This window comes from Lynx rufus, unplaced genomic scaffold (genome assembly GCF_022079265.1).
Source record: "Lynx rufus isolate CCGP_SWC_20201006 ecotype Redwood Valley unplaced genomic scaffold, mLynRuf1.p SCAF_7, whole genome shotgun sequence".
Classification (NCBI taxonomy): domain Eukaryota; kingdom Metazoa; phylum Chordata; class Mammalia; order Carnivora; family Felidae; genus Lynx; species Lynx rufus.
In genome coordinates, this window is record NW_025814889.1 from 50,783,304 (window position 1) to 50,927,482 (window position 144,179).

The following is a 144,179-nucleotide window of genomic DNA, read 5'->3' on the forward strand; positions in this document are numbered from 1 at the left end:
AAAAGCAAACTAAAATTTAGGAGATAATAGTTGCAAGATATATGGTAGAAAAATTATTAGTAACCGGAATATTTGACTATTGCCTATGTATTAATGAATAAAAATAAACAATCCATGTGCAAATGATATGAACAAATAATTGGGCTTGCAGGCAGCAGTTGCTGCCTGCTGAGGTAGAAGGGTATTATAATAATACTGATAACACTATTTATGATGACAACAGTGATAGGTATGAGACAAGATTGCATATATACTTTGCAATCAGGGTCAGCAGGATTTGCTATAAGTTTGTTGTGGATTGAGAGAGAAAAGGGTTTTCAACATGTTTCCAAGATTTTGATCTGAGCAACTGAAGGTGAAGATTGCCATTCACTGAGCTAGAGAAAATGAAAGGAGAATCAGATTTGAAAAAGACAATTAGAAATTCAGATTGGGGGGTGCCTGGGTGGCTCAGTCAGTTAAGCGTTCGACCTTGGCTCAGGTCATGATCTTACAGACTGTGACTTCGAGCCCCGCATCGGGCTGTATGCTGACAGCTCAGAGCCTAGAGCCTGCTTTGGATTCTGTGTCTCCCTCTCTTTCTGCCCCTCCCCTACTCATGCTCTGTCTCTCTATGTCTCAAAATAAAATAAAATTAAATAAACAAACAAACAAACATTAAAAAAATTAAAAAAAAAAGAAATTCAGATTGGGACTTGTTAAACTGTCTGAAATCCAAGTAGGAATGGCAAGGAAATAGTTGGGAAAACAAATCTGGAACTCATGATCTTTGGAATAGAGATCTACTTTTGGGAGTCATCAGTATATAGATGGTATCAAAGTCATGAGACTTGATGAGATGACCAGGGAATAAATATAAGATAGTTTTAATGTTGGACAATAGACTAAAAACAGTAAATGAGATGTAAAGGTGTAGGGTACAGTGAAAATTTATTAGAAAGGTTATAGTTCCTAGCCATGAAGAAAAAATTGTTGTAGTGGGCTTCTACAGAGTATAGAGCTGGAAAAATCAGAGTTGCCAGAGAATAATTATTGCCATTGGGATTATGGAGAAGTTTCCATTCACTGCTGGTAATAGTAGAATTTAGCATCTATCTATGGAAGTATACAATTGAGGTAGAGATAGGTCAAGATGGTCTGTGTAGAGCAGGTTAAGAAACTGAGAGGCCATGTTTGAAGGACTGTTTATGTGTATTAAAGTTACCAAGAATATTGACAGGAAAAATATGGGAGATATTGTGGAGCGAAAACAATCAATAAATGGAAGGAAATTTTGAGTCTTTATATGATTACAAAAAGAAAGAATAAAGATTGACAGAGATATTTTTTCAATTTTTATTTGTAAATGGCATAGGGAGAGAAAATGATCTGGAAATAATGAGAAATACCTACCACAGTTGCAAAGTTGGTAACTTGAAAGGTATGAAAGAAAAAACATAGTGCCTGAGAGAGCTGCAAGGAAACAAGCACAGTTAGGAAACTATCAGGATTCAAGTAGAACAGGAAGGTGAAGATACTGAGAATAAAGGAGATTGAAATCCCTGTTTCAGACAGAACAATGAAAGAGTCTTGGGAATTGGGATAAAGTAGGAAATGGAGTCACAGTAGTGGTACATGGAACCTTATAAGGATGGGATTCTAGATGTTGAGACATGACAGGTGGTCTTAGTCATCGTTTGGGGGCTAAAGGGCATGATTAGTCCTGCTAGACTCCAAGGTAGCTCAGGGTGGTGAGGCTACGGGCCATTAGGGAAGGGAGAGGAATGAAAGAACTGCCTGAGATGCAGAGCTTTGGTATCCTTTTCTTCTAGGGATGGAGATGCAGAGCCCACAGGAGGAGTAGTGTTACCAGAGGCAGTGGGATTTTATGTTTTACAACAATGAAAAGGGAGAGGGAAGGGAAGGGAAAAGGAAAAGAAAAGGCAAAAGGAAGGGGAAGGGGAAGGGAAGGAAAGGAGGAAAGAGAGAAAGAGGGAGGGAAGAAAGGAAGGGAGGGAAGGAAGGAAGGGAAGGAAGGGAAAGAAAGAAAGGGAAGGAGGGGAAAGAGAAAGAAAGAAAGAAAGAAAGAAAGAAAGAAAGAAAGAAAGAAAGAAAGAAAGAAAAAGAAAGAAAAAAAGGGAAAGGAAAGAGACAAGAGGGGAGGGAGGAACTGTTTTCTCAGTACAATAATTAATAGTAATTTGAGAGGAATCAGTTGAGACGAAATTTATAGCTTCTGATATAATATGGAGTAGAGAGAAAAAAAAGAAGGAGGGGATAAATAATACCAAAATAACAGAACACAGACAGTCAAAAAAAATTATATTGGCAAACAGAAAACAAAAATATGATAGACTGATATATTAGCAATCATAATAATTACAAATGAATTAAACTCATCTGTTAAAATCTGGAGTGTATAAGATTGATTTTAAAATTAAAACTAAATTTTACATGTGCTTATAAGAAACACATTTAAAACATTAGGACACAAAAACAATGAATATAAAATATGAAATATACATGAGGAAGATACTAAACAGATTAATAATATCTTTCAAAATACAATTTTAGCAAATGGATGGATAAAAAGCAATGTTAAAAGATAATTTAGAGGAAGATATTTGAATAGTAAGTTCATAGGCACCTAATAATTCATCTGTGAAATACACAAAACAAAACAAAAAAGACAAAATTACAAGAATATTTCACCATGATATAAAAATTTAATACAAGTTCTCCAAAAGTTTTAGATGAAACAAATGATAAACTGTCTACAGTATAGAATATCTGGATTATAATTTGATGTAGTATATTTAAGTAATTTCCTGTGAACAACAAAAAGAAAGTGTTTCTTTTTATTTTTCAAACATTCATAGAACCTTCACTAAGGTTGAGTATCATAAAAGTCACAAAGAATATCTTATCAACTTTCATTAAGCTTTAATCATCAAGTCATGTGCTATGAAAAAAATGAAATAAAATTAAATATTACAAAGAAAAATATATCTAGATACTAAAATTTCATGCCAGAATAGTTCAACTTATCATTAATATTTCATTTCTTTTAAATTATTAAAGTTTTTTAAATTTTTTTAATGTTTACTTATTTTTGAGAGAGAGAGAGAGAGAGAGCGTGAGCAGGGAGGGGAAGAGAGTGAGGGAAACATAGAATCTGAAGCAGGCTCCAGGCTCTGAGCTGTCCGCATAGAGCCCAATGCAGGGCTTGAACTCACAAACCGACATCATGACCTGAGCTGAAATCGGACACTTAACCGACTGAGCCACCCAGGTTCCCCTAAACTATTAAAGTTTTAAAGCAGGTATAACCCAATTTTTGATTATGGGTATGTTTGCAATTTTATATTATTATTTGAAATTCTATCTGTTTTATTTCAATTACTGTTTAAAAAAAATTTTTTTTCAACGTTTATTTATTTTTGGGACAGAGAGAGACAGAGCATGAATGGGGGAGGGGCAGAGAGAGAGGGAGACACAGAATCGGAAACAGGCTCCAGGCTCTGAGCCATCAGCCCAGAGCCTGACGCGGGGCTCGAACTCACGGACCGCGAGATCGTGACCTGGCTGAAGTCGGACGCTTAACCGACTGCGCCACCCAGGCGCCCCTCAATTACTGTTTAAAAAGCAACAACCCTGATAATCAGGAGCATGCTAACTAATGTAACAGTGACATGGTATTTCACTTGTCAGACTGAAAAACTGACAAAATTCAATATTGAGTATTGGCAAGAATGTAGAAAAAAAGTACACTCTTGCACACTCTTATACCAGTGAAGAAAATAGACACTATGAGGAGCAACATAACCATAATCTAGTGAATAGAAATGCTCATTTCCTAATATTCAGCAATTCTGCTTTTTCATATACTTTAAAGAATATTTTGTACAAGTACATACTGGCTGCATTAAAAACTAATCAAGTGTTGTCTGCAGTGTTGAGAAACTGGAAACTGATTTATCAATAGGAGACAAATGAATAAATATTGGTATATCTATACAAAGTTATAGTATACAGCAGCTAATAGGAATAAACTGTACTTAACTATTAAATATATAGATGGGTGTAAGTATATCTGTATGCATGTATTATTTTCTACAACCTTTCTGAAAGACAAAAGTTGAAATAACGAATCCATTATTGTAATTTTGACACAAAAATACATATAATATATGTGCATGGATACAGATAGATGTATGTGGAAAAATTAAAATGGAAAAAATTGGACAGAAATTGTGAAAGGATTAGCTCTTAGAATAGATAAAAAACATGGAACGAGATTGAAGTGTTTGACAAAGTGGTCTTTTAAATGTTTCATTAATATTTAAATAATATACACGCTTTTATTTATTCTTAATTATATATATGCATGCACTAGTAGTGAATTTTAGAGAATATGGGTGTGGGAAGAAATAAAAGTAAACATGACAAAAGTCTAAAGAATTAATTCTTGGTGCTGACAATATGGGTGATTATTATTTTATGGTTTGTGCTTTTCTGTATATTTCAATATTTTAAAATAAGAAAACTTAAATCACAACATATTTTATAAATAAATATATCAACAGATTTTTTTAGGACAAGAAGTTATTTTTTTAATGAATTATAGACAGTAAATTCTGTTTTACTTTAGGAAGGTAGAGATCCTCTTAGGCTGGTGTTCTGATATAGTTTCAATAATGAGAATGTGCTGTGGTTGGAATAATAGGTGGACATTTGCAGATGAAGAGAAGTCATGTAAGGCATCCTGAATGGAATCGTCTAAAGAGGAAATAGCTAGGTTTATATTCAGAAAGCACTAAGTAGACTAATGAGAGGAACATATAGGCATATCCAGATTAAGAGGAAAGATGGATTAGGCCAAAATTGGCTGGTACTGTCTTACCAGCAATACAGAAGAATAAAATATCGCAGACCAGAAAGATGCATAATCTGCTTTAGGGAGCAAATGAAAGGAGGATTATAGAACAGTTTTCTTGGTAGGAAACCAAGGTAAGGACTCATATGCAAGGTAAAATAAAAACCAAGGCCTGATTACTGAGTGAGAATATCAGTTTACTTAGAAGAGAATGAGGAAAGCATCTGCTTAATGTGGTATCTTCGATTTCAGGTCTTGCCATTTACTTGCTAGGTAGACACTCTTGTTAGCCTAACCAATGCCCAATCTCAAAGCTTTTCTTTCTTGCCTTTGCAAGTCTCTTACTGTTGATTGTGCTCATGTGACACTGTTCTTCCATATAAAACATAAGTGGAATTTATTGGGCGCTTCTGTTGAAAATTTTGCTTCCTTGATAAAAAGGACTTTTTTTTTTTTTTTGGCTGATGTTGCCCCTTTCTCCATCCTTCCTGTGTCAAATGCAATATAATGAGCAGGTATCACTTTAGCATCTCTCTTGCAACTGTCAAGAAAAGGCCAAAACCTCACACAGACTCTCGTACTGACATCATTGTATAACCTAGGCCAGGGCTATTTACTTCTAACTATGAGAGAAAAATTAGCCTCAATTGATTTAATGTATTATCAAGTTTTTATATTTGTAGCTGAAAGCATTCCTGATACATTTGTTATATAGCCTAAGAAGTTGTTTAAATGCTCCGAGTCTCAATTTCCTCATTACTTCATGTGTGCATTAAATGAGATAATAAATATGTTGTGCTTAGCTCAGTGCTTAATACAAAAATTGCTTAGTTAGTGGTATTACTCATTGTAGTCATTGTGAAAATAAAACAAAGTTGTTAAAAAAGGAATTGGTGGCAAGGCAGATATGAGACTGACTGAGGTAATACCACTTCCTATATTGCTCCTGCTTACAAATAGAGATGGTCCCAAAGTGGCAGCTAGACTTAGCTTAGAGATAAGGGTAAGTGGATTAGTCATCAAGATTGGATGGATATAGTAATAGGCCAGTGAATAATTATTCATATAAAGTGAAATATATTTTTGATATATAGTCAATACTCCCATACCAATGGTGCGTACCATGTGCCCTGATACCTTCTGCATAGCATGGGTTAATCTCACTTGGTCTGGATAGACCCCATACTTATAACCGCAGCTACTTACATATAACTACAGTTACTTATAACCAATGCTATAGAATCTATAAGAAAAATGTTCTATAACCACAGGTTTCTTATCTTTCCATGAGTTGTATTAGCCTATCAGTATTGCTATATAGTATAGTAATAATAATTGGATTTATGATTTGCACCTGGTTTGGTAGAACCTGGCTAGGGGCAGGATGGGGAGGGAGATATGGTTTCAATGGTTAAGGAAAGTCGCATAGTCAGAATGTGTTACCAGGTCACTATATGAGACCAACTATAAGCAGAGGTTGCTTTCTGGTATTGAGGTATGAGGTAGCAGTTTGAGACCTTCACACAATATGTTCTGTGCTGGTTGAACAGTGGAAGGAGAACAAAGAAGCCTACACTGGTGTCTCTAGACAATTTATATTTATTTTTTTTAAGTTTATTTATTTTGAGAGAGAGGGAGAGAGTGTGAATATAGGAGGGGAAGACAGAGAGGGAGAGAGAGAGTCCCAAGCAAGCTCTGCACTGTCAGCTCGGAGCCCGATGTGGGGCTTGAACTCATGAACTGTATGATCATTACCTGAGCCAAAATCAATAGTCGGATGCTTAACTGACAGAGCCACCCAGGCCCGTCTCCAGACACTTTTAATGCATATTCTACTACTGCTGTTGCTGTACCTTTACTCTTATAAAGCTATTTCCAAGTATAAACTATTTGAGTCCAGTGAGTCCTTTCAATAAACATTTAAGATCATTAGTGGGTAATTAAAATGTATGCGTATCATTAAAAGATGTTATATTAAGAATTATGTCATATTTGTAGTTTAAATTATTATGGTACAAATACTATAATAAAGTAATCACTCATCAAGTTCCACCACCAATAGTTTTTAAAGGCTCTCTTCACATTTTTTTATTTCTCCAGGAATAAAAAAACATCTACGTTGAATTTTGTGTTAATCAAAGACTTAACCCTCCTCTAGAGTTTTGCTACATTTGTATGTAACCCTAAAAAATATTATTTAGAATTTGACTGATTTTGACCTATGATGAATGAAATCATAAAGTATGATTTACTTTCTGACTTGCTGTTTTTCTGCTTAATATCATGTATTTGAGATTCACCCATGTTGTTCTTTTCAGCTATAGTTTTCTTTTTAATGTTTTATATTCCATTGTAGGAACATACCATAACTTGTCTATTCTTCTATAACATTTGGTTTAATTCCAATATTGTGTTATAACCAGTTGTCACCATTAGTATTCTTGGCTGTGACTCAGGGTTAGACAGATACTAGAGTTCCTCTAGGTACACACATAGAAGGGGGATTTCTGAATTACAGGGTCTACACATATTTAACTTTATGAGTTTGTGCCATAACCTAAGGTTGTAACCAATCTGAACTCTTACTAGCAATTCAATCTGATTTTCCATAAGTGAGTTATTTGTGTTAAGTATTTGTAGATTCTTAAGGAAATTAGTGTGTTTGTAGTGTAATATAGCTTGAATAAAATATTGGGAATTTCTAGGACCTAATATGTTTGTATACTTTTAGGTATTTATTTAGATTCATATATTTGTATGCCATAGCAAGCAGTGAACTTTCAAAGTAAGTTGGAATATTTTACATTCAATATGAAATTTTTACATTTTAATGTTTCTCTTTTTTAAAAACCATAAAAATCGTATATTTTTGTTTTATAAAGTATAACAGGAAATACAAGACTGACGGAGACTTATCAAGATAACTGCTTTATGCAAATTTTATACAAAACCTTGTTTTAAGAACCATAATGAGTATATTATTTTAGAGCAGCTGGATATTCTGTGTAAATGGGGTTGTCTGATAAGCAACATCTTATGACTTAAAGATTCATTATTGTTCTTTATCAAGATTAGTATCCCAGAATCTACCTGAATGCCATGTCTGAAAAGTTATGGTTTAGTAATAAATGTCAGACATAGCATCAGGAAAATTAAAGGATTACATAGGCCGATTCCCAAATATAATCCTGAAAAAAATCATGTAAACTCTCTGACCACTAGTCCCTTTACCCGTAAATTGGTAATCTTCATTGTGTTACTCTTAGCTAAGGGAAATCATATATAAGACAGTACTTTGTAAACTCCAGAACTCCTCCCTAAGATATCGTCAGGTGCCTAATTAACTATGTTTGGTATAAGTCATGGTTCATTGCTGTGAGCAACATAAGATGATTTCCCTAGAAGAGGAATTTATGTAAAAAAGTGTTAAAAAAAAACCAAAGTATCATTGGAAAGGGCAGAAGAACCTGAAAAAAAAACCCAACTCATGCATCAGAACTATTTCAGTGATGACACCACTTCCTCCCCTTTTGTATCCTAGATGCCCACATGTCTATTTCTGACAGGAAGGGTATCAGAGAATGGACACTGCTACCAACACTGCCAAACCCTGCCTCTGGAAAAACAGATTTAGGTGCTGCCATTTCTGTGGGGCTCTCTACTTCTTCTGCATCACTAGCTGATGAATCAGTATCTAGGGTGATTTTGGTGCTTGACCAATCAGGTGCCTACCTCAAAGGCACAAGGAAGAATAGAAAAGAAAGTATAATATTTGGAACAAGGTCTTCAATTAATGGGAGTTAGGTTGGGCTGGGTGGCCAAAAGCAATGAGTAATGCCCATATGTTTTCTTTACTTCTTCCAGAAAAATTGATAAAACAAAAGTGCAGAAAAGTTAAGTATCTGCCTAAAGTCACAGAATTATTATAGGACAGACATATGAATTGAAACATGCATGTGCCCTGACTTCAAGAATACAACCATCAAACTATTCTAAATCGTTTCAATAAGAGGTAAGCCTGCTATGCTTACTTCAGTGTTTTTTTTTTCCCCTTAATACCTGGGGACCGAGGAATAAATTGGATCTCTTATAACAATACTGATGTCCTAGAATAGTTAATGATAAAGCTGTTACTTCAAAATGAAACAAAACAAAACATGGTTTTTATGGTTTGTATGGGCGAAGGTTCTCTATGTTTTAAACTGTGCACTATGTTATAAATACTGTATTCTGTCATAAATCAAAGAGAATGGAAAACTGTATTATGAAACTTCTGTGCTGCTGAGATGACAGGACAGATTTGTCCATTTAAATAGCACTCAAATCTGTCTACATTTCATTGACCTCTTTCCAAATATAAAGTGCTGCATAAATTTTTAATGATAACAACAGTGACCTAAGTTACTGTAGTCTAATGGCTTTCAGTTTTAAATGTTGATGGTGTAAGTCCAGTTCATGAGAGACTAGTGCCTATACCATGGAAACCTTGGTCACAATCAGTACTAATTTGCAGGCTAAGCAGAAAGGCCAAGGTTTGACTGAAGAGGCTAAATTCTCTTCTTTTTGTGACTATTCCTACCAGCTTAGTATTAGAATTTTCAAGATACTCACTTTAAGCAAATGAATATAGTCACTTTATACAAATTCATGTTTAAGCGTGAGATAAAGCATGACAGATCCAATTTGCATTGAGAGGACAGTTTTATATATTGAGTTGGGTTTATAGGTTGAGTTACAAGACCAACAATGATCGAGGACCCAGGCTGTTCTAACTGTAGGCAGGTCACCGAAACTTTGTGACCCTTAGTTACTTTATCTATAAAACAGGATGATAGTCCCTGCTGCACAACTTGATCTATCTCAAAAAAGAAAAAAAAAAAAAAAAGAAAGAAAAAAGAATGAGAAAGCACTGTGATAAACTGCTATTCAGATGTAAATCATTAGTGTTACTGTTTTTTAACTTATTGTTAACTGATTTGTCACACAATTTGGTAGCCCTACCTATAATGGTTTAAAAAATTTTAAGGAAGTTTGTGAAACTCGTATCAATTCAATCACCTCAGCATAATCCTTTTTTTAAGCTTTACTGAGGTATGATGGACAAATTTGTGAGTATTTAAAGTGTACATCGTGATGATTCGATATATGTATACATTTAGAAAGAATTTGTCCCATATAGTATAGTTAACTAATCATCCATCACTGCACATATTTATATATAGTTTGTTTGTTTTCACTAGGAACAATATTACTTTTAATTTGGGGGAAATGCTGTGAGTCTTCTGGACTCTTTTTTCATGGGAATTCATTGTTAACAAACAGTGATAGTTGGGCTGTTACCACTGAAGGGAGGATGCCGCTCTTATTATTCAGCAGAGTTCCACAATTACTACTTGGTTTCAGCATTGCCTAAATACAGCTGTTAAATTCACCAGCGTATCTGAACAGTTTTACCTGAAATTCTATCTGAAATCCATTCATTTTCTGCATCTTGTCTCCATGCATCTACTCTTTCTCACTTTAAATACATTCCTTACTCATCTGCTCTTGAAGTCTTTTATAAAACAATCAAATCATATTTCTTGCTGACTTAAAAATATCTAATGGTTTCCATTGCATTTAAAATGAAATCCAGGGGCGCCTGGGTGGCTCAGTCAGTTGAGCGTCAGACTTTGGCTCAGGTCATGATCTCATAGCTGGTGAGTTCGAACCCCAAGTTGGGCTCTGTGCTGGCAGCTCAGACCTGGAGCCTGCTTCCGATTCTGTGTCTCCCTCTTCCTCTCTCCCTAACCCATTCGCGTTCTGTCTCTGTCTCAAAAATAAATAAATAAATAAATAAATAAATAAATAAATAAATAAATAAATAGAAAAAAATAGTAATAAATAAAATGAAATCCAAACTCCATGTGTGCAGAATGTGATAGCTGCCTCCTTCCACATTTATATCTCATGTCATTCTCTTCTCTCTGAATTCAACCATCAAAGGCTTTCTTTCCTATCTTCCATTTGGCCAGCTCTTTGCTGCCTCCAAGGATTTTGCTGATGCTTGCTCCTCTGGAATACTCTATGCCCTTATTTTCACAAAGTTAACACCTCAAATTTCAAGTCTCAGGATAAATATCAGCCCTTCAGAAAGACTTTTCTTGACTATCCTACCTACCCCCACCCCCATGTAAATTAATTTATTTATTAATGTGCTTTGGGTCTGGCTTCCCCATTAGAATGAGAGCCGCATGGTAGCAGGGGCCATGTTTATCAAGATCATGAATATGTCTTATGCTCTTAGCAAAAAGTCTGGCACATAATTTCTGCTCATTATATATATTTGTGGATGAATGAAAAAAAATATGTATATATTTGTGGCTGCCTGACTGGCTAGCAGCTTGTCTGAATGGATGATGTATTAAAACCTTGCCTCTCCGCCCAAAAAAATGAAAACAAATAAATTACTTATCAATTAAAATATCAATATTATTCCTGAGAGTCGGTATGTAAATTAGAAGTTTATTTTAAAAACATGATTTCCCATTCTAGTTTCATGAATTATTTATCAGTTATTTTAAGTGATTTTGGTAAGTATCTATTCTGAACTTTTTGAAGAGTACCTATCTTCAGAATATTGATGAAAGAATGAATAGTATTGTTATGCCCAGAATTCGTGATCCCCAAAGACCACCAGGGAGCCGAGTCTGATGCAAAAGCAAAAAGCAAAGAGCCTTTATTCGAGCTAGCTCGAGTTCAATCCCCTACCTGCACTGACGCAGTGGTGAGATACCAGAGAGAGAGAGCATGTGTTTTGAAAGCACAAAGGTTTTATAGGGGTCTAGGGGCAGTTGGGGGGGTGATGGTTGTGGCCTTAGCCGATTGGCTGGGGAAGGGACAGAGTCCTGTTGTGCAGGTTGCCAGGTGTGGTTTGAACTGAAAGTTTGAACGGGTGGGTGAGCGGGAAGTTACTTAAGGGGAGGAGGCGTGGTCTGAGGTTTGAACGGGAATTCCTTTCTGTGGTTTTCCGGGAAAGGAGGCCATGTTGGGGATGTAGTCACTCAAGATGGAGGACACAGAACAAGATGGAGGTGGCTGGCCTAGGTCCGCTCTTTCAGTATCCAGGAAGTAGGAGGTTTGAAGTACATTTTAGAAGTAGCCCACACCTCAATTCATAGCCTAGAAATCTCTCTGTGAAATCTGAACTATTTAATTTAATCATACACAATTCCATTGACAAGGAATTATTTCCTAAAACATTGTATTCCATTTTTTAATGGCTCTGGTTGCTGGAAATTTCTTCTATTTTTCTGAGCCAGAACCTCACTTTTTACCCTCCATTTATTGCAATTCTATAATTTTTTTAGTCATAGAAATTAGGTTAGTCTGTTGATGTACAAACCCTTAAAATATTTGGAGATAGACATGTTGAATCCTCCTTATCTCTTTCTTCTAGCTAAACATTATTTTTTCCTTATGCCATTAACCTCCAGATAAATACAGAAAATAAGTTTAAATCAACTTTTTTCCCCTATATTTCTATAATATAAAGAATCACATTTTAAAGTGAATAATGACTTTCAATGCATTTCTGCTCTATACTTGTGATTATGATTAAATGGGGAATGTGTATTGCAAATAAATATTGATAACTTCAATATATAACTTTAAAATTATATTATGTATTATTTTGTTTGCTTTAACCAAGTTTCCATATTTGGGACAAAGTTAGGCAGTTCTTTGAACTAGAGTTAGCATAAAATTATTTCAGTTATGCAAGTTTTTTTAGGTTTATAGATAATGCCTAGATAAGCTACCACTGCAATTATATTTTTCTCATGAATAGCTGAACATAATTCACTCTTTTTTATTCCCTGTCCTATCTTTTCCTGTGTATATGGACATATATATGTATTCACTTGAAGGAAAAAAAAAAGGGGAAAATTAACTTTTAAAATTCTAGCCCTATATAAAGTAACAAACCATCTCTTTGCTATTTACTTGTGTTAATAATTTTAACCAAGAAAATCCAAGTATTAATTGTGAATTTATGATGACAGTAGAGTAAAAGAACTATCTAGAAAATATATGTAAGTCGTTTCATAATTTTGCTAATTTTAAAGTATTATCTTTGCAAAATATTAGACACTATAGAATCTAGTTTGATAGTAACATTCTGTACACATTTCCATGAAAATTTCATCTGTTATAAAAGATTATCATATGAAGATAACATAAATCTACTGTAAATAAAAATACAAAACCAAGGAGCTACATATATGTTTCTTGAAAGTTTAATAAAGTTTTTTTCTCATTCATTATTAATATCTTTCCAAAAATAGATTCTTTGATAAAACATCAACCCATGTGAATGAAACAAATTTGAAAATGTTAAAACTCTTACTGTAAACTTTATATTTGTATAATTATAAATGAACGGAGTCTATTAATTTGAAAAGAGATTATTACTCTAGCATTCCTGACCCTATATACTTTTCCAATTCTTTTGAGTCTACTTTGCTGCAATGATTGAAATAAGAATGGGTATATGGGGGCTGGGGGTGGCTCAGTTGGTTAAGTGGCCTTGATCTTGGTTCAGATCATGATCTCACAATTTGTGAGTTCAAGCTCTGCATTGGGCTCTGCACTGGCAGCGTGGAGCCTGGTTGGGATTCATCCCCTCTCTCTTTCTCTCCTCCTACCCCCCCTCTCTCTGCCCCTCCCCTGCTCATGCACATGTGCTCTCACTACCTCTCTCAAATAAATATTAAAAAAAAAAAAAAGAATAGACACATGACCTAAACTGAGCCAAGGTTATTTTTGCTGATATTTTCAAGAATGAAATTATTTTTTTCCTTGGGATAGCTACAGGTGACCATAAATACCACAACATGGAGAAGGTCTGCCTTAAAATCAAGCCAACAGACTGGAAAGGTGACAGATGAAAGCTCTTTAATTTACCAGTTAAAGAGGCCAACCATTTCTTTACATATTTGCATTAGTATATGTTTGCTTTTTGCCACTTGTACTGAAATAGTCCTGACTTTTAGAGATAATATACATAGTTCCTATTTTAATTTTTTATGAAATAATAAGAAAATTAGAAAATTTCCTACTACATTTGGATCTCATTTTGGGAAGATATACCATAGATGTATATGTACCGTCATTAGGTAGTATACCATAGTTTAACTCTGACATAGCTCTCTAAATGCTTAACTCAGTGATTTATACAGAAAAAAAAGACTTATTTTTAATTTATGTAATCAAATATCAACTGATATCCTCTTGTGCTCTGAGATTTAAATTAAATTGGCTGGATGTCCCTGCTCAATATCAGGTGAGAATGCCATGTGTTCCCTACAAATTTTGTCAATTCTTTATAACCTTTGTCCTCAAGGTCTCTATTCTTTTTCTGTTAATCTTGCAGTTTCCCTTATCTCACTTTACATGAGTCCTTTGTTTCATTTATGCCTATTTACACTTGTAATTCAGGCTTTTTATTTTAATTTCACTCAAACCTCTCACACACGGCACATAGCATAGCAAGCTTTTAACGGTGTGGAGAGACAGAGTTATTTGCACTGCAGCCAGCAAGTTATTACTGATTATGTGTTCCCAATAGTTAGATCTTTATGTCTTGTCCAGAATTTGCTCTTTCTCTTTTCTTTTTCTTCTCTCTCCCCTTCCCTGTCTTCCTCTCCCCTCTACTCCCCTCCCCATCCTTTCCCTCCTGCCCTCTCTCCTCCTCTCCCCTTCCCTTTTCCTAATTCCTTTTCATTTACTCTGCAGGGTATTTTGCATTTCTTTTTCCTCCTTTCCCAACTCCTTCCTAAAGGAGTTTGGTTTGGCCAAATAACAGCCTTCTGAGCTCTCGAGGGAACTTTTTAGGCCCTCAAAGTAACATTTTTACCCTCTCAGAGTAACTTTTTTCCCCTGTTGCTACATTTTTTAAAGATGCTTAAACTATAAATGCATAGCTTTCCTTTCATTCCATACACACTATTCTCTCATTCCTCATACCAAAGTATTTTAAGTAAAGTGGCACAGGAAAAGAAAGGTGATCTCTGCTAACTAAAAAAGGAAGAGATGTAATACCATGTTCCCCATGAGTGGCCACACAGATGGAATTTCACCCTGGGCAATCCAACTTGCAACCGGTGGTTAAGAGGCACACAAGTCTAGTCAATATTTGAGTCATGCCCCAATTCTCTCATGAGCAAAGGCAGTAATTTAAAAGTGCATTGATTAATATGTAAACAGGAAACTTATTTTGGGAAAGAGGGAAAGTTCAGCTGTGTGACAGAATGGAAGTCTCACTCTATCTTTCTGGATCATTTATTGGAAAACCAGACTGTTTTCCCATAAAAAATTTGGGCTGAATAAATAATATGGGAAATTAAGCAAATCTTTCAACTGGCTGATTCTCAGTGTTATCATTCCAGAACCAAAACTAAGTTCATTTTTGAAACACAAAGACAGAATACTGCTTCAGTGATGTTTCAGGTGATCTCTGTACATGTATACCAGCAGGATTGTTCTGGAGGGAAAAGCAACGTGGATGAGATGATGGTATTGTCGAGTATTTGTAGCAACCTTGTGTTGCCAAAGCTACCTCTGTAAGACGTACTCCTTTTACCATGAGCAGGGTGTAATGCCAATATGTTTTCTTTTCCCATCTTGAAGGAACACTAAGAAAGTATCGGGAAAGTGTTCTTAATTCCACGGAACATGAATCTGTGCTAACTATGACCTCCCTGGGATTTACTCACACAGAATAGTACTTCTTTTCAGTTGTCTCTCAAATGAGTTGCCTTTTTTCTTTAATTTAAAATTATATTTTTATTTTACCAACTAGTTTTAAAGTTCCTTATAAGGAGCCACTGAACTATTTAAACCTTTCAGAACATTGACTAGGAAATTATTTGATAGTATAAGTCTGTAGGAATCTCTTTTATTTGACCACTGGAAAAAACGAAAGGAATAGTTCCAGCCTTGAACAGCATCCCATGGTAATAATCATGTAAGAAGAAATTTCCTTCAAGTTTAAAACCAAACAGGTGGAAGCTGTCAGGACACACTAGCAACGAATCTGAGAAGCTAATTCCAGCTCAATCTTTTCCATTAATGCCCCTTTGCCCACAATCTTATTTCTGCCTGAACTGTTGCATAAGATACTGAACACAGCTGTGGATCAATGAAGTCATTTACAGATCCACCTTGTGGGTAAGATAAATGATAGATTAATCTAAGTTCCCTGGGGCCTTTATTTTTGGAACATATTTTAATGGTGAATGAAATCCCTACTGGAGCTTCCTCAAATAATTGCCTTCTCTTTTTCTCTTTCCTAAATTTAATGTTTTTGTTGTTGTTATTGTTGTTAACATTCAATTACTGTTTCCAAGGTTCTATAAGAGCTATCTATGAACATTGGTTTCTGAGTCTAGCCATGGGTCTTTCCTATCCAAAGATGATAGGTACAGACTTTATCATATGGATGCTGATTCTAAAATAATTTCACAACTAATTTTCTTTTTCAGAGCTATGGGAAACACAAGTCAATTCCAGCACTTGATTTCAATAAAATAAAGCTAAGGATAATATGTATAATTCGTAGTTAAAGATCAAGAGAGAAACAGAGGAGAGAAAATTTTGAGATAAAGTTAATTTTTTAACTAAGATTTTTTAACTATTCTTTTTAGGGAATCAAACTTTGGGGTAGTTATGAAAATGAAATTAAAACAATGAAGTATGACTGCTAGATTGATGTCCTCATTCTTTGTCAGTCCTGACATAATCTGAAAGTTTGATGGTAATGATGGTGGAATTGGACTGTTTGACATGTATTATCTTATTCAATGCTCAAAATAATTCTAAGAAATAGGAGTAATGTCCCCACTTTGCAGATGAGGATCTGCGCCTAGGAAAAAGAACTCCTACAAAGTCCCACACCAATATGGTATTTCTATTTTTAATTTTTTCAAGAAACTTTATAGTGTTTTCCACAGTGGCTGTATCAGTTCCCACCAACAATGCACAAGGGTTCCTTTTTTTTCACCAAGATTTGTTATTTCTTGTCTTTTTGATTTCAGCCATTCTCACAGGTTTAAAGTGATCTGTCATGGTAGTTTTGATTTAGATTTCCCCGATGATTAGTGATGTTGAGCATAATTCCACTTCTGGGTGTTTACCTAAAGAAAATGAAAACACTAATTCAAAAGGATATACACACCCCTATGTTTGTTGCAGCATTATTTACAATAGCCAAGATATGGAAATAACCTAAGTGTCCATCGGTAGATGAATAGATAGTGAAGATGTGGTACACACACACACACACACACACACACACACACACTGGAATGTTACACAGCCATAAAAAGAATGAGATTGTTTCATTTGTGATGACATGGATGGACCTAAAGGGTATTATGCTAAGTAAAATAAGTCAGACTGGAAGAGGCAAATACCACATATATTTCACTCATATCTAGTCTAGCATCTAAAAAACAACGGAAATGCATAAACAAGCAAAAAGCAAAATCAGACCTGTAAATACAGAGAACAAACTGGTGATTGCCAGAGGGGAAGGGGCTGGGTTAAATGAGTGAAGGAGAGCAGGAGGTGTAGACTTCCAGTTACGAAATGAATAAGTCATGGAAGTAAAAGGCACAGCATAGGGAATATAGTCAATGGCATTGAAATAGCGTTGTGTGGTGACAGACAGTAGCTACACTTGCAGTGATTAGAGCACAACATATAGAGATGTTGAATCGCTCTGTTGTATACCTGAAACTAATGTAGCATTGTGTGTCAACTATACTGAACTTCTAAAAACATTGTTTATTTAGAACCAGTCACTTTAGTGATTGTGTTTTATTGCTCTTCATTGTGAAAATAAAATGAATTAGATAGTTACTGATAGTTGTATATTCACTGAAATATTGAGGAATGAAAAATAACATTTTCCATGCTGCATTTGTTGATACATGTGTAATTGTTTCTTCTCAGTGATGAAACTACACAGTTGAGCTCTTTGGAGACAAGATAACAATTTTTGGTGAGTTATTATAGTCAGAATAGGGAGAATGTTTGATTCTTAAAATTTATGTTATTGACAGCAAAAGAAAATAGTTGAAAATAAGTTTACATTTGAATATGCTTAGTATTTTATGCATTCTAACGTATATAAAAAATCACTAAAGTACTTGTGTTTCACTTTATAAGCATTTACTACAGTCGTGGCTTATAAATTATTTTTGAAAACTTAGGGGTAACCAAAATGAATTAGGATTATTATTGTCATAATCAGTACTAATTAGACTCAAAATGTAGGACTATGATGGGGAAATTCATAATAGTAATAAGATTCTAAGAATTATGCTATGAAATATTTGGAAAATTATAAGGAAACTTTGTAGTCTACACTGATCATAACAATATGGTAGGTGATGAGAGTAATCAAAATTCCTTACATATCTCTGAAGAAAAAACTCAGTTCCATGAAAATTTTTCCACTTCTCATATTCTACTTAAAGGTATATTTTCAGGAAATAAAGAAAGGTTTAATATCAAAAAGATCTGAATGATGTCTAAAGATCTAATCAAAAAAGAACTAATCCAATTCTTACACATGAAGAACAATCTTATGCTTACAGTATTTGAATTCTGAGATCATCTTTTCTTCATGCTTATTTCATTCATTAATTAAATTAAGTGAAATATTAATTTTAAGCTAACTCCATTCAGGCACATTGCCCTGTCAATTCTGAGAGAATAAAAGCAAATGTTTGTCTTGGATATCTGGTCAACTGAGGAAAGGTTGTATTTGGTGTTAAAATTATTCACATACTTGCCAAATTTTCCATTTCCCTTTATTTGGTAGGCCTGACCTTAGGTTGTGGCTCTGGGACACATCTAGACTGAAATATAATTTGTTCAGGCCCTATTTTGTCAGGAGTGCTCCTCAACTTATAAACTGATTATATACAGTTTAGTCCTGTACTAGTAATATTGTATTGGGAAGAATTATTTGTTTATTTGAAATTTTAGGAAGAAAATAAAAAGATCATTTGAAAATGGCTGAATCATAGCAAAGAACAAAATATTTATCAATATATTAAATCCCTTGAGCATTATTAGTTGTGTGTGTGTGACCAGGTGCGGGTATACTATATCTCACACACACACACACACACACACACACACACACAGACACACACAGACACACACACACACACACACACACAGGACTAGGGTACTAACTTCCATTCTTCCACTCCATACGTCTTTAAGCAATGAGCTTTGCTCAAAAGTGGGCAAATATGGGAGTGCCTGGGTGGCTCAGTCAGTTAAACGTCTGACATTGACTCAGGTCATGATCTCCCAGTCCATGAGCTGGAGCTCCACATCAGGCTCAGAGCCTAGGGCCTGCTTCGATCCTGTGTCTCCTTTTCTCTCTGCCCCTGCCCCGCTCATGCTCTGTCTCTCTCTTTCTCAAAAATAAGAAATAAACATTAAAACATTTTTTAAAAGTAGACAAGTATGATACTCATGTCAAGATTGTCTCCTGATCCTTGTGTTCTATCCTCCTTGATTGTGCAATGCATGCTCATGCCATGTTCTCTTCATGCTAATCCACACCCCATAGGAATATGAGAGGGAGAAGTCACTCCCTTGTATAGTAAGAGGCCACTCTGTGTAAAAGAGGTCCTATGGTTAATATAAAAACAAACAAACAAACAAAAAAACTTATCAGTATTCATTTGGTGTTGATCAAAGTTGGGGGTTAATTTTTAACACATCTATATCGAACTATTGTATCTATTAGTATTTTAATATTTCTATTACTACATAAATCTCTTGAGTTTGGGAAAGCTGTGTCTTCATATGTTTCTCAAACTTTATGTGCTATAAATCACTTGGTAATATTGCTAAAATGTAGATTGATATTTAGTAGGTATAAAATTTGTCCTAAAAGTTTGCATTTCTAACAAGGAGATCCCAGTGCTGCTGCTCCTGATATACATTCTGAGTATCAAGATCACATGTGCACTCAAAACAGCTCTCTGCTGCTGCTACCAGAGAACACCCTTTCCCTGTGCTTCCTGTGGTGAGTGAGCAAAAACGTGTATGTATGTGTGTGTAAGACGGATATCAATAAGAGAAAATTATAACTTACCCTGGTTTTTCGCTTCTGCTTTGTGTACTAGCATAAAATGTCTTGCTCTATTATTCAGCAATTCATTTTCCCATGAAGCAACATCTCCTCTGGATAAAGCAGGTTGAGGTGTTACCATTCAGCCATGTCATGCTACAAATATTCTGTGATTCATTTACTTGATAGTCATTTATTATGGAGTACATTTTAGAAAATATATTGAGCAATAGCTATAGAGTGACGAGTGAGACTTGATCCCTTTATTCAATGAATTCACATCTAAGTGGAAGGGACAGACATGATAAGAAAAATAGTAGTATTGAGTTAAATACAAAGAACTATATTAGCACAGTGGAAAAGTTAAAAACTGCGTATATGGGATTCAGGAAAGTTTCACAGAGGATATGATATTATTCTGAGACCTGATGAGCAAGGAATAATATTCAGGTAGCAGAACAATAAGGAGCAGTCTTCTTTGTGGAGGTAATAACACTTGCAAAGGCAAAGAGGCACTAAAATGCAGGTGTACTCAAGGAATCACAGGTCATTCAGGGTGATGGTGGGGAGTTGGCCAAAGGCAAGGCTAGAGAAGTAGGCAAAACATGAAATCGAATGGATGATTTCTTTTTTTTCAACGTTTTTTTTTTTTTTCTTTTTTTTTTATTTATTTTTGGGACAGAGAGAGACAGAGCATGAATGGGGGAGGGGCAGAGAGAGAGGGAGACACAGAATCGGAAACAGGCTCCAGGCTCCTAGCCATCAGCCCAGAGCCTGACGCGGGGCTCGAACTCACAGACCGCGAGATCGTGACCTGGCTGAAGTCGGACGCTTAACCGACTGCGCCACCCAGGCGCCCCAAGAATGGATGATTTCTAAGAAAGATGAATTTTTATTTCATAATATCAAATTATGCAAATGAAAAACAATGGATTCTGAACTGAGCTGGTATTAGTGAGGATACTGAAAGATACTCTAGAGGTGGAAGTGACAGGACTTTGTGGTAAATTGGACGTTTGTGTAAAACTGAGGAAAGAGATGGTTTTCGAATTTCAAGTCTAGTTAATTGGGTGGGATATAATGGTATTTGTTAAATAATTCCGTATATATAAATGCAGGAACTATTTTGGAAGTAGTGATAATGAGTTCATTTTTATCTTGTTGAGTTTGAGCATTTTGTAGGAAAATCAGACAGCTATGTAGCAGGCGGTTGAAAATATCTAGCTTAACAAAGTACATATGGAATCTGGAAGTTGTTTCTTCCCATTAACCTGGAATACCTTGAGTCTTTGTAACTCAAAAATGCTGCTGTGGTGCATGACTCTGCTGGGCAATATATAATGTCAACATTCATAGTAGTTCTGTTGAGTTTCTTTAGAATTTGAAGAGACCAAAGGCTAAGATTATAATAGTTTTTTTCATGACGTCATGTAACAGCAAGTGTAATTAGCTATTAGTCCAGTCCAGTGCTATTAATAAGGAAAAATAATTTAAGCTATAGGCGTTTTCTCATGCGTTTGATATATGTATACACTTTGAATGTTATTTTAGAATTTACTTTTTTGTTATAAGAAAAAAACGGGTTTAACATTTCTTTTTAAAAAACACACTCTGAAATATATTGGCTTTTTGACACTTAATCCTGTCTAAATATTTTTAGACCTCATATTTCAGATTAGTGGTTTATATCATGGTATCAGGAAGACTAGAGAATATTAATATATGGCATTACTTGATCATAAATAAATAGGTGAGCAAGAGTGGCAGTTGACCCCAGCTAACAATGACCAGGTAGAATGAAAGCTCCTAGCAATTCTGTTCCTTGACTCAACTTTTGGAAGGTGGCTCCTCAAATAGTAAATGATAGGTTTATATGGATATAGTAGCTATACTATTTATATAAGGGCTTCTGATAAAGTGTGACTGCTAAGGTGACTTCATTTAGAATTGAAAGGAAATTGAAAATGGGAAAGGCTGCAGGTAAAATTGGATATTTGGGGACAAAACACAAGGATTCATACTAGTAGTGAGCTGGTAGCTTGTCTGCAGTCATCATGCAAAGCAAAGAATTATCATAGCTTGCGATTATTTTTATTTACAGACACATCAAACTGATGAGATGAGGTTTACATTTGCTCTACTTCTTTGTTTCCATCTGACTGTCATTTCCTTTCAAGATTAAATAAGAAATTTATTGAACCGTAACATCAAATGCTTATTAGTAAATTACTGGGTATTATATATTTATATTTATATATTTACACATATACTACCTAAATCTGCCACCAAAGCTTCTAGTAACTTTGTATAACTCTGCACCATTAATTTCTTCAGAGTGACATTCTGATGTGAGCTGAACAGATGGAATTGCAGGATTGTTCTAGCAAATTTATCATAAAAAATGCATCCGACACCTGTGTAATTTGCCTAATCATTTTCCTAATAAGCTCCCACCATTAATTATGCACGATTTCCACAATGCAATCAAGATAAAAGTAAATCTGATGACTTAATACCCTTCAAAATAATTGGTTCACCCAACACAAGGCCTCCTTTGCTTTCCATAGCCATTTTAGTTAATTAGAAAAAGGGTGCACCCTGTTGGAGTCAGCAGAACGGAGGCTGATCACTTGGTGGGAGGTAGACCTGCTGGGTTTTTGGGCAGGAGTCAAGGATATTAACTCGTGAAAGAAAAGAAGCGAATTTTGCCCCTTCCTCTTCTCTTCCTTCCTTCACAGTCCACCCCCCCCCAACCCTGCAACTTCCCTGTCTCCCCCACCCACCCCAGGAGCAAACAGATGCGATTAGTGTTCTTCAGCCATCAGAAAACTGACTGCAGGACTCTGCGGGTCTAATGAGAATCAACTTTTCCGAGGCTGCTGTCTTGCGGTGCAGTCCACCTGTCACATCATTAGGTGCAGCATGTGCCTTGAATTCACTTTGCTAAATGAGATTTACAGGCCCCAGTGAAACCCATCCTGCAGCATCCCTGCTTCAATTAGCTAAAGATTAATTGTCTGAGAAAGGGAATGAAAGTTTTACTTCAACTGACCTGAAAAAAAAAAGGTAAAAAAAAAATGTATGGTTCAGGTATCCCACATAGGCCCCAGGCAGTGTGGAAAACGTGATAATTTAAAGGTGCTGCAAATTTCCTACACCTCGCCTGGATGGATGAAATTAACTAGCACTAAAAGCTGTCAAATTAAAGGTTGACTTCCAGATATTAGCACCTTAAATGTCACCGAATATTCTTTCTTTTTTTTCTTTTTCTTTTTCTTTCTTTTTTTTTTTCTTTCTTCTTCTTCTTTTTTTTTTTTTTTTTTTGGCAAACATTCATGTCAGCACACCTGCACATGCACACAAACATTTTCTTACTGCTGTTCCTGCTAACTGCTTGTTCGTGCCCAGCCTGGAGTTACTTGCTATAAATCTTTGATGTAACCATGGCTACAAAACAACTGGCAATTACAAAATTTCCTCCATTTTAATGTTACACTAATTATATTTGAATATGTTTTAATATAGATGAAGGGTTGGAGGTGGGAAAAGCTTCTCAAGAAGGGCAGAAAGGGGGGATCTTTGCTCCCATCTGCCACACGTTCCCGGTGCTAGTCAGACACACAGAGTTTCCAAGTGCAGGTATATCACCCATAGCTAGAATTTCTTAATTTCTAAGTCTTAAGGCAAATTATGGAATTTAAAAACTTTAACATTATGGGGAATGGTCTAAAGTGAGTGGAGAATTTAATTAATTTTTAGCAGTGTGGTATATGTCATGATTTAGTGCGATTTAGATAGAAGATAAGAAAACTTATTCTTAGCTAAATTTGTTTTTAACTAACAAATAAAAAAGTTAACATTGCCAGTTTTTAACATAAGTATGGCAGCAGCAAATTCACTTGGCTACAATGGCAGATGAAACGCACAGTCATGAGGGAAGAGTGAACATCCTCCACGTTTGGGGGCAGAGGTTATCAGGGGTACTTTCATTCTTCAGTTCGCTTTTAGCATATTTCAACTAATTACAACTTGTTTCTTCCAATTTAAATTTGCAGGTCATAGCATGTAATTTTAATTAATAAAATTTCAATGCAAACATGCCTGGGAAAAATCTTTAGCAAAACAGCACGGAAATAAGATAATACTAAATATGTAAGCACAGTGAGAAAATGGAAAACCTGGCATGCCTGTACTTTGAATGTGAATTTCCTGTCACCCACATTAAGAAATTAAAAACAAGAGCAAGAAGACAAAATGATGATCTAATCAAATTTTAAAAATTCTTGAATTATTTTTAATATAAATATCATAGTCTATTGGAAGTATGCATTTGAATCCCCAACTTTTATTAATGGCTCTCACCCTCAGTGTATATTTTACTGTGAGTTATTGACTAACAATAGGATGAAGCCTGAAGACTTGAAAGTTGTGTAAAAGATTGTTTCTGTTCTTTTTTCTTATGTTTAAAATATGTGTATTTTATTACTTCAATTATGCATATGCACTTGCAAATATATGTACATATGTATATATGTGTGTAAATAGGCAATTATAAATTACATTTTAAAATTTAATATAATTATTTTCCTTAGTAGGATACTTATCCAGAAAGTTCAGAGATTCTTATTCCAGGATTCAACTCCTCACTTATAAAATTGGACAAAAGCTGAAAAACTATGTGTGTTATAACCTCCTCCTGACCATGAGTTTTTCTATGCCTATGGATCTTTTATAGTTGAAGGTTCTCTGTTTCTTAAACCCAATAGGTAAGACTTAATCAAAGAGAATAAGACAGGAAATACTTCTCAGAGCAAAAACCTTCTTTTTTTATGTTGATAGAATTATGTGCTATGTTCTTAAAAGAATTCTTTGCAAAAGGATGCTTTATACTAGTTACCTTTATTTTTTAAATTTTTTAAAAGCTATATTCATGTTTGTTAGTCTAGCCATTAGAATTGTGATTTAAAAGAAAGGTATTATGCTCTTTGTGTCCTCTTCTCTTTCCCTAAATGCCCATATTTACATAATAATATCCAACGTGCATCAAAGGTTGTGTTTCAGACTCAGTTGTAAATACTTTTTTACAAGTGTTACTTCATTTAAACCTTACCACAGTCCTATAAATTGTGTTATTTTGCCACTTTTACTGATGAGAAAAATTGAGTTACAGGTAGTAAACACTTTACTCAATACACCTTTGTGAAAGCAAGACTAGGCTTCAAACCACATTCTATTGATTACACTCCACTTTGGCATGGTAAAACCCGCATCTATTGAGTTTTGTTTAAAACTAATTAGCCTAACTGCTTCCATGGGGATTTGACAAAAGATGAAACTACAATGATTTATATTTCATGGGTTTGGGTCCAAACCAATGAATGGTTGGACCAAGTACATGTGTTTGTGCACGCATGTGTGTGTGTGTGTGTGTGTGTGTGTGTGTGTGTGTGTGTGGTGAGTGAGGAGGCTGAGGGACTTATTTGAGAATTACCACATAGATAGTTTGATATTTAATTGAATTGAATCCTGGGTGCCATCACCTCCATAGTTAGGATGTAACATCCATGGTTATGGGACCTTATGAATTTTACCACTGCTTAGGTTTGGTTCCAGCTTGTGTCTTTAACATATATTTCAGCACCATATACACAGATCCAATCTTATAAAAGATGATCAAAAGCAATATGAAGAAACTACACAATCTTACTGAGAAGCATAAAAGAATTCTGAATATTTGAATAGTTCCAGTTATTCATTAGAGTATATATTGAACACAGTTCTGATTAAAAACTTAGTAGAGATTATTTGGGTTTGGCATAATAATTTTAGAGCACATCTGGAAAATTAACTTAATGAGACCAACCATTAGCATTTTGGGGAAAAAAAGTAAAAATAAAAGATATTCCCTACTAGATAATAAATCATACAAAACTGTAGTAAGAAAGTGCTAATTGCAAGGAATCGAAATAAAGATCAAAAGAGCAAAATTGTCCAGAAGCAGAAAACCACATATATAAACTTGTACAGATAAAGAGGATGTCATTTTTAAAAAGAGAACCACAGGCCCCACATGGAGTCACTTGTGTTAGACCCACCAAATCGGGGTTTAATACCTAACCTAATTGCAGTTTCAACCTTCCACAGTTGTGTAATCTTAACTGGCCAGTCTGAAATTTTCAGGTTAGCACCTGTGAGGTGATCCATGTAATAAGACTCTTTTGTCCCTCAGAGGGGAGTAACCTTGTTCAAAATAATCCTTATTTTTGTTTACGACTTCCTTGCCCTGCTTTAAAAACAATCCCTTTCTGTAGCCCTTTGGAGCTCTCCTGGATTTGCTGCATGGAGTCCTGCCCCATTCATGAATTATTTAATAAAACCAATTTGATCTTTAAATTTACTCGAAATTTTGTTGTTTAGCATCATCAAAATTCATCAGGGAATAGAAATATAAATCAATAGTGATGTAACAATTAGTTAATTAGTGACAGTTTTATATTTATACTAAAATAGATTTCATATTATTTGAGGAATTCAGTATGTCAGACATAAGTAAAAAGGAAGAATTGATTTTGTCCTAAGGAAGAATTTTAAAGTATAGAAATAGAGCTCACAGAGAAAAAATTACAAATGTAACTACACTAAACACTAAATCTCCTATGTATTACCAAATACAATAAAAAGACTAAAAGCCAAAGTTAGTCTGGTATTAAATTTTTTAAAATTCTAAATAATAGAAAAATTTAAGACTATAAAAAAATTGAAAACAAATAACTGTGAAAGGATATTCACAAAGGCAATTCACAAGGAATAAAGCAGTTAAAGATGTAAAATCTTGTTAAACAGAAAAGTTAAAATATCACATTATCTTTCACCTTCAAGATGGAATTTAAAGAAAATGGTCATACCAAAAGACAAGGGCATTTAAAATAAGTATTAAAAACAGTGTTTGTAATAATAAAAACATATATTTTAAACAAAATTTGGCAACAGAAATTAAAGTTTTAAAAATGTTTATACCCTTCTATACTGAACAGTCTTGCTTCAATCATACTATCATAATAAACCAGTACCTTTTGACAGAGAGTAAATAATCTAAGTCTTCAGCAAAAGAAAGAATTGTTTAATGAATAGAATTCATCAGTTTAAAAATGAAATGTTGCATGTGTAATGCATAAGAGAATGTTCAGAATTGGTTTCATAAAACTAGTATAAAACACCACAAAACATCTAAAATAAACTGCCTGCGGAAGTCTGCATATATGTAAAACGGACAAAAATGGTTCAAAAATGTAGTATAAGAGCTGAGATTTGCAAACAATCTAGGTTTGGAATCCTGCCTTACCCCTTTAACTATATGTATGTGGAAGGTTGCTAATTCTCTTTGTATCCCAGTTTTCTCATCTAAAAAATGGTGATGATTACCTGTACCTTATAGTTTTATTGAGTTTAAAGTAGATTATGTGATATGTTTCGCACAGGGCCAGGCACTAAGCAAGGGTGCAATAAATGTTATTTACTATCATTGTTTCTAGATGGTCGGATGGTATTAGAAATATTTTTCTCCCTTTTAAAAGCTCATGAAATATTTTTATAATAACATTTTGACAAGCTTATTTTTTTAAGTTTTATTGAAAGGAAACATGTATTGGCTACTCAAAAGTGGCAGCATAACTGGGAAGTAATATGTATAGATGAAAATTCTTTCTCTTTTTTATTTAGTCCTTTGTCTATTAGCTGTAAGTCTATTATATACAATTATCTTGTTCATTTATTTATTCATTCCACAAATTATTATTCAGTCTACTAAATACCAGGCAACAGTCTAAGTCATGGAAACATATCAATGAACAAAATATTTCCTTTTCATTACACAGCTTATATTCTATTGAAGGAGACAGAGAATTAAAAACAAAATAGAAAAACAGATCTACATCATATGCCAATAAATGCTAAAGAGAGAAATAAGTGGCAAATAAATTTTTACAATAATTGAAGAGATGGTTTTTAAGGAAAGACCTGATTAGATATTTTATTTATATTAAACTCATTAAATCAAGAAAATAAGAACTGTCCAAACTTTATAATCATATCTATAAAGCAAAAAGTTAATGTAATGGTATAGTAAAAATATACTATGAAATTTAAAAGAGATCATAACTGTATTTTTTGAGTATGCAGATAATAAATATTTCAGTAGATTTAAATGTGATTTCAAATGTAGTTTCCTCTGTGTGTGTGTGTGTGTACACATTTAGTTTTAGTGTAACAAAGCAACTTGTACACTTTTATTTTTTATTTTTTTTAATGTTTATTTATTTTTGAGAAATAGGGACAGAGCATGAACAGGAAATGGGAGAGAGAGAGGGAGACACAGAATCTGAAGTAGGCTCCAGGCTCTGAGCTGTCAGCACAGAGCTCAAGACGGGGCTCAAACTCATGAACCAGGAGATCATGACCTGAGCTGAAGTCAGACGCTTAACCGACTGAGCCACCCAGGCGCCCCCAACTTGTACACTTTAAAACTGAGCATCATCTTTCCTTTCCAGTGAAGCAAAAAGAAAATTTAAAAGTAAACAGGAGCAAAATTATAAGAGAATGTCAATGCCAAATAAGATCCTGTGGGTTCTGCTGATTCTCCCATCAAGTGGCAGGGTTCAAATTATCATTAGGAGAGAATGTTATTTTAAAAGTGTCATCTTTAGCTGCAAGGATGTCCGTTAAACATCACAATTAGACATGCCAAAGCAGAAGCCATGTGGTCAAAATGCCCATTTAACCCACCCAAACATTTCAAACCCACTCTTTGCTGACCTTCTATAACCCAATTTTTTTAAGTTTTTTTTCTTTTAAACAAGAGAAAGTAGACTGATACATGTTGGTAAATGCTAACTGTCCATATTTACCCAGGGACACAGTGTAATCTCTGAGCCCAATATACAGAGAAAGGAGGAAAAAAAGCTAGAATTCTATGAACTACTACACAGGAGCCTAGCACCCTCCAGCTTCCAGCAGAGATAAGGGAGCAGAAGGTTTTTCTTTTTTCCCAGAGCACAGTGGTGTTGACTCCATAAAGTTTTGTTGAGACAGGAAGAGATAAAGTGAATTTGGAACAGAAAGGGATAGAGGTTCTCTTCCCACTGTATTCTGCTCAAGGTATTTCCCCCCAAAATAAGTTTGGAACCATGGTATAAAGGAAGAGAAAAGAAATTTCAAAAAACAGGGCAAATGAGCACAAGAGGAAAAGGAGGGAAAAAAAAAAAAAGGACTGCAAATTGCTCCGGGGGACTGGAGATAATTAAAAAAGGAAGGCTGTAATCCATCAGTGTTCCATTAGTCATCTTCTCCTCCACCCTCCTCTCCTTCTTCTCCCTCATCATTGTTTCATCTTCTATATCTTCTTCCCCCTCATCATTGTTTTCATCTTCTTTACCTTCATCTTTATCTCCTTCTCATCAATATCTTCCAGTCCTTCATCTTCATCATCTTCTTCATATCCTTCCCCTTCTTCATCACCCATATCAGAAACCAAGCAGTAGCTCCTCAGTCCAGCTCACTGCGCAATCTCCCCAAGCAGCCTCCTCCTCCACCTTCTCCTCACAGCGAAGGCTCAAATGTATTTTCTATTAATTTATTAAATCAAATTTTTAAATGTATTTTCTCTTTTTATGCAGCTTTTTAGAATTAAAAAAATATATAATGTTCATTTATTTTTGAGAGAGAGATAGAGAGAGCATGTGAACAGGGGAGGCGCAGAATCTGAAGCAGATTCAACCTCTGAACTGTCCGCATAGAGCCCAACAGTGGGGCTTGAACTCCCATGACCTGAGCCAAAGTTGGATGCCTAACCAACTGAGCCACCCAGGTGCCCCTCTTTTTATATAGCTTTAAGTAGATTGTTAATGTATCACACACACAATAGTGGCAACAGAAACCAATAATATTTATTGAACACTTATTATCACCTAATATATGCTGAAAGCAGTCCTTAAGGAAACACTGAGAAGCTGTTGCCAGTATTATCCCTACTCTACAGAAGAAGAAAACAAAGAAGATATTTTTTTTTCTTCCTCAAAGTACCAGTTTGTAAGTGATGGTGTTGTAACTAGGACTTGGTCTGTCAGATACTTTATTGATGGGCTATAGTGCTTTGAGTTGGGCATCTGAATACATACAAGATATTTCCAGTTTAACTAAATCCTTCCCTAATTATTTTTTTAATCTCAAAAATTCAAACATTAAATCAGTCATTTGAAAAAAATCCTAGCAGATTTGGTTGCAATACAATAATTAACTGGTTCATTGGCTTTAAATGTGAATGAGGGTTTGAAATAATTCAAGTGTTAGTCCATTCAACCTAATCCACAACTTCTAGGAGGTGAAGTTCTAACTTTTAAAGGGAGAGATGAGTTACATATATTAACATGTCCTAGGTTTTTTATATACATAAGCAGATTGTATAACGGGGCAAATAAACCAATTAAGTATCTCATAATAATTTTAATAGTGTCATACTAACAACAAATAAAAATACTTATATTAGGTTTTCACCATATGCCAGTAGCTATACTTTTCATGATTGACATGCATTTCTTCAAGTTCACAACTCCATGGGGTAAGTAGTATTTATCAACAAGCAGACCAAGGCATTGAAAACGTATATAGTATGGCCAACTCCTCCCAACTGCTTAACCTGGAGTCAGACTTTAAACTCATATCTCCCTCGTAGTAGTAATACTTCTAGAATGAAATCCAGTTCTATAGATGTAGCATCATTATCTGCATAATTTTAACTATGTCCTGTTTACTTTTTTAGTACATAGACATTCCTACAGAATGTCACGCGTAGCTCTGCTAATCAAAAGGGAAAGGGATAACTCCAAGCACACTTGAAATTATATGACTTCCTTAATGGTCAGATCTTAAGCTGTGAACTAAGGGTGAAAATATGACTATGTTTATGGGAGAATGGAATACATGTGAGTAGTAATGGGAAATTATAGAAAATCATTCATTTAAGCATATCTTTTCTTACAGTGATTAGTATATAACATAACTGACTTTGGTTGTTTAGATAACCGTCTGTCACAAATGTTAGGAAGCACTTACTGTTTTGGTATGAATTGGGTTGTAGTAGGCTAAATAGCATGACTATTTTGCAGGAGTATTTAACGTGTAAATTATTTGTTCCTATAGACTTGTATCATGTTTTCTTTTTGTTTTTGTTTTTGTTTTTTTGGAAACGTAACCAGTTAATCTCTTTTTATCTCTCTTTATTGAAGTGTATAATTTTTGCCCCTACCACCTATTTAATTCTAACTCCTATCTCTGAAGTAGACATAAATGTATCTGGTAAGTGGATATGTGATGTGCCAGTGGGTACTAGATACTATGAATAGCTTTTTATTTCCAAAAAGTGTCATCCAAATATCATCTCATGAGTTCTACTTTACTGTCATTTGTTTTTGCAAAATGGCTCAATCGCCAAATGGAAATGAATTGAGAAAACCATTAAAATGGGAGCATAGGGAGTGTAGGGAAAGAAAGTAGAATGTTGCTTTCTTAATATCTGGGCTTAAATCCAATGCTTTGGTTTGCTGGTTGGCACCTTTGACCGGTACTGAGGACCCTAAGCATAAGCAAAAAAATCTTCAGTCTCAGTGTGTCTTTTACATCAAAAACAAGGCACTTCAAGTACAGTATGACTACATTCCAGTGTACTTTTGGAATACTCTAATAGGTTTTCAGATTGATTGAAAGGGTCTTAAGGTGATGGACACCAAGCAGCCTTATAAAGTATGTCAAAAGTGAAGTTGAAGGAGTGGGAGAAGAGCATTTTTCTTTTAGTTTTATACACTTATAAAAAAAGGAGAGAGAAACATCACTTTCTGTAGTATTTGTTTTTCCTCTGCTTTCTTAGCAGGAAAATTTAACGCGCGCACACACACACGCACACACACATGTGTCCACTGGTGACTGTGGGACTGGAATACAATTACAAGTTTCCTCACAGCAGTAAACTCTCAATCCCAGCTGTGCCTTCAGTGGCATGAGCCAGCTTGATTATGCTAAAGCACCCCTGGATTCCTTCCTCTTTTGTTTCATTCCACCCAGGGTCTTAAAGCTTAAACATTTGACATGCTTGGGCAGTTTTCTCTCTAATTTCACCCAAGCCGACTGTGCAGAGAGTTTAATGTGTAGGTGTAGCCTGTAGGTGCAAGTAGCTTCTTCAGTATTTTTCTCCCTTCAGCCATCTGAACCCTGGATGCATTCCAAGTTGGAGTGAATCTATATTATGGTAAAAAGTTAAACCACATCACAAGAGAAATAATATTACCAGACCAAACTGATGTAGATCAAATCGGTGCAGGCATAGGTTGACTTTGAAACTGCAGTTGAATGCCCTGGATTCAACAACATAAAACTGAAAGTCTCTAGAAGATCAACAAATCTTATATATGGGTGCATTAAGTTTAGCTATGACCTTGTAAAACATGTAGTGAGAGAATATTCAGGCTAGCTTGTCCATATGCTAATTTCTCATTATTAATATTAAAGCACATATAATTATTTAATTTGGGAAAAAACTTTTATAGAACAACAAAATTGGTCCCAGACTAGAATTTGGGGCATCAGCTTTCAATCCTTTCCCTTTTTGATATACTCTGGAACTCTTTGCTACTTAGTGAAAATATAGTGAAACTCATTATTACTGAATGAGTGGATGTATGAAGCACTGTAAATAATAAGTGTCTGGGTCATCAAGGGACCTTCTAGTATCCTTGTAAATATGACAATACATACCATAGACTTCATTGTATGCCTGCTCTGCTGAGAAAAGAGATTATATTGATCTTATCCTGGCATGTTTCTTGGTCATGTCAATTCCTTTGTGAGTTTGCTTGGCATTAAAACATCTATACCTCAGAGAAGTTATAGATTTTTTTGGTAGAATTTCAAACCTAGAATGAAATATTTCGGAGATGGGAAGACACTGATGGCAATTTATAGTTTTTGATTCTATGATGTGTGTCGGGGGGAGGCCTGATGTATGTATTTATGTACGTGTGTGTATGTATGGAATTTCACAAGTAAATAGTGAATGGTGTGCCAAAAATAAAATGTGTCAGAACCTCCTTTGTGCAGTGGCTCTCATCTTTTTTTGGCTACCTACATACAGGGAGACATCACATGTGTAGCAAACTCTTATGTACTGACCTGAAAAATCTACCCCTTTCTCTCTTCCATTAAAAATAGCATATTGAGCATATGTAAAGGGGATGATAGATTTCATAACAAACTTGTATAACATGCAATTTATATTTTAAGTAATTATTTGTAAACTTTGGTAATGTGAATCTTGTTGGCTCCTCCATAATGTATCACCCAAACCATCAAATAGTCACATCTCAGATGAGAATTGTTAAATCTTCAAGCAGCAGTAGGGAGAACATTTGGGACCATGAAGTATTATTATTTGCACTTCTTAAAATGCTTTATTTAAACATCATGATAAAAATGGGCTTGGTTCTTATAAAACTTCTCCAAGAATCATGGGTAGAGGTTCTTAGCTTCCTTCTGCGAACACTAATAGAGTAGTGACTATCACCTTGACATCATTTACACCCTCTGATTAGCCAGTTCTGGACTGTCATTCTGTCAGAGCCTCAGCAGTTAACACTGACTAGGAAGCTGATTTTCAGGCACCTGAAGTGGTGTTTTAAAGAGAATGGTAATGAGAGAGATAAATTATTCCCTGTCACAGTGCATTCGAAGTAAACTCTGTACCCACCATAGCAATGAAGAATTCCCCAACTAAATGTACAATGATCCTGATGGCAGTAATCTAGACACAGGTGAAAATTGACTGGAGACTCAGGAGGAATAATATTAAGTTATTATATAAAGAAGAAGGAAAAGAGGTTCAGAGAAAGAAAGGAAACACAAGTCTTAGATTTAATTCTGAGATTAAGATGTGTGCCTATGAGAAATGACTTAACTTTCCTAACTTTTCATCTTCTCTTTGGTAAATGAAAGTGTTGGGCTAGAGCTGCAAATCACAATCTACTTTAAGAAATGTTGATTAATAGATCATGTAAGAATAAAGGTTTACTGGTAAAATGCATTTGCTAAACTCTGAATGAAACACACTCCACTGTGAGCCTGTATCAAAATGCATTATAACAAGGTAATGGGGGTAAACTATCTTGTCATAAGTTTTGCCTAACCCTATAGTTCTTGCCTCTGGCTGGCTATGTGAAGCACCTGTGGAGTTTAAGGAAACACTCAGTACCCCCCTCTACATCAAATAAATAAGATTCTCCATGGATGGGTTCTGGGAATCAATAATTTAACAATCCCTGCCCACTACTACCTGCTTCAGGTAAGTGAGGATAGTATTAACCTTGGAAGCCAGAGTGGGGGGCCTCATCTAATCAGTTGAAGACCTTAATATAAAAAAGATTGATCTCCCCAAAGGAAGATGAATTCTGCCAGCAGTCCACCTACACCAAAGATTTTGGACTTGCCAACTTCCACAATCACATGAACCAAAATCACATGAAACAATTCTTTAAAATCTCTCTTCCTTCCTCCCTATCTTCCTTCTTTCCTTCCTTTCTCCCTCCCTCCCTCCTCACCTTTCTTCCTTCCTTCCTTCCTTCCTTCCTTCCTTCCTTCCTTCCTTCCTTCCTTCCTTCCTTCCTTCCTTCCTTCCTTCTTTCCAGTTTCTTCCTCCCCTCACACTTCCACCATCACCAAAGAATATCCCTTGATAACTTGGCTCATTTTTTTCACCAGCATAAGGATTATATATCAATCTGATTCTGCCATGAAAACCAACTACAACTCTTTGTTGCAATTATGTAATAGTATCACTATTGGAAATATCTCTCCCTTGAGATCTATTTTTATTTTCTGTACCATGGGTAAGCATAGTTTTTCTTTGAAGGCCAGAGTTTAAACATTTTAGGTATTGCAGACCATAGGACCTGTGTTGCAACTCTATCAGCTCTGCACCTGTAGCATGAAAGCAGCGGCAGACAATATATAAATGAATGAATATAGGTGTTTTCAAAGAAAATTTTATTTGCAAAAAGAAATGAGTCAATTCATGTACAGAATGCAAACTATGCTCCAAATCATATAAGTATTGTTCTTTAGGTTTCTACTAGGTCTAACTGTAATGTGTTTAATTATCAGTATATGAATCAGAACGTTTATATACTATGGTCCTGTTTTCTCTGTTTCCCAATACTCAGGTAATTCTGTCATTATATCTAATATTTACCATGCATATAGATTTTCTTTTAATAATCTCTAAAGGTTTTATTCTTAATTCAATCTGAACTTTAAATAAAATACTAACTTCTTTAGTACATTTAAATCCTAACTTCTTTAGTACATTTTTCTATTTATACTTGTACTTCTTAGTAGTCTTTTGGTCTCACTGTGGATTTTCTTCAGATTCTTTCTAATTCACAGGTGTTATATTATTTCTTTTCCACTTGTTAATAATTTTCATTTTTATAATAAGATTTAAAATATTCTGTAAAAAAAGTTATCTCTTCTATTTTATAACATTACTTTTTAAGTCTTAAAATTAATTCTGTTTGAAAGAATATCAGCTTTTAGATCATGTTTATAGATTTTAACTCTTCTCCTCCCTATCAGATAACACATATGTTGGTGTAAATATGACAGTTCATCATCAGGTATAGTTTTGTGGCTTCAGATGACACACTAAAAAAAGAAGGGAGAGAAATTTTATTTGATGTTTTAAAAAGTACATTTCATGGCAAAGTAAATTCAGCCGTTGTGTATTTTTTAAGACTTTTGTATCCCTTTTCTTAAAGGCCATCGGTCTCTATGAACGTGAAATCAATGGAAAGTTTTACTTTGGCATAAACAAATATTCCCAGTATTAATCAACATGTTTCATGATTTCTTGAAGGTAATGTTGCAGAGAAATCAGAGACCAGTGCAGTAAGATGTGTACTAGCTGTTATTCAGAAGTGAAGCTACATATTTTCAAGAATGTAGATTACATAGAAATTATTACTAAACATGTCTCGAGCTCTACTAAATGGAATAAACTCTTCTAGTGTTATTAAAATAATTTCAAATTCTCAATACTTCAGACCTCAACAAATTGGATATTAAGTAAAATGACTATAGAAAACAACTTGGTTTCCACTTTAATCTGTTTATTTGCTCATTTATTCATGTTCTAAATTTGGGTATACTTGACACACAATGTTACATTAGTCTCAGGTATACAACATAGTGTATTAACATCTCTGTATGTTATGCTATGCTCACTATAAATGTAGCTAAAATCTGTCACTATTCAACACTATTACAGTATCATTCACTATATTTCCAATGCCCTTTTATTTCCATGACTATTCCTTCCATGACTAGAAGCCTGTATCTCCCACTTTCCTTCACCCATTTTGCCCATATCTTTACCTCCCCCTTCCCACCGGCAATCATCAGTTTGTTCTTTATAGGTCTGATTCTGTTTTTTGTTTGTTCATTTGTTTTTGTTTGTTTGTTTGTTTGTTTGTTTTTAGGTCCCACATGTGAATAATATCTTAGGGTATTTATCTTTCTTGGTCTGACTTGTTTCACTTAGCATAATACCGTCTAGGTCCATCCATGTTGTCACAAATGGCAAAATTCTCATCCTTTTTTTTATGGCTGTATAATAACCAGGTATGTGCATGCACGCGTCCACATGCACATGCTTATGTACCACATCTTTATCCATTCATCTATAAACAGACGCTTGGGTTGTTTCCATATTGGCTGTTATAAATAATGCTGTAATAAACATAGGGGTGCATATATTTATCCAAATTAGTATTTTTTATGTTCTTTGGGTAAATACCCAGTAGTGGAATTATTGGATATATACAGTATTTCTATTTTTAATTTTTTGAGGAATCTCCATGCTGTTTTCCACAGTGGTTGCACCAATTTACGTTCCTACCAGCAGTGTACAAGCATTCCTTTTTCTTCACATCCTCACCAACACATGTTATTTACATTTTTTTTTTGGAGGGGGGGTGGTTGTTCATTTTTTGTTTGTTTGTCTGCTTATTTATGTATTTATTTTAGCCATTCTGACAGGTCTAAGGTCTAAGGTGATACCTCATGGTTGTGATTTGTATTTCCCTGATGATTAGTGATGTTGATTGTCTTTTCTGTGTCTACTGAAAAATGTCTATTCAGGTCTTCTGCCCATTTTTTTAATCAGATTTTTTTTTTGGTGTTGAGTTTTGTGAGTTCTTTATATCTTTTGGATATTAACCCCCTATCAGATATATCATTGGCAAGTATCATCTCCCATTCAGTGGGTTGCCTTTTTGTTTTGTTGCTGTTTGTCTTTGCTGTGCAAAATCTTTTTATTTTGGTGCTGCCCAAGAGTTTTGCTTTTGTTTCCCTTGCCAGATGAGACATATCCACAAAAATGCTGCTATGGGCCAGTGTTAGAGAAATAACTGCCCATGTTTTATTCTAGGATTTTTAATATGTTGGTTTCACATTTAGGTCTTTTATGCATTTTGAGTTTATTTTTATGTATGTTGTTAGAAAGTGGCTCAGCTTTTGATAAACTGGAGACAAAATCTGATATTTAAATTTATTTCTTGTTCTAGACTAGTTTTTCCAGTTCATTTTTTTTCTTTTTGGTCATGACTTTTATCAAAGTATAGTTTACATAAAATAAAACACACTTTTTTTTTTCATTTTAAAAGTTTTAATTTAAATTCCACTTAGTTAACATGAAGTATAATTTTAGTTTCAGGAGTACACATGCTGTATTTCAGCACTTCCATACAATACCCAGTGCTCATCACAAATGCCCTCCTTAGTTTTAAGTATACAATTTGATATATTTATATAATCTATACGCGCTACTCCAATCAAGATACAAGAACATTCCTTCTTGCTAAAATGTTCCCTCCTGCTTCCTTGGCATCAATTTCACTCTTCATACTGGCCACCATAAATTTTTGATCTGATTGTTTTTGCTTATTCTAGAACTTTATATCAATGAAAACATATAGTGTGCACAAATTATGTGTGGATATTTTCATCAAAACATATTTCTAAACGTCATCAAAGTTTTTGCATGTGTAAGTGGATTTGGCTCCTTTTAATTACTTAATGTGTTTTCATATATAAAGTGTGTATTACTGTGGTTAATATATAATTGGATATTGCTCTTTTTAATGCAGTCTAATAGTTTATCTCTTTTGGTTCGTGTGTATAGTCCATTGACACTGAATAAAATTATTGGTATTGTATTTGTTTTTGTCTTTTATTTTTTCCTTTGAGATTACTTGAATATCTTTAGTATTCTGTTTTATCTTCTGTACTGATGTTTTGTTAAGTCACTTTGTTTTATGGTGTGTTAATTCCTACTGTGTTTACAATATGTGTTTTCAGTTTATATAATGTACTTTCAAATAATATTATACCATATGCATAGTTCTAGAAGAGTGCGTCTTTACTTCTCTTGTCTTTTGTGTTATTACTGTCACATATTTTACTTCCACAGATGACAAATCTTGGAACTCAATATCTTGGTATTATTTTTTATCAAAACACTTATTTTTTAGAAGATTAAAAAAAACATGAAAACCCTTTATATTTATACATATAATAGGTAAATGTAACTTTTATTAGTTTCCATCAGAAAACATTTCTTCAACTGAAAGAAGTTCATGTAGTGCAGGTTGACAATTTCTGTATACTTTAAACTTTTGCCTGTCATTAAATGGCATTGTTTTGCCATAAATTTTGAAACATATATTCCTGTGTATAGAGTTCTAGTAAAACTATTCTGTAGTAAATTAAACGTTCCATTCATTGTTTCTGAATACTCTAATGAGTATTAAGTGGTCATTTTAATTTGTTTTCCTTACACGTAATGTGTCTTTTTTTCCTATGTCTGCTTTAAATTTTTTTGTTAATCATTTTATTCAATTTGAATATGGTGTGTGCTGGTGTAATGCTGTTTGGGTTTATTATGTTTCTTGTATTTGTGGATTCATATTTTTACCAAATCTGGAATTTTTTAGCTATTAGTTTATTTATCTGTCTCTCCCTTCCTTTAGGATACTCCAATATTATAGACATAAATACATACACATATTTTTATTATATATTATACATATTTTGGTATTATATATTATATATAATAGTGTTATATTTATGTCATATAGTATATATGTATTTATGTTAGACTGTTTAATATTGTCCATTAAGGCTCTGTTGTTCACCTTTTCTTTTTTCTCTATGTTTTAGTTTGAATAATTTCTATTGCCATATTTTCAAGTTCATTTATGTCTTTGGGAAAAACTAAGCTCCCATTTAGCCAATTCAAGCCAGATAATACTATTAGATGTTAAGTTTCATTTGACACTCCTTTACAGTTGTCATTTTTCTCATTACAATGTTATGCTTCGGTTTAAATATCTCTATATAGTAGTAGTAGAAGTCTGTTTTTTTTAAAAATTTTTTTTTAACGTTTATTTATTTTTGAGAGGAAGAGACAGAGTACGAGGGGGAGAGGGACAGAGAGAGAGGGAGACACAGAATCCGAAGCAGGCTCCAGGCTCCGAGCTGTCAGCACAGAGCCCTACGCGGGTCTCGAACTCACAAACCGTGTGATCATGACCTGAGCCGAAGTTGGAAGCTCAACGGACTAAGCCACCCAGGCCCCCCTGTTTGTTTGTTTTTAAGTAGGCTCCATTCCCAGTGTGGAGCCCAACATGGGGCCCAAACTCACACAATCCTGAAATCAAAGCGTTGGATTGAGTCCAACGCTTAACCTACTGAGCCACCCATGTGTGCCTTTTTTCTTTTTTCTTTTTAAGTCATTTTCTGCTAATTGAATAATCCCTATAATTTCTAGTTCTGTTTCTACTGACTGATTTTTCTCCTTGCCGTAGGTCACATGTTTTCAACTTTTTGTCTATTAAGTAATTATTGATTGGATCCTGGGCATTTGAATGTTAATCCTGGTGTCTTCCTTAAGTCGTTGGTATTGTCTGGTAAGCCATTAATTTACTTGCCAATCACCTTCATCTTTTTGAAACTAGATTTTTTACTTTGTTAGTGCACATCTAGAGTAGCCTTAAATCTTCTCTTTAATGTTTGTTATCAGGCTTGACATTTCTAAGGTGTCCTCTGAAATTCCTGGATGCTCAATGAAGTATCTTTGAAGCTGTAGGATCTGAAACACATCTCATTGGATGTGATCTTGTGAACTCAGGTACTAGTTTGCTGTATTGTAGGTCTTTACTCATTACTTTTCTTGCCTGGCTTCACAGAGTGTCAGCCTTTGTATGTTCAGTTTAATATTCAGCCAGAGGTTGAAGTGAGATTCTTTTAAAATTTCTGGATATATCTTCCTCTGTGTAGCCACCACTTTTATGGTACATTGCCCTATAAATTCTAACCATCTTAGCCTTCCTTGTCTTAGAAAGGTTCTCCTCTTGTGCTTAGATTCTCTTCCCCTGAACTTTGGCCTGGATAGTGTCTCCAAAAAGAAAGTCTGGATATTGTAGGGTATACTTCATTTATTGTTCTTCTCTTAGAATTCAAGCTCTGTGCTTCCTGCCTAATATCTGTGAAGAGATTTTTTTTACATTGTTTGTCTAATTTTCTAAAATTTTTTGTTGTCTTGTTTTATTTTTAATACCAGTTGGGCTAGTCTAGTACCAGTGATTCAATCTTGGCCAGAAGCAGAAGTCCTGTCACTATTTTTGTTTGTCTGTTTGTTTGTGGTTTTTTGTGTTAGGCCAACTTTTTTCTCATGGCCATTGCTTGCTAATACAAATTGTGATTTTTTTATATTGTGCCACTTCCCAAAGATGTTTTATCATGAAAAGTATGTGTGACAGAACTCCTATATACCTCACCAGACTCGTTTTTTTGAAAACATAGGTTAGGAAACACTAATTCAATAGCAAAGTCATTATTGTCAGTGTTTGTGCATAGGACTGATTAAAATGAGTGGAAAGACTCAAAAAAATCATTTAGAAGTTAATACCATTTGGGGCGCCTGGGTAGCTCAATAGGTTAAGCATCCAATTTTTGATTTTGGCTCAGGTTGTGATCTCATGGTTCATGAGTTTGTGCCCCTCATCGGGCTCTGCACCGACAATGTGGAACTTGTTTGGGATTCTCACTCCCTGTCTTTCTGCCCCTTCCCTGCTCTCTCTCTCTCTCAAAATAAATAAACATTTTTTGTAAAAAAGTATTATAGAAGTTGATACCATTTAATTTCTGCTTCATTTAGAAGTTTGTATTAACTATGTGACCTGCTTTACAAAAATAATGTAAAAAGTAATTGGCATAATAAATTGTATGATTTCTAAGAGGTATTAAAACATCTTATTCTGCTATGGATGTTAATATGCTCTTAGAATCTTTAAGTATTTACACTGTTTCTCTTTACAGCCATCACTTCACACATGTATCTTTTTATGTGTGTGAGAGACTAAGATCTATTCTTTTAGCAAATTTAAATTATACAATGCAGTGTTATCAAATATAGTCTCAATGTTATATGTTATATCCATAGACCTTATTCTGAAAATTTGTACTTTTTTACCAAGCCCTTCCTATCTCCACCACCTCTTGGGCCCTGGCACTTTTCTACTCTCTATTCTTGTGAGTTTGACTTTTTCTTAGGTTTTACTTATATGTAATACTATGCTGTATTTGTTTTCCTCTGTCTAGCTTAATTCACTTACTATAATACCCTCAAGGTTTTATCCATGTTGTTATAAATGGCAAAATTTCCTGATTTTTCATGGCTTTATAAAATTCCATTGTACATATATATACCACATTTTCTTCATCCATTCATCCAATGACTGACACTTAAGCTCTTTCTGTATCTTGGCTGTTATGAAAAATGCTACAGTGAACATGTGGGTGCATCCTGTTTTTATTTCCTTTAATTTCCAGAAATGAGATTGCTGGATCATATGGTAGTTCTATTTTTAATTTTGTAGAAAACGCCATACTGTTTTCCATAGTGAGTATACCAATTTACAGTCCTACCAAAAGTACACAAGGGTTCCCTTTTCTTCACAGCCTCATCAACACTTGTTATTTTTGGGTCTTTTTGATAATAGCCATTCTAAAACTTATAATGTGTTATCTTACTGTAGTTTTGCTTTTCATTTCCCTGACGGTTAGTGATGTTGAGTACCTCATCATATACTTGTTGTCTATATAGATATCCTCTCTGTAAAAACATCTATTCAGTTTCTCTGTTCATTTAACAATTGGATTTCTTTTGCTATTGAATTGTGTGAGTTCATTATATATTTTGGATATTACACTTTTTTAGATATATGATTTGCAAATATTTTCTCCAGTTCTGTAGGTTGCTTTTTCATTTTGTTGATGGTTTCCTTTGCTATGCATAAGGTTTTAATTTGATGTACTCACACTTGTTTATTTTTGCTTTTATTGCCTTTGTTTTGAGTGTTAAATCCAAAGAGTCAGTGCCAAGACTGATGTCAAGGAGCTCATTGCCTATATTTTTTTCTAGGAGATTTATAATTTCATGTCTTGAAACCTTTAATTCATTTTGAGTTGATTTTTGCATATGATATAAGATAGGAATCCAGTTTCATTCTTTTTCATGTTACTGTCCAGTTTTCCCAACACCATTTATTGAAGACACTGTTCTTTACCCATTGTATATTCTTGATTTCTGTGTTGTGATTTAATTAACCATATATGTGTGGGTTTATTTGTAGCCTTTCTATTCTGTTCCATTTATCTATGTCTGCTTTAATCCAATACCATATTGTTTTGATTACTATAGCGTTGTGCTATAGTTTGAAATCAGGAAGATGATACCTCCAGATTTGTTCCTCTTCATCAAGATTTTGCTGACTATTCAGTATTTTGTGGTTTTATAAAAATTTAGGGTTGCTTTTTCTATTTCTGTGAAAAATGTCGCCGAACTTTGATGGGGATTGCATTTAATCTGTAGATTACATTGAATTTGTAGATTGCTTTGGTAGTACAGGCATTTAACAATATTCTTTTAATCTATGAGCATGGATTTATTTGTGGTATCTTCAATTTATTTCATAAATGTCTAATAGTTCTCAGTGATACATATCTTTTACTTCATTGGTTAAACTTATTTCTAAGTATTTTATTATTTTTGATGCTATTATAAATGAAATTGTTTTCTTAATTTTTTTCTTGATAGTTTGTTATTAAATGGGTATAGAAATGCAACAGATGTTTGTGTATTGATTTTGGATCCTACAACTTTACTGATTCATTTATCATTTGTAAAAGTTTTTGGGTGAAATATTTGGGTTTTCTATATATAATATCATGCCTTCTGCACATAAGACAGTTTGCTTCTTTGTTTTTAATTTAGGTGAATTTGTTTCTTTTTCTTGCCTAGTTGCTCTTTCTAGGACTTTCAAAACGATATTGAAGAAAAGTGGTGACAGTGGGCATCCTTGTCTTGTTCCTAACCATAGAGGAAAAGCTTTCAGCTTTTCAGTGTTGAGTGAAATAAATCCCACTTGATTATTGTGTATGATCCTTTGAATATTCTGTTGAGTTCAGTTTGCTAATATTTTGTTGTGGATTTTTGAACTATGTTCATCAAGAATCTTAGCATATAATGTTCTTTTTTGGTACTATCTCGTATAGTTTTATTTTATTATCAGGCGTAAAATGTTTGAAAGCGTTTCCCCTCTTACATGTTTTGGAAGAGTTTGAGAAACACAGGTATTCTTCTATAAATGTTTAGTAGAATTCACCAATGAAGCCACCTGATCTTGGACTTTTCTTTGTTGAGAGATTTTGATTACTAAATCAATTTCCTACTCATGATTAGTCTGTTCAGATGTTCTATTTCTTAATGATTCAGCCTGGGCAGATTGTGTGCTGTTGGCAACTCATCCATTTCTCCTAGGTTGTATGATTATTTGACATGTAATTGTTCAATTAATCTATGATCTTTTTTTTATTCCTATAGTATCAGTTGTAACATCTCTCCCATTTTTTATTTTATTTGAGCCCTCTTTTTCTTTTTCTTGTGTTCTATTCTTTTTCTTGATGAGTCTAACTAAATTTTAGTCTATTTTGCTTATTTTTTTCCCATAACCAGCTCTTAGTTTCATTGATCTTTTATATTATCTTTTTAGTCTCTATTTCATTTATTTCTACTCTATTTTTTTATTTCCTTCCTTCTGCTAACTTTGAGTTTATTTCTTCTTTTTCTCATTCCTTGAGGTGTATAATTAGACTGTTTTTTGAGATATTTCTTTTTTCTTAATGTAGACATTTATTGCTATACATTTCCCTCTTAAAATGGTGTTTGCTGCACCTTCTGTTTTGTTATATTTCCATTTTAATTTATCTCTTTCAAGATATTATTTGGTTTCCCTTTTGATGTCTTCTCTGAACCATTTTTGTTCAGTAGCATGTTGCTTAACCTTCACATATTTGTGAATGTTTCAGGTTTGTTTTCATGTTTGTTTGATAACTAATTTTTGGTACACTATTCTTTTTCCAGAAAAGATTTATTTTTTCATTTAGGGCATCTAACTATAAACTTTATTTTCCATGCTATATTCCTTCAATTTTCCCCTTTTGTTGACTCTTCTTTCCTTTGATACTACTATCTTTCATTGAAATCTGCAGGTAAACTTTAACTTCTTCTGATATACTCAGAGTTAACAGAGGTTTGTGACCTTTGACTGAAGACTTTATCTGAGTCAGTAAAAAATGCACCATCTGTAAATAGCTTGTAATATAATCACTGAAATGGAAGAAATTGGAGGCTAATTTAATTTACCAGAAAAGTCTATAGTGTGTGTGAAATATGTAAAAGAAAGAAAGCAAAGCACAAAGGTACATCAAATCAATCACTTCAAAAGAAATTTAAACATGTTATTGTACTCCGTTAATGTCTGTATGTTGGTACTGACTAATGCCTACAGCCAGAAAGAATAATTTGAAATTCTACTAATATATACTTTCTTTTTATTTCCAAATAAATGTTTTAGTCATTAATCTATGGAGAATATAACCATAAGCTAGAGGTCATCTTATGGAGATGGTAAGCTAAATAAGTTAACATTTTATATCTAAATAAGTCATTGTTAATTTGGTTGAACATATATAAGCCACAGGAGTATTCTTTTGTCCCGTGGGCCTATGGTATATCTTAAAAATAAATCTTCTTGGGAGCTCCTGGGTGGCTCAGTTGGTGGGTGAGCGACTGACTCTTGATTTCTGCTCAGTCAATGATCCGAGGGTTATGGGATCCAACTCTGTGTTGGGCTCCATGCTGAGTGTGGAGCCTGCCTTGGATTCTTTCTTTCCCTCTGCCCCTCTCTCCTGCTGGCACTTTCTCTCTAAAATAAAATAAGATAAAATAAAATACAAACATAAAGTAAAATAAGATAAGATAGAATAAAATATATCATCTTGGATTCTTTTTACAGGCACACACTATTCTTGGCACTTATTTCCTTCTTTAAACAATACTCAATAAAAAGACGTATAGGGTACATTTTTTTCTTGCTAAGTATTCTACTTATGGAATATTGCTCCATCCTACAAAATACACATGATCCAAGTGGTTCTGTCAATCAAAGTGCCTCATCTCACTTACAGTCTACCAGTTGGGCATGTGTCCCAGTCAGGAATAACCCATAGACTTAACCCTGGCAAGCTCAAACAGAGTGTCTTCCAGGGTTTCTGTATGGGCATGGGAAGAGAGAAATCTCTTTCCCTTTTTACCTGCTACAGTTGGTGAGCTGGCAGGTTTTGAATGGGGATGACAATAGATATATTTCCTGCCATGTGGAGATAATATATCTGCTGAATTAAAGCAACATGAATGAGAAAACAGAGCCAAAAGAAGGATAGAATGACCCCAGCATTTAAACCTCTGAAAACAGCCATATCTAAGCCAAATCAATGACTGAACTCTCCAGATATATAAGTCAATATTATCTCTGCTTTATGTATTTTCAATTGGTTATCTGTGAATTCCCGCAGAAATTCTTGACTGATATAAGAAGCAAAGAGAGACAAAGCTCTAAATTCCATTTATGATTTATGATTCTATAATGTTATTTATATTAATACATATGCATTTCTATTACTGATATTTCATGGTATATTTTTCACGTCCATTCATGTTTCATTCTATTCTAACCACATGTTCTATCGGTACAAATATTGTAAATTGCAGTCTTATAATCTCAGACTTTTAAAAACCAATGTTAGTCTTTTACTTTTTCTTTATTTACTTATATATCCGGACTTACTTTAACATCTCATATGATGTTTCTTGTTTACTGTCAATTTATTTTCTTGACTTTTTTTCACTTTTTCTATATGATATTAGATTGATAAAGATTTCTATACTCCTATAGAAGTTAAGAAACTTGTCCAAGGTCACACAGTTAGGCAGCATGAGAATGGGATTTGGAAACATGTATGGTTTAAATCTAGCATTTTGACACTTAATGATTAGATACCAGTGCTCCTAGGTTGTAGAAGGAAAGGTATCTTCCTAATATACTACATTTGCAGTAGAGATGGAAACTCAAGGAGAAGCAAAATAAATGGTAATAATTTGAATCGATTGGATTTTAAGAATGATTAATGTTAAAAGTAAAAGAAGGATACAGGATGACTATAGAACTCTTGCTTCAGCAACTTGGTATGCGTCTTTTTTTTTAAGTAATCTGGGAAACAAATATAGAGAGGAGGCAATATTTTTGTCTATGTGAAATCATCTAAATGGAAAGGTTTGCTAGGTCATTTGTAGAAAATGTCCAATTCATAAACTGTTTGAGCTCAAATTTAAAAATGCATCATGTCTGAACATCTGTAGAATCCATGGATTTAGATAAGGACATTTAAAGTTACTGTATAATAAAGTAAAGCCAGAAAAAGACAAAGAATGATACTATAAGTGAGCACATAGAAGATTGTTGAAAAGTTTCAATGAATTAATAGATGCAGAGCACTGGAAATAGCACCTGATGTAGAGTAATTGCTAAATAATGGTCAACTAACAAGTATAATAATGATGGTGATGATGATGATAAATAATATAAACATACTTTATTGTACTCTTTAGTTTACAGGATACACTGCATTAGGTATAAGTTCAAAACCAGTTCTTAGAGAATAAATCCATTATTTACCTCATACAGTATATACTCCCCAACTCTCACTTTGAGCTAGGAAGAAATATTTAGCTCAGTACCCCAACTATGTTTGGCTTGCAATGAAAAGGGAAATGAATACTAGTAAAGTGATGATAAGAAATATTTCTCTCACAGTGATTTCTCAGCTTCTGCAACAACTAAACTAATTTCTAAGGCTGCTAAAATAATCTTAGATAAATAGTGGGAAGTTTTATATAGTAGCCATATAAATTTTCTCCCACATAAAGCAGAGTAAGATTTATCTCTTAACACTTTTTTTTTTTAACATTTCATCAGTTTCCACTGGTATAATTTGGTCATGTTCAACTATATGTGAAAAGCACTTTTTCCTTCTTTCCCCAAACACATCTTCACATAGTAAAGGTGAAATTTGTGTATCCCTAGGGATTTTATATAAAGAGAGAGGTGGAAGGAGAAGTTGAAAGGCAAAGAGTAAGTTCAAATTGTCAAGCCATGTGGTCTGTCTGAATTTTACTCAGGGGATCACCCATTCTTATTGTCAAAAGCCGAGAAATCTTGGGAAAAAGAAAGACAATTCAAAAGTGATGGGAAAGTCCCAAGCCAAATGGTGAAAATAAATGATAATATTTTACAAGATGTGAAGCAGTTTTATTCCAAAAGGCTTTTGGAACAGTTTCTCAGGTAAGCATAGTTTCTGACTTAGACAAGCTCATAACACTTGAAATAACACCAGAAAGAAATGGAATTTCTGAACTAAGTTTAATTTTAATTTTATTTTTAAAGAGAAAATTTGTATAATAGTATTTCGAATCCAAATACAAATTATGTACATGTTTTATACTCACCTAGCCCTACTCCAATCTTAATTTTCTTTCATATATGTCTTAACTGATTCTGATATATATATTTTTTCTGTTATTTTTGGGAAAATGATGCTAGAATGAACCAAATAACATTTAAATATCATTTTTAAATGACACCTCATTCTGACACCCTGGAATGGTAACAAATACCTGCTCTGCATTGTATGTTGAACTGAAAATAATATCTTATTAATTGTTGTCTATAAATTACTATGATATCTGCTTTGCAGATAGAAAATAAAACTGCTGGGTTGCCTGGTTGGTGAGTTCAAGCCCTGCGTTGGCCTCTGTGCTGACAGCTCAGGGCCTGAAGTGTGCTTAGAATTCTGTGTCTCGCTCTCTGTCTGCCCCTCCCTCACTCGTGCTCTGTCTCTCTCAAAAATAAATAAACATTAAAAAAAATGTTTTTAAAAAGTAAAGAAAAGTAAAGAAAACTGCTTAAGGCCAAAGAGTAATAGAATTAGGACTGAGATCATCATGCTTTAAAATTCAAATCATTCTTCGTTTATTATATCAAATTCTTCTTGATTTAGGGATTTTGCATGTCACCATCAGAAGAAATCATCTAAAAATTTATTAAACTGGGTAGAAACTGAACTGTAATTAACCAATTGCTGGAGGCTAGTGTGAACAATTCTGAGAGTCAAAAACTACAAGGAGACCCAGGCATAGGAGGACTTCACAATATTATGAAATTTACCTCCAAGAGCTCAACCAGGTTCCCATAGTAAATGTGGGAGAAAAAACCCCCTCCTGTTTCTGGCTGAAGTAAGAGTAACAATTTTGAAATCCACCAGAGAGAGCACTCTGTTAACAAGGCCTGCCCTAAGAGGAAATGGTTAACTAGAGCCTAAGCAGCTGGGGTATTAACCGAATGGAATTGAGGCATTATCAGAGCCAAACTGACTGGAGTGGGGGGAAGGAAAATCCCCAACTCTAGCCCATTTTAGCCTTTCTGCTCTGCCTAAGCAGGAAGAAAGGAAACACAGAAACACGTGTCAAGTTCACAGTCTTACTAAATGTCTGAGACCTAATCATAGGACTATAGAATACATCCCCTACTGCCAAACCTCACCTCTACATCACTAAAAGCCTATTTATGATAGTTCATCTTACCTAATACATTATGCCTAGCTCTGAAGAAAAAATTAGAAGGTATATCAAAAGGCAAAGAACACAATTTGAAGAGATAGAGCAGGCATCTGAACCAGACATGGCAGGGATATTAGAATGATCAGACTGGGAAGTTAAAACAACTATGATGAATATCCCAAGGACTCTAATGGACAAAGTAGACAGCTTGCAAGAACAGATGGGCACTGTCAGAACAGAGATGGAAATTTTAAGACCCAAAAAGAAATTCTAGAGATCAAAAACACTATAATAGAGATGAAGAACTAGGCAAGATTGAGGAAAGAATCTCTGAGATAGAATATATTTAAGTAGAAACCTCAAAAAGCAAAGAGAACAAAGACTGGGGGAAAAAAACAAAGAACAAAAAACAAAACAATATATCCAAGGACTGTGGAAAAGTTTCAAAAGTGGTAGCATATGAATATGAGAATACCAGAAAGAGAAGAAAGAAGCAGAAGAAATATTTGAAAAAACAATAACTGAAAATTTCCTGAAATCAATGTCACACACCAAACCACAAATCTGAGAAGCTCAGAAAACGCAAGTAGGATAAATGCCAAATAAACAAGCAAACAAAACTCTACACTTCGTCATATTGTCTTCTCACTACAGAAAATCAAAGCTAAAAATATGAAAGATAGAAAAAAAAAACCCTTACCTATAGAGGAGCAAAGATAAGAATTACATGCTACAACTCAGAAAATGTGCAAAGAAGAGAGGGGTGTGAAGTACTTAGGACTGAGAAAAGAAAAAAAAAAAAACACCAACCTAGATTCTGTATATTGTGAAATACCCTTCAAAAGTGAAGGATGAATAAAGACTTCCTCAGACAAACAAAACTTTGACAATAGACTTGCCTTGTAAGAAAATTTAAAAGTTTTTAGAGAGATGTAAAATAACATATGTCAGAACCTCAGATCTACATAAGGAAAGAAAGATAATTGAAGAAGGAATAAGTGAAAGTAAAAGAAAAATATATTTTTCTTATTCTTATTTGAGCTAATAATAACCATTCAAATCATAAAAACAACAAAGTATGTATGCTCAGGTATATATGTATGCATACATGTGTGTGTGTGTGTGTGTGTATATATGCTTATATATGAATATGTATACAAACGTGTATATACATATATATATGCTTACATATACATACATGTAAGTGAAATGAATGACAGTAAGCTACAAAGGACAGGAAGGAGGAAAGGAGGAATTAGGATTATTTTGTTATAAAGTACCCATACAATCCATTAAATGGTATAGTGTTGTTTGAAAGTGGACTTGGATTAGCTGTAAATATCTATAAGAATTTGTATATTCCAAATTCTAAGACAACCACTGAAAAACAAAACAAAACAAAACAAACACATGAACCAGTATACTAAGAAAGCATGAAAAATGGAATTATTTTAAAAATGCTCAATTAAAACCACAAAAAAATTCAGAGAAAAGAGTGGAAGGAAAGAATAAGAATGAAGAACAATGGCAACAAATAGAAAAAGTAACAGATATGGTAAATATTCTAACTATATCAATAATGCCTTGCATGTCAGTGGTTGAAAAACATCATTTAAAAGACTGAGATTGTCTGAATGAATCAAAACCAAGACTTAGCTATATGTTGTGTACAAGAAATCCACTTTAAATATAAAGACAGATAAAGGTTAAAAATCAATGAAAGGGAAAAAATATGCCATGCTCACACTAACCAAAAGATAACAGGAATAGCTATATTAATTTCAGACACAGTAGACTTAACAAGGAAGTTATCAGGGATATAGGAGGGCATTATGTCATGAAAAAGAAGTCAATTTTCCCAAGAAGACATAATAATTTTTGATGTGTATGCACCTAACAATGGAGCATCAAAACATGCAAGGCAAAAACTAACAGAACTTTAAAAAGAAATTGATTAATTTACTATCATAACAGGACACTTCAACTCTCCTCTGTCCACAATGGGCAGATCTGGGAGGAAGCAAATCAGCAAGGATATAGTTGAACTGAATGTCATCATTAGTCAAATGGAATTTTAGGATATCTATAGACTACTACATCTAACAACAGCAAAATTTACATTCTCTTCAAGCTCACATGGAGTATTCGCCAAGATGATCACATTTTGGGCCATAAAATACACATTTCAAAATTTAAAAGAATAGAAATCATGCATTGCTCTCAAAGCATAATAGAATTAAACTAGAAATCAGTGGCAGAAAGATAACTGGAAAATTCCAAAATATATGGAAATTAAACAACACTTATAAATAAATGACACAAAAGAGCCACAAAAGAAATTTCAAGAGAAATTCAAAATATTTTGAAATAAAAATGAAAACACAATTTATTAAAAAAATGTAGGAGTCAATGAAAGCAGTGCTTTGAGGGAAATTTATCATTAGATGCATATATTAGAAAAGAAGAAATATCTAAAATCAATAATCTAAGTTACAACTCTAGGAAGCAAGAACCAAGACAAAGAAGAGTAATTTGAAATCAAAGTAAGGAGACAAAAACAGTCATATGAATTAGAGCAGAAATCAATAAATTGAAAACAAAATCAATAGAGAAAAATCAACAAAACAAGTGAGCTATTTGAAAAGATAAAAAAAACTTGATAAGCCTCTGCTAGGCTAGCTAATATAAAAAAGAAAGGACACAAATTACTAATATCAGAAATGAAAGGGGACATGAATGCAGATCCTGTGGACATTAAATGAATAATACTGTGAACGATTCAACTTGATGTCCACAAATTTGATAACCTAGATGAAATTGAAAGGATTTCAATTCCTTGAAAGACAATATTTGCCAAAACTCACACCAGAAGAAATAAACAATCTGAATAGACCAATATCTATTAAAGAAATTGAGTCAATAATCAATAACCTCCAAAACAGAAACACCAGGCCCAGATGGATTTGTGATGAATTCTACCAAACATTTAAGGATGAACTTTTACCAATTCTCTGTAATTTTTTCAGAAGATAGAGGGGACCATTTTAAAACTCATTCTAATAGGCCATCAATACCCCAGTGCCAAAACCAGACAAAGATATTACAAGAAAAGAGAACTACAAACCAATGTTTCATGAACATATATTTAAAATTCTCAACAAAATGTTATCAAATTGAATCCAATAAGGTATTGTAAGAATTATACACCATGGCTAAGTGGGATTTATCCCAGGTATGCAAGCCTGGATCAACATTTGAAAGTAAATTTATGTAATCCACCTCATCATTTTTTCACAGGCTAAAAAAGAAAACATGCATGATCATATCAATAGATGCAGAAAAAGGCATTTCACAAAAGGATCCAACGCATATTCTCAATAAAAATTCTCAGTGAACTAAAAATAAAGAGAAACTTCCTCAACTTGATAAAGAATGTCCATAACACTACAGCATTGTAAATGTTGAGACACTTGAAGTTTTCCCACAAAGATCAGGTATAAGGCAAGGATGCCTCCTTTCATTATTCCATTACAACATCATACTGGAAGTTCTAGCTAATGCAATAAGACTAAAAAGGGAAATAAAACATATGCAGATTAGAAGAAACACATAAGACTGTCTTTGTTCACAGATAAAATGATCCTCTATGTAGAAAACCTAAAAGAATTGACAAAAATCCTAGAACTAATAGGCGGTATTTATCACATGATTGCAGGATACCAGGGTAATACACAAAACTCAAATGCTTTCCTGCAAGCAATGAACAAGAAGAGTCTGAATTTAAAAACACAATATCACTTAACATTAGCGCCAGAAAAAAATGCAATTCTCTAAGTATATATCTGATGAAACATATGCTACTTACATGAGGAAGATGTGTGGAGGAAAACTGCAACTCTGATGAATGTAATCAGAAAAGAACTAAATAATATGGAGCAGTATCCCACATGGATAGGAAGACTCAATATTGTCACAAAATCAGTTCTTCCCAATTTGATTCATAGATTCAAACAATCCCAGACAAAATCTCAGCAAGTGATTTTGGGGATATTGACAATTTGATTCCAAAGTTCACATGGAGAGGCAGAAGACCCAGAATAGCCAGCCCAACGTATATAGAGAGAGAAAATTTGGAGGACTGACATTACCTTACTATAAGACTTACTATTAAGCTATACTAATCAAGACAGTGTAGCGTAAGTGAAAGAAGAGACTAGATCAATGGAATAAAATAGAGATTGCAGAAATAGCCTTATGTAAATATAGTCATCTGATCTTTGATAAAGGAGTGAAGCAATATAATGAAGCAACATAGTCTTCCAATAAATACTGCTGGAACAACTGGACTTCTGTATTCAAAAATGATTCTAGACATAGACATTATTCCCGTCACAAAAATTAATTCAAAATGGATCACTGACCTAAATGTAAAGCATAGAACTCCTAGAAGATAGTATAGGAGAAAACCTCAATGACGTTGGGTAGGGTAGTAACTTTTTAGGTACACCAAAGACACAATCTATCAAATAAATAATGGATAAGCCAGACTTCACTAAAATTAAAACTTCTTCTCAAAGTGTCAATTTCAAGAGCTTGAGAAGATGAGTCACAGCCTGGGAGAAAATATTTACAATAGCTACATCTGATAAAGGGATGTTATCCAAAGTATATGAAGAGTTTTTGAAACTCAATAATATGAAAACAACCCCCTTAAAAATGGTCAGTAGCTTTGGGGAGGGAACCAAGATGTCAGAACAGCATGTAAGTTCTTTTTGCATCTCAGGTCCATGAAATACAGCCAGATCAATGCTCAACCATCCTGCACACCTAGAAAACTGATTTGAGGATTAATGCAACATTCTGCACAACCTGAACAACAGAACTCAGCAGGTACGCCACACAGAGAGGTGAGCTGGGGGAGAGAGAAGCTGCAGAGGACAGAGAGCTGTTTTTGCTTGGGGAGAAAGGATGGAGATGGGGGTAGAGTATGGGAAAAACAACCCCCAAAAGCAGCTGGAGAGAAAGTGGAAACAGCCATAGAACTGAACTAAAAATGGAGAGAGGATAAAGGAGAGGGTTTAAATCCCATTAAGATTCTATAAACAGGGGGAGCTCAGAGTCTGAAACTCCAAGGCTCAATACCTGGCAGTGCTCTGCTGGGAAGGGCGAATCCCCAGGAGCAGAGTGAGGTCCGGGGGTCCTTGGGCCACACGGAGAGGGGCAGTTCCCCTGCTGGAAGGAAATTTGGTAGAGGCTGTGCAGCCACCCATTCCCAGCAGACCCCAGAGAATAATCACATTCGCTGGTGCTGGAACAAGGTCATTAAGGGTGAAGACTGGTACAAGATGTGTATTGTGATTTTCCATAATCCCTGAAATGCTGCTGCCACACGATTGTGTGAACCTTTTCTGGGGTAGGTTGGCACTCAGCTGCAGTCTCTGGGCATTGGCAACAGCTCAGTCCCATGTACATTGCTGGGTCCAGCCCAGTGAGACCCTCCCCGAGAGTGTCTGAGCAGGTCACTGCCGCAGTCCCTCAGAAGTGAGGGGTCAGGCAACACAGCCACATCTGAGATAAAACTCAGGAGGGAGGTGCTGCCTGGCAACCTGATGGCTTGGTCACAGATAGTGTAAAAGAGGGGAGTGGACCAAAGCAGGAGATAAAGGATGGGTGTGCAATTGCTTATCTGGGAAACAGAGTTCTGATACTAGAGACTGGGTAGTTGGGTGACACCATTTTCACCCCTCCTGCACATGCACATACATACCTACAAGCGCCACAACAATCCACCCCAGTAAGCTAAGCAGCGCCATCTAGTGGAGAAGAGAACTATTAAACTATGCCCTGCCCAACTGGGCCAACCTCGCTCTTCAGGAACATGAAAGTCTCTCTGCCGTCTTAGTTTATGGATTATAAAGTGCTCCATAGTTTGACTTCTAGGAAAAAACATAATTTCAATCATATTTCAGTCTGTTTGCTGGTCCATTATTCAACTTTCTTTTTTCTTTTTCGTTTCTTTTTTTTTGAATACAGAAAGAGAAAAAACATTTTTATTCTCAATTTTTATTAAAAATATTTTTAAATATTTTTCTATATGTTTTTTACTTTTTTTGTAAATTTTTCAAATTCTATTTTACTTCCATCATTTCATTTTATTCTATTTCATTGTATTCATTTTTCAAATTTTCAAATGTTTTCTTTTTTTTTCTCCCCTTTTTTCTCTAATCTATCAAGCTCCTATTAACAACCAGACCAAAACACCAGACCAAAACACACCTAGGATCTAACATAATTTATTTGATTTTTTTGTTGGTGTGTGTTGTTTGTAACTTTTACATTTTATTTATTTTTACCTTATTAAATTACTTTTCTTCCTTCAAAATTACGAAACGAAGGAATTAACCCCAAAAGAAAGAGCACAAAGAAACGACAGCCAGGGACTTAACCAACACAGATACAAGCAAGATGTCTGAACCTGAATTTAGAATCATGATAATAAGAATACTATCTGGGGTCCAAAATAGATTAGAATCCCTTTCTGTGGAGATTAGAAAAAAAAAAGTGAAAGCTAGTCAGGATGAAATAAAAAATGCTAAACTGAGATGCAATCTTGAATGGGTGCCATGGTGGCAAGAATGGATGAGGCAGAGCACCGAATCAGCAATACAGAGGACAAACTTATGGAGAATAAAGAAGCAGGAAAAAAAAGAGGGAGACTAAGGCAAAAGAGCATGATTTAAGAATTACAGAAATCAGTGACTCATTAAAAAGGAACAACATCAGAATCAGAGGGGTTCCAGAAGATGAAGAGAGAGAAAAACAGGGGTAGAAGCATTATGTGAGCAAATCATAGTGGAAAACTTTCCTAACCTGGGGGAAACCCAGACATCAAAATCCAGGAAGCACGGAGGACTCCCATAAGATTCAACAAAAACCGACCATCAACAAGACATGTCATAGTCAAATTCACAAAATACTCAGTCAAGGAAAGAATCATGAAAGCAGCAAGGGAAAAAAGTCCTTACCCTACAAGGGAAGACAGGTCAGATTTGCAGCAGATCTATCCAAAGAAACTTGGCAGGCTAGAAAGGAGTAGCAGTATATATTCAGTGTGCTGAATTGGAAAAATATGCAGCCAAGATTTCTTTATCCAGCAAGTCTGTCATTCAAAATAAAAGGAGAGATTAAAAGTTTCCCAGACAGGGGTGCCTGGGTGGCTCAGTCGGTTAAGCGTCCAACTTCGGCTCAGGTCATGATCTCATGGTTCATGAGTTTGAGCCCCGCATCAGACTCTGTGCTGACAGCTCGGAGCCTGGAGCCTGCTTTGGGTTCTGTGTCTCCCTTTCTCTCTGGCCCTCCGCATTCATTCTCTGTCCCCCTCTGTCTCTCTCTCAAAAATAAATAAACATTAAAATTTTTTTTTAAAAAGTTTCGCAGACAAAAATTAAAGGATTTTGTGACCACTAAGCCAGCCCTACAAGAAATTTTAAGGGGGACTCTCTGAAGGAAGAATACATGAAACAAAACAAAAAGAGACCAAAAGTAAGAAAGAGTAGAAAGGAACAAAGAACACCACCAGAAACTCCAACTCTACAATAAACATAATGGCAATAAACTCAATATCTTTCAGCACTCACTCTAAACATCAATGGACTAAATGCTCTAATCAAAAGACAGGGTAACAGAATAGATAAGAAAACAAGATCCATCTATATGCTATTTACAAGAGACCCACTTTAGACCTAAAGACACCTTCAGATTGAAAGTAAGGGGATGGAGAACCATCTATCATGCAAATGGGCAAATGGTCGACAAAAGAAAGCCAGAGTAGTCATACTTAGACAATCTAGACTTTAAAATAAAGACTGTAACAAGAGAAGAAGGGCATTATGTCATAATTAAGGGATCTATCCAACAAGAAGACCTAACAATTGTAAGCATTTATGCTCCAAAGTTGGAAGCACCCAAGTATATAAATCAATTAATCACAAACATAAAGAAACTCTTTGATAATAATAGTAGGGGACTTCAACACCCCTCTTACAGCAATGGACACATTATCTAAACAGAAAATCAATAAGAAAACAATGGCTTTGAATCATACACTGGACCAGATGGACTTAACAGATATATTCAGAACATTTCATCCTAAAGCAGCAGAATATACATTCTTCTCCAGTGCACATGGAATGTTCTCCAGAATCGATCACATACTGGGACACAAATCAGTCCTCAACAAGTACAAATAGATTGAGATCATACCATGCATATTTTCAGACCACAACACTATGAAACTTGAAATCAACCACAAGAAAAAATTTGGAAAGATAAATACTTGGAGACTAAAGAACATCCTACTCAAGAATGAATAGGCTAACCAAGAAGTTAAAGAGGAAATTAAAAAGTATATGGAAGCTAATGAAAATGATAACACCACAGGCTCAAAACCTCTGGGTCTAGAACAGGCAAAACTATGGAGACAGTAAAAAGATCAGTGATTGCCAGGGATTTGGGGCACAGAGAAGGAGGGATGAATAGGTGGAGCACCTATCTTAGGGTATTGAATTTTTATAGGTATTGGATTTTTAGAGTACTGAAAATATTCTGCATGGTACCATAGTGATGGATAAATATCGTATATTTGTCCAAACTCATAGAAAGTGCAGGGGATGTGGGGCGCCTGGGTGGCTCAGTCGGTTAAGCCTCTGACTTCAGCTCAGGTCACGATCTCACGGTCCGTGAGTTCGAGCCCCGCGTTGGGCTCTGGGCTGATGGCTCAGAGCCTGGAGCCTGCTTCCGATTCTGTGTCTCCCTCTCTCTCTGCCCCTCCCCCGTTCATGCTCTGTTTTTCTCTGTCTCAAAAATAAATAAATGTTAAAAAAATTAAAAAAAAAAGAAAGTGCAGGGGATGATATGCATATGTGGGGGAAGGAAGTATGTGGGGAATCTCAGTATCTTTTCCTCAATTTTTCTCTAAAAAAAATTTAAACTGCTGTAAAAATAAATTCTTCATTTAAAACCTTTAAACACATCTTTCTTAAAACTTTATTAAACACATCTTTGTGCATGACACTTTATTAGATACTCAACACTGAAAATTATACAGGAGAATCTTTAGGCTTTGAATGTTTATAATATAAGAAAATATATATGCTGGATGCATATAGAAATAATCTAGTCAAATAACTGGAAAACACTGAAAAATAAGCATTTTAGACATAAACATCATGAGTTCATTTTAAAGATGACTACTGAATACTGATTTCTTTGAATTTCATGTTTTATGTTGCTAGTGGTTTAAGAACACCATAAACATATATAAGATCAGCCATGAAAATTTTCATGGAGCATGTAATGTTGGTATGATCTGGTACATGTTACATGCTTAGTATTTCCATTATTGTATAGGGAAAACAGTACATAGAGCAACGTGAAAAACATTATTTGTTCCACTAGTATATATAGAAATTGACTTGAGAATCTTAAAGACCGATTTGTACTGAGATGCCCTAGTATTTCTTTTTCTTCTTTCTATGCATCTTGTTCTTTAATTTTTCTCTTTCTTCATCCATGTGGTTTGAATGTCAACCTTGACAGAAAATAGAGCCAGGGACATAAAAAAAAAAAGCTGCTTTGAGATTGTTACTTTTCAAGTAAGTCAGATACTTTTGACATGTGGCTGTTATGAGGCAAGAGCTGTCATAAGAGCTCTGACCTCACTCAGTCCAGCTGGGTGGCTATTTCCAGATAGAAATCTCCCCCTTGGCATCTGCATGGGTCCCAGTTCATACTTGGTAATCATACTCTTGTCTTAATAGCTTTTTAAACTTGACATTTCTTTCATATTCTCTGGAATCATAATTTTTCTGTAAGTAAAATATATATATATATACATATACATACATATGTATATACATATACATATACATACATATGTATATATACATATATACACATATGTATATGTGTATATATATATGTGTATATATATATATATATATATATATAAAATTGGAGAGAGAGGAGACAAAACGTCATAGAATATTTTAAGATAGAGTAGTAAGTTTAACTTATTCCCACAACTATAGCCCTCATATGTAAACATTTCCTCAAACACAAACACTCATTGAATTATTTTTCTCATACAGAGCTAATTAATTGTATGACATAAAGAAGATGGGTAAACGTGTAAGGAATGTGGAAGGGAAGAGTGGTCAAGATTGAAAGAGTAATGTGTTCCATTTTTATTCTTTATGCACGGACCTAATGACAAGTTTTAGACTGTGAATTCACATGTAGGAATTTTATATATTGTGTCAGGAACTTACTGTCTACTAAAAAAGCTTAAGGAAAAAAATTGAGGTCAAAGTAGATGCAGTAACAGTAAGAGAAAATAACTTTGGTATTTTTGATGAATACTGATCAGAGAACACTTGAATAAATTGGTTTAAAGACTCCTGAACCCGGATGTGGTGGCTAGGTTTTTTAAGTTGACCTCCTCCTTAAGATTCCTGTCCCCTAGTTATTCAATCTACGGTAATCTAGGTACTGCTATGAAGGAGCTTGCAGATGGAATTAAAGGATAGCAATTATTCTTGGCTATCTAGGTGTGCCCAGTGTGTTCACCTGAACCATTATAAGCAGAAGAGGTCAGAAGAGTCTGTAGGAGAGATGCAGTGGAAGAGATGGAAGAAGCAATAAAGCAGAAGTTGAAGTCAGAGAGAGAAGTGAAGTCTGAGAAGAAAATGGCTGCTGCTAGCTGAGAGGGGATCCACAAGCTAGGGAGCAGTGCAGCTTCTCTAGAAACAGAGAAGAGTCTCCAGCTGACAGCCAGCAGAACATGAAGTTCTCAGTCTTACAATTGCATGGAACTGAATTCTGTAAATAATCTGAATGAGTCTGGAAATTGATTCTCCCCCCAAAACTCCGGAAAGAATGCAACCCTGCAGACACCCTGATTTCTGCCTAGTGAGATTCTCAGCAGAGAAATCAGTTGAGCTATTCTGTATTGGACTCCTAATCTACACAACTGCCAGATAATACATTTCTGTTGTTTTAAGTGCTAAATCTGTGGTAATTTGTTATAGCAACAGTGGTGGGTGGGGGATAGGCTAAATGGGTGATGGGCATTAAGGAGGGCACTTGTTAGGGTGTTACATGTAGATGATAAATCACTAAGTTCTACTCCTGAAACCATTACTACACTATATGTTAACTAGCTTGGATTTAAATAAAATTTAAAAAACAAGAAAAAATACAGGAGACATTCTTCATTCTCAGAAGAAAAGCTCTGATAAGGGAGTCAGATGGACATAGAATACAGTCAGTGTATTGCAGCCGATGACATGCTGTCCCACTGATGCTAAAGAGAATCCTAGAGGGTTCAGAAGCAGTGGCTTCTAATGATTATCTAGAAAGGTAACTGTTAGATATTATAGAAATGGAGGTGTGCAAGATGTCGCTTGGTTGAGACTCATGTCCAATGCAAGAATAATTTTTGCCAGCACTGAGAGGTGATTGGTCACCTGGCCCAGATCCTCTGATTAAATCTATCCTGCAAAACTTTCATAAAACAAACGGCTATAAAGGGATGGTATCAAATCAAGATGGAGAATACAAAATCCAAAACAGGTTCTTTAGTTAATGAACAGAACATGTCAGATGCAGAAGGTTTGAGAGGCAAAGATACCCATACTTCTCTGAGGCTTCATGGAAATATTCGAGATTGAAAGGTAACTTGCTTGAGAGAAAACCTATTCCACTTATGTTTTAAATGAAAAAAAAAGAGTTTAATTAACATTTTTGCTTGATATCCTTATTCAACTTTGCCAAGATTCAATTTGCATATTTAAAACGCAAGCATTTTAAGTGTAGTTTGGTGGGTTTTAAGTGTACTGAACAAACTCACATAACCATACTCCAATTAAGATATAGAACATTTTCATGAACCCAAACAGTTCCCCCATGAGTTGCAGTCAATCCCTGCCACTTCCCACCCAGAAACCAAAACTGTAGATTAAAACTATAGATTATTTTGAGGGCACTGGGGTGGCTCAGTCGGTTGAGCTTCCGACTTCAGCTCAGGTCATGATCCCACGGTTCGTGAGTTCAAGCCCCGCGTCAGGCTCTGTGCTGACAGCTCAGAGCCTGGAGCCTGCTTCCAATTCTGTGTCTCCCTCTCCCTCTGTCCCTCTCCCCCTCACACTCTGTATCTTTCTCTCAAAAATAAATAAATGTTAAAAACATTAAAAAAAACTATAGATTAGTTTTGTTTGTACAAACTTTATGTAAAAGGGCACATATAGTATATACTCTTTGAGACCTGGATTTTTGCAGTGAGCAAACTGTTTTTGTGATTCTCTGTAGTTTTACATGTTATCAGTTGTTTCTTCCTTTTTTACTGTTTTATTACTATTACACTGAATAACTGTGCTGTCTGTTTATGGGTGAATATTTGGGTTGTTTCCAACTTGGAGTTATTATGAATAGATAAACTATGGGCATTTGTATACCAGGTTTTTGGTGATTAGATTTTTTCATTTCTCTGGGGTAAATATTTACTAGTGGAATTTCTTGGATATATTGCAGTAACATATCTTTTAAGTCTTACTGATTTTGAGAGAGAAACAGGAGGGGTAGAAAGAGAGGGAGAGAGAGAATCCCAAGCAAGCTCGGTGTGGTGAGTTCAGAGCCCAACGGAGCTCAATCTCTGTAACCATGAGATCATGACCTGAGCCGAGACCAAGAGTCAGATGCCTACCCAACTGAGCCACCCAAGCGCCCCATGCAATAGCATATTTAAAATTATTAGAAACCAAAACACTTTCCCTTTTTAATCTTTTTTTTAATTTGTAATGTTTATTTATTCTTGAAAGAAAGAATATAAGTGGTGGAGGGGCACAGAAAGAGGAAGACACAGAATCTGAAGCAGGCTCCAGGTTCTGAGCTCTGAGCACAGAGCCTGATGTGGGGCTTGAACTCACTGCGAGATCATGACCTGAGCAGAAGTCAGAAGCTTAGCCAACTGAACCACGTAGGCACTCTGAAACCACAACACTGACAACAGTGGTTGTACCTTGTTAACACTCCCACCAGTTAAGCATGAGTATCATTTGCATCCTCACCAACAATTGATATCATTATCTTTTAAAGTTTAGTCATTTGTGTACCACTATATGTATAGTGGTACCACATTGTGGTCTTAATTTTCCCTTCCCTAACTACCTTATGATATCAAGCACCTTTTCTCATGTTTAGTGGTTATTCATATATCTCCTTTATAAAGCATTTTTGAAATATTTTACCATTATTTTTATGGAGATATTTGATTTCTTATTATTTAGATATAATATTTGTTAGATATTATTAATACAAGTACTTTGACACATATATGCATTGAGGATATTTTCTCCTAATCTATAAATCGCCTTTTTATTTTATGGTAGCTTTTGATAAGCATGTTTTTAACTTTGAAGTCAAATTAATCATTTTTTTTTCTTCTGTGGTTACAGTGCTTTTTATGTTATCCATTTAAGTAATTATTTTTTACCTCCAAATTGCATAAATTTTCTCTTATATTTTTGTCCAAGGTTGTTATAGTTTTAGCTGTTATATTTAGAACTATGGTCCATTTGAGTTAATTTTTATGAATGGTAAAATTTCACTATTTTTTCCATAAGACATTCATAATGCTCTAACATCATTTGTTGAAAAGATTCTCCTTTCCCTGCTGACTTTGACTCATTTGTTGAAAATGATAGGCTATATACATGCATTTATCTGAAGACTCTATTCTATTCCACTAATCTATATGCATCCTATATTAAAACCACATTGTCTTGATTACCATAGCTTTATATTAAATTTTGAAATTAGAAGGTGTAAGTCTTCCACAAATATTCTTCCAAGATTGGTTTTTCAGGTCTAAATGATCAGCACTGCCATATAAACTTAAGAATTGTTTGTTAATTTCTATATAAAGGTCGTAGGGATTTGTTAGAATTTTATTGTATCTATTGACCAACTTAGCAAGAATTGATGCCTTAAAATATTTAAGTCTTTCTATGCAGGTATATAACATTTAACTTCAACTCTTTAGGCTCTCTCTAAAATCTTTCTCTATAAAAAAGGTGTGTATCTTGCATATACTTTGTTTACTTTATACCTGATACTCTTATAAAGACTTTAAGCTCGTTTTCATTTTCAAAATGATTTTGCTTGGAAATAAAATTTATTTGTAAATACTGTCCTTGTATCATTTGGCCTTGCTAATTTCACTCATTAGTTTCCTGTTTTTTTTTTTATTAGTGAATTTTAGTATTCTCCATGTACACAATCATATCATCTGCAAATAAAGATAATTTTATTTTTTAGACACATTTTATCTTTTTTTCCCATTTTATACTTACTAGAAACTAATATAATGTTGAATATAATTAGTCAATTAGTCTATACTGAATTATATTGACTGATTCATATATTAAAATACCTTTACATTTCTATCATAAAACTGACTTGGTCATGATGTACTTTCCTTGTATATAATGCTGACTGGATTTGCATTATCTGGACGTGTTAAAGTTTATTTGTGTTATTGAGGAATATTAGTATTTTTTCTGATAATATATTTGACTGAATTGGAAATATTCTCTACACTTAAATGTTCTGAAAGAGTTTCTATAAGAATTGTAATATGTTTTTATTTTATTTTTTAATCAACAGAACTTACTAGTAAAGGAATTTTACTGGAGATTTTCCTATCTTTTCTTTCTTTCTTTCTTTCTTTCTTTCTTTCTTTCTTTCTTTCTTTCTTTCTTTTTCTTTCTTACAATGTTTTGAATTATTATTACATATCATTTAGTCAAAACAGGGTAATACAAATGTTCTATTTCTTCTTATGCCATTTTTGTTAATTTGTGTCATTCAAGAAATCTTTCCATTTTCCCTAGTTTTTTAACTAATGGGCAAAATCTTTTTCACAACAGTCCCTTATATTTCAATATCTGTCAGCTCTCTAGTGATGTCCTATTTTTCAATCCTGTCATTGATAATTTGTGGGTCTTTTTCCTACTTTTTCTTCATCAGCATAGTTAGAGTTTTATCAATTTCAGTGATCTTTTCAAAGACAGTGCTTTTGGCTTCATTGATTTCTTTCTGTATTTTGTATTTTCTATTTTATTGTTTTCCAATTTATGTACATTTTTTCTTTCTTTAGCTAAATATGAGTTTAGTTTGTCCTTATTCTAACTTTTTAAGGTTAAAATTTAGACAACACAATTTTAACTAATTGCTCTTTCCTAACATAATCATTTAAAGGTATAAACTTTCCTGTAAGCACTATATGGGCTGCATCCACAAATGCTAATGTCTTGTTTTCAATATTAAATTTGAAGTACAGTACTTTCTAATTTCCCTTGTTTCTTCTTTGGCACATAGTTTTTTCAGAAACTTAGTTTCTAAACATCTGAGGCTTTTCTAAGAAGTCATTTTGTTATTGATTTCTAATTTAATTCTTCTATGAAGAATAAATGCTTAAAAAGGATTTCAATTGCTTGGTTTTACTGAAACTTGTTTTATGGTCCACCATATGCACTATTTTGCCTAATGTTCCGTGCATACTTGAAAAAAATGTGTATTTCACTGTTGTTGGGTGTAAAGCTTTAGAAATGTCAGTTAGATCATTTTGCTTACTAGCCTTGTTCACATTTTTTACTGATTTTCTCCATTATTAATCTATTGAATACTGAGAAAGAAACATGAAATAATTCAACCAAAACTGTAGATTTGCCTCTTTTTATTCCTATCCATTTTTCATGTATAATGAGCCTATGTTATTAGGTGCACACATATTCAGTATTGCTTTATTTTCTTAAAGAATTGCCTACTGAATCATTATGACATGACTAAAAGAATCCCTGGGAATGTCTAGAGTAACTTTATGCTGTGATTAGTTTATTTCTACAAAATGCTGTGTATGTTCCATGGGGTCTCTCCAATCTGATTAATTAAACACAGCAGTTTCCCAACCTAAGAGAGTTCTGAGAGTTTTCCATCATATGGCTCTATGATGCTTATACTTCCTTAATAGTTATTATTTACCTGGTGCTATGGAGTCATTCTATGTATGTGAAATTTAGCCAAAGAATCAAGGTAACCGTTATGCAGATCTTTGGAACTCTTTCTCTAAGTAACTTCTTTTCAGTAGTCTGCCTTCCACCTACCCACTCTCTGAGTCTCGCTAATCTTGAATTTCTATATGTTCAATTCAGCGTAGTTATGAACCTTTGTTTATGATACTTCTCCTTATGCCAGGGTCCAGTAATTAACTCCATTCAGAAAGCTAGGGCATGTGCATAGAGTTCATCTGTTTTGTTTTGTTTTTCTCTAAAGGTTTATAGATTTTTTCCATCTACTCTCCAATGAGTGGATTGTTTCATAAAAATGTTTCCAGTTTTATAGTTGATTATGACTGGATAGCAAGTTTCATATTCATTAATTAATCCATCATGGTTGAATGTAGGACACATTGCATTTTGAAATACTATAATTTCTGTTTCCTAGGTTAAAGTAAATCTATCTTCTTATAAATTTTATCCAGTACTCTATTCATTTTCCCCTATACTTCTATTACCTTACTTTACATATTCACAAACAACACTGAAGTATGAAATGAATAGTACTTTTACTTTGTGTCTATTAATTGCATCAGCCAAATACTTGGCTAACCCATTTGTGCTCATCATTATGCTCTAACGCAACAGCAGTTAACCCTATTTTAAAAAGAATTTCAGAAGCCCTTACTCATTTTGCTCAATATTTTTAAGTCTGTTTTCTCCTATTTATAACATTTGCTTGCCCTTTATTTATAGTATGTTTATTACTTCATTCAAATATTTGTTATATAAATCCATGGAAAAGAAAGGTTACCTTAAAACATTAATACTTTCAGAGGTGCCAGGGTGGCCCAGTGGGTTAAGCACATCTGACTCTTGATTTCGGCTCAGGTCATGATCCCACAGTTGGTACAATTGAACCCTGCATTGGGGCTCTGCACTGATAGCGTGGAGCCTGCTTGGGATTATCTCTCTCCCCTTCTGTCTCTGTCCCTCTCCCACTCCCTCAAAATAAGTTAAAAATAAACTTTAAAAAACATTAATACTTTCAAAGATATATTCTAAGCAATAGAGATGTGGATCATGGGTAAAAACTAAAAACATGGAAAGTTACCATATGAAAGAACTAGCATACTCCAACTTGTCACAAATATCCTAAGGAAAATCATCATTCAAACAAATCACACCTGTTGTAACTGGACACATCAAAATTTCTTTAAGAATGTGGAAGTCAGTGCTGTATTTCAAAATGGCATTTGCCCACCTCTTCCTCTTCCCACCTCTTAGGGAAAAAAAGGAAAAAAAAGAAAAAAAAATGGCATTTGGTTAACATGTAGAAAGAATGCATTTTGTTACACATCGATGTTTCTCATTATGGTGATATAATTAGAGATAGGAATTTCTTCTGGAAAAGTCTCTAAAGCAAAATTTATGGTCTAGTTTGGAAATTTTATATGATATGCCTGAACAAAACTTAAAAAAATGGTAATTTTCCCTTGTTTTTAGTTTTTACCCATGATCCACATCTCTATTGCTTAGAATATATCTTTGAAAATATTAATGTTTTTTAAAATTTATTTTTAATTTATTTTGAGGGAGTGGGAGAGGGACAGAAACAGTAGGGGAGAGAGAGAATCCCAAGCAGGCTCCACACTATCAGTGCAGAGCCCCAATTCAGGGCTCAGTTGCACCAACTGTGGGATCATGACCTGAGCCGAAATCAAGAGTCAGAGGCGCTTAACCCACCGAGCCACCCTGGCACTTCTGAAAGTATTAATGTTTTAAGGTAACCTCTCTTTTCCATGGATTTATATAATGACAAATAATAGCAATGATTAATGTTTATCAATAATTCCTTTATTTTATGTTAAGCATTTTACATACAACATGAGTTTAAGTTACTGTACTATTTCTTCATTGGTGTTTTAACCTCTTTCTTTGGTGAATTGAAAATCTTGCTTAACAGTAACTTCTAATCCTCTCTCCTATCATCATATTTAGTGACTTAAATGCTACATTATCAACATAACTAATACCTGGTCTTGCCTCCTTCATCTTTCCCATTTCAATACCTACACTGCTAATATTCACCAGCATTTCAGCATTTTGGATCTCAGCAACCTCACAATCTACATGCTTCAAAAAAACCTCAAAATTGGACCCTGTAGTAGGACCTACTAGAATCAACTCTTTCTCACTCTCTCTTTCTCTCTCCCTCTTTTTATACACACACATACACACGGTGCATCTATGCAATACAGCATCTTTTTTACATACCACAATAACCAAAGGATACATTGAGAAGATGCTGTATTTGCTTTTACTGCATTATTTGGTTATGAATAAAATGGAACATTGATTTGGAAAGCCTAGAAGAAAATTGGAAATATGGATCTTGAACTTCATAAAAAGACTAAAACTGTACATATGCATTTGTATTAATCTATTTACAGATGAATGTTAAGGCTCTGAATTAAAGTTTTCTCCTTTTTTTTCTTTTTTTAATTCAAGAAGAATACATTTTATTTTAATTCATTTCATTTTAGTGTGGATATTTTCTTCACTTTCCTTTTTAAATCCTGATCATAATTATCAATATTTTCCTGAGTATAATATTGGAGAAATATTTAAACATATCCAACTTGCTTATTAAGTTATTTTCTACAATTATTTTGCTATAATTTTGTAATTTCTATCATTATTTTTTTAAAGTTTTAATTTAAATTCTAGTTAGTTAGCATAAAGTGTAACATTGGTTGCAAGACTAGAATTTAGTCATTCATCACTTACATGTAACAGTGCTCATCATAACAAGTCCTCTCCTTAATACCCATTACCCATCTAGCCTATCCCCTACCGACCTCTCTCCTCAATCCTGTTTCTTCTCTATTAAGAATCTTTCATGGTTTGTCTCCTTCTCTCTCTTTTTCCCCCCTCCCATATGTTCATCTGTTTTGTTTCTTAAATTCCACATATGAATTAAAGCATATGGTATTTGTCTCTGTCTGAGTTATTTTGCTTAGCATAATATACTCTATCTCCATTCATGTTGTTGCAAATGGAGAGATTTCATTCTTTTTGATGGCTAATATTCCATTGTCTATATATATATATATCACTTCTTCTTTATCCATTCATCAATCATTGGACATTTGGGCTCTTGCTATAGTTTAGCTGTTGTTGATAATGCTGCTATAAACATGGAGGTGCATGTGCTTTTTTAAATCAGTATTTTTTTATCCTTTGGCTAAATACCTAGTAGTGCAATTGCTGGGTTATAGGGTAGTTCTATTTTTTAACTTTATGAGGAACCTCCATCCTGTTTTTCAGAGTGGCTGCACCACTTTGCATTCCTACCAACAGTACTGAAGGGTTCTCCTTTCTCCACTCCTTGCCATTCTTTTCGAATGCACATGGAACATTTTCAAGAATATATCACATACTGGGTCACAAATCAGGCCTCAGCAAGTACAAAAAGATTGAGATCATACCATGCATAGTTTCAGACCACAATGTTATGAAACTTGAAGTCAACAACAAAAAAAGTTTTCTTTTTTTTTTTTGATGGTGTATTTTTCTTTACTAACATAATCATTGTCATTTTGAGTTCCTGTAATAAGTTAAGAGCTATTAAAACAATGAATATCTGATGGTGGTGTGGGCTATAGTTGGGATTATGTTGTATCAAACATCGTGCTAATCATGCATTCTACCTCATTTAATTGTAAATCAAATTTAAGCTTCTGTTAATCTAAAAACAGCATTATATAAAGTAATCATAGTTGATTTTAATTGATCATAGCTAGAATTTTAAATATATTTGTCTGAATACATGTACATTTTCATTTTATTTATATTAAAGTAAGTACCAGCAACATCATAATTATTTCTCCATTAACAATTTCCTTATTATAAGTTACATTGTGAGGCCCAATATTCAAATTACTGTTCTTTTTTTTTCTTTTTCTAGAGATTATTCTTAAGGGATGTAAATCCTGTATAACTGGAGTTTAGCAGTCTGTATTAATTAAAAAGCTCTGATATGTTTTCTGAGGTGTGATTTGCTGTCCTGTATTATAAGAGTTAACATTTTTTTTAATTTTAATAAACTATTAAGTATGTAGAACATACATTTATTGAAAAATGCCTCTGTACAATAGGACAAAAAAAAGTAACTTCTACTTGAAAGATATGGACTCCAATTAACTGACGTAAAGGATTTTTTACCATACCAGACTCCAAAAAGAAAGACACCAATAGAATATAAATTTACAATCTTGACATTATATTTTCAGTTACTTTGTGAGTAAAACTAATGTCCATTGAAAATCAATGTTAGATGCAGTATTTATCTGATTCTCTTTTTCAGTTGCCTCTTTTTGATAATTTTTTGTCATACAAAAGCTATAAAATGGTGGAATTGTTTTGACTCTTCATTATACCTAATAATCAAGAATATCATACAGATGAATTAGACAAAGGTTAGCCTTTATTAACGGTTATGAAAACCCTGCTCTATCAGAAGAAATTCCTGAGATGTCTTAACAGGAAGCTAGCTAATCATGGATAGTCCCTCCCTCTCTCTCTGTCTCTCTCTGTCTCTCTCTGTCTCTCTGTCTCTCTCTGTCTCTCTCTCTCTCTCTCTTTTCTCTACAAGCATTTTGGGAAGCTTTTGTGATAGGAGTTGAAAATATATTTTACGTGATCAATGCCAAGTTTATTCTGTATCCAAATAGTTTGTTTATGGGAGATGTAGAGGGAAAATATTTCTTACTTATGAGTAAAATACTGTAGTGATCCAAAAGATTCCACCTCTGTTCTTCAGTGATGCCTGCAATTCCTTTTACAGTAAAAAGCTTTTTAATTTCTAACTTGAGAAGCTTAAAGGAGCTTAACACAGATTTGAATGTACATTAAGCCATAGCACAATCCCCTTTCTTGGTTCATGGTGGAAGTTTAGAAGGAAAGAATAAGTGGACTTTGACTATTAAAAAGTCGGGGGTAAGGGGTATGGGGTGCCTGGGTGGCTCAGTTGGATTAAGCTTTCAACTTTGGCTCAGGTCATGATCTCACAGTTCATGAGTTCAAGCCCCTTGTCGGGCTCTGTGCTTGGAGCTTGGAGCCTGTTTTGGATTCTGTGTCTCCCTCTCTCTCTCTGTCTTTCTCTGTCTCTGTCTCTGTCTCTCTCTCAAAAAATAAATAAATAAATAAAAATAAATAAAAATTTTTTAATTAAAAAGGGGGGGTGAAGAATAACAATTGGACTTAAATTTTGCCCAATTTGAATGCGTACTTATAATTAGCTCTGAAAGTTATTTGTCCCAAACTATTACTAATTTAACTTTGAACAGGTAAATAAGGATAGCATTTTCCTTTCAGTTTTACCTTTGCTGATTTTGTGTAGAATGGCACAGAAGTTAGTGACATGCCCAGCAACTAGCTGATCCCTGAGAGCTGAGAGCAGGGAGCCAAGAGGAGACTACATACGATGAAGGCTATTAACTCTCTTCTTTCCAGGTTAGTGTCTCTGGAAGCCCTGGGGCCTTCCTTGGCCAGCTGCTCCTCTTAACACTCTCTCCTTCCTCATCCTGCACAGGACAGCGGTGATGCATTAATGGCTCAGTGTTGGGAACACCATGGTGTGCATGACGGTATTCAGAAATCCTTATCCTCACGTGCTTTTGCTGTGCAGTTTATTTTTGAACAAAGGACTAGAAACGAAAATGTGGATGTGAGTGCAAGAGAAGAGCAGGGGGTGAAAGACCACTTTGTAGCAAATGAATTACATTCAACGTCAATTTTTAACTAATTCTTCCTGGGGCTATTAAAAGAGCTAGTGTTACATAGAGTCACAAACCAGTCCCCAGAAAATGAGTATCAGTGAGAGATCCTCTTCTAGGCATAAAGCATCCTCTTTAGAGAAAATCATTCTTGAAGTCCGTATATTAAGTTTGTTCTTACTATTCTGAGGCAGGTTTTAAAAATATAACAGAAAAGAAAGAAAAGCTGTTGGATTTATCCATTTTAAAGAGACCATAAATTGACCTCCTGCTGATGACAGAGTACTCAGCAGGGGAAAAAACAACACCCCCCCACACACACACACAAATAATAACAACAACAAACCCTTCACAACCAACAATAGAGATTGCTTCATTTCAGTTTCCTCTCATATGTAGGGTCTTGCTTTATATTTGAGCCCCATAATACGTTTATTAGAAGAAAATCCAGGATCATTACCAAATAACTGAAAAATAAAAGCCTAATGCATGTGGGCACAAAATAGTTTTTATACTTTCTTTGCCCTATTAGTTGTAATATAAACTTTTCTGTTTACTCTTTTTGTTCCTCCCTTCTTTCATTCTTTCTTTCCTTCCTTCTTTTGTTCCTTCCTTCTTTCTTTCTTTCCTTCCTCCCTTCCTTTTGAAAAGACCCTATTCCTAGCTGTGGAAAATATTAGGGTAAGCTAAATTTACTTTCCTTAAATAACTCATACTAATAGTTTTCATGTATTAGCTTTTGCTTACCTTTAACATGAGGTCTTACACCCCTAATTCTATTGCAATATACAGTGATAACACCTACTTTATTTGTACCAGAAAGAAGAGTCTCACAAAAGTGCCTTTATTTCCACAGTTAACTAATCTGTGTATTAGTTGCTTTGTAGAAACTTCTTGGAGGTGACCTCTTCAAGATACGCACATCTTGCCATCAACAGTCCATAGGAGAGTTTGAAATGGGGTGTGAGAACGTGCAACATTTTACTCAGTGTCTTGGGAGGCACCATTATCATGACCCCTTAAATTTACTGTCTTTGTAGACAACTTGCTATGGGAAAGGGGGACTTTGGAGTTAACTCAGCAGCTTCCGCAAATGAATGTTCCATGAGAGTATTACTGCAAACCCCAAGAGGGGACATTAGTCTAGCTCTTCATTAGCAGGGGTGAGAAAAAGCTGTCCTCTGTGTTCCCGGATAGGCAGACTCTATTCCAGTAGGAGTTTCTCTCTGGAATTCAATTCTCTGAAATTCTTAGTGCTCCCAAAGTCAAACTTGGCTTTAATGGAAATGGGATAAGGGGAATCTGAAAATGTCAAGTGCAGAGTTTTATTTTTCAAGGAGACTGTGGGTTTACAAACTGGAAGGAAAAAGAAACAATTCCTTTAAGCAGAATTAAAGTGCAATTGTAGAAGTCCAATGCATTACTATTTGACAATGTGCACTAACTGATAATGCCACCCACTTGACTCATTTACCAATTTAAGGTTATTTTGTAATCTTCCTGTGAGCTTCTCAACATAATACAACTCTGAATGTGCGTGCATGTGCATGTATGTGTGTATTGCTCCAAAACAGCAAGTAACTTCCCACGAAGCTTAAGAAAATCTAACAGCTCCTTCCCTTGCCCCTTTTATAGCAATGATATTTGTATAGAGGAAATATTTTTCCTGTTAAGTTTTAGTGCAATGTGTGGATGAACAAAGTACAACCAGTATTTCAAAAGCACGTAAAGTTTCAGAAAATAATTAAAATCAGAGGGGAATTATTGATGAAATTGCTAAAAGTATTAAACTTGTTATAGAGTAAAAATGAATCTGAGTAGGAAAAACTTTGATAATAAAAGTATTAAAAAGATACAACTGGACTTACTAATCTATTGCTAAATTTAAAGTGAATACCCATAGAAACTATTCTAAAATAATTTTGTCTTGTTCTACCACTACAAAAATATACTGATGATAGTGAATCATAATGCGGAATGGTTTCCCTTTACTAAACTTTTAAGTTCTTTACATTTTAGAATTTTGAAACTATCTAATTTATTAGACTCATCCTATATGTACTAATTTCGAGAGATTTTGATTGAGACTTCTGTCTATATCGAAGATGGATATTGTGGTGAGTGCCAAACTCTAATCAGTCATTTCCTGTTTTACGACACTTGTAAAAGTAGCCTTTTGAATGAATAAAGCACAGCATTGTAAAAACCTCCAAAAGTGATCTGTCAGAAAGAGTTATAAAGTGCCTATTCATTGTTGTGCTAGATTTTGCCTTTACAAAGCAATCTGTATAAATTGTGTGTTCTAGAAATTTAAAAGTGAATTGCCATATTAATTTACCGTTTTGTATTCCATTGAATATTTTTAGAACTTTATAGAACATATAGCTTATGGTTTGAAAAAAAATATTTTATAAGGTCAATTTCATAAGACCCTCCTGGCTCTGGCTGAACAATTTTTTTTATGTTTATTTATTTATTTTTCAGAGAAAGAGAAAGCACAAGTAGTAGAGGGGCAGGGAGAGAGGGAGACAGAGATCTGGAGAAGGCTCCAGGCCTTCTGTGTCAGCACAGAGCCCCACTAGGGACTCAATCCGCAAGATTAGGACCTGAGTTGGTGGGGTGCTTTACTGACTGAGCCACCCAGTTGCCCCTACCTGAACAATTCTAAGAGGGGGAAATTCATTGCAACATGGGAAAAACTGATCCTTTTATGAAGAGCTTTAAGAAGTCATTCACTTCCTTTTTTTTTTTTTTACATTTTTTTAATGTTTATTTTTGTGAGAGTGAACATGAGTGGGGGAGGGGCAGAGAGCGAAGGGAACAGAGGATCTGAAGTGGGCTCCACGCTGAATAGCAGTGAGCCCAATAGCTATTAATTTCTAAGCCTTATAGCCCATTAGTTTTAAAAAGCTGAGAACTTGCCCTTTGGTCCTTTTCTACCATATAATTTGTTGGCACTTCTAGAAATCTCTATGCTTCTCTCTTTTTTCTATATTCTTTATCTTTCCCAGTCCCACTCTCTTTTCTCTCCTTTTAGTTATTTGGCCTTTGTGGGTTTATTTGTTTGTTTGTTTGTTTTGACCTGGTCTTCACTGGATTGGAAACTTGATACTCTTTCTTCCTGACTTGGGTTCAACTTCATCTCTAAGCACTATTTACATCACTCCTTCCATAATCTTAGGATAGCCCCATCCCAATCACATACCAACCTAGTTGAAGGAATCTGAAGCAAATCAAAGTACAAGCATTCTAGCTTTCTCAGATTATTGAATAATTATTCCATGAATTTCATGTCCCAGGGGTTCCATTCTGGGACTGAACAGAACAGTGACCTCGGTATGCTGAGATTTTGTATCTGTGGCAAATTGTGAATCATTCAAGCACAGTGGAGAGGCCTACATGCTGAGATTATGGGTATACTTCTGACTGTCCATGGACAGTCTTCTCTGCCTCATATTCTTGTTTCTCTCAGAAGCTTTCTATTTAAAAAGTTCATTTCCAGTTTTGGAGGGTTCATGCATCAAAACATTGCCCATCAGAGTATGAGGATCTAATTCAAAGGAAAGTTTAAGTGCAGAGGATGCTGTAGCCACTGGTATCATAGTAGCTTTTAGACCTAGAGAAATTCACCAGTGCTGGAGACCCTCCTACCTTAGGAGATGAGTATATTATGACATAATAAATTGCAAGCTGGAAGGCCCAATTTGCACCAATACCCTGAGTGGATAATGTCTTTCCTTTTACCTATGTAGGTTTAACTATTGTGGGAAGATTATTGGGACATCCATTTTAGCATTATTGAGGTCTGCTTCTGTGACTCTGAGCAAGGGATGAACATAATGTTTTAAAATTTTTTTTAATGCTTATTTATTTTTTGAGAGAGAGAGAGAGAGACAGAGTGTGAGCGGGGGAGGGGAAGAGAGAGAGAAGGAGACACAGAATCCAAAGCAGGCTCCAGGCTCCAAGCTGAAGCCTGACGCGGGGCTCAAACTCACAAGCTGTGAGATCATAACCTGGGCCGAAGTCAGACACTCAACTGACTGAGCCACCCAGGCGCCCCGGGATGAACATAAATATTATATTGAGGGTATGAAGGAGGGCAGAATTACTGACCCATATAGGAACAAGAAGGGAATTAGTGAGATCTGCACATTTGTTTCAAGAAAGCTTCTGATGGATTCTACATGATAAATTTATGTGAGTCCCTAGAATTCCTAGCTTTTCTAAGCAGGTGCCTTAGCTCCAGATAGAGGCTGCTGACGAGAACGTATCTTTTTGAGGTTTCTACTGAAGACTCCTATTCACTGGATGAAGGGTTTACTTCAATGGAAAAATCTAATGGTCTTCACCCCCTCACTCACTATAGTAACTAAACAGAACTCTGATCTGTGGGTTTCTACTCTATGAAGTTATTAGAGACTTAATATGATTGGTAGTTTCGAAGGTCAAGCCATGGTATATTGGACCCATATTTCTGCCTAACCTTGGACTGAGTCCGTAGGCATAAGCACTGCTGATGGATAGTCCCAGGAAGAGGTAGGGGTTTATTTCCAGGGTAATTATCCCATTTAACCACTTGTAGTAGAGCAAGTTGAGATGCATGCAATTTTTCATTGTATACGGCTTCTTCTATCTGAAAGTCCACCAATTCGGATTTCATTCCCATCCACAGTTCTAAGTATAGACTTTTCCTTGATTTTTTTTAGGCAGCCACATAACACTGTGAGTTTATATTGAGTTTGTGGAAAACTAAACCACAAGTACTTTTTGTGTAATTTTATGTTAATTAAAGTCTTCATGTAACCTGTACTTGTGAAATCACTTTTCTTTTTTAAGTAAAAATTTTATATTTATTATAGGTCTAGAAAGAGGAGATATTTGGAATCTGGACTCAGTCACCTTTGAGCCATCCTTTTCATATCTGCCTTCTGTTTACAGTCTGTTAATTATGGTCATTTTCCTTTTTTTTACAATTATTTTATTCTCTTCCCAATGAATTTTGTTTCCCCACACCCCCCACGTTTAAGAGTTAGCTGAAATGTATTTATTGGTACTTAAGATTAATTAGAAAAGAAACCCTCAATTGTATTCCTTGTGATTCAAAAAACAAACACAAGGCTCTTGAGGCTTGGCACTGCTCTATTGTAGACAAAATGGATTTTGATGTAAGGTGCCAAAATCAATTCTGCATAGCCCTGCTCCAGGGTGGCTGAGGGGAGATGGTGTGGCAAAAGTAGGTTGGTCTTACTTTTCCACAAGTGCAGATTTATCTAGTACCAATATTACCAATAAATGTCTCCTCTCAATACCTTCACAGTGGCACCTTACATAAAGACACACTTATCAAAAGAAACATGACTGAAATATTTTTGACTATTCGTCTGAGTACAATGAAGAGAAAAATGGAACAATTATATCAAATGAGAACTATCAATAAGCACAATCTTACTTGGAAAGTCTATAGCTTTCAGTCATGGGACTTTGGGGTCAGAGCTATGCTAAACATTTGCCCAATTTGATCATTTCCCCCTTTGGACCCAAGCAGAATAATTTCATGAAATGGGAATAAAGTATTTCTTCAAGATATTTTACTTAAAATATATTCAAGATGACAAGGATTATATAGTAGAACTCTTACTGACAATTACCAGCATACAGATGATTCCTTATGAAAAGGTAATATACTTTAAGTACACTAAAAGTACTTTCAAAACTGCTAGCACCTCATGGGAAAACTTTGAAGAGTGCATTCAGAAAATTCTATTTAGCCTATATTTGGTTGCTTTCATTTTTCTATTCTTTATTGGTAGGGACAATGATATAATTCTCAAATATTCTAAAGGTCTCATATGTTCTGTAACTCCTTCCTCTTATTCTATAAACACTAAATTTGCTCCACTCTATACCATCCTAAAATTAAATTTCTTTTTCAACATTCTTTTGCAGTCAATTTCTACATAAAAATGGGAATTCAATGACATTTTGCATTATATTTTTTAAAAATCACAACACCTGTGTTTTCTTTTAAGTTTTTGTGTTTTGTACTTTGTATTTTTTTTCCCTTGGCTAGCATTTCTTCAAAACTGTTAATGCTTTCGAGAAGATATTGTGTATAACATTAATATCTAACACAGTACCTAAAACATAGTAGGTACTTAATAAATGTCTGTGAGTATGAATCATTTGGATTATAGTTTGGATAGCCTTTGTCAATAAAATGATTACAACTAGATTTTTACTCGCCGAGGCCACATTTCATGTTACCCATCAAATTCTCTTTAAATAAGACTTCAATATCTGAGCAATAGTGTTAGATTGCTATTGCAAGTTGCTGTTTCTTTGGACAATGATACTTAGATACTGCCGTTTATCTCTCATCAGAGAATAGAATCTTTCTTTTGAGGGCCTTATCACATATGCCCTGGGCAAATAGCCAAGTTGCTTTGCTAAATACTTTCAAGTTCTTTTGATCAATAAAAAACAAACAAACAAAAAAAACAAACAAAAAACACTTAATTTAGTAAAAAATGTAATTAATGTGTACACAATCCCCAAAATCACATTAACTATCTTATTCTTCCTACCATTTTTATTATCTTTCATCCTACTAAAGAAATGACAAATTTGATTTATTCTTTAGTGGATATTCTCAGGTTTTGGTCATAACCATAACTCGTAATGAAAACCAAGTAAAGGAATTGATGTTTAATACACTACCTGATTTCCATTGAACCTATTGTTTTTTTGGTGTTTTTTTTTTTTAAAGACCTTGGGCATGTTCTATTTTTTTTCGATTCATTGGGTTGTCAAAAGTTAAGGGCAATGACTTGACAAATCATCCTCAGTAGAAGGTGAGTTTATGAAACATATTTACTTTCATGGTTTCACATAGTTAAAATAAAGGAAGAGATGCATAGTTTATGGCCTGTTAGAGCAGTAAATGTGTTTGTGAAAGCCATTTTTCAAAGTGTTTTTTTTTTTCCTGTGTGGCATATATTTAAATTCTAAGATCCAGAGTCCTGTATTTCTAATTTCAGCCTCTTGGAATTAGATGGACATAATAGTTGCCAACACCGTGTTCTATTATACAGTTACTTACTCTACTTGTACAATGCCAACATCTAATCTTATCCCTAGGATAAATTAGACTCTAAAATAACATGCCAGCTGTTTTCATTATTTCAGACTATTAAAGATTGTGTAACTTTATTTACCTATCTATGTATTTATGCAACTTTTTATTGAATGCCTTCCATGGACAAAGTACTTTACTGGACATAAGGAACATTGGCATAGCATTTTCCTCAAGACTGAAGACAGACTTTCACTTAACTGCTCTCAAAGAGCATAGTTCCTAGTAGGAAATACCACTTGTTTGACAGATAAAATAACAGTAAAAATTACCATAATGTTTTATTATATGTTGTGTGTATGTGTTCATAAGCTCAAATACAAGAATTTTAATTCTATTTGTTTGAAAGATTTGTTGATTATAATAAAGCTCCATTCCACCAAGATGGTAGAAATTTAACCTCTGTAAGGGCTAAGTTCCCCCCCACCTTCTTTTCCAGGGTTTCATTTTTGTTCTGGGAGGATTTATGTAGTAGCAGAATACTGCTGGGGAGTGGAGGTAGGAAGGCCCTTTAATCTTCCATCATGCACTTCTGCTTGAGAAAACCTGAAATATATATGTCTTAATATCTATATGGTTATATAGATATTCCAGCCAATAATAATAGATCAAATTTGGAAATGTCTTATGACCTTCTTTTTTAAGGCAGTTGCTTTCTAATATTCCTGCTTTGGGAATGGCATTGTCTCATCTAAGAGCACATAATCCTAAATAATGTAGATTTTACCAGTTTCATTTAGTTTTATTATATTCAAAACTACCTGTCTTCCTCCACCTATATACTGGAAATTTGCATCTAGAATTACCATTATTACCAGTAGTAGCAGTAACAGTAGAAGGAAAAGTAATGAAAAGCTAACTAATATTATTGAGTCCCATTACTTGGTGCTTTGTCTACATTGTCTCTGCTAACGTGTCTAGGTTTCTGTCACCTCCCAAGAGACCTTTGCCAATACTGTTTCTTAAAGCTGGTGACCCATCATCTGTTTTTGCCTGACTAATGCCTACTACTCTTCCTTTCTTTTTCAGAGTAGATACCATTCTCTAAAAAGCCTTTCTTGATTCTTTAAGACTAAAATAAGTCCCCTTCCTATATTATTTTTGTATACTTTGTACCAGCTGCTATCACAGAACATATGATATATAAAATTATCTGTCATTTCAACTAGACAATAAGCTCTTTAAAGGGATATACATTTTTACTGCTTATTTTTTTCTTCCTCCCCAGTGCTTGGGGCAGAGCTGGGATAAAGGATTGAGTAACATCCTGGACGTATTTTTCTACTTCCAAAGGCAGCTGCAACTTTTTCTGTCACTTAAAGTTTAAATTTTAATAAAATAATATGACCCATTTAGTGACCTTCAATATTTCATGATGCTCATGAATCACATGTAGGGTTCCTATGAATTCTAGTCAGGGTGACTCCTGCTGTGACCTGGTCATACATGGAAAACAGATATCTAGAGAGGGGGAGCTGGTCTGTTTATTCTAAAGGAAGAGGATTTGCAAACTTAGCAGCAGTGCAGGTAATACCACAGCTGCATGGCCAAACACCACTACAAAGCACATATTACCACACAATGATGTCCGGTCCCTGACAGCATGTCAGACAATGAGGGCAGTGGCCTAGGTCCTCCAGCCAGGTGGAGCACCAGCATACAGGGTGTATATACTGTGCTAAAGAAGACTGTTCATCTCCTTCCCTCAGCTTCAGGAACGTCCAAACCCCCACTTCTGATAGCTTTCTTCGGACACTCACAGCCACTTACTCCATAGCTAATGATATGTGTAGATTAAGAACAACACAATTATTTTCCTCACAAGTTTACAAATAGACTTTCTTTCCTATAGCATATGCAGTATGTTGGCTAAGCTCCAGGGCTCAAAAATAGTTAGGCCTCACTGCACACAATGTCACTTGAAGCTCTGGAAATCTGTTTTCCTTAGTTCATTCCCTTCCTTTCCTTCTGTCCAAACATTTCTGCTGTCCACTATGCAAACAGAAGAGGCCATAGGCCTCAACTATCCTTCTGAAATTGTCCTCTGTCTTGCCTTAACTAAATCTTGTCTTCCTCCTGAGGACAATAATTTCTCTATGATCTTCTCTAGTGGTGGTATTCATTTTCTCAAACATCAGAATTTAAAGGAGGATTGTATCAAGTACAGTACAGGTTCTAGAGCATTCTTCCATGACTTCCTTTTTTAGATAAAGATACACAAAAATGCTGCTTTCACATCCATACATCCTTGGGAGTCTCCTGTTTCCAGTTACCATCTACTTTCTGAATCGTACACTCCAAGCACAGTTTGTCCACTTACATCCTATCTTCCTTTCCACCTTCAATCTTTCGTCTTCATCTCAAATGATCCTGGTCTCCTGATCAGTGGCCTGACATATATGTATATATATAACACCTCTTCTTTATCCATTCATCCATCAATGGACACATGGGCTCTTTCTGTACTTTGGCTATTGTCGATAGTGCTGCTATAAACATAGGGGTGCATGTGCCCCTTTGAAACAGCATACCTGTATCCCTTGGATAAGTACCTAGTAGTGCAATTGCTGGGTCATAGGGTAGTTCTATTTTTAGTTTTTTGAGGAACCTCCATACTGTTTTCCTGAGTGGCTGCACCAGTTTGCATTCCCACCAACACTGCAAAAGAGATCCTCTTTCTCCACATCCTTGCCAACATCTGTTGTTGCCTGAGTTGTTAATGTTAGCCATTCTGACAGGTGTGAGGTGGTATCTCATTGTGGTTTTGATTTGTATTTCCCTGATGATGAGGGATGTTGAGTATTTTTTCATGTGTCGGTTGGCCATCTGGATGTCTTCTTTGGAGAAGTGTCTATTCATGTCTTTTACCCATTTCTTCCCTGGATCATTTGTTTTTTGGGGGCGTTGAGTTTGATGAGTTCTTTGTAGATTTTGGATACTAACCCTTTATCTGATATGTCGTTTGCCAATATCTTCTCCCATTCTGTCGATTGCCTTTTAGTTTTGATGAGTGTTTCCTTCACTGTGCAGAAACTTTTGTTTTGATGAGGTCCCAGTAGTTCATTTTTGCTTTTGTTTCCCTTGCCTCTGGAGACATGTTGAGTAAGTGGTTGCTGCGGCCAAGATCAAAGAGGTTCTTGCCTGCTTTCTCCTCAGAGATTTTGATGGCTTCCTGTCTTACATTGAGGTCTTTCATCCATTTTGAGTTCATTTTTGTGTATGGTGTAAGAAAGTGGTCTAGGTTCATTCTTCTGCATGTCGCTGTCCAGTTTTCCCAGCACCACTTGCTGAAGATACTGTCTTTATTCCACTGGATATTCTTTCCTGCTTTGTCAAAGATTAGTTGGTTGTATGTTTGTGAGTCCATTTCTGGGTTCTCTATTCTGTTCCATTGATATGAATATCTGTTCTTGTGCCAGTACCATACTGTCTTGATGATTATAGCTTTGTAATACAGCTTGAAGTCCGGGATTGTGATGCCTCCTGCTGTGGTTTTCTTTTACAAGATTGCTTTGGCTATTTGGGGTGTTTTCTGGTTCCATGCAAATTTTAGGATTGTTTGTTCTAGCTCTGTGATTAATGCTGGTGTTGTTTTGATAGGTATTGCATTGAATATGTAGATTGCTTTGGGTAGTATTGACATTTTAACAATATTGGTTCTTCCTATCTGGGAGAATGGGATATTTTTCCTTTTTTTGTGTGTGTCTTCTTCAATTCCTTTCATAAGCTTTCTATAGTTTTCAGTGTACAGATTTTTCACCTCTGGTTAGATTTATTCTTAGGCATTTTATGGATTTTGGTGCAGTTGTAAATGAGATCAATTCCTTGATTTCTCTTTCTGTTGCTTCATTATTGGTGTATAGGAATGCAACCAATTTCTGTGAATTGACTTTATATCCTGCAACTTTGCTGAATTCATGAGTCAGTTCTAGCATTTTTTTTGGTTGAATCTTTTAGGTTTTCCATATAGGGTATCATGTCATCTGCGAAGAGTATAAGTTTGACCTCCTCCTGGCTTATTTGGATGCCTTTTATCTCTTTGTGTTGTCTGATTGCAGAGGTTAAGACTTCCCATACTATGTTGAATAACAGTGCCGAGAGTTGATCAAAGTTATAATTTTAAATTTGAAAGCTCTAAAGATTGACTGCTAGTACACTATCTGAAAGAAATGACGTTTAATAATTAGCAGTGCCCAGATGCTGCATGCTATCAAAGAACCCAGAAGTGAAACACAATTGCTGATCACTTAGAACGCAGTGTCCTATGGTGAAAATGCATGCCTTTAAAGAGACTGAGTTAACAGTTCCATGGTGTTAATGTCTCAAACAGAAATGTATCTGTTTGTATCCCTTTATAGGGTTAGATTAGTAAAATCAACTTCCAAAAATATAAATATTTTCTTAAGTACTTGGTTTTCAGTTAGTTCAAGATAGTTTGTTGACAATATGTATATTATCACTTCCTGGCTCCAGAATAGAGGCTTTCCATATAGCACCACTAACTGAAAAGTAGATGAGCATTGCTAGCATTTAATAATCATTTCTTGCAAAATAAATACTACACACACATACACATTTTGTTATTTATTTGACACACACTAAGAGCTCCAAAAAAGTCTAGACACTTGCTGCTAAGAATAAACAATGCCTTTTCAGTTGTTTTATTAATTTTCATTATTGGTTTACATAGTTTTGATCATCAGGTAACTGTTCTAATATTTGGGATCTAAGGGTAAAGTACAGAAGTTTTGAGCAAGGATGTTAAGTTTTAGAAGGATCAGGGTTTTTCCCAACTTTCTGATATATATAATCTAGAGAAGAGATATGCAGTGTGATCTAATCACATTCTAATTACCATATAGGTGAATAAATATGAAGGTATTACTATGATAAGGACTTGTTTTTCTTATTTGAACTTTTGTTATGTATATAGATTCTAAATTTTGATCTTACTAGGATATGCAGACACAGTTTCTCTTTCTCTAAATTGCCTCCCTCACTTCTGTCCTTCCTTCTCTCTCTGGCTATCTGTTTATTCTGATCACTATCTATCTATTCATTCTCATATAGACATGTCTTATATAGATTAGATAGATAGGTCAGAATAATATATATCAGAAATATAAAAATAGCTTTCCCTTTAAAATGTTTGTACTGTTCCTTTTTCCTCATGCACTTATATCCTTTATGTTCATAACTTTCTTCCTCTTCCTTCCCCCCTCCTCTTCCTCCTCTTCTTTCATTCTGTGATTCAGAGGTGAGAAAATATATATGGGTTAATATTTATTTTTCTTCTTACTTACTACTTTGATATGTCACTTTTCCTCTAAAAAAATAATAGCTTCAAACTGAACAAATAATAGATTAAAAGCAGTTTTAAGGAAAGATTGACTTTAGAAGGTGATACATAAAAGTACAAAATAACAAAATCAATTAAAATGCTTAAAAACAAAGGAGGAAACTCAGACTAAAATGGCAGGGTTAACTTCTTCATAGTATTCTTATTTAAGGCATACTGAATTTGTATTTTTGACATGATTTTCACAGAGCCAAATTTGGTTTTGAATGTTTTTAAGAATCTCATGCATTCATTTCAGCAAATTATGTAGGCTTCTTTGTAAAAAAAAATCACATAACTATTTGTATGTCTATTTATATACATTGTTGTCATCTCTCATTCTTTATCTCCTATTCCAAAGCACATAAAGAGATACACGCGCACACACACACACACACACACACACACACACAAGCAATGATTGAAGATGTTGGGAAACCTATTGAACAACAGGTACAAAAGTTATGTATCTTCTAGTATATTTAGGGTAAACATATGATTTAAACCTCAGAAAATAAAATTGTATTTTCCATATAATATTAAAAGCACAAATGTGAAAGCTTTAGGGAAGTTTCCTCATGAAAAACAATCATGACAAAAGAGTAGTTGAATGACAATATAAAAAAAAATAATTAAAACCAGAGAATTAATCTCTGTCTTCACATTCACTGGCTGATGCTAACACAGTTGCAGAAACCATGTATTTAAGCCTACATTTTATAAAACCTCACTGGCAAAAATCAATAGAAAGCTTTAGTGGGTAGAATGTGTGTAATAGTAACAAGTAGAAAGGTTAGTGTAGAAGTTAATGGTTCTATCAGGAATAAAACAGAGTTAAAATGTGAAGGAAAGGTCTACCACAAGTGGTTCATTAACCTTTTAGAACCCTAGTGTATCCTCGCTGTGAAGATTACAACAAATCAGACTCAGACTCTCCTAGCATTTGCTAATACTCCAACTCAGCATAGCACTGTGTACATTTCTTATGATAGAATCATTTTCACTGCAATTGTATGTTACTACTAAAAACAAAAATGACAGGACTAGATTGCAGAGGGCATCAGTAAGCACACACCGTGGAGGTTTTGTTTATTTCTTTTTTTTTCCTTCCAGGAGCTTCAGACATGGTCACATTTTAAATGGGTAGCTGAACTTATCTCAGAATTCTGTTAATTTTCAACTTACTCCTAGTATTGGTTGAATATTATTGAAGAAGCGTAAGGAATTTTTCAGACCTGATTTCCATTACTCAGAGAAATAAAATAATATCATTATCTTCTTTTTGAATTAAAAAAAAATATATTCTCTGTCCTCTGAATCTCCTAGCCAAACTGTTTTGCAGAAGGATCAACATTGGACTTGTACTGTAACAATTCAAAGGTCCAATTATGGTAACAAAAGCCATGCTTAGAAACACATTGGCATTAACAATGATTTAATATCTTTGGATAAAATTTAGTCACAGTGTTGTCCTCATATTCTCTGTAATCACCTTTGATTATTTTTTGGCCTTAACAAAAGAATTCAAGAAAATGTCTACCCCTAATGTTAGTCTTTCCTTACACAGTATCCTTCCTGCTTCCCTTAATCTCCCTGTCCCCTCTCTCAAATCTTTCTCGCTTTCCTTTCAGCAAATTTCAGGGTAGAAGTTTAAATGAGCAGCTGCCACAGCAGGCAGTGCCAATGTTCTCTGGCCAACCAACCAACAGGGGGTACTCTTGTACAGGATGGCTGGCTTCCCCTTCGGAGACAGAACTAACCTCTGTGACAAATTCAGAGTCCACAGCTTGGAGCTGAAATCCCAGACCTCACTTTCCTTCCAAATTTTCCAGTTGGTAATCTATCCTGCTGAGCTGATTCTTTTTAAATTTCCATATAATCCAAAAATGAAGTTATTTTTATTTCTTCTTTTTTTTTTCAAAGAGGGGAGAATTCAGTTCATAATTAGGGGAGGAGTAGTTTTTGGATTCTATCCTCTACATGAAATCTGTTATAAATACACCCTGCCAAAATCCTGAACAGTGTTGTGCCAGTTTTGTAATAGGTTTAGTTCTCTGGTCTTTTTCTCTAAGTCCAAATTCTCTGTCATTTTATATCATTTTGTCCTTGAAAACCTTTTTCTCCCCCCTCACAATTTTCTGTTTTAAAAGATGATGCAGTATGCATGTTTTAAGCTATCCCATCTGTGACAGCTGAAGACAAAAACATCAGCCTGAGTTTTGGCACAACTTGGGCCTACGTCCCGTAATCTCATTTGTGTCTGTCCTAGAACTGTCCTTATTAACCAGAATTCTTATCTCGTAGCCACAGCCGAGGGCAGCATTGTGGCTCTTTGCGCACAATTGATGCACTGGCTAAAATGACGTCCAGGTCTTTGTTAGAGCAGACACGATCTTTGGAATTGACTCTGATGTGGAAAATTGCTGAACCCCTTAATCTGTTTCATTTCTCTTGCTTGAATGATGTTCTGAACAGGGTGACTTCAGAGAACAATGGTTCTGGCTCTTTGAAATGTTGATTTTCATCTGTGCCATGATATGATGAGCACATAAAGTTTTTATAGAGTCGGTCAGTGATAATGAGGCCTTCCGCAAAGATCGCCATATTCACCCGTGTTCCTTTCACTTGCCAGAAAGCTTTGTCTAAAAACACACAACACACTTCATGGGGCCTAAAGTTAAATGAGAACTATGACTTAGATGCAGTCACTTTGCTTTTTTATAATTTTGTTGTGTTTCTTTTACATAATTTTTAACACAGAATTTCATTGGATCTTGAGTATTTGGAACCAGAAACTTTAAGTCAATATTCTAATTTTCTCTTTGGTTTGAAAGTTCTTTTTTTTTATTGGTAAGCTTTTATGTCTTCATGCTGTACATTAAATTATAGGAAATAATTTACAATAAAATGACATCTATAATAATGGTTAGCTCACAGGATCCACCCCTCTAGACTGTAGCCTAATTTTGTCCTTGTGGCATAAACAGTTTTACAAATTGTTGGGAAAATCATCCAAAAAAGAGTGACTGTGAAAAAAAATAACTCCATATGACATTTACCTGTTATTACTGACACCTTACATTCGTTTATTAAATATGAATTTATTCTACAGTATATGAAATCCAGGTGTTAATCTACTATTGTCAAAGACATCACCTGAAGACCTAAAAGCTATATATCATTTATATCCTAACATATATATATATAAGCCAAAAATTGACAGAATTTTTAAGATTTGAAAATAGAAGCTTAATGTTTTGCTATTTTAAAATAGTTGAAGTTAGAAATATATGCTTAAAAATGTAAAAGCTATCATTTCACCTGAGAAGTAGTTTTCTTTGCACTTCCTATAACAGGAGGCCAGTTTCTTCAGTTTTCAGTATTTGCAAAACCTGTATGAGTAGGTGACACTCTTAGCTGGATAAGTTTCTTATTTCCTGGTATAGAATAGGAGTAACTAAATTGTAATTCTATATTCTATGTAATAGCATGAGTCTCTCCACTTATAGCCATTCTTAATTCACTGTCATGTAATGAAAAGGAAACAATGTGTGTCTGAAAATGGAGGGACTCTGTTTCAGGGAACCTCAGTCTGTGTGATCACAGATTGCTTAAATTAAGAGGAAGAGAGAACTTCTCAATAAATTAGACTCAACAATGAGAAAAGGGATTATAAAAATCTGAAACAGGATTTCCAGATGCTGAAAGCAAGAACTGCTGAAAAGGCATGATTTCTTGCTGGTTGATTTGATTGGATAGCAGATGAACAATTTTATAACCCAAATGAAACAGAACATATAAATAAATTAGTTCTTTTTTTAATTTGGTCACAAAATAGACTGTTAGTCTTCAAGTTTTGAAAGGTACATGTCACTTACTCTGTTCAATGAATTCATTTGGAAATTCTCCTTTTGTGATATTGTTTTATTTTTCCATGACTTACAAATGAATGAGAAATAGGCTTTTGATCTTCAGCCCTTGCATACTTAGTGATCTCTATCCATATTCAGTGTGGATGACATTCTAAACATCAGTCTGTTTATCAGTGTTCATATTCTTCAGATGAGCACAAAGACACGACTCCACTGCACAGCAATGTGTGATGTGGGGCAGTGTGCTTAATCTCAGTGAGTTTCAGCTTCCTAATTCATAAAATAAGGATAACCATACACGTTTCTATTATGGTTCTTCAGATTAAATTTTATACTGTTTTCCTCTCTTCCTTCATCCCTGTTTACTATCTCTCTCTCTCTCTGTGTCTCTCTCCTCCCCTCCCTTCCTCCTTCTGAGCCCACCTTCTATCCCTATGGGTATCTATCTATCCATCCATCTATCTATGTATCTGCCCATCTATCTATCTATCATCTATTTTCTATGTATCATCTATCTCTCTACTCACCTATCTATCCATTTGTCTCCCTGTTTACTTGTTAGCACATGTAATTGGAAATATGCTGCCAATATCTACAATACAATTGAAAATACAATAGACAATAAAGAATGGCGCACAGGGCAAATAAAATATTAAAATTTAAAGGTAGTCAATAAAGAGTAAATTGATTTTTCAAAAATAAGTAAGGTAGTTCTTTTGTACTACTATAGTTTCCAATTGCTTCATTGTTTGGCAGTTTATGATATGATTGTACCTAATTGCCTATCATCATAATAAGTTCTGGGTTTGTTTTCACCATCAATTGGGATTGATAGAGTTGGCAGCGTGGGTTTAATGTACGTCATTTCATAAGAGAGCTGTAACAGTGTCAAATATGCAAACCAGTGTAAGGCACTTTGTAAAATAGTGCATTACATTTTGCCAGTGTGGAAATAACCTTATTTTTTTGCATTCATTTCTTTATGAAGCCAAGATCAATAGACCTACAGGTAGGCAAAATACTTTATCCTGATTTTTAAAAATCATTTGTATGGATTATAATGATGATGATACCAAAGGTTACAGTCCATATAATACACTGGCTTGAACATACAAAAGAAAATTAAACACGCATTTTCAACATTCTTTAATATAGATTAGCTAGATGATTGAGTCACTCCCATTTTAATTTATAGGAAACAAAGAATAGGATTTACTATATCTCACAAGATAAAATGAGAAGTCTTAACAGATTCAAGTTAATTTTGGATTTTTCTCATATTTGGACATAATATCCAAAGTTTTGAAATTGTGACTAAACTTACCTCTGTTTCAAATCCTAAGAAGTTTAGCTTCATTGTCCATACTTCAGGATAGATTATTCAAACTCACATTTTAGGGTCAATGGGATTAATTCTTAACTATTTTTATTTTTTATTTTTTTTATTTTTTTTCAATATATGAAATTTATTGTCGAATTGGTTTCCATACAACACCCAGTGCTCATCCCAAAAGGCGCCCTCCTCAATACCCATCACCCACCCTCCCCTCCCTCCCACCCCCCATCAACCCTCATCTTAACTATTTTTAAAGAAGGACATGCCTATCTTTTATTTACTAGTTCTAGAGATGATTCGGCATTGTCTTTATAAAGATCTCATGACGGATTTGGGTTCCTTGAAAATAAATGCAATATTCCAAAATCTATACCTTGATATATCCATTAATTGTTGACCTTAATGAATACATGAAACCTACTGTAGTTAAGAGACACATACACATTAAATAGGCCTGTAGTTTTTACATATGGACACCACTACTAGTTGTGCCAGAAATCTTTTAAAAAAGTGTATTTTTATTCTTTCAGTAAAATACCATTAGATAGAAAATTTGACAGTATATCTCAATTTAAGTCAGGCCGAAATTTCAAGCAATAAAAATGTTCAGCATTTACCTCAGAGATCAAGGAAAAAATATTTGGAATCTTGGGAGAATTTCAATTTTGTATTCATGATGCAGACTCCATTTCTCTGGTTCAGACAACGAAGATGAATAAGAATCCAACTCTCCAGGTTAAAACATTTTCCTTTATTCATCTTTTATGGCCATTTATCTCTATATACCGATTTTTCAGGGTTCTTATAAAGATGAGTGGAATAGTTTGCTCTAAAGTGCTTAAACTCTTAGGAGGAAAAGTATGCTATTAGAGCAAATTATTATTATCTTTATTACTGTAACAAACACAGGAGATAATTATTTTTGAGTCAAAAAGAACAAGGCAAAGTGTGATTCTGTATTAAAAATGGCATGGTGGGTGGTAAATGGTTTTTACTTCTATAAAAAGCAATACAATAATTTTCACATTGCACTGCTTATAATATGTGATCTCTAAAGACTTTTTTTCATGTGCTCACTTTAAAAATTTATATCTTTCCTTCTCACATAAGCTTACTAAATTTTGTCCTTTGTAACACCTGTGTAGGTTTAGCAAAATTACAGGAAAGGAGTTAATTTCTTGCCAAAAATAGACTGTAAAGAATCTAACACTTCATGCATACTAATTCACTATATTATATATTTTCTTTTACCTTATAGTTTTCATGTAAGTTTGAAAATCGTAATAGTTTTTCTTTGCAGTTTTCCTGAGATAATTTCTTATTTATCCTAATGTAAAATCTGTCTAGAGACTATCCTGTTAGCTCTATAGAGAAACCACTTTCTCTTTTCGTGTGTTCTTGAGCTTAGTTTTCTATAATGTATATCGGGCTTTAATTCATTGGATTTGGAGTAGAAGTAGGAAAACAATTCCATTCCCTAGGTTTGGCATTTATAGAAAAATGTCAAGTAGATTTTATAAATTAATAGGTAAAACAGTGGAGAGGTTACCGGTGTTTAAAGTGCAAAACAAGTCTCCAAGACTGTTCTTTGCCTTTCTCCCACTTTTTGGCTCTATCTCCCTTCTTGTATACAATCTTTCCTCTCTCTCTTCTGATGCCTCTATGTTTGGGTTTTAGCAGGACACTCACCTACATAAGCATATTCTTATTGGTCGTACTCCAAAAGTCACATAGGTTTAAACCACAGGGCTTAATGAATACACAAATATTTCCTGGAAGGCAGGCTCTACCGGCTCCTTTTCAAAGATGGGAGTTATCAGTGCTAGGAAGAGCTAAAGATAAGAGGAGTAGCTAAGGGATTGAGGTATGGTATATTTCTACTTTCTTTAACTTCATTAATCACCCTGGGACATATGGCAATAAAGCACTAATTACATATAATTTTCTATTCTGTGACAGTATCTCTCTCTCTCTCTCTCTCTCTCTCTCTCTCTCTCTCAGATTTTATAAACAAATTAGAGACTGATTATTACTTGGTTTTGACTCATCTTCAGTGTCTATGGAAAGAGAGTTCACAGTAAAATCATGTTCTTATAACTTCCATCTCTGACATTGTTTAATTTTAGAGCTTGCCCAGAAAAGAAATTTGATTGTCCTGGAAGTATTATCAAATCTTTCTCATTTTGAAAATGATTCATGATTAACTATCAGAGTCTTTTGAGCACCTTGACTTAAGGGGACAGACATTTGCCAATTGCTTATTGATAGTTTTAAAAAAGGAATTACGAAGTTCAGTAATTCCGAGTTTGGCAGAACCTGCATAGCACTGGCACAGTCAGCTTCATGATAATTTCTGTTCCGGGGGTGTAATGAAGTTTAGTGGAGTAGGGTTCTGAGGAGCTAATAGATAAGTATCCTATAGAAAGTATGTGTTGTAAGCCTCTGAACTTTGTAGTTGAGAACATAAGATGTTTGCACTGGAAAGTATAGAAATAAATTAGGTTCATTTATTCTAAATAAAATTTTTAAATCAGAAATTAATTCTTTCTGTATGTCATGTACTACTCTAGTCTTTTCATGTGCATTGTTGCACAAAACTGACCAATGTCTCTTACTTAATGGGGCTTATATTTTAGTACAGAGAGACAATGAACATTAAGTTGCCAAATAGGTTAATTGAATACAGGGTATGAGAAGTTGGTGGACTAAAGAAAAAAAAGAGCAGAGTAAGAAGTTTAGAGAGTGCTAGAAGTAGATGGACGGGTTGAAATATTAAGTAGCATCATGGATAATTCTTATGAGAACATTAAATTGAACAAAAATTAAAAAAAAAAAGAGTGCAGGTCCAGTTAAGCAGATGTCTGGCACAAAACAGGCAAAGAAGAAGCTAGAACAAAGACTCTAAGGCAGAAACATACTTGGTAAGTTCTGGGGACAAGAACAAGTGAGGGTAGTATAATGAGTCTAGGGTATGGGGCTTGTTGAAAAAGAAGTGAGAAGTTATTGGAAAAATAAACTAACTTAGACTTTTACTAAGAATGTGCAGTCATGACAAAGTTTTGAGTAGAAAAGTAACATGATTTGACAGATTAAAATTTGTATTCCAATACAATGCAATCAAAAGACAAAGTCAAATGGGACAGTGTATCACACAAAAAGTTGTATCAATGTATCTTTCCATACCAGATTTTTAAAAAAATTCTCTGTAAATCAAAATTTTTTTCCCAACTGAATCAATTAGAATCTACCTGAGTATATGACCTTTAAAAAATCTTGTCAACTTTTGTAAAGGTTTTTATTTCATTTCCCCACAGATAATTATATAGAAGTTTATACTCAAACCATGTACAATGTCATTTCTGATAAAATAGAAATTGGAATAAAAGGATCCTAGATAGTCAAAGACAATCAGGACTGATCCCAGGTATACTGATGAATTATTTTTTGTAGGGTAAGGCTTGAGTGAGGATATATATGTTTAAGAAGTTCTACAGGTCATTTTGTAATTGTAATGGACTTCTGGACTTCAGTATTATTTCTTTCCATTTGCTATGTGAGTGTGAGTGTGTGTGTGTGTGTGTGTGTGTGTGTGTGTGTGTGGTGTCAGAGAGAAGAAAAAAGAGACAGATGACAGATGGAATGGAATAGTCTGAAAAATACATGCAAAAATGAGCAGATTTTTAATCTGTCTATCCAACCAGGCCTCCATCCATCCATTCATCCATCCATCCATCCTTCCATCCATCCATCCACTATATGTTATCATGTTCATTGGAATACCAGTGCCCAATATTATTCTGGAAAAATCAAGGAGGCAAAAATTATCTGGTATTATTTTCAGAAGGGATAAAGTCAGGATACCAGGATAATAAAATGGAATGTATCCTTTTATTTAATGCAGCAGAAAGGATAAATCATAAGGAAAAACAAGTAAGACAAGTATGTTTTCTCCCACCCTACAAATATGTAACCTTTTTGAATACATTTGTTGCTCACCTTTTTGAATACATATTACAAGAGGGACCATGCAAATCACCCAAGTGGTCAACATTCTTTTTGGAATTGTTAATCTCAATTCCTGTTATTTCACTATTTTACTTTTATTTTGTGTTTGCAAATTGTTACCTTGATATTGAATTAAAATCTGGGCATCTATCTATAGGAGATCACATGTGTGTCAGAGTAGGATACAAAGGAAACATCTACAGATAGGAACTGTTAGAAGAAATGCCAGAATATAAGTAGATGCCAAAATAATGTTTGTAGTTTTCTCTAGGGTTAGCTGAGGTCATGCCTCAGAGATTGATCAGAAATGTCACTTTTGTCACCCATGTGGCTAAGTGGATCGTTCCACTTATTTAGATATTTTTGACAGCTACCTCTCCTTTGATTTCCTGAAGTGTAGCATTCCTAAACTTATGACAATTTTGAAGTTCATTATTTAGCAAGAGAAATATTGACAGGCAAAAATTAAGGATGCTTTTAAATTATTTTAGCTTTCTCTCCTTTATGCATTCTAGGTATTAACACCTTTCTGATGTCTTGTTGAAGCCAAAGAGAAAAATTATCCCATAAGTTGTTTTTTTTAACTTAAAAAAATCCTACACAGAATACACTCAAATTGAAAATAATTTATATGATGTTAAAACTATTCACCAGATGTTGCTTGTAATAAGATGAGGAGACAGGCCGAACATACATCTATACACAGTTAATAAATACATAGGACCTCCAAAAAGCGACAGGCATATATATTGTAAAAAGAAGAGTTTATACATATTTCTATCCTATGAACATTTTCTGTCAACATACATTCACCTTGTCATGCTGGCTCTTCACAATTGCTATCTTGAGAGCTTTAATTATCTCCTAAAATTATAAGTATTTACATTATTTTGTCTCATGATTGTTTGCCACTAATATGCCACGTTTTTTTCCATGTGTGGTGACAAATGGTCACTCATCATTAATAAAGTGACAAGTTATTTATCCAAGCTGTAAACACTGTGGGTTTTTAAAGCAAACTTCAAAGACTACATCTCCTCTGTGATTTCCTACAGAGTATACACATCAGTAGAGTTGATGTTGTGCCTCCAGTTCCTTCTATTAAGGCTAACTGAATTATGCACTACACGTTATGCGCTTAAAACCACAGTATCCCTTTAAGGACTAGATTTGAAAATGAGTACGTAGCTAAAACATTTGCCTTTCTTTTGGGAATCCGTGTTGATTTATAAAGCAGAAAACAGAAAAGAGACAGAAATATACCTTTAGTTGATCTCACATCTCATTTATATTTAACTGTATTATAGCCAATAGTCTTATAAAATTTGTTGAAGCTTAGTGGTAGTAGGAATCACTTATTTTTAAAACTGACCCAGGGGCGCCTGGGTGGCGCAGTCGGTTAAGCGTCCGACTTCAGCCAGGTCACGATCTCGCGGTCCGTGAGTTCGAGCCCCGCGTCGGGCTCTGGGCTGATGGCTCAGAGCCTGGAGCCTGTTTCCAATTCTGTGTCTCCCTCTCTCTCTGCCCCTCGCCCGTTCATGCTCTGTCTCTCTCTGTCCCAAAAATAAATAAACGTTGAAAAAAAAATTTAAAAAAAAAAATAAAAATAAAAATAAAAATAAAAATAAAACTGACCTAACAATTTAGCCCAGTGTCTCGGCTGGATTCTTCTTTAATATACTTTGTAAAAAGAAAATGACTCAAGTCACACAGGTCAGTCAAAGAATTTATGTGTATAAAATAGTTTTAAATATATAATATTATCTGAGCCATTAAAAAATGTATTTGGCAAACTGAGCCAATTTCCTGTAAAAATTTTCCCACAGTATTTCCAGATTTTATATTCTGGAGGTAGAAGATATTTTAAGACACAGCAACAACTAAAGACAGTACAGTAATATCTATGTGGACTATATATATATATTCAAATATTTTCACCTCAAATACTATATTCATAATTTAGATCTTGTTTATAGTATAGGTAATAATTCACATTTAAGCAGAATTCACATTCAGCCATTTAGTCAGTGATTCTACTTATAAAGTCAATAAAATATTTACTGTGAGCAAGGAGCAGATACAAAGACAAAGAAAGCATAATCACTATTATCAATGAACTTGAAATCAAATTACTGATGTCAAGGGAAAATACTATAAGCAACTTATAGATATTACAAATGGATTCTGTAAACATGGCACATATACTAAGGCAGTGGCAATAGGAAAAGGGAAGTGAAGTATTTTAGGAGATAATTTAATAGTGAAATTGACAATATCTTGTACCTCAATAAATGTGACAAAAAGGAAGAATCAACTAGTAATGAAGTTTCTTTCTAATGTAACAGGATGGATTGACTGCGATGACCCAAAATAGCTAGAATAAGTTTGGTTGAGAATAGGGTCTGGTTTGGCATATATGGAGTTTTAAGTATCTGCTGTTCATTTATCAGAATTTCTAATGTTCCAGACATGCAATAGAAATTAATAAAAAGGCAATTGGAAATCAGGCTGTAGTTCAGAAATTACTTAGTAGTTATCAGAAAAGAGGTGGTAACTGAAGCCATGGTTGACATATTTAAAAATATAAGATTACCCTTGATCGGAATAAAACTCACTAGAAAACATAATCTTTGAGCTTGCCATCAAAAACTAAATATAAATTTCATAAGTAGTGAAGGGACACAAACATTACAAAGTCTGGAAATACCAAAAGTAAGAGAGTGGCATAGAATTTGTGTGATGAATAGATGATATTATCTTTCAAATATGTTAAAAATTCATATGCAGGAATAGATACAACCCTTTAAATACAAAGATGTGAGGAATTCTGGGAAGATGGCGGCGTAGGAGGACGCTGGGCTCACCGCGCGTCCTGCTGATCACTTAGATTCCACCTACACCTGCCTAAATAACCCAGAAAACCGCCAGAGGATTAGCAGAACAGAGTCACCGGACCCAAGTGCAGACGAGAGGCCCACAGAAGAGGGTAGGAAGGGCGGCGAGCGGTGCGCGCTCCACGGACTGGCGGGAGGGAGCCGGGGCGGAGGGGCGGCTCGCCGGCCAAGCAGAGCCCCCGAGTCTGGCTTGCAAAAGCGGAGGGGCCTGACGGACTGTGTTCCGACAGCAAGCGCGACTTAGCGTCTGGGAGGTCATAAGTTAACAGCTCTGCTCGGAAAGCGGGAAGGCTGGAGGACAAAGGGAGGGTGAGCTGCGGAGCCCCCGGACGACAGAGCTCAGTTTGGCGGGGAACAAAGGCGCTCGCCAGCGCCATCTCCCCCGCCCATCCCCCAGCCAAAATCCCAAAGGGAACCGGTTCCTGCCAGGGAACTCGCTCGCTCCGCTCGAACACCCAACTCTGTGCTTCTGCGGAGCCAAACCTCCGGCAGCGATCTGACTCCCTCCGGCTGCCACAGGGCCCCTCCTGAAGTGGATCACCTAAGGAGAAGCGAGCTAAGCCTGCCCCCCCTGCCGCCGTGCACCTTGCCTTCCCACCCCAGCTAATACGCCAGATCCCCAGCATCACAAGCCTGGCAGTGTGCAAGTAGCCCAGACGGGCCACGCCACCCCACAGTGAATCCCTCCCCTAGGAGAGGGGAAGAGAAGGCACACACCAGTCTGACTGTGGCCCCAGCGGTGGGCTGGGGGCAGACATCAGGTCGGACTGCGGCCCCGCCCACCAACTCCAGTTATACACCACAGCACAGGGGAAGTGCCCTGCAGGCCCTCACCACACCAGGGACTATCCAAAATGACCAAGCGGAAGAATTCCCCTCAGAAGAATCTCCAGGAAATAACAACAGCTAATGAGCTGATCAAAAAGGATTTAAATAATATAACAGAAAGTGAATTTAGAATAATAGTCATAAAATTAATCGCTGGGCTGGAAAACAGCATACAGGACAGCAGAGAATCTCTTGCTACAGACATCAGGGGACTAAGGAACAGTCACGAGGAGCTGAAAAACGCTTTAAAGGAAATGGAAAACAAAATGCAAACCACCACGGCTCGGATGAAAGAGGCAGAGGAGAGAATAGGTGAACTAGAAGATAAAGTTATGGAAAAAGAGGAAGCTGAGAAAAAGAGAGATAAAAAAATCCAAGAGTATGAGGGGAAAATTAGAGAACTAAGTGATACACTAAAAAGAAATAATATACGCATAATTGGTATCCCAGAGGAGGAAGAGAGAGGGAAAGGTGCTGAAGGGGTACTTGAAGAAATAATAGCTGAGAACTTCCCTGAACTGGGGAAGGAAAAAGGCATTGAAATCCAAGAGGCACAGAGAACTCCCTTCAGACGTAACTTGAATCGATCTTCTGCACGACATATCATAGTGAAACTGGCAAAATACAAGGATAAAGAGAAAATTCTGAAAGCAGCAAGGGGTAAACGTGCCCTCACATATAAAGGGAGACCTATAAGACTCGTGACTGATCTCTCTTTTGAAACTTGGCAGGCCAGAAAGAATTGGCACGAGATTTTCAGGGTGCTAGACAGCAAAAATATGCAGCCAAGAATCCTTTATCCAGCAAGTCTGTCATTTAGAATAGAAGGAGAGATAAAGGTCTTCCCAAACAAACAAAAACTGAAGGAATTTGTCACCACTAAACCAGCCCTACAAGAGATCCTAAGGGGGACCCTGTGAGACAAAGTACCAGAGACATCACTACAAGCATAAAACATACAGACATCACAATGACTCTAAACCCGTACCTTTCTATAATAACACTGAATGTAAATGGATTAAATGCGCCAACCAAAAGACATAGGGTATCAGAATGGATAAAAAAACAAGACCCATCTATTTGCTGTCTACAAGAGACTCATTTTAGACCTGAGGACACCTTTAGATTCAGAGTGATGGAAGGAGAACTATTTATCATGCTACTGGAAGCCAGAAGAAAGCTGGAGTAGCCATACTTATATCAGACAAACTAGACTTTAAATTAAAGGCTGTAACAAGAGATGAAGAAGGACATTATATAATAGTTACAGGGTCTATCCATCAGGAAGAGCTAACAATTATAAATGTCTATGCGCCGAATACCGGAGCCCCCAAATATATAAAACAATTACTCATAAACAGAAGCAACCTTATTGATAAGAATGTGGTAATTGCTGGGGACTTTAACACCCCACTTACAGAAATGGATAGATCATCTAGACACACGGTCAATAAAGAAACAAGGGCCCTGAATGAGACACTGGATCAGATGGACTTGACAGATATATTTAGAACTCTGCATCCCAAAGCAACAGAATATACTTTCTTCTTGAGTGCACATGGAACATTCTCCAAGATAGATCATATACGGGGTCACAAAACAGCCCTTCATAAGTTTACAAGAATTGAAATTATACCATGCATACTTTCAGACCACAATGCTATGAAGCTTGAAATCAACCACAGGAAAAAGTCTGGAAAACCTCCAAAAGCATGGAGGTTAAAGAACACCCTACTAACGAATGAGTGGGTCAACCAGGCAATTAGAGAAGAAATCAAAAAATATATGGAAACAAACGAAAATGAAAATACAACAATCCAAACGCTTTGGGACGCAGCGAAGGCAGTCCTGAGAGGAAAATACATTGCAATCCAGGCCTATCTCAAGAAACAAGAAAAATCCCAAATACAAAATCTAACAGCACACCTAAAGGAAATAGAAGCAGAACAGCAAAGGCAGCCTAAACCCAGCAGAAGAAGAGAAATAATAAAGATCAGAGCAGAAATAAACAATATAGAATCTAAAAAAACTGTAGAGCAGATCAACAAAACCAAGAGTTGGTGTTTTGAAAAAATAAACAAAATTGACAAACCTCTAGCCAGGCTTCTCAAAAAGAAAAGGGAGATGACCCAAATAGATAAAATCATGAATGAAAATGGAATTATGACAACCAATCCCTCAGAGATACAAACAATTATCAGGGAATACTATGAAAAATTATATGCCAACAAATTGGACAACCTGGAAGAAATGGACAAATTCCTGAACACCCACACTCTTCCAAAACTCAATCAGGAGGAAATAGAAAGCTTGAACAGACCCATAACCAGCGAAGAAATTGAATCGGTTATCAAAAATCTCCCAACAAATAAGAGTCCAGGACCAGATGGCTTCCCAGGGGAGTTCTACCAGACGTTTAAAGCAGAGATAATACCTATCCTTCTCAAGCTATTCCAAGAAATAGGGAAGGAAAACTTCCAGACTCATTCTATGAAGCCAGTATTACTTTGATTCCTAAACCAGACAGAGACCCAGTAAAAAAAGAGAACTACAGGCCAATATCCCTGATGAATATGGATGCAAAAATTCTCAATAAGATACTAGCAAATCGAATTCAACAGCATATAAAAAGAATTATTCACCATGATCAAGTGGGATTCATTCCTGGGATGCAGGGCTGGTTCAACATTCGCAAATCAATCAACGTGATACATCACATTAACAAAAAAAAAGAGAAGAACCATATGATCCTGTCAATCGATGCAGAAAAGGCCTTTGACAAAATCCAGCACCCTTTCTTAATAAAAACCCTTGAGAAAGTCGGGATAGAAGGAACATACTTAAAGATCATAAAAGCCATTTATGAAAAGCCCACAGCTAACATCATCCTCAACGGGGAAAAACAGAGCTTTTTCCCTGAGATCAGGAACACGACAGGGATGCCCACTCTCACCGTTGTTGTTTAACATAGTGCTGGAAGTTCTAGCATCAGCAATCAGACAACAAAAGGAAATCAAAGGCATCAAAATTGGCAAAGATGAAGTCAAGCTTTCGCTTTTTGCAGATGACATGATATTATACATGGAAAATCCGATAGACTCCACCAAAAGTCTGCTAGAACTGATACATGAATTCAGCAAAGTTGCAGGATACAAAATCAATGTACAGAAATCAGTTGCATTCTTATACACTAACAATGAAGCAACAGAAAGACAAATAAAGAAACTGATCCCATTCACAATTGCACCAAGAAGCATAAAATACCTAGGAATAAATCTAACCAAAGATGTAAAGGATCTGTATGCTGAAAACTATAGAAAGCTTATGAAGGTAATTGAAGAAGATTTAAAGAAATGGAAAGACATTCCCTGCTCATGGATTGGAAAAATAAATATTGTCAAAATGTCAATACTACCCAAAGCTATCTACACATTCAATGCAATCCCAATCAAAATTGCACCAGCATTCTTCTTGAAACTAGAACAAGCAATCCTAAAATTCATATGGAACCACAAAAGGCCCCGAATAGCCAAAGGAATTTTGAAGAAGAAGACCAAAGCAGGAGGCACCACAATCCCAGACTTCAGCCTCTACTACAAAGCTGTCATCATCAAGACAGCATGGTATTGGCACAAAAACAGACACATGGACCAATGGAATAGAATAGAAACCCCAGAACTAGACCCACAAACGTATGGCCAACTCATCTTTGACAAAGCAGGAAAGAACATCCAATGGAAAAAAGACAGCCTCTTTAACAAATGGTGCTGGGAGAACTGGACAGCAACATGCAGAAGGTTGAAACTAGACCACTTTCTCACACCATTTACAAAAATAAACTCAAAATGGATAAAGGACCTAAATGTGAGACAGGAAACCATCAGAACCTTAGAGGAGAAAGCAGGAAAAGACCTCTCTGACCTCAGCCGTAGCAATCTCTTACTCGACACATCCCCAAAGGCAAGGGAATTAAAAGCAAAAGTGAATTACTGGGACCTTATGAAGATAAAAAGCTTCTGCACAGCAAAGGAAACAACCAACAAAACTAAAAGGCAACCAACGGAATGGGAAAAGATATTTGCAAATGACATATCGGACAAAGGGCTAGTATCTAAAATCTATAAAGAGCTCACCAAACTCCACACCCGAAAAACAAATAACCCAGTGAAGAAATGGGCAGAAAACATGAATAGACACTTCTCTAAAGAAGACATCCAGATGGCCAACAGGCACATGAAAAGATGTTCAGCGTCGCTCCTTATCAGGGAAATACAAATCAAAACCACACTCAGGTATCACCTCACGCCAGTCAGAGTGGCCAAAATGAACAAATCAGGAGACTATAGATGCTGGCGAGGATGTGGAGAAACGGGAACCCTCTTGCACTGTTGGTGGGAATGCAAATTGGTGCAGCCGCTCTGGAAAGCAGTGTGGAGGTTCCTCAGAAAATTAAAAATAGACCTACCCTATGACCCAGCAATAGCACTGCTAGGAATCTACCCAAGGGATACAGGAGTACTGATGCATAGGGGCACTTGTACCCCAATGTTCATAGCAGCACTCTCAACAATAGCCAAATTATGGAAAGAGCCTAAATGTCCATCAACTGATGAATGGATAAAGAAATTGTGGTTTATATACACAATGGAATACTACGTGGCAATGAGAAAAAATGAAATATGGCCTTTTGTAGCAACGTGGATGGAACTGGAGAGTGTGATGCTAAGTGAAATAAGCCATACAGAGAAAGACAGATACCATATGGTTTCACTCTTATGTGGATCCTGAGAAACTTAACAGGAACCCATGGGGGAGGGGAAGGTAAAAAAAAAAAAAAAAAAAAGGACGTTAGAGTGGGAGAGAGCCAAAGCATAAGAGACTGTTAAAAACTGAGAACAGGGGCGCCTGGGTGGCGCAGTCGGTTAGGCGTCCGACTTCAGCCAGGTCACGATCTCGCGGTCCGTGAATTCGAGCCCCGCGTCAGGCTCTGGGCTGATGGCTCGGAGCCTGGAGCCTGTTTCCGATTCTGTGTCTCCCTCTCTCTGTGCCCCTCCCCCGTTCATGCTCTGTCTCTCTCTGTCCCAAAAATAAATAAACGTTGAAAAAAAAAAATTTAAAAAAAAAACTGAGAACAAACTGAGGGTTGATGGGGGGTGGGAGGGAGGGGCGGGTGGGTGATGGGTATTGAGGAGGGCACCTTTTGGGATGAGCACTGGGTGTTGTATGGAAACCAATTTGTCAATAAACTTCATATAAAAAAAAAAAGTCAAAAAAAAATACAAAGATGCACCCACACCTATGTATATAATACTCTTAATTCTTGATAGATGACTAAAAAATGATTTTTTGGAGGGAGAATTTTGGTAGTTTAGAGTAATCCAATTGTGACTTACTGAATGGCATTTCCTTCATTTTTTTAAACCCTATTTTTTCAATGTTTTCAAATAAATAGGCTATTTTATCATGTTTCCTAAAGATGAGCTCTCAGTTTTTATGGTATAGAAACCTCTTTATTTTTACCTTTATTTTGGAAGAATTTTTCTTTCCCATCATGTGTAGAATTCTAGTTTGGCTGTTGTTTTTGTTGAGCACTTTAAATATATTGTTCCCCTGCATCCTACCTCTCATGTTTGCTTGAACATTAGCTATCTATCTCCTTATTGCTCAGTTTGAAAATATGTATTATTTTCCTCTGGCTGCTCTTAAGATTTATCTTTTTGTCTTTAGTTTTCAATAATTTAAGATGTGCTAAGGTGCTTTTTTTTTGTTTTTTGTTTGTGTTTTTTTTTTAATAACTATTAAGGTTCTCAGAGCTTCCTTAATCTATGGGTTAGTCTCTTTCCTAAATTTTGAAATTTTCAGTAATTATTATTTAAAATATTGCTTCTTTCCTACTTCTCTCCTTCTGTGACTTCAATTATTATTATGGTAGATATTTCGATTGCCTATTATTATTATGGTAGATATTTCAATTGCCCCATATGCTTCTTACACTCTTTTGTACCTTGTTAAAAATTTTTCTGCATTTCAAATTGTTTTCTATTGCCCTATTTTCAGTTCATTAAACCTGTCTTTCCATCTAATCTGTTTTAAAGTCCATTTAGTGATTACCAATTATGATTTCAGTTCTTAAATTCCATTTACTCTTTCATACTACATATTAAATCTCTGATGTATGTCTTTATTATCATATCCATGTATTAATCTTCATATTTAACATATTTATAGTAACTTGAGAGCTCTTGCCTGCTAATTATAGTATCTGGTTCACCTACACTGTTTTTTTCCCTTAATTTTTGGTCTCCTGGCACAATCTGATGACTTGATTATATATATATGTCCCTAGACAGGGACAGATTTGGGAACAAGCTAGGTTTGCCCATCCTCCCAGACATAGTTGGCCATTTTTTCACTCGAGAACTCGGTGCCTGATATATTCATTGGGGCATCTTTCCTTGGCAGTTTCTAAACCTTCTTATCTCCTTGGCATTAAGAAACTTCCGTAAAACTGGGCTTTCTGGTAAGAATTTTAGGACTTTACTCAAATGTCTTCTGAATTTGGCAAATGCCTCAAGGAGATGGCCAGGAGTCAAGAAATTCAGTTCTTCAACCTGCCGTTCTCACCAGGATGTTTTCATCTCAAGCTTCCATTCCTGATTTTTCTTAACCGTATGAGTCTGGACTTTCTACTTAGTAGTCATGGCTTCCTCTCCAGGCAGGGTAGACTCTTAATCCCATATCTTAAACGTGGTGTTGGCAAATACTGTCAGGGTACAGGGGCTCAAACAGTTAGCTGATTTCAAGTGTGGATTCTCTTACAACCCCATTCCACACTACTGATCACTAAAATCCTGACTACTTCACCTGCTCTCCAAATAGCTTTTATTCAGCAGCTCTTCTTGATGTTCTTGGGGGCAATGTTCTCCCACAAGCTACTTCATCATAAATATAAGTAGAAGCTCCTAGGAAAGCTCCTGAAAAGGCTGTTTGAAAACATGGATCGAGTTAAATACAAATAATGAATATTACATTTCATAATCCGCACTTCACAAGACTGATTTAGAATTTAAATAAAATAAAGGAGTTTAGAAAACGATTTGAAATTATGGACACATGGATGGCTTTTACCATTACTGGGACACCAACTTCAATTGTATAATTTCTTAGCATCCAATGTTGAATTGTTCATGGAGTTTTGTTAATAAATAGTAATTATTGATTCCTAGAGAACAGAAAAATAGGTTAATATTGTGATTAGTTTGGGATTAGTTCTTTCTGTGAAAGAACTTGATGTGTTTGAGCAAAATAGGAAGGCACTCATTTGGTAAAGGGGGTCCAAGGTACAAACTAAGTTGCAAATAAGTCATGGACTCTTTGACTATAGTTAAAAATACTGTGTTACATATTTAAAAGTTGTTAAGAGGGTAGATATCAAAAGTTCTCATCATAAGAGGAAAAAAAGGCAACCAAGTGCTTTGGGGAAAACTTAAAGAATTACTGTGGTCATCTGTTAATTATGGACCCTTTGTATAGCAGCAGGTAAGAAGATGAACCAATTCTCTTGATTTCAAGCCTTCTGAAGAAAAGTATACTTCCTATTATAAAGAAACATGATATTAATATAGCATATAATTTTACAGAACTGAAATATATATGAGAAGTTAATATGTGGCTGTAATCTGTGGGTTTCTTTTTTAGTTGTGGTAAAGAAATTCTGAATTACCTAAGGTATTATCAAATTTATAATTCACATTTATATGAACACCTCCATCTACAAAAAAAGTAGTTAAAATAATTGCAAAATTAGTTATATCATTTTTAAAAGGGATAGAAAAATGAGGCCTGTTCTCTCCTTACCCAGAAACTAATATCCATGTCTGTGTGAAATTAGATATGAATGTCAGTAATATCTAGACACAAAACTCCCAACCAAAGGGACTACTTTGAACAAGATCAGCTATAAAATTTAACAAATGCTTCAGACATTTACAACTCTGCACAAATATAATGAAACCTATACCTAATACTTACATTAAACTGCAGATTTTGTGTTGTAAAATGCTATGCCCAATGAATTAGAAATGCCCTTATCAATCTTACAGCAAGAATGAAGATGATCGACAAAAAATCCTGTTTATTGTAAAGAATAAATAAAGTAAAACTCTTTATGCCTTAGTGACAAAAACTCATATAGTATCTTAAAATAATAGCACACGTGCTACAGCCCAGAAGAAGAGTGAGGTTTTCTGATTATGCAACAAAACCTAAATTGCAAAGAAATAAAGGATTATGTTTAAGATATCACACTGTATTAAATCCTAATCCAATTCAGTGATAAGGCAATGAAAGCTTGAAAAATAAATTTTTTGACATAAAAGGCTCATATTTTGAGGTGGGTAATAGTTACTATTGACATAAGTCGTTGATTTCATATGGATTGCATTATATAGCAATTTCCCTTCCATTTTAATATAACTCACTATCAGAAAAGAAGTAGAATAAGTTTGAGCTGGCTAATTTTAAGCACCTAAGTAGAACAGAAGTATACTCAAACTAAGAATAAGATAATAAATGTGCATCAAGATACCATAAAACTATTTTCACATTTAAAAATATATATTATATATAATCTCTCTACAATATACAATATGTTGATTAAAAAAGTACCATAATACTACCTTAAGATAATTATTGTCCAATTCTGGGTATAAATGAACTAAATCAGTGCCTCCTGACCCTGGAACATAAAGTGTGAGACACTGACCAACTGCCTCATCATGCATGTTACTACTCTACTGTATTTCATTAAGAACATTGTTTATTTCCACTAACATTACATTAGTAGCAAGACCTTACCTTGCTGAGTACTGGCACTTTAAGTAACACTGCGCTAAAAGGTTGCAGAGGTTATCTATCATTTATGTATCTACCTACAAATATCCATATAACCATATGATTTATTCTTGGAAAAAGACAAGGTACACGGGTGCAGCATACTACATCACCCCCTTCCCAGTCTCTCACTTACCCACCAGAGGAGACAATGTGTAGAGCCACTTATTTTTGTTAACTTTTACACAATCTATAAAGAAGACAATTTAACCAGAAAGGCTATGTTTGAAAAAAATCACAAATATTTCTGAGAGGAGAAGAGAGAAAATAATAACTACTTAAGGTGGGTCAGAAGGCAGAAGTTTGGCTATAATGATTTTTAGAGTGTTTGGTGTTGCCAAAGAATTAGGCAATGGAGTGGTTTTTGTTTTTGTTTTTGTTTTTGTTTTTTTGAATGGTATTGGATAGGATATGAACTGGATTCCTTTTCATGCTTTTAAGATGAGAGTAAAAGTTTTCTATTCTTTTAGAATTACTGGGTAGTTGGAACTGTGGGCCTGTTTTTTTCTTTTTTAATTTTTTAAATGTTTATTTATTTTTGAGAGAGACAGAGACAGAGCATGAGTGGGGGAGGGGCAGAGAGAGAGGGAGACACAGAAGCAGAAGCAGGCTTCAGGCTCTGAGCTGTCAGCACAGAGCCCGACGCGGGGCTCGAACTCATGAGCAGTGAGATCAGGTCCGGACGCTCAACTGACTGAGCCACCCAGGTGCCCCCCATGGGCCTGTTTAATGCCTGGCCCTGAGTCGGCCATGGAAGAACAAGGCAGAGACAGAGGATAATTTTGTGATCCAAAAAGGGCATCAGTCAGGAGGAAATAGATCAGAGAGTGGACAGAGAGAGGAAGAAGGAAAACAGTTCCAAAATGAATCCAAAAGGGACGGCAATAAAGAAGGATAAAGACATAGTGTCACTCCTTAAAAGCATCCAAATTAACCACTACCATTCCCTATTCTCTATTCACTTTTACTGTAGGACAACTAATTAGCAGCTGACACTTCACAAGCGTAAAAACCCAAACCCTTGATTTTTCCCATCTGTATTTATTCTTCTCCTGCTTTAACTATCTCAGGTAATAGAAACTCCTTTTACCATTCACTCAGGCCAAAATACTTGAAGTCATCCTTGATGCCTCTCTTTTTCTCACATTCCACATTATATTCATCAACAAATCCCACAAGCTCTATTTTTACAACATACTCTAAATTTCACTGTTTCTTGTTACCTATACCTAGCACTCCTCTCTGGAGCATTGCCATAGTTTTTACTTGGTTCCCTTTCTCCTGACCTTCTGCCCTGACCCACTTGTCAGAGGGAATCTGTTAAAATATAATCCAGATCATGATGTCTCCTATTCAGACCTACTAATGGATTTTATTTTACTTAGAATAAAGTCCAAGATTCTATCCATAGTCTACAAGAGCTTACGTATGTCTTCCACAGCTAGTTTTCCATTGCCATTCTCTAACTTTTATGTCCTCCTTCCCGCTCCTCCCCTCTATCTTCACTGTTTTTGTTACTCTTTATTAATCACTACAAACAGACTTCTCAAAGCCTTGCAATTGCTATTCTCTTTGCTTGGAAAGTTCTTCCTTGAGATATTTGCATAGTTTGCTCCTTAAGTTATCATGGGTGTGTTCTTAGAATTTATTTACACCCAACACGTTATTAATTTGTCTGTTTACTTTCGTCTATTTCACACTGTACTGTAAGTTTCCTGATTCCAGGCATTTGACTTTATTGCTGTGTCCTCAGTACCTAGAATTGTGCTTGGCCCATAGTGGGCCCTTATTTAATGTAATATTGGTTAAGTGAATCAAGGAGTACCTTCACAGGACAGCAATCATTTCATAATATTGCAATTATTTGTTTACATGTAAACATAACCAGAAAAATTTATGAACCTTGAGGCTGGGGCTTGGTTTAGAAAGGGACCTGGGTGATTTTGGACTGCAGTGCAGGTTTGATTTCTGTAAAGGAGAACGGAAGAAAGAAGAATTATGTAGGAAGGGTCACAGATGGCAGTGCAGTCCCAAAAAGGTTTCAGCCAGACCAACAGGGAGTCCTTGGGCCAAAGAGGTCATTTAAAAAAAAATAATGTGTATTTATTTTAGAGAGAGAGAGGGAGAGAGAGAGAGAGAGAGAGCACAAGCAGGGGAGGGGCAGAGGGAGGGAGACAGAATCCAAAGCAGGCTCCAGTCTCTAAGCTGTCACTATAGAGCCCGACGGAGGGCTCGAAGCCACGAACTGTGAGATCACGACCTGAGCAGAAGTCAGATGCTTAACCAAGTGAGCAACCCAGGTACCACCAAATGAGGTCATTTAAGGGAGCCATGTTTCTCACAGCAGTAGGCCTATAAGCTCACTGTATGCAGTAATTGGTGGGAGCAGCCTACGGTAAGTGTAGCTTAGGAGCAAATGTGATCGTAGATTCAGTACCCATGGTCATAGTCAATTAGATTTCCTGTAGCAGGAGATCTGAACAGTGCCATTTTATGGACACCACAGGGTCAAGTTTTTTATATCTATAGGTCCTATCATAGCACATGACAAATCAAGAAGCACATGAATAATATTTCCTCTGCCTAGGATCTGCTTGCTGTTCTTTGCCTAATGTATTCTATCTACCTTTCCAGATAAATTCAAATCCCCTACTCCATGAACATCTTAAGATAACCAATGGCTGTACTAGCTGGTATTAATTTGGGATAAAAAATACTGTCTATTTAATATATGAATGTCTTGTTCTGTCATGAAATCATAAGTTCTCTGAGAGATCAACCACTCTAGATACTTCTAAAATTATTAGTTGTGTAAAACAACAGATTTATAGTAATTGTTAAATGAATACTGAGTTAAATGTGAATTAGGTCTCTTGTCAATAAATTATCTGAAGAAAGAATGTGAAATGTAGTAATAACCGAAGAATCGGATGTAGAATAGAAGGACAGTTGTTGCTATATGGCAAGCAACAACAAGAGCCAAGGTGGCAAATTTTCTGCTGGAAAAAAAAGCAACTGTACTTCTCTGAATTCAGTTTTCACTTATAGTGTGGAAAAAATGATACATAATAACAAAAATTTTGGTAAGTAGTATTTTCTTTCTGGATTGTAACTTCTGTACCATTAGATAAAAATATTTCGTTACATATGAAATTGAGAAAGGAATAAATTTTGGTAGGATTTAAAAATAGTTTATAGGGGCGCCTGGGTGGCGCAGTCGGTTAAGCGTCCGACTTCAGCCAGGTCACGATCTCGCGGTCCGGGAGTTCGAGCCCCGCGTCAGGCTCTGGGCTGATGGCTCAGAGCCTGGAGCCTGTTTCCGATTCTGTGTCTCCCTCTCTCTCTGCCCCTCCCCCGTTCATGCTCTGTCTCTCTCTGTCCCAAAAATAAATAAACGTTGAAAAAAAAATTAAAAAAAAAAGTTTATAAATTGAGGCATATTTTAATTAATTTAAGAAATCTGTGATGGTACATAAACTGAATGTGTGGCCACCTTTATTTAAAGGATATTTCTAACCTAGAAATTAAAATTTTGGGAAAAATGTTTATATATCTAAATATACCCATGTGCATCACTAGAAACTTTAAAATTAATTGAAAGAATTTGGTATTAATAAATTAATAGGCTGACTGCATAACTTCAGTAACCAAAAGTAATCAAAAAGTAGCCAAATCTTTCCTTTCTTGAGAATTGTGCAAAACTGGTGAGATGTTACCAACTGCATAAGCATGAAATTCCATTTGCCTAATTACTGTAATGAAAGGTAACAAGGGTGAAACAGTTTACATAACTGCATGATTTATAGGTAAGAAAGAGGCAGTAAATAGAATAAGTCTTCCTTTACACAAAAATTTAGAATTCAATGAGTTAATACTTTCAAATTGAACAAAGTTATTGTTTAAAGATTCTAATAGGCTTAACTCTCCATGACAATTTTTTAAAAATTTTTATTTATTTACTTTTTAGAATTCCAGTATAATTAGCATACAGTGTTATATTAGTTTCAGGTGTACAATACAGTGACTCAGCAATTCTATACATTACTCAGTGCTCCTCATGATAAGTGTGCTCTTAATCTGCTTCACCTATTTCACTCATCCCCCACATTTACCCCCTCCCCTCTGGTAACCATCCGTTTGTTCTACAGTCAAGAGTCTGCTTTTTGGTTTGTCTCTTTTTTTTCCTTTGTTCATTTGTTTTGTTTCTTAAATTCCACATATAAGTGAAATATTATGGTGTTTGTTTTTTTCTGACTGACCTATTTCACTTAGCATTATATCCTGTAGATCCAACCACCTTGTTGCAAATGACAATATTTCATTATTTTTTTATGGCTGAGCTTATTCCAGTGTGTGCGTGTGTGTGTGTGTGTGTGTGTGTGTGCCCATGTGCGAGTGTGTGTGTGTGTGTGTGTGTGTGTGTGTGTGTGTGTATCACATCTTTACCCATTATCTAGGGATGGACACTTGGGTTGCTTCCATTTCTTGGCTGTTGTACATAATGCTGCAGTAAACATAGGAGTGCATATATCTTTTTGAATTAGTTTATGACAGTTTTTTGTAAAAGGTCTTGAAAGATCTTCAGTCAGAAATCCATTTAGTAGACTGAGTGGCACCTACCAAATTTGTCTTGGATGCAGATCTTTACCAGTTGGAATTACGTAAATGGACTATTTGGGGTGTGTTGTTTAATGGCTAGATAGGAGTACCTATTACCCCTAGAGATATAAAAAGAATGTGATACAAGTTTCCTGAGTAAAATAAATATTCCCATAATGAATTGTTGAGCAAGAGGGATCAACATTTTGATTGAGGAGTCTGTTTACCACATTGCAGATCTGTGGAACCATTTGACTCTTTTTCAGGAAAAACCTGATAAAATCTATCACATAAACAATGAAAACTTTATTAGTTTGTACCTCTTCCTGAATCTCACTTTCCTTCAAAATGTCATTGAGAAGACTGAGAAAAGAAAGTCTACCAAGAATTGGTAGATGTGTAATGTGTTGAATGCTTGTGAATCTGGTTTTCTGATCCATTATAAAAAAGTCACTTGTGACACAAGTCTTCTCAATTGTTTTCAATTATTGTTCAACTGACCAAAATTATACCTTGCTTTGGTAGCCTGATTGGCATGTATCAGAGTATAAATGTTAAATGTCATCTTTAGCAACTTTATCTCTGCCCTACTATTCTCATTATGGACTAGTATTCATATGCAGAGACAATCAATAAGATACCAAAATTTAATACTTGACAGTGTACAAGAAAAAAGTCTACTTCGTGCTTGTAATTTGTCACCCTTATGCTGGATCTCAGTCATAAAAATAATAGAATGAAATTTTTCCTACTGTGGCTCATTCAATTGCCATTTCTTACAAAATACAATAAAGTACTGTAAGGAGAAACTCATGCAGTTCACTATCAAACTTGTAAAATAATCATTTACAAACCCTGTAATAAATCCAGACACCTGAGGAAAATTCTAAACTACATATCTCCTTTACCTAAAAACATAGAAAATTGGTTGAGAATTAGAGGTTAGGGTTTGGGGTTATAAAATTTATATAAAGATAATGTCTACATGAAATCTAAAAATTTCAATATAAAAATAAATATTTTAATCTAAGCATTTGATTTGTTTTCTATTAGAAGAAATTCAAGTTAGTATGATCATTTTTAATCTTTAGGTTTTTTTTTTTAATTTTTTTTTTCAACGTTTATTTATTTTTGGGACAGAGAGAGACAGAGCATGAACGGGGGAGGGGCAGAGAGAGAGGGAGACACAGAATCGGAAACAGGCTCCAGGCTCTGAGCCATCAGCCCAGAGCCTGACGCGGGGCTCGAACTCACAGACCGCGAGATCGTGACCTGGCTGAAGTCGGACGCTTAACCGACTGCGCCACCCAGGCGCCCCAATCTTTAGGTTTTAAAGTTACTATATAAAATCTCATATGTAGTTAATCTCATATATAGTTTTGAAAAATATATTTCTTATATCTACCATAGAATCTATGTCTTTAAATTAGTATAACCAAAATGGCAATAATACATTTATACATTAATTTATATATTAAAAGCTAATAATAGAATTCTTCCTATGTTATTTGTTCTTAAAAATTACAGTAGAAATTTCTTTAGAGTTTACTGTTTTCCAGGGTCTATTCTAAGGCATATATATAATTTTTAATTTTTTTAATGTTTATTTATTTTTGACAGAGAGAGAGAGAGAGAGCGCGCGCGCATGAGCGGGGGAGGGACAGAGAGAGAGGGAAACACAGAATCCGAAGTAGGCTCCAGGCTCTGAGCTGTCAGCACAGAGCCAGACGTGAGGCTCGAACTCACAGAGCGTGAGATCATGACCTGAGCCAAAGTCGGACGTTCAACTGACTGAGCCACCCAGGCACGCCAGCCATATATATCATTTATATATTTTTTTGTATTACAAGAATCATAAGAATTGAAATGCTGACTCCATTTTACAGATGATAAAATGGAAAAACAGAAGGTATACATAGTGAGCAAGTGATAAAACTTCTAGATAGACCATGCAGTCTCACTGCAGAGCCAACATTCAGAACCTGCTAATAATATATGTAATCTTTTTAATGTTATGTTGTTAGTTAACATTTTATATTTTTAATCAGGGAAAGTGACCTGTAGTATGTTAGACTTCAAATCCTGTATGATTCATGGTCAGTCAGTAGTTAATCCTATTGTCAGAAAATAATTTTCCCTTTCTATTTTTATTGCCATTGTCTTATTTTAAATGTAGTAAACATCTTTGATCTAGATTTTAGCAAAAGCCTTCTAATCGACTCCTCTGTGTATTGTCTTGCTTTTATTAAAATTGTCCTCTACCACATGTTAGAGTAATCTTTCTAAAATATAAAATTGAAGGGCTCCTGGGTGGCTCAGTTGGTTAAGAGTCCGACTTTGGCTCAGGTCTGATCTCACCTTTGGTGAGTTCGAGCCCTGCACCAGGCACTGTGCTGACACCTCAGAGCCTGGAGCCTGCTTTGGATTCTGTGTCTCCCTCTTTCTATGACCCTCTCCCATTCACACTCTGTGTCTTTCTCTCTCTCTCAAAAATAAATAAACATTAAAAATATATATGTTAAAAAATTAAAAAAAATAAAATGTAAAATTGATTGTGTCATTCCCTGGCTTAGAATATTCACTCCTTCAGGGTAAAAGTAATTTCCTCAGAATATTGTAGAAGACCTAACTTCATCTTGCCCCTACCTACATCTTTGGTCTCAGCCCTCATGACTTTCCACATCCACTCTATGCAGCTATGCAGAGCAGTGTTTGGATTTAGTGCACTCTGTCTCCTTGCTTCTGAGCCTTGCACTTTTTATGTCATACTTTTTATGTCATTTATGCCTTTTTCGGGCTACCTAGCACCTACTCCTCAAACTGTATCACTGTCATATTCATTATGACATAATGTTCTAGTTGTTTCTAGACAAATCTTAACTTGATAAGTGTGTTTTCTTTTTTTTTTTTCATTTGTGTTATTTGAGTATAGTTTATATACAATGTTAGTTTGAGGTGTACAACATAGTGAATCAACTTCTTTATATATTACGCTATCCTCATCAGAAGTGTAGCTACCATCTATCACCATAGAACACTATTACAATATTATGGATTATATTCCCTATGCTGTACTTTTTATTTCTGTGTTACTTATTCCATTCCTGGAAGCCTGTATGGAGTGGTGTTTTCTTAAAACAGTAAATAGGTAATACTCTTAATCCATGTTAGATTAATGAAGCAGAACTATGGAAATTTGTTTTTAAGTACTTTTGGACCTTTTTTCCTTTCACTTACTCATTTTTTACTCCTGATATGTAGTCATCCATATAGTCAAGAGATGTCACAATCAACAAAACCAGATCTAGTGATGGACAAGATAATATAACTATCAGACAAGGATTTAGTAACCTATAAAAATGGAAAATATTAGATATATAAGCTATAAATGAGAGCCAACTGGAAACTTTAGAATAAAAAAAAAAACAGAGATGAAGGATTCTTTTCATGGTGTTATTAGACCACAATAGAAGAATTATCAATGAACTTGAAGGTAGGTCAAAATAAATCACTCGAAGTAACACAAAAAATAAAAATAAAAACAAAAAATGCAAAGATGAATGTCCAAAGAAGAACAGAGAATTCAAGAGTTGTGAGCCAATATCAAGCATATTAACATATATGAATTGGTGTCCAAGAAAAAATCATTGAGGAAAACAGAATAGAAAGGGAGAAATATTTGAGAGCTGTGTTTGCATGGAGGTGAGATAGGACCATTATATAATGGAAGGAATGAAACCTGACTAGATAGATATCAGTAGCTATTGATAGCTATAGATATAGGTATAGGTATATCCAGAGAGAGAGAAGGGGGTGCAAGCCAGAAGACAAACAAGCAAACAAGCAAAACAAAACTAAAACTCCAGGAGAAAACCTGTTCCTTCTAGTTAAAGGACTAGGAAAGGGGGAATCCTGACAAACAGAAAACCAAATGTCTACCTTTTGTAGCCAAACAACAAAGGAAAAACTACTCCTCTACACAGTTTCAGAAAGGAATGAATAGCTGACCTTCCATCCTACTCCTTTTACTCTGAAATAGCAGGTTACAGCATTATGATGTAAAGTGTTGTTTTGATTTGTTTTTTGAGAGAGAGACAGAGACAGTGCAAGTGGGGGAGGGATGGAGAGAGAGGTAGAGAGAGAATCCTAAGCAGGGTCTGCATTGCCAGGCCAGAGCCCAATGTGGGGCTCAAACTCACAGAACTGTGAGATCATGACCTGAGCCAAAACCAAGAGTTGGACACTTAACTGACTGAGTCACCCGGGCACCCCCACAGCATTTTGATTTAAACCCTCCTATAGAGAATGTTAGTGGGCTGGATGAGAAAATGATCCGCATCTCTCACTTAGCATAATCAGGAGGTACTCAAATAATGAGGTAGTGTTAGTGGGAACAAACAGGGATGTGATTTTCCATTCTTCCATCAGCCAGTAATTGCACTTAATAAGGGCATGCAAGGCAGGACTAGTCAGCACTTTGGTCTCCTCTCAACCTTGGTGTCAGCAAGGACATAAAAAGAAACTGACCTTCTACCTCCTTCTGCAATCAGGAGGCTGATGTGGAGGTGATGGTGCAAGGTGTGGCTAGTCAGTGCTCCAGTTCTCTTCCCTTTACTACCTAGTGTCAGTAAGAACAATGGGAAACTGAGCACCCATCTTTATCTGGCATCAACTAGATGGAATGAACTGGTAGAATGTGGGGCTCTTTCTAATTTCTTTAGAAGATATTTCATAACCTAAAACAAATCCAAAAAAGTAACAATGAATGTGGGGGTTTTAACATAGGTAGACATAAAGTATATAATAATAGCACAATGAATGGGAAGATGATATTTAAATTACACTGTTATAAGATTCCAACAGTTATACTTTAAAATTGTATAATATATTACACTGTTGATTCAGATAGATAAAAAGATGTATATCATAAATCCTAAAGTAACTACTAAAAATGGGCAATAATATAACAAGATAATAGTAAGATAAGTGTGGTAATATTCAACTATTTCAACTTATTCAAAAATGGCAGAAAAATAAGGGAGCAAAAGAGATGGGATAAATAGAAAACAAATACCAAGATGATAAACATCAATCTAATTATACTGATATTTATATGTAATATAATTATTTTATTAACAGGTATTTTCTGATTGGATAAAATAGGAAGATACAACTAAATTCTGACTACAAAATACCATAATATAAAGACAGAGATAGACTAGAAGTGAAAGCATGGAAGAAGATATATCATGTAAATGCTGATTTAAAAAGCTTGAGATACTATGTTAGTACCCGACAAAGAAGATCTCAGAATAAAAACTATTCCTAGGGATAAAGTAGGACATTGTGTATAACAAGTAAGTCAAATTATCAAGAAGAGATGACGGTCTTAAATGTATATGTATCCAATAAAATAGTTTCAAAATATTCTAAGGAAAAATTGTTATACTCCAAAGGAAAAAGAAACAAAAGATAAAATTATAGTTGAAGACTTTAACATTATCTCTCTGCTCTCTATTGTGTTGATATGATAAATTGACAAAAAATAAGGAAGGTATAGTGCATTTGGAATACCACAATCAACCAAATTGACCTAATTAATATTTATAGAACAATTTTCCCCAAAATATAGGGAGATACCTTCTTTTCAGCAATGTAACTCATATTTCAAGCCAGGAAATTTTTCAACAAATTCAGAAGGATTGAAATCTTACAAATGTGTTCTCTGTCAACAATGGAGGTAAGTTAGAAAGAGCAGAAAAAACAAAATCCCAATATACTTGGAAATTAAATAGCACATTTTTAAACCCACCAGCCAAAATGAAATTAACAGGGAAATTAGAATATATTTTAATAGAATGAAAATGAAGCAAACAAATAAATAATCCTACGAATACTATATCAAACTTTGTGAGAGCAGCTGAAGCCGTATTAAAAGGGATATTTCTATTATGAACTTATTTTATTAAAAAAGAAAGTTTAAGAAACTAGAACCTGGAAAAAAGACCAAATTAAACCTAAAGTATACACACATATCTATTCATCTCTCTCTTTCTGTACATTATACATACACATATACATATACATGTACATATGTAGAGAGAGAGGGAGAAAATAAATCAAAAATGTACTTTGATATTTAAAAAGTAAACCACTGATAGTAACTTTCAAAGCCACAAAATACATAGAGATAAATTTAACAGAACATTGGCAGGAATTTTAAACTGAAAACTACAAAGTATTGTGGAGACACATTGACTAAGCCTAATACATTAATTAATGCATTACTAAGCCTGAGACATTAAGTAACAAATACTTTCATTAATTATATGGAGAAATATTGCATGTTAATTCTTTCCAACTTGACCTATAGATGTCAAGTGAACCCAATCAAAATCTCAGAAGACATTTTTATAAATTTGACAATCTGATCATGAAATATATTTAATATTATAAAGGATCAAGAATAGCCAAAATAATTTGTAAAAAAAGCAGAGTTACTTAATTTCAAGACCACTCTAAAACTCCAGTACTCAAGAAGTGAAGTATTAAAGATATACATATAAAACAATCAAATCTAATAGAAGTTCCAGAAATAGACCCATACAAAAATGGACAATTTATTTTCAAAACAAATGCCAAGCGAATGCCATTAGGAATGGATATAGAAAGTCCTTTCAAAGAACAATACTGGAAGAAATGGACATCCAGATGGTAGAAAACTAACTAAAAATGTTACATCTTTGCATATATAAAAATTAAGGTGAATAATTATAGAATTGGGATAGCTAACACTATGAAACTTCCATAAAAAAATATAAGAGAAAATCTTTATGACTTGGATTTAGCAGAATTCTTAGGACAAAAAAAATCACAAATCAAAAATAAAAGATAATAAATTATAGTTTATAAAAATTAAAACTGCTATTCCTCAAAAGATGTTCTGAAGAAAATGAAAAATTTTAAAAAGTCACATTCTTTGCAAAAAAAATATTTGCAAAATACACATCTGATTGCAAATTTATATCCTAAATATATAAAGAAAGCTTACAATTCAATATTAATAGGATAAGGTAGCCAATAAAAAATAAGCAAATGATGTGAATAGCCCCTTTGCCAAAGAAATTATTTGAACAGCAAAAATACACATGAAAATATGCACAAAATTATTAGTTTTAGGAAAATGCAAATTAAAACTGTAATGAGATACCACTGTATGCCTACTAGAAAAACTGCAATTTAAAAAACTGACAATCTCAAAGGTGCCTGATTGGCTCAGCTGAGTATCTGACTCTTGATTTATCTCAGATAGTGATCCTCAGGGTCGTGAGTCTGAGCCCCCACTTCAGGCTGTGAGCTGAGTATGAAGCCTGCTTAAGATTCTCTCTCCCTCTCCCTGTGCTTCTGCCCTGCTCATACTTGCTCCCTCTCTAAATAGATAGATAGATAGATAGATAGATAGATAGATAGATAGATGATAGATACATACATACATACATACATACGCACATACATAGTTACATAGATGGATACATAGGTAAAAGACTGACAATTTAAAGTGTTGCTGGAGATGTAGAACATCTGGAAATCTCCTACAATGCTGAAAGAATGCTAATCATTGTTATAGCATGAATTACATCATCTTAATTGGAAATAAAATTGCAGATATAATTAGTTAAGATGAGGTCATTGGGTTAGTCCTAAACCAATATGACTGTCCTTATTAAAAAAAATTAGGGGCGCCTGGGTGACTCAGTTGGTTAAGCATCTGATTCTTGTTTTTGGCTCAGGTCATGATTTCACAGTTTGTGAATTCAAACCCCACGTCAGGCTCTGTGCTGTCAGCTGACAGCCTGCTTGGGATTGTCCCTCTTCCTCTCTCTCTCTACCTCTCTCCTGCTCGCTGTCTCTCTCTCTCTCAAAATAAATAAATAAAAACTTAAAAAAAAAAAGAAAATTACTCTACAGAATCAGACATATAAGGAAGATGATGTAAACAGACATACAGAGAATATGATCATCTACAAGCTAAGGAGAGAAACCTGAAAAAGATCTTTTCCCTTATATCCCTAAGGAGTAACCAACCTGCTGACACCTTGATTTTGGTATTGTGGCCTCCAGAATTATGAAACAATACATTTTCTGTTGTTTATGCTACTCAATTTGTGATGCTTTGTTACAGCAGTACTAGCAGACCAATATAGCCATTTTGGAACATCATTTGCTCATTTCTTATAAAAAAATAAACTTACAATACTAATTAAAAATTCCACTCATGGGGGGGGGCACTGAGTGGCTCAGTTGGTTAAGCATCTGACTCTTGATTTGAGCTCAGGTCATGATCTCACTATTTGTGGATTCAAGCCCTGCATCAGGCTCTGCACTGTCAGTGTGGAGTCTGCTTGGAATTCTCTGTCTCCCTTTTTCTCTGCCCTTCCCCTGTTTGCATGCATTCTCTCTCTGTTTCAAAAATAAAGAAATAAGCTTTGAAAAAAATTTCACTTGTCGATATTTATCCAAGATAAATGTATATGTATGTATGTGTATGTACATATATGTATGTATGAAAATGCTCATAGCAGCTTTATTTATAATAACACTAAACTAGAAACAATAAGTTTACCAGTTGGTGGATATATAAACTAATCATAGTACATCTGTACAATGGAACAGTACTTAAAATAAAATGGAAGAGACTATTGGTACATACAAAAAATATTGATAACTCTAAGTTGTATTATGTTAAATGAGAGAAGTCAGACACAAAAAGCTATCTACTGCATGATTTATGTGATTGTCTGGGAAAGGCACATTTGTAGGGACAGAAAACAAAGTGATTAAAAAAATTCTAGATGGAGAAAGGGATTATTGTAATCAGGGGGAAAAAATCTTTTCAAATAATTCATGAAAAAATGGCACCTATATTGCATTTTGTACCTAAGTTCCTTTCTGAATCTTTACTTTCTTAGCATATGAAAGAATACATATTTGTCTTTTCTAAAATTTGAGTATATGCAGTCTTTTTGGACCAGCTACACCATAAAATGCTGCAGTGACTTGCAAATAGAAGAAATTTAATTTTTAAATTCATGACTGAAATGAAAGCGGTGATACAATACATGGGAAAAGGGTGAGAAAATCTAAGCAACAGGGTCCTGTTTTTGATAAAGGGAAAACTACATATGCCTCATGTAGGTAATGCACATTTGGTAGAAAAAGTAAAAATGATTACAGAAAAACAACTATAAGGCTGGAGTTACTCCACTAGCTCTGTGAAAAGTTAACTGTATTAGCTTAGTCAAGTAAAATTTTTATGAGGCTTCAGTTTCTTCATTGGAATATTGAAAGAAGTTTGAGAAATAACATATGAATTTTCTACCACACAGTAAGGTAGTTTCAGATCCCAAAATGTAAGCTGCCAGAGTGTATCATTGTAACCTGATATAATCGAGGGACATAAGTGATCTGTTAGGTCTTACAGAATACAAATAAGGATGGTGAGTTGTGGCAGGGATACGGCACACATAAAAGAGATTTAGAGAATTTTGCAAACATACTCAAGAATGACAGTGTTACCTAAAAAGCTTAAAGAATTTTAAGGAGAAATAAATGTGCATTGAAAACAAGAAAACAGTGTCACTGCCTTACTCTATAGTAAAAAGCCCATGCTTGATTGTTATCCTCACTCTAAGAATCACTTTAGAATGCTGTAGATACACTATGACACCTTAAAGAAGATTGGGCACAGTAGGAAGGGACTCCAAACCATACCATGCATCTTTCTATCCTGTTTCCAAGGGGAACAGGCCATCTTCAAATACTTAAAAGGTTTACATATGATAGAGGGATTAGACTTTGTTTAAATCGACTGTGACCTGAAGGTCGAAAACTGGGATCTATGTTTATAAACAAACATAGTTTTAAGCAAATTTTTGTTGTTACAGTGTATACAGGTAAATACAGATGCTTGAAAAACTGGTTGAAAACCATATCACAGTGGTTATTCAAGCATGGGATGTATGGCCATGTGTTATATGAATTTATGAGAATCAATTGAGTATTAGAATAGATCAGATTCAAGGTTCTTTTCAATGCAAAGTTTCTATGATTCCCCGATAATTCTTTTCAGCTACATAAGTACAAGCAAGTGTGGAAATTAATGGAAGACAAATTTCAGCTCAAGATAAGTAAGAACTTGCTAAGAATTATGGTTGTACAATGATCTAATATGTTCTCTCAATAGTAAGGCTCATTCCCTACGAGAGGAAATGTCAAGGTGTATTCACTGTTTAAGATCATTTGTAGGTCCCCTGAATGCTATTAAAAGCAGAATATTCTGCCTGGCATTCAGACCTTTTCTGGAAGACCTGCTCTATCAATCTGTATTTATGTCTATTCCCCAAGTCAGAGTCTCTACTACAGAAAAATTAATATTTCTATGACTGTTTACATATTGTTTCCAGCATTGTGACTCTGATTATAACATTCTCCTAAAGTGTAATATACATTCTCTCTTTTTTTCCTTCTGTGCAAATCTTATACATTTGTCAAAAACCAGTTTGAATTTAGTTTAATTGACATTCTGCCTGACTCATCTCATCTTTCTGCTTTTTTTCCTCTGCAGAATGCTACATGCTTCATAAATCTGCCTTCAAAACAAAATCAGTTATTTCTAATTCTTCCCTATGTGTACATCCTCCATTCTCAATTTTAAGTTCAAACTAAATCTTGCATTGCTTTTGTACCCATCAAAGCTCCGATAGCACAATTTGACACTGAACTGATACTTGGTAAATGCTGTTGTTGCTCTTCAGAGTATCCTAGGAGTCTAATCATATCCATTCTCTGACTGTCAGGAATATCATTGCTGTTTAATTATTTTTACATCATCTTGTATTAGTTATCTATTGCTTGGTAACAAAATACTTCAAAACTTAGCAACTAAAACTAGTTATTATCTACCATAATTTCTAAAGGTCAGGATTCTGAGAGTACTTTGCTGGGTGGTTCTGGCTTAGGGTCTCACATAAGGTTCCAGTTAAGATATATCTTTAGGGTTGCAGTCATTTGAAAGCTTGACTTGGGCTGAAGGATCTGCTTACCAGGTGGCTCACTGAAATGATGTTGTCTGAATGCCTGAGTTTCTTGCTGGCTGTTGGCAGGAAGTACCCTGTACCTTGCTTGGGTGTCCTCATGGCATGGCAGAAGTTGCTTTGACTTTTATAACCTAGTCTCAGAATGCATCTGCTATTACTTCTGCTGTCTGTTAATTACAGAACAACCCTAAATCAACGAGAGAAAGAATTACACAAGGGTGCAAATACTAGGAAATGAGGATCATTGAGGACCATCTTACAGACTTGCTACCACACGTCTTGTATTAAATGTTTGTTATAATAAAATTTATGGAGTGATTTGTATCATGTGTGCTTCATATAATTGTAGAATAGTAACAAGAACAAAAAATGGAACTAATTTAGTAATTTTCCATTCAGTTTTATATATTTTTAAAATTTTTATTGAATTAATCAATTTCCTTATATTTTGATTTTTTAATGGAAACTGGAAAAATTGGAAAAATAAAGGAAATTGAATAAAGAAAAGAATAATGAGCTTAATTAGCTTTCTTCAAATTTCATTCTGTGTTTTCAATGTGAATTATAGTGTTACTGAATAAAGCAGAAATTTAAGAGCTTAGATTTAATTAAGAAAGAAGAGATGATCTTAATAGGTACATTTAGATAACTAAATATACTTTCCTCACTATAGTTGCAAAAGGTAAATATTTTTCTCTGGCATTTTTTTCGTCATCAATGAAAAAGTACTTCTAACAAAATAACTTTGATAATGAATGAGGGAAAAAAATGATGAAAACTGTAGATGTTGCTTTAATCAAATGTCAAATGTTTTCTGAACTGAAATCATTTGTTCACATAAAATTATAAATAAATTGATACAGTTTTAACATTACTGACTTTCACAAACTTTGTCTAACATAGACCCCCTTGAATCTGAATTTCTCTTTGTTGGAAATCTTTATCTGTGAATGTCCAAATCTTTCCTCTTTCGTGTAAGTTGATTGTCCTAACTGATGATGCTTACTTCTACTCCAAATCCTACTTCACTTGTTCTATATGCCACTTATACAGATAGAGTTTTCTGTATATTTTTCTTTTCTATATTTTTGCATATACCATTTCACCTTCCTAACTAGAATGCCGTTTCCTGGAGATGGCAGTTCTGTTGCTCACACCTACCATTGTGCCTACAACATGTCATGTGTCCACAAATGGTTTTTGAAATGAAATATCCTTGCTTTACTCTAGATTTTATCCAAAATGTACAGTTGTATGTATGTTCTTATAAGCCTGTATATGATATTTCCTTTGTATGTATAAGTTTAGTTAAATTACTTCTACTGTTACACAATTATTCCCTTATTAACCTTTAAATTTGTTTTGGTAATAATCCTATTATATCTACTTCTATAACCAATTTCTGTAACCATCAGTGATACTTCACTGTGGAGCTTTTTATGCAACAATATTAATATATTATTCTAGCTGGAAATGCTTTTGGAATCATCATCAAAGATATATTAAATTATATCCAGCTTGGCTGTAGTATTATATAATTGCATTTTGTTAACTTTCAAATGGAAAACCTATGTATAATAATTCAATATCCCTTTATCCTTCAGAATACCCTATCTAGGCTTCTGTTTGTGAACTATACTATTCATTTTTTAGTCCTTGTGCTTCAGATAGGGCTCCGCTCCTGGCTGGTAGAGGGCAGTTTCTGGGCTCAGACCAATGAGATTATCATATAGTAATCAGTTAAGTGATAGTCACCACACAGTCATACTTTCAAAATCAGTAAGAAACAATATGTGTCTAAGAAAGGTATTCTTATTTTTCCCTTATGAGATTTGAAGTAGAAAGAATGCAAGGTGAATTTACTCCAGTATCTTTACAGCAATAAGAAATGCCTGTGTTATCAACAAGCCAACATAAAGAATTGAGCCAAGAGGGAAATAAACCAGGTTCTTTTATCATTTGAACCCCCGGTCTATATTTCATACAGAAATCAAATACTACATTTTCCTACTGCTCAAGATGGCAGCGTATTCACTATGTACAAATGCTTAAATAATTTTAATATTTTTATTATTTGGTATTTGTGACCTCCGCCTGGTGTTTTTAGTGGCTTTGTCTATCTTTTATAGAACTTGTTAGCTAAACAGGTCAAATTCCATACCTGTTAGTTTTTTTTTTTTCTATCTGACTTAACCTATCAGATAATTATTTATTACTGATATGCTCTAGCTATAGTCATTTTCTACACACATGTTGACAGTTTCAAATGCTTAGTAGCATATAGGGACATTTCCTTTCTACACAACTATCTCTTAGTAACTTGACTGAACTCTAGAAATGGAGATGTGACTTTTATCTGGGATAGGCCTAGGGATTATCTATGATCAGTACACAGTTGGGAAGTGTGATTTTGTTTTTGGTTAAGAGATCTATGAACCTGGATCATTACAGTGCATTCAATTTTATATCACATTCAGCACCAGGTCATGCCAATTCATTCTATATTCCATATATATTTATACTTACTTTCTTCTTACATTTATCTTGCATGAGGTCAAAACATGCGTGCTATATCAGTTAAATTGCTTCAGATACACATTATATGTTAGGGTTCTCTGAAGAAACAAAGCCAATAGGATGTATATATACATAAAGAGAAATTTATTTTAATGAATTTTCTCATGCAATTGCACAGGCTGGAAGTCAAATCTACAGACAGAATTATATTTGACCAAATATCTGGCACTATGGCCCAGCCAGGTTGACACATAAAATTAACCATCACAGACTTGATAACAAGACCATGAAAACTTCAACATGAAATTTATATAACATGATTCATTTCATATTAGCTTTGGCTTCCTCTTTGGTATCCTTAATATCTACTTACATTTATTTGTACTTTTAGTTATTTGATAATTGAATTAGCTCTTGACTGTCTCCCTGTAGTAAATTTCAAAGGTCATATTATGTTCTCACTTTTATCAAATCAACTCTGGGTATAGTATTCAGCATGTTTCTCTTGTCCAAAAAATTCCTGAAGTAACATCACAGAGATTAACACCAATACACAGAATTCTGCCCTAAAATTTCCACAAAGAGTTTGGAGTCTTACTAGGTCATTGGCTAAGACCTGATGAAATTTTAAAAGGGCAAAATCTTATGTCTCAAGAATATCTTATCTTCGTTTTTATAGTCTACACATCTTAAAGGATTCAAAATCATTTGAATTTTAAACTTTTTCATAAGTCTAGTTTCACTACATTTTAACCTACTATAAATACTGTATTAAAAATAACTACAGTGAATTTAACATTTTCCATGTAATGATTTTCTGGGTTCATTACCTTTTACTAGAGCAGAGCTTTGATGTAACAGATAGGTGTAACCATCTAAACATCTAATATCAAGATCTCCTAGAGAAATGATTGCTTTCCTGGTGATAAACAGGTTTATCCAACTTTTATCAAAGTTCAAGGTATAGTTCAAGACCTCAAAAGAAATTGTAACTTCCAATCTCATGGAGGTGAATTTCCTGCTCTTTAACTATCTTTTAATTTGTCTTCCTTTAATGCAATCTTTATTATATCTTCAATTGCATGCTCTTATGCTTTAGAACAGTTTGGAAGAAATTTTCTGGGAAATAAGTCTACCTGCTGCACGGAATTACAGTATTTCCTAAGTCATATCACATCTGTGATGCCACTTAACACCTGCACCACACTTACATTGGTGAATTGCTGTTGCCTGTTCTGTGACTTAATGGCACAGAATATATAGCATATGTTGGTAATTCTTTTGTAATATGTTTGAAAATGTGCATACAAATGAATCCTCTTCAGGTGCAAGAGCATGAATTTATAGTGCAATTAACAGTTTGAGCTCACACCTGCTTTAAATACCACATAGGCTTGTATTTTAATTACAAGGTATGCAGTGAGACCACCCAAAGTCTCTATTCCATATGTAGTCTAAAGAACTGAGGCAGAATCCAAATCCAAGTTTTGAGCCTTGTTTTCAAGGCCCATGCATTTTGCATTTAAGAGAGAAATATACTACTTGTAGACAATTCAAATACCCAAGGAATTAACAAATCAAATGCCCTATATTTTAAATAACAGAAGAAAAAAATGAAGATTGATTAAATAATATTTTTATTGAGGTGAAATTTATTGAGATATATAACATTATACTAGTTTCAGGTGTTCAACATAAGAATTCAGTATTTGTATACACTACAAAGTGATTACCACAATGTCTAGTTACCATCCATCACCATACAATTGACCTCCTTCAAACTTTCACCTACCTCTCCACCCTCCTCCCCTCTAGCAACCACCAATCTGTTTTCCACACACATGAGTTTTGTTTTGTTTGTTCATTTGTTTTTTGAGGTTGTTGTTTTTAGATTCCACATAAGTGAAAATATATGGTGTTTGTTTTTCTCTAATTGGCTTACTTCACTTAACATAGCAAGGTCCATCATGTTGTCACAACTGGCAAGATTATTTCCTTTATTACGGCTGACTAGTATTCCATTGTGGTCTGTGTGTGTGTGTGTGTGTGTGTGTGTGTGTGTGTGTGTGTTGTATCACATCTCCTTTATCCATTCATCCATTCGTGGACACTTAGGTTGTTTCTGTACCTTGGCCATTGTAAATAATGCTGCAATGAACATAAGAGAGCATATATTTTTTTCAAATTAACATTTTCTTTTTGTCAGATAAATACCTAGAAGTGGAATAGCTAGATGTTATGGTAGTTCTATTTTAAATTTTTTGAGGAACCTCTCTTCTGTTTTCCATAGTAGCTCTACCAGTTTACATTCCCATGAACACTGTATTAGGGTTACCTTGAATATTAATTGATTAAAACTAGAATTCCATACCTAGAGATTCACACTTTTGACTTATATATATCTGGAATCTGTACCTCTTATTTGTATGGTTCAGCATGTCTGACCTAGATTATAGAAATAGTTCCATAACTAGCTTTGTAAATATTATCCTTCATTTCCACCAACAGGGTGTAAGTTATTGTTCTATATCCTTACCAACAGTAAAATCAACAGACATTTATATCTTTGTGAACCTTGCAATTATATTAACATTGTCTTAACTGACATTTCTCTAATCGTCATGTGGTTCTCATATGATGATTGGTCATTATTACTTATGCTTTATGACGTGCTTGCTGCCAGTTTGTTCTGTTCAGATGTCCTTTGCTCCTTCTAAGTGGGGTTGTCATCTTATTGATTTGAAGGAACCTTTTATGCTTTACATACCAAATTATTTTATGGTTATGTTAATTGCAAGTAGTTTCTCCCAGGTTCCACCTAGTCATTTAATTATCTGTGTAGAGTTTTTTCATGACTAACAAAGCTTAATTTTAGTGTGGTACATTTATTAATATATTCCTTCATATACCATTAATTTTCCCTCACATATCAATATTTTATGTAAAATATTGTCCTAACCCAAAAATCCTAAAGCTATTATTTTATTTCATTCTAAAAATTACAAAATATTTCTTCTCATTATTCATTTCTTGTTCTACCTGGAATTTATTTATCGGTTTGGTGTGAAGCAGAAAACCAATTTCACTTTTTTCCCCTCAAATAAATATTATCTCAGTACTAGTAAGTAATAGTAAATAAATAGTGTCCCCGTAGTATCCCTGTAGTATTTATTGTGTAGTTGCTCTTTTCCTAACACTTTTGTTGTATGATAAGTTTCCATGTACAGGGTGACCAGGTTCTGATCTAATGGTCTCCATCTCTCTACCAAGACTACACTGTATTAATTGGGTTTATTAAAAATAGTTTTGATATCTGATCAAATTTCCCCACCTTATTATTTTTCAAGGGAAACTTGGCTATTTTTGATATTTTGTCCTAATATAGTTATTTTAGGGTCAGCTTGTCAAAGTTTTAGATGTGTGTTAGGTTTTGTTTTTCTTTTTATGGGGCTGAATGATATCTGTATATAAATTTATAGATATTTGCATTCTTATGAGCATTTCTTTTTGTTAATATTTTTAATGATGTTTAAAAATTTCTCTGTAAAAGTTTTGATTATCTTTCATACCATTTACTCCTAGTTTTCTTTTATTGTTGTCAATATTTTAAATAGCATCAGTTGTTGTTATTTAGTACAATGGGCTCAGTGCTAGAGCTGACCTGTGAGAATATGTAGCATAAACACAAAATATCATCCTCGAATTCTGAGTTCTAAGCTACTCAGAGTCACTTGAGTCATTTGAGTCATTTGTTCTGCATCTTATCTTAATTTTATGTTTCTCAACCTTCTTTCCTCCATTATAGTTCTTTCCTTCTCAATGAGCACTTTTAGATATTTTTTTGTTGTTGTTCATTTTTTTTTTTGGTCCAGTAGAATTTGGTCCAGTGAAATTACCGCACTGAGTTGGAGGGCTAAATAAGTTTGCAATATCTAACATTTTTCACCTCCAGGAACAAGTTTTCATTTCCTTGGGGGTGACATCATATCATGATATTTCAACCTTAAATGGTTATGTTTACAAAGCCTTTGTCTTTTTTGAATGTCAATGGAGATGATTTTGTATAATGGTGTTATATAAAACTCTCTTGCTTAAGTCTCTAAATCTAATCACTTTTTGTATTTAAAAAAAAAAATTATGGGGTATGTGGTTGGCTCAGTCAGTTAAGCTACTGACTCTTCATTTTGGCTCAGGTCAGGATCTTGCACTTCCTGAGTTTTGAGCGCCTGCATCAGACTCTGTGCTAACAGTGCTTAGCCTGCTTGGGATTCTCCTTCCCTTTCTGCTCCTCCCCCCATCGTGTGTGTGTGTGTGTGTGTGTGTGTGTGTGTGTGTGTGTGTTTAAATAAATAAACAAAAAACTATGTTGACAAATATATGCAAATAATTATAGTATTGAGGTTTTCTTTGCCAAATCATTTTATTATTAGTCTAGTTATTTACTTTTCTTGTTGACTTGAGGAGGACCCCCTAGTACAATATTAAGCAGAAAAAGTGATAATGAACTTCAATACAGTTCATGATTTTAAAGGAAATATTTCTTATATGTATAAATTAGTAGATGTATTTGCTGTATGTTTTTTCCAGGTCCTCTATATCATACTAATAACATTTCCATTAGTAATAGTTAATGCATGCTAACTTTCTTTACCAATGATACCTTAAAAACATAATACATTGGTTTAAATAAGATAGTTTTAGTCTCTGAAATAACTATTCAATGACAATTTAGCATCTTTAACACATGTCTCAGATGACTCAAGTTCGTATTTCCCAGCTATTTTATTTATTTTATTTTCCTCAACCAAATTCTATTTTAAAAAATTTCAAATTTACACAAAAGTTGAAAAAGTACTACAAACATATCAACATACCTATATACTCTTTACCTATGGTCAATAAATGTGAATATTTTCCTGCTTAGTTGTGTATGTGTATACCTGTATATATACACATACACAAATAGCTTCAACCACTTGATGCTTTTCTTTGATGGTAAATAGTTTGAATTTTGTCAAATCATTTATCTATTATGGTTGAAATTATTTTTTTCTTATAGTTTGATTGTGAAATTAATTACATTTGTAATTTTTAAAAATAATTTTCAAAGTGCTAAAGAAAATAATTTTCATCTGGAATAGTAAACCCTGCAAAAGAATATTGAAAGAGAGAACAAAGTAAGCATAGGTCTAGACAAGTAGAAATTATCACCAGGTCCTCAAAAGAAAAAGATGATTGTTTAAAGGTAATTTCAAGAAGAAAAAACCTCCCAGGAGCAAGATATGAAATACAAGAAGGAGTGTTTGGCAAAAATAATCATTTGGGTATATTTTAAAACACAAGAGGAAAATGTTAATATACAAAATTAAAAAGCAACGTCGATGGAAGCATTTTCTACAAAAATAATATATAATTTTGGAAATTTTGAAATAGAGTAAATATATAGGTTCTCTTTAGCCATAAATTTTAAGCAAAATATGCATGTTTAAATTGCTATCATAATTTTTTTAAAAAAATAGCAGTAGAGTGTATAAATTCTAAATAGATTCAGAAGGAAAATCAAGGAAAGGTAGTAAAATAACCCCAAAAGAGAAAATAAAGAAGAAAAGTAGTACAAAAAGTGACAAAAATAAGATATGTTTCAGTAATAATACATTTTAGTAAATGTAATTATTAAGAAAGTACATTTTCCCATTAAAATCAATTAGCTCTATATTTTTTATAAAATATTTGCCTATATAAACCATAAGAACTCAAAAAGTTTGAGTTCAATAGTAGTATCAGGTAATTACTAACCAAGAAATGGGTAACAGACAAATTAGACAATTACATTTGTGGCACTAGGCATCATTATAATTGAAATAATATAGCGTCAATAATTTAGATTATCCATAAAATAGAAAACATAAATCAACTATAATTTAAATGTTAAAATACCAAAATTATTTATGTTTAAAATCAATAAAAACACTATGAGTTATATTTGAAAATATACTGGTGGTCCTAAATGTGTGCAATAAGATAGTAAAGCATAAAAATTGAAAAAGTATAACCTTATGTTCAATTTTCCCAGGAGCTTTGACTTTCTGTTATAAAATTCACAAGTATTGGGGCACCTGAGTGGCTCAGTCGGTTAAGAGTCCAACTCTTGATTTTGGCTCAGGTCATGATCTCACAGTTTGTGAATTAGAGCCCCACACCGGGCTCAGCACTGATAGCTTGGGGCCCGCTTGGGATTCTCTCTCTCTCTCTCTCTCTCTCTCTCTCTCTCTGTCTCTTTCTCTGTCTCTCTCTCTCTGTCTCAAAATAAATAAACTTAAAAAAATGAAAAATCACAAGTATTTATAAGTAAATAGTTTAAAAGTATTTAATACAGTTATCAAGATATTAATCAACTACCTTTCTATAAAATATAAATGCAATTTAAAAATATAAAATTAAAATGTTACTTTGAAATAAAATTACCAAGGAATGTTTAATCACAATATCTTAATGAAGGCCTAATTACTGTGGATAAGTTTATTTATGATAAAAAGCTAAAATATCCTGTAGATTACACATTTCAGTTTTTCCTAAATTGATTATTAGGATCAATGTTATTTTAATAAAGATTCTATAAGTTTTTCAGGAATCTTTCCTAGCCAATTTCAAGATTTTGATCAAAAATTAAATGTCCAAGAAGAATCAATATTATGTATATTATAGGTAGTAAAATCAGAATTTCAACCTCTGCCTCCCTATCTATATCCAGTTCCCTGATACTGTGACATTTTATTCATGGACAGGTATGTTGAAGATGAACATCTGGAAAACATTTCATCTTTGGCTTTTCAAATCTCTATTATTTATGCTGGTATCATTTTGGTCTAAGTATTACTCTTTTATCACAAAGTTCCTCATAATTTTCTCTTAAACTTTTCATTCTTACAGAAAATAGCCAAATTCTAATTTAAAATAACACAAGATATGTAGCTAACTGTTCTCATCAACACATCGCAGCCTCACTTTCTCATTGGCATCTGTGAAGAGATCAAAATAAAGATAAAAATAAAAATAAAATAAAAGTCATATTGTCAACAAAAGTAAGATTTATATTCAGTGCTTTGGAAGAAGCTGAGAAGATTGAAAGATTCATTGATGTTTTAAACATTTTTATCTCTACCTTTACATTTCAAATTTTTAAAATAAAAAGGGATTATTGAATCTTACAAAGATCCATGTTTAAACATTACATATAATTTAAAATTTAAGAATGAATTGTGGCAAAGGTTAATAAGGGTAGGAAAATAAGATAAAGCCAGAAGTGAGGGTAGAAACCCAAATTTACATGCTATCCTGAGTTCAAAATGTTCCATCAAAATTCATGTCCACCAGGGTAATGTGAATTCGCTAAGAACCTGTGAATGTGACCTTACGTGGAAATAGCATCTCTGCAGATGTATATTTGGAATTAGGATCTTTTCAGATGTAATCAAATGAAGATGAGATCATACTAAATGGGAGTGGGGTGGGCAGCCAAATCTAATATGACTAGTGCCCTTATGAGAAGAAAGAAATGTGAAAATAGAGACAGAGTCAAAGGGGAGAAGGCAATGTGAAGATAGACGCAGAGATGGGAGTAACTGAAGCTGCAAATCAAGGAAAACCAAAGATTACCAGCAACCACCAAAAGCTACAAGAGGCAAAGAAGGATTCTTCCCAGGAGACTTCACAGAAAATGTGGCCTTGCCAATACCTTGATTTCAAACTTCTAGCTTCAGAACTATGAGAAAATAGATTTCTGTTTTAAGCCCCCCAGTTTGTATAATTTGTTGTGGAAGCTCTAGGAAATTATGCACAAGACATGCAATCTTGTATACATATTTTATGTGTGTGTGTATAATGTATATGCATATATATGTATATATAACATATTATATTTTATTTTTAATGGTTTTTTTAAATGTTTTTATTTATTTTTGAGACAGAGAGAGACACAGCATAAGCAGGGGAGGGGCAGTGAGAGAGGGAGACACAGAATCCAAAGCAGGATCCAGGCTCTGAGCTGTCAGCACAGAGCCCGACACGGGGCTCGAACTCACAGACCGTGAGATCATGACCTGAGCTGAATTCAGACGCTTAACCGACTGAGCCACCCAGGCACCCTAACATATTATATTTTATACTTATAATATATATATATACAATGCATATAATTATATATATATGTGTATATATATATATAACATATATGTAAGATTTATGAAGCTTTTTGAATAAATTCAAAGCAAATGAAGTTGAATGGAGAAATTCATTCAGAAATACAAACTTTTCTTTGCTTTCTAGCAAGGCTACCAGCCTGCACATAGGACAATACTGTATTTGGGTTTTCCTCTAATTTATTTATATTAGAGACATAAGTTTTTGCTTAACTAAAGTTAGTAGTACATTCCAGTACAGCTTTCTGAAGAAGGTAGGCTATTTGCCTTTATTTCTGCCTGCCATCCATGCTATTCTTTCTCTATTCATTCAAAGTAGAGATGTTTAGGGATGGGAGGATTGAGAAAGGGGATTTCAGAGTAAATTAAGTGTGGAGAGGTTGAGGAGGGAAAAGCAAGGAGTGTGTGGTATATGAGGGTACAAATATTGGATGATATAGTTTTAACAACAAAAAAAAAGTGCTCAAGGGTAGGAAAGAGACAGGAGGATTTCCTCAAATCAGTACATCCTAGGATTTGTAATTTTTAAGGTATTCCGTCAATTCAGTGTGTTGGAGGACCAGGAAAATGGATATGATAATATTTCAATTCCATTCGATAAGAAGGCATACATAATGGGGGGAAAGTACTTGTTGTACATTAGAGATTGGGCAGCTGCTAGGTATGCCATTCTAACATCAGATCAAAAATCTCATTAGGGATGGGAATGCAAGCTGGTGCAGCCACTCTGGAATACAGTATGGAGGTTCCTCAAGAAACTAAAAATAGAACTACCCTACGACCCAGCAATTGCACTACTAGGTACTTATCCAAGGGATACAGGTATGCTGCTTCAAAGGGACACATGCACCCCTATGTTTATAGCAGCACTATCAACAATAGCCAAAGTATGGAAAGAGCCCAAATATCAATTGATGGATGAATTGATAAAGAAGGTGTGATGTGTACCCAAAGGCAAGGGAATTAAAAGCAAAAATGAACTACTGGGACCTTATGAAGATAAAAAGCTTCTGCACTGCAAAGGAAACAACCAACAAAACTAAAAGGCAACCAACGGAATGGGAAAAGATATTTGCAAATGACATATCGGACAAAGGGATAGTATCCAAAATCTATAAAGAGCTCACCAAACTCCACACCCAAAAAACAAATAACTCAGTGAAGAAATGGGCAGAACATGAATAGACACTTCTCTAAAGAAGACATCCGGATGGCCAACAGGCACATGAAAAGATGCTCAATGTCGCTCCTCATCAGGGAAATACAAATCAAAACCACACTCAGATATCACCTCACGCCAGTCAGCGTGGCCAAAATGAACAAATCAGGAGACTATAGATGCTGGCGAGGATGTGGAGAAACGGGAACCCTCTTGCACTGTTGGTGGGAATGCAAATTGGTGCAGCCACTCTGGAAAACAGTGTGGAGGTTCCTCAAAAAATTAAAAATAGACCTACCCTATGACCCAGCAATAGCGCTGCTAGGAATTTACCCAAGGGATATAGGAGTACTGATGCATAGGGGCACTTGCATTAATTAAAAGAAAAATAGACCCATGATGATGGTCAGCACTCACAATTGATAGAAGAATAAATAGGAAGAACATTTTTTTAAGTGTATGGTTGTCAGAATCTCCAAAACCACAAAAGTCCAGATTGGTGGATTCTCACCTACAAGCCAATTTCTGACACCACCTAGGACTGCTCCAGTGAAAATCCCACTGACTCAGCAGCTGGCCATAAACATTAGACCTCACATGGCTGCTGCCTCAAAGTCAGGCATCTTCTCTGGGGCACTCTCACCAGAAAGTAGGTCCATCATCTCATTTAGCCACTAGAGTTTATATTGCACACGTGTGACATGACTGCCAGGCAGGTTGGAGGCAGGAGGTTTTTCTTATTGTTTTGTTTTGTTTTCAAATTCCTTAAAGGGTATATAATTTACTATGTGAAAATTCTTGAAGGAAAGGATGGTCAAATATATGTGACCACAATCATGATACATATGCCCATTATATCTATCAAAACGTATGTCAACAAACTAAACAAAACCAAAAAACAAAAATAAATGAAAACAAAACTATTCTCTGAAGATTCAGAGGAAAGGTCAAGTTCCGAAAATGATTTATTAGAGAAACTAGGAGAAAAATGTTAAATTCTTTAAAGAAAGATGTCGAGAAGATCCAAGAAAACCTGACTCCATTGAAAAAGACACAAAGAGCTGTAGGGAGATAGGATACAGAGATGATAATTGATCTTGAATAAGAAAACTTTGAAAAAATAAGCATCAATTTCAAATTAAAATTACCACTGGTAGCAATAAAAACAGAACTGACTTTCAGAAAACTGAAGAAATAATTCAGGTAATAGTGTCAGAGTCCCACCAGTAAATGTAATGTACACTGAAATGGATAATTTGAGGAGAGGTTTAGTAAAGCAAAGATGTAGTCCATTTCAAGGAAGCCATCAGGGCATAATACACTGTTACCCCAAGGCCAGTCAAAGAGGTAACTGTAAACATCCTTTTGACCAAAGAGGCAAGGAAGCAGAGTGGCTATTGTAATCTTGAGTGGGTATCTCTGTGTTAGAAATAATCAGAGAGGAACTGTGAGTTTTGATAGACAAATGCAGTCAATTCATGGCAACATAAAGAGATGAAACCTGAGGAATAAATACTCCGAGTTCTCTCTACTCCCAGCCTCTAATTTGTCCATGTTTCACATTGATCAAACTTAGGCAGAAATTACGGGGCATGGGGCAATTTTGTAGGTAGTATGAGCCATGATCATGAGATGCAGAGAAGGCTTATGAAGGGTAGAGAGTGAATCTGGAGAACTTCTGCACAACTTACACTATGAAATTTCTTTTAGAATGTTCAGAGAAATGAATAAAAACCTAATAATAAGGTTGGTTGAATTTTCAGGGTGTACCTGCTTTGAGTATTTTATTCTATATGCATTATTTTTTCAGGTTGTACCTGCTTTAAGTATTTTATATGCATTATTTTATTTAATCATCCTAGGAACTCAAAGAAATAACTACTTTTATTGTTATTATTATTGTCCCCATTTTATAATAATATTAAGACTGAAATAAATAATTTAAGATCACACATTGTCATGGATAATGTTCACCTCCACATTCCTTTCGACTCACTTTATATCTTTCCAGTAGAACTTTTTATTAAATTTTTTTGTTTTATTTTATTTTTGAGAGAGAGAGAGAGAGAGATTGGGGGAGGGGCAGAGAGAGAAGGAGACACAGAATGTGAAGCAGGCTCCAGGCTTCAAGCTGTCAGCACAGCTGACCTGAGTCAAAGTTGGATGCTTAACCAATTGAGCTACCCAGGCGCCCCTACTAGAACTTTTTTTTTAATTAAAACAAAAATCCACCATTCCTCCACATGGCCATCTATTTCAGAAGACCACCATATTCCAAAGTTCTAGGAGCTGGTTCCAATTAAGCCTAAAGGAAGCACTTTATGGCACATCTTTATCCTGGTCCAAATATGGGTTTGTACCAAAGGTGATTTATTCAGTTAAAATATTTTAATGTTTGAGCTAAGTTTCTTTTTTTTTTATATCCCTTTCTTTCTTCATGGCTAATAAAGACAATACGACATAACTAAAAGTGAAACAGGGGAGTTACATAGACTTGGGTTTTTATTTCTTCACCTGCCACTTAGAATCTGTATGTAGCAGCGCAGAAACTCCTAATCTCACATTGATTTGATCAGTAAAGGACTTTATTATCCTATATAGTCAAAAGTCCAGAGAAAGAAAGTTATCTAGGTTTAGTTGACCAGTAACTCAAGGACATCCTCAAGGATCCAAGGTTTTTCTTTTCTTGCCCTACAGATATTTTAGTGTTGGTTTGATTCTTAGGCAGTTTCCTTTGTGATTACAAGATGACCAAAAGAAATAAATAGAGCTATATATTCTTTTGTTCATGTACAGAAGAAGCAAATTCCTGAGAGACAGGCAGCCTATTGGATCTTAAGGAATTCATTGAACTGCTGTACCTAATGCAAGGATTTATTGGGAAAATGTGAGAGGATAATTGAAGGATTATTAGAATCAGTAAATAGGGGCACCTCTGGAGTCTAACTTACCTCTGGAATCCTAGTTATGTGAGATGATAAATTTATTTATAGATTAATAATTTTTGAGTCAGTAGTTTTGTTACTTGCAGCTAAAAACTTGCCACACACAATTTGTGTGCTACACACAATGTGTAAGTGGCAGATACAGAAATCCAAGCCCATGTCCTTTTGATTCTTCTACCTTACTTTTAACCATTCTACTATACTGTCAATAAACCAATTTTATAAGAGACAAGGATATAGAGCAGAAAACAGTCCACTCTAAGAATTTAAGGTATTCTAAAAGAAAAACCCATAGCTATTTAAATGGATGCAGTATTCATGTTTAAGTAACATTTCCCTGAGCTTTGGAAAACATGAAATTCAAAGGGCATACTAAGTTATATCTAAAATTAATTTTAGAAAAATGGGCCACATATATTAGCAGTTTCTTTTCAAATTATAGGAATAAACACACAAATGTTACAGTTATCCAAGTAGGAATAATATTTATATTCAAGTATACAATGAATTGGAATAGACTGTCCTTTAACCACCCCACCCCCAATTGTGGCAATTTTAAAAGTAACTCAGTTACCTAATCTAATTTACTTTGTAATATATCTTCAGTTCAAATTAGTGCAATCTGTTGCTAGAACCTTAGTTAACATAAGAAGCTTCCCAAAGATGTCAAATAACCTCATCTTTGGTTAGCATGAGAGAATCTTCCCAGTTGGAACATGTAGTTGTCTGGCAAACAGCTAATGCCTGATGATGATCGCAAATTAGTAGATTGGCCAGTGTGTTCAAAGCCTAAAAATCTTTCTATTTAACTGACAACTGATATCCTCATTCAGGGGTATTAGTACATTAAAACAGATTGTTTTGTTTGTTTTTTTTTTTTTTGGTGTGTTTTGCTGTTGCTATTTGTTTGTTTGTTTTTGGTTTTGTTTTTGTTTTTTTAGCCTGACAAAGTACTAGTCACTGCAAAATATTAACTATTGTTCATGTAGAGAGATTCAAGCACTCTGACCTTTTTCTTTCACCTGGAAATATGTCATCTAACTAGTTTTCCCAGTAATTCTAGTTATCAAAGCCAAAATCTGAGAATCATCTTAAACTCCTTACTCTCTTATATAATCTGTATTGTCCTTGTGCTTTGTTTTTTGTTTTACATTTTTGACCTTTCCTATCTTTCACGTTTGTCTCTCTTTCTCCTTCATATTTAAATTCTCATCAAAATAAAGAGCATCCAAACTGGTCTCCCTATGTCCAGATTAACTTTATTTTTCTGCTTATCCTTTCTTCCATTTATATAAAATGAGTATCAGATGTCACCCTCCTGTTCAACATGCTCCTTCCTTCATTCCTCAGTCATAGAGTAGAGAGTGAGTTAACTGAAGACAAATTATTTTTACAGGCTCTGTTATGGTGTTGTCTCCCTTGGAAACTCTGAGCTCTAGGAAAGGATTCCCTCTCTACTACATAAGGCCAAAGGTGGCTCTCATGTGAGATAGTCCTCAAGAAGATAAGTTAGACTTTGAGATTCATTTACCTTGAGATTCATTCTCAAAAAAAATTCAATTCTTAGTCTTTTCATTTTTCTTGGTGTTTCATGTCTCTTCCTCTCCCTCCCACTCTCCCCCTTCCCCCCCCCCACCCCGCCCTCAGTCACTCACCATTTCTTATCACCAGTGTGGAAAGACACTGATGGAGTTTTAGGTTAAAAACTAAGTTAGAAGTTACCAAAGAGGGATTTTGATCAACATTTATTCATGTAGGTGGACATCTAACACAGAGCCATGAAAGTCTGCCAACAGCCTAAACCAATCCAAGAGTGTTAGGTTGGTGCCAGAGATAAAGATCTTATGACAATAAAGTTGAAAATTCGCTAGGTGTGTGTACTATAGGTAATTTTTTTTGCAGAGACCTCTAGGGTAGTAACAATGGCAAAGCAGAATCCTAGGGTTCAGAATTTTTGATCCCTGGCCAAAGATCATTACTTACTATATTAACTGGACTAATATTTAAAAAAAAAAGTCTTGAGTCCATTGTTGTTAGTCTTTTACATTCTTAAAGCCACCTCCCCATTCTGTCTACCTCCTCTTCTCTCACTAAATTTTCCACTGTCTCTATTTCCTTCATATCTTTGGAAATACCATTCTCTTTCTTATATATGCTGCAAGCAGCTAATAAACTTCTAATCTTTAGAAACCATATGTAAATATCCCTTTTTTTTTCCTGAGCTCCTGGAGAGACCTCATTACAAAATACCTAAAAACAATTAAAATTACTGTTCTGTTTTGGTGTTTTTTTTTTTTTTGCATTTTATTTTCATTATGTTGTTAACTCCTGAGTGTAATTACAACGTTCTATTATCTTTGTATTTCCAAAATATAATTCAGGCCTTGAAATTTAGCACACCTATTGCATTTGAAAACATAGCTCTTGGAACCAGAAAGACTAGATTTGAATACTGGCTCTTATCTGGGAAAAAATTACTAAACTTTTGTTTTAATTTTTTTTAATTTTTTTTTTTTTTGAGAGAGAGAGAGAGAGAGAGACATAGAGACTGCATGCAAGAAGGGGAGGGGACAGAGGGAGAGAGAGAACTTCAAGCAGGCTCCATGCTCAGTGCAGAGCCCAACGTGGGACTTGATCTCATGAACCACAGGATCATGACCTGATCTGAAGCCATGAGTCAGACACTTAACTGATTGAGCCACCCAGGTGCCCCCCAAAACCACTGAACTTTCTAAGCTAACTTTCCTCATAATTATGTGTTCATTCATTTATTCTCTTTTTCATCAGTCCTTTATTTACAAGTATTGAAAACTTATTATTTTATAGTTCTTCTGGTCAGATGCTAAAACACATTAATAAACAAGACAAAGTTATGCAGTACATTATAAGGTGATAAATTCATTGGAAAAATAAAGATCAGAGAAAGGGCTAACAGAAGTCTTGGTGGGTAGCAGATTCCAATTTTAAACATATTAGTTAGGTTAGTTTCATTGACAGGGTGATATGCAAAGATTTAAAGGAGGTATAGATATCTAGGGAGGCATATTCCAGGTAGAGGGAACAATCAATGAAATGTCCCTAAGGCACGATTTTGCCTGGCATGTGAACAGTAAACCAGGGACACTGATGTAGCTAGAGTAGAGTACATGAAGGGCTGAGGTCAGAAAGAAAATGGAACTTTCTTATAAAGGGTTTTGAAGGCCATTAAAGAGGTTTTGGCCTTTAATATGAGCAAAAGGAGGGACCATTAGAAGAGCTGGGGCACCGGAGGGAGAGGAACCATTTTATGTTTCAAAAGAATCACTCTGATTGTTGCACTGAAGCAGAGAGATTAGAATGGACACTCTTGTAGTATTCCAGGGGAGAGATGATGTAGATTAGATTGGGTCATGTGTGGAAGTGGTATAAATTGATCATATTCTAAAGGTATTACAGTATTACAGTAGATCTCAGTAGGCTTGTGGATAGTAAGTGTGAGATCCTTACTGGACACAAAGATGGATATTCTAGGAGAGTGTCAAATTCATAAGTCTTGAGTTTAGCAAAGAAGCCAAGGCTAAAACAATTAATTGGGAAGTTGTCAGAAAGTGGATGGTGGCTAACCCCGTGAAAAATGATGAGAGTACTACAGAAGTGAGTGCTGATAGAGAAAATGAAGCCCATATTCAAGTAGAATGTTAATTTTAAGAGCTCAGGAGGATAAGAAATAGCAAAGGATATTGGGGAAAGACTAAGGTAGTAAAAAAAAATCATCAATGTGCGGTGTATTAGAAGCTGAATAAACTGTTTCAAGAAAGAGGTAATCCACACTGCTATGTGCTATTGACAAACCAAGTTAGGTAAAAGGTAATTGACCTTCAGATACAGCAATATGAAAGTTATTGTTGACCTTGGTAAGAGCAACGTTTGTGGAATGGTGAGAGATAGGTGAAATAAATGATGGTGAGCATGAAGTGTTTATCAGACATGGTTCAAGACAAATAGAAAAGTCAGTACATACATATAAACTTTTTAAAATTTGTATACTGCTGTTAAGGAGAGCAAAGAAATGGGTCTGAGGGAGGAAGGGGTTATGAGTTACACACATATGCACACATACACAGAAAACAATGTCCTTGAATAGCTGAAAGACATAAGTATATAAAGTACTGTCTTCAATATGTTCAGGAAAAATCCATCCACCATTATAAGAGGACAAGCAAACCTCATGGGTTCAGAATCAGGTGGGTGTGTATACACAATCAAAAGTAATCATCTATATTAAGTTTCTATTGCTGCATAGCAAATTACCATGAACTAGCTGCTTGTTCGACATATGCTTACTATCTCAGTTTTCATGGGTCACAGGTAACTTTGTCCAGTGTTTTGGGGCTCACCAGAATGTAATCAAGGTATTAATCAGGGTTGTGGTTTTACCTAAGACTTGAGGTCTGCTTCTCAGCTCACATGTTGTCAGAATTTACTTCCTTGCAGCTGTAGAATTCATGAGAGCTTGCTTATTTAAAGCTAATACCAGAGATCTGTTCTGCTTGAATCTCTGTCTTCAGAGAAGGTCTATGCCCTCTTTCAGAATTATCTTAAGTCAGTCCCACCCAGGATACTGTCTCATTTGATTAACTGAAATCAAGTGAATAGAGATATGAATTATATCTGCAAAATCCTTCTGTTTTTGCTGTATAATGTGAGTGACATCCCATACCCTTTCCATATTTTATTGGTTGGAAGTAGGTTATAGGTCATTCCCACATCTAGTAGAAGGGTCTTCTCCTAGAGTGTGATTCATTGGAGGTCATCCCATGGTTTGCCTACCACATTTTCTAACTGACTCATTTTTTTTCCTATGAGGGAAACAGGAAGCAAAGTCAGCAAAAGACTGAGTTTTGGAAGGAGGTATTCAAAGTATAAAGAAAAGGAAAACATTAAAAATAGTCACATGAAAGAGGAGGAGAGACAGGGACCAGATACTGTATACTGTTAGGCAACCTTGACATTGGTCATGAATTTAATGGTAACATAGCATTGTTTTGCGTTTTTCTTCAGTCACGTTAGGCTGTGTGAGTTCTGTGATGGAGTAGGCAGAGAGTTGAATGTTGAGAGACATCACATAGTTGATAATGGGTAGTTAGACTGTTAATTAAAGATAAATTGATTTGAGGGGAACCTGGATGTCTCACTCGGTTACGTGTGTGACTTCAGCTCAGGTCATGATCTCACAGTTTATGACTTTGAGCCCCATGTCAGGCTCTGTGTTGACAGCTCAGAGCCTGGAGCCTGCTTTGGATTCTGTGTCTCCCTCTCTCTGTACCTCCCCTGCTGGAACTCTGTCTCTCTCAAAAATAAACAAACGTTAAAAATTATTTTTAAAATATGAATTGATTTTTGTATCGTATGAAATGTATTAAATAGGGCTTTCCACTTATTTATTTAAAAACAATTATTGAGGGGCACCTGGGTGGCTCAGTCGGTTAAGCATCCGACTTCGGCTCAGGTCATGATCTCGCAGTCCATGAGTTCGAGCCCCGCGTCGGGCTCTGTGCTGACAGCTCGGAGCCTGGAGCCTGTCTCAGATTCTGTGTCTCCCTCTCTCTCTGACCCTCCCCGCTTCATGCTCTGTCTCTCTCTGTCTCAAAAGTAAATAAATATTAAAAAAAAATTTAAAAACAATTATTGAATTTAATATATATGAACCTAGGGTAGTACTGTAAGTCCTGTGAATACTCATTATTTGTTTGATACTTGTGATAATCATCAGGTTCTTTTACTGAGGAAAATCTAAAGGAATGTCAGATTTGTCTTAAATGTTAATAAATTTGTAACACTTACTTATATCTGCATATTAAACACACTTCAGTGTTTAATGGTTTCCCATAAAAAAACACAGTATTTTTTCTGCCTTTTACATTTTTTCTAATCTCAGAATAGTTTTGAAATGCAGAAAGTGAATATGAGTATAATGAAAACATTTCCAAGTATATTGAGTCACTTTTACAAAGTTGATGTTAAGGCCTGCCACTGTACTTTGCATTCTAACTCAAATCAAATGTTGTTACATAAAAACATTGAAGCATTTTCTCATCTTTGTATCCAAAAAGTCACTGTCTAAATCCATCCTTTGTCTAAGGTATAGGGATGGTCTGCTTAGAGTGCTAGTGGTGATCAGTTGTGTGGGTTGGATTTCTCTAGGCAGGTGTTTAAGTGAATCTTCCTACCCAGGAGAGCATAGAATGTCATTATGTAGAGAGATAAGAAGAATTTATTTATTAAGAAAACTAGAATAAAGAAAAGAACCATGAGCTGAAAGTAAGGAGAGATGGAAAAAAGGAGAAAAGTAAGGAGATAGAAAGTTCAAGGTATCCATATACCACTAATAACATTACTAAAGATTAACTCTATGTTTTGTAATTACATTAATACTTGAACTCTATTAGGTAATGTCCAAATTGTTGCTTCCAGAAAAGCAACTCTAATAACCTGGAAGACTTACATTCCCCAAACTGTTAATTTGATATCAATGATTTAGACACAAGCCTCTGTAGCATATTCTAACTTCAGTGTCTTGGTATGAGATACTAACAGTGTCCACAATCTGTAACAACTATTAACTTATTCTCTAATATATATGACACTACACATTGCCCCATGTTAATGGTGGTTGATTTTCATGATACTTGTAATAAGATTATGAAAGATTGTGAAAAACAAGGAAGTCTTAAAATTACTGAGACTTTTAATTTTTTAATTTTTGAAAAAAAGGGCATAAAACCAACAGGAAAAATGACATGGATGATGAAGTAATTGCCTTGTTTAAAAATCATGACACTAATGGGAAGGAAGCAAAAAGAGGAAGGGAAAGCATATCCAGAGTGATTGCTTAAAGAAAAAAAAAGCATTAGAAAAAAATTATAGGCCAGGAACAGATTTCTTTTATGCTCTAAGAATTATAATTTATATGATTTGAAACTGTAATTTTTTTAGAACAAGCATACTTGATCATTTTCCTCATTTGTACTTTTTCTGCATCCTTGCCTGATACTTTTTATCATTTAATTACCTTATCAATCACTTATCCCCCTTTAGTTCTTAAGTACTACTGAAAATCATCTTCACAGTATTAGAAAGCAAAATTGATTTGTTCTTTCTCCTTTTCTTTTTCTTTTTTTTTCTAACCAGCAAAGACTAAGCCCAGCAATAGCTTAAAATTATATATTAAATTTAACAGAGTGGTTAAGTGTTTATTAAACTTTAAACTTGCTAGCTTGTAGGTGTAGGACTTTAGTGGAAGAAATAGAATTAAAAGACCAAAAATGAAAATGATATATTGGAGGACCAGAAGAGGGGCGCCTGGGTGGCTCAGTCGGTGGAGCATCTGACTCTTGGTTTCAGCTTAGGTCATAGTCTCTTGGTTTGTGGGATCAAGCCTTGCGTCGGGCTCTGTGCTGACAGTGCAGAATGTGCTTGGGATTCTTTCTCCCTCTCTCTCTGCCCCTCCCCTGCTCTCTCTCTCTCTCACTCTGTTTCACAAAATAAATAAATAAATAAACTTTAAAAAAAAGAAGAAGAAACTGAGTGTGCCTCTAGTGAATTGGTTTCTTCACTATAGCCAAATCAAGGACAAAAGGATAGCGAAACTCAAGACACACTCACACACACACACACACACACACACACACACACACACACACTTCTATAATGATTCCAGAAAATCCAGGAAATCATTCCTGGTTTGTTTACTGTGATGATTCACAATATACAGATAAAGAAGTAAAAGCAAATGAAGTTAAACACTTAATATAGCCACCAACAAATGTTATTTTTTTCAGTGGCCATTTGATTTTTTGAGATGTGTTTTGATGTTCTGGGCCAGAAAATTCCTGAAAACATGATGAAATCATCAGTTTAAATCCATTTATAAATTAGGTAGCTCTAGGAATTTTTAATACTTTTGTCCATTAACATTTATGCTAGAGTTAAATGATTAAACTACCACCTTATTACAGTATTAGAACATTCTGAATTTGACTATATACTTCTTTTTACCAGTGTATTTTACTTTTTTCATATACTTTCATGTTATTAATTAGTACCTTTTAATTTCAGCTTTAAGAACCTTTCTCAGCATCTGTTTGTAAGGCAGGTCTAGTGGTGATGAATTCCCTCAAGTTTTGTTTGGGAAAATGATTCCATTTCATTTCTGAAGGACAGCTTTTCCAGGTAAAATATTCTTGGTTGGCAGGCTTTTTTTTTTTTTTTCTGTCCACATTCTGAATATATCACTCCACTCTTTCCTGGTCTGAATTATTTCTGCTGAGAAG